The 124099-nt window shown below is 47.6% G+C and overlaps 1 protein-coding gene across 1 annotated transcript; it reads right to left on the reverse strand.

Annotated features, from left to right (window-relative positions):
- Nucleotides 1-47533: 47533 nt before the first annotated feature.
- Nucleotides 47534-120071, reverse strand: LOC144764031 (omwaprin-c-like). The gene is made up of 3 exons (XM_078650170.1): nt 119736-120071; nt 87724-87861; nt 47534-47868 (listed from the first exon to the last, which is right to left on the reverse strand). The coding sequence occupies exons 1-3, from the start codon at nt 119821-119823 to the stop codon at nt 47792-47794; spliced, it is 303 nt and encodes a 100-aa protein (XP_078506296.1). The 5' UTR covers nt 119824-120071; the 3' UTR covers nt 47534-47791.
- Between the last annotated feature and the right edge of the window lie 4028 nt (nt 120072-124099).

Consider the following 124099-nt stretch of genomic DNA (forward strand, 5'->3'; position numbering starts at 1 on the left):
CTGTTGACAGTTTTTTCGAAAGCCTGAATGATATGATGTTCTCTCCGGAACAGAAATAGAGACTTTTGAGTAAACTCGCACACGGCGTTCCCTGAATTCGGCCTTCAACTTTAAAAATAAAGTCACATGAACAATTACAATCCAGTTCACGGACAGCAACTTTTTTCAGCAAGCCCCTAAAATATTTTTCTATATATTTTTTCCCGGGACACTGATCTTCTGCTTAAAGTAAGAAACTATTCCTAGAGAACTAAGATTTCTATTTTTTTAGATACTTTATAGACTTTATAGACTTTAGCTGCCCGCTGGTATGTTCACAATATATTTTATGTGATGAAATGGTTTCGACTTTTTTTCTGTATAGCCATATTAAGAGCCATTTCATGTGTATTTCTCATATACCAACAAGCAATAATGCATAACAATGCGTGTTTACTTTTGCATCTAATTCATAGCTTAAGTGCATACAATATATATGACTGCAATTTTTCAGTATATTTGAAAATTTCGAAATGCATTTATGTATTTTGGGGTGGTAAGGTATACACTATACTCTATAGTATGTTGTACTATGTTATACTATGCATAGATTAGTAGATATGACCATAGTTAGCGTGGAGTGGGTGTCGTGTATTTCTATAGGTTCTGATTCGATCCCCCTATTCCTGACCCTATTCTGGTTAAACTTACTAGCTAGTTAACTAACAGTCAGCCCATGAGGCAAGAAATCCCCCATGATGCAGATACCGTTATCTGACGCAGTCACACTACGGCACAGGAACGTGTTATCTGATTAGGTCATAACGCTTGAGATCTAATTAGACAAGCGATATTCCTCCAGCCCCTGATAAGGCATACGACGTTCTCATAACAAATCAAACCTATGACAACCTGGATAATCCGTGCGGCCATTGTTTTGATTTCACAGAGAACTTTAGTAAAGAATGTGCTAACGAGCAAGTCGTATGACATCTTTATTGACGTACCTATGTCCATCCTTACGTCAATCTCGGCACCTTTAAGGTATAAATATTGCCGACCTTGCCCTATGCAAACACACGCGTGGTGACAAGACGGAGCAGCCATACTTGCCGAAGCCGAGAGCAGAAGCAGACCCCGCAGCCAGCAGCCCCGCCTTCCTGACGCGCTGAGAGACGCGCTGCTATCTCAAGCCGAGAGACCCAGCACCGGCGCTTCTGGGCAGCCCTCGCAGGCAGCCTGGAATATCGAGAGCAGAGAAAGAGATACCATTCCTCATTCATCCTAAATTCCAGGTACAGAACTGAATAACCCCTCCTAGAGAATTCTTTAGTTATTCACTTGGCAAAAACAAACTTAAACTAAACTGTAACTTTCTATTCCCGCCCACGCATTAGACTTAGGTCAGGTACACGGGGTAGGCGTATTTAGAAACACCAGTTGAGTACGTTTAGTCAAATGTATATGTGTATGTAAATATATTTTAATCATTTTAAACATCATATGGCTCAGAAACCATATCAATGTTTTTACAGTATTATTTTATACTATTGCTTCTAATGTATGCACTTTACTTAACTATAAGTATTGCAATAATATCGATCCATTTCTCTTGTACGAGAAAAGAGACTGATCAATAAATAACATCTTTTATTGAACACGCCCGTCTCTTCCTTTTCTCTACATTCTGATGAGACTAAGAATGCACGTACTGACTGAGTAAAATAATTGCCTTGTGCTCACACGACTCTTGAGATTGACTCTTGATTAGGGGAGAGCAAAGTTGTCATGTTCTATGGTTGTCAGAAACTAAATCCCTTCTTGTCTAATCAGGGGAGTTAATTCCTTCCTTGAACATTCGAGAAAGTTTCTAGCGAACTCTGAGCTTAGCTGGCAAACCCAAAAATTAAGTCTAGTTTCGACAGTAGTAGACCTAGTTAACGTCTGGCCTAGGCCTTTACTGCTGTAGGTACTATTCCAATGCGCAGAGCCTATTGGGAAAATAGGAGCTACACTACAATCTGTTCATCCCATCATATCTCTAAAGAGCAGGAGAAATACTACCAGGACTTATATTGCATTGAGGTAGCTCACTCGCCATCAACTTCAGAAAAACACCCTTGTAGTGCTATGTTCTGTGTCTCTTCTTTTCTTAACTTGCGGGATACAATGCCAAGAAGAAGTACCTTTAAATGAATGAATGAATGAATGAATGAATGTACTGCTAAAGCATGAGGTCACTCAAGAGTGTACCAGCTCTAAACACGGTATATTAGGTACAGAAGCATTAGTTGCTAAATAAGTGTGTTTTAAGCAATTTTCTAAATGCAGGATCACTCCTAGTGGTTCTTAATTGGAAGGGGAGCTGGTTTTAGCAAGATGCTACTAGCAAGGAGAAGGAAGAGCCCCTTTGCCTCTTTTTTCTTAATACACATCCTTTTCATTACAGAACTTACCTGACACTCTAAATACACCAATCCTTTGCTTGAATCCTTGTTGGCATTCTTCAATTGACTCGTGGGGATAGTTTTGAAGGATTTTTAGGTAAAGTATTTGAGACATGCAAATACTTTAGTATATGCTTCTCTTGTGGGGTTAAAGTCATTCCCATGTCTATTTTTTAAGGAAAGTGGGCTGCATTAAAAAAAAAGCTGCTTTATTAAAAAGCAGTCCCAGACATGGTGGTCTGCTGAGCCCAGCAAGCCACCATCCCTGGGAGGGCTTTCATGCCCAATGGGCTCGCAAATTGCGAGAGGCTCATTAATATTAAGGATCATTAGGGATCGCAAACAGTGTGAAATACACTGTTGTACATCTGAAAAGGCGCCTCACAAACTGCGACTCGCAAAAGAGTCGCAATTTGCGATGCTCAATTGTCTTGGTCGTATCTCTGGCCCTAAGTCTGTAGAACATATTTGCATGAATTCGAAGTGTTTTTTTCAATTGTAAGTATGATAAATTTTGACTTTTTTAAATTATGATCTGCTCCCTTTAGATCATAATGGCTCTTAAAATTCTGGAATATAATTGACTGTGTTAGAGAATCTCTATTTTAATTTTTTTAATTTGATATAATGGTTTACAGTATTGTGGTGTGATAAGTAGTGTCACTTTTTTAATAAATACAGAATATTTTTATATTATTTGATTGTTTGTGGCACAATAGTTGAAAGTGGGGTCTAGATGTACACATGAAGTGTGATTCGGATTGGAATTGCACGATTGGCAGTGTTTGGTTAGGTTTAGACCAAAGTGAGTTTTAATTTCACGTTACGGTTTTGTTAATATAGCATGATTAAGATTGTTTTTGGTGCATTTGTAGGTCTGCTGCTGCTCTTTCGCGAGCTGCGCGGCATGGTATTTGTGGCTAGAGTACTTCAAAATCAAAAATAGTATGGCTGTGTCTGCTGCGCTTTTGGACTTAATTGTCTGTGTTCGGATGCGACCCTCAGCATGCTATAAGATGTACTGCCATTTTCAGAACATTTTGTAGCAGAGCGTTCTTTTTCCCTGGCATGACTTGGGTGACATCCAGTGGCACAATCAGCAAGGGACCTAAGCCTGGGAGCACACTTGCACTTAGGGCATTGCATCAAAAGCAATTGGTGGGGATAGAAATGCCTGCAAAAAGTTTTACGTGCATTCCAAATCAAACACAAGGAGATGATGGACGGGGCATTGAAACTTTTCAGACACTCACACTCACCCCCAGTCACAGATCTAGGTTGAATCCATCATCGTTATTTAGCTCACTTCGCCACCCCATTTCAGACCCAGCCATATGCAAATCAGTCTTGACCCTGTGCCTCATGGGAAAGTAGAGCCCGAACTGCCAGGCCAGGTCTTCCCTGGACCAGAAACAAGCATCCTGGGACCAGTTTCGGGCTAACAGCCCTCATCAGCCAGGCTAGCTTGAATCCAGTGGGAAAATGAGCAAGGGATCTACGTCTGGGCATAGCATGCCAACTTAGGGCAAACAAAGCAAACACAAGGAGATGATGGACAGAGCACTGAACTTTTCACACACTCGCCCCCAGTTACAGATCTGGGTTGAATCCATCATCCTTCTTTAGCTCACTTCACTACCCCAGTTCAGATCCAGCCAAATGCAAATCAGTCTGACCCTGTGCCTCAAGGGAACTGTCCAGGCTGAACTGCCAAGCCAGGTCTTCCCTGGACCAGAAACAAGCTTCCCGGGACCGGTTTCGGGGTTAACATTAATCAAACCCATTGTTTTAGCCTATTGTAATACTCCAGAAAATTTGAAAGTTTCATCATTCTAATGAGGTTGACACTCTAACTGCATACAGTCAAATGTTATTTTTGTACTGTTTTGAGTGGAGTGTGCTTCTATGCTGGGGTTGTCTGGGATGCACGCATGGTTGGTCATGTTCAGATTTAGTCCTGCAGGCAATTCTGTTTTCCCCCTAAAGCAGCTGTTGACTACTGTGCATATGGCCTTGTTGATGTGGGAGACATATCAAAATGAGAGAGAATGTTATTGAAAAATGAGCTGTATGTGATGTCAGCTGTGCCCATCAGTGTTATAAGAATCTATTCTATTGGCAAAATAAAAATGTATCAAGTTTGTCTGCCATATTTAGATTTGATGTTTTATTTTTTTTGCTTGCTTGTCTCATAAAATCCAATAAAAAGATCCAAATTTTACAACTAAATGGACATCACAAGAAATGAGTTATTAACCAAATATTAATTTTATTTCTTAGAGAAGACCTGGAGCTTAAATTGTTAACTGTGGAACCAGTAAACTTGGGTTTTAATCCTGACTCTCTCGCTTGATTAGATTGTGTAATCATAGGCAAATCCGGTAATCTTCATTAATGTGAATCCTATCTGAATAGTCTGATGAAGATGCAGAATAAAGGGAATTGCTCCAATCACCTGGGTACCTTGTGGCATACCTGGATGTTTATTGTGACCCACAACACAATTCCCCACCACACAATTCACCGCCACGCAATTCAACACCACCCAGCATAATTACACTCCACAAATTGCACTCAACGTAACATGATTCAACTCCACATAATTGCACTCTACTCAATACCACATAAATAACCCCCACATAAAAATACTCTATACTCCACACCATGCCACATAATTCCAATCAACATAATTTCACTCAGTGCTACAGATCCACGCCACACAATTCAACTCCACACATCGAGATTCCACATCACCTGATTTGACAACAAACCACACAATTCATAACACACCACATACATCCAATCCACACCATAGAATTCCACATCCTGCCACATAACTTAACAGCAAACCACATAACTAAACTCCACTACATACATACTCCATGACACAAAATCAAACAGGGCTTTAATGAAAAGGGGATACAAAATTGGGGGGTCTCCAAATGAGGCATGGCCAGAGTGGCGGCGTCAGGAGCCTTTTACAAGGGATGTAGCTTGTGTCATTAAGGGTGGTGTGGCCTAAATCAAGTGAATCTAGAATCCTGTGTCCAATAAATTCTAAAAGTGAGCATGCTCCCTTACAGAGGAGACGGGTGCCTGTGGCTGAGACTCCACGCATAAGAAGATGGGCCTGGCCTATATTTGTAAGTGCAGAGATCTGCGCTCTAAATGCAAATAATCTGCAGTGGTAAAATACTGTTAGTAAAATTAAACTCATAGTTTGTGAATAGCAAAACACAGTACACTTGCACAAAAGTGTACGTTTACCTTTGTGAATCAGACCCGCAGTGTGATTGGCAGGGTGGATCTAGAAGCCACAACTGCCCTGCACTATCATTCAGAATAAACAAGTGAGTGTGGGCTGAGCCCAGAGGAACTGCCAATCGAAAACAAACACAAAACCAAGTGACATTCATGGGTGGACAGCAGTCCATCATGGCTCTACCCCAAAGCGTGGGGGTGCACTAGGGAAACAAAAGGAACTCAGGGGCGGTGGGGTGCCAGCCCCCTTGTCTCACTTGCCCCTCTTGGCCCTATTAGCTCCACCAGGGACAGTATGTCTTCTATCAGCACCTACATAGCTGTTTTAGCAAGGAGGGTTGGGGAGACATTTGACCTTGTAGGTCTGCCCCTGGCATCTTGAGCAGGTGGTGCAGTCCAGGTGACTGTGTAGACACCAATTGGTGGGCACGACCTAGGAGGCAGGGTTCTAGGGGTAAAAGGTGAAGGGTATGGAGTACCCAGGTGACATGGCCAGGAGAACCAACTTTCAAATTTCACAGGGGACTGAGCTGTAGGACACAACGTTTGACCTGTGTGACAGCACCAGAACTAATGTGACAGGACACAGTGTTACTGTTAGTTATATGTCCCTGAAGAAGCCACTGGATAGGTAGAAATGGAGTTTTTAAATCCTTAAGTCAGAAATAAAGATCATATGCATCTGTGTCCAGAAACACGTCACAGAAGCTCTAAGCTGCAGGTACTAGCTCCTCTATTGCAGAAATCCATCACTTATTTGCACCTGGCATTTCCTACATCAAATTTCCCAAAGTTATACAGATACACACACAAATATTTCAATGTTTGCTGAAAACATTCCTCTTAAATGTGCTCCTGTGTCACTGTCACATGCGTGCTTCTTGGCCTGAGCACTGCGGAAACATATATCGACATGATTTTAGCATGGCACTTGATATACAAATGGCTTCTTAGGCACATGGTAAAGTAGTATTGCATTGTGGCAAGCTCTAACAAGGCTTGAGTGCCGTGGAGGTACATTCAAAGAGTCCTCGCATTCTCTGACCTGAGTGCCACGGAGGTACATTTAAAGAGTCCTCGTATACTCTGACCTGAGTGCCGCGGAGGTGCATTCAAAGAGTCCTCGCATACTCCAGCCTGAGCGCCTCGGAGGTTCATTCAAAGAGTCCTCGCATACTCCGACCTGAGTGCCACGGAGGTACATTGAAAGAGTCCTCGCATACACCGACCTGAGTGCCCCGGAGGTGCATTCAAAGAGTCCTCGCATTCTCTGACCTGAGTGCCACGGAGGTACATTCAAAGAGTCCTCACATACTCCGACCTGAGTGCTGTGGAGGTACATTCAAAGAGTCCTTGCATACTCTGACCTGAGTGCCGCGGAGGAGCACTCAAAGAGTCCTCGCATACTCCGACCTGAGTGCCGTGGAGGTACATTCAAAGAGTCCTCGCATACTCCGACCTGAGTGCCACGGAGGTACATTCAAAGAGTCCTCGCATACTCCAGCCTGAGCGCCTCGGAGGTTCATTCAAAGAGTCCTCGCATACTCCGACCTGAGTGCCACGGAGGTACATTGAAAGAGTCCTCGCATACACCGACCTGAGTGCCCCAGAGGTGCATTCAAAGAGTCCTCGCATTCTCTGACCTGAGTGCCACAGAGGTACATTCAAAGAGTCCTCACATACTCCGACCTGAGTGCTGTGGAGGTACATTCAAAGAGTCCTTGCATACTCTGACCTGAGTGCCGTGGAGGAGCACTCAAAGAGTCCTCGCATACTCCGACCTGAGTGCCACGGAGGTACATTCAAAGAGTCCTCGCATTCTCTGACCTGAGTGCCGCGGAGGTACATTCAAAGAGTCCTCGCATACTCCGACCTGAGTGCCACTGAGGTACATTCAAAGAGTCCTCGCATACTCCGACCTGAGTGCCGCGGAGGTGCATTCAAAGAGTCCTCGCATACTCCAGCCTGAGCGCCTCGGAGGTTCATTCAAAGAGTCCTCCCATTCTCTGTTTATGGATCGGTCTTATAGCCATTACATATCATTATTTTGCTCGTATGCTAATTAAATGTATACTATTGCATTTTTCATTATTCGTGCTTTATGGTTATAACCGTTGCGTTTTAATACATTCATTGCTGAGTACTTGTCTTGTAGCGCCTCGATTGGCATGCACGTTTGCGCTGTCTTTCATGTTTTATCTCCAGCGCGTGTTGCGCTGTAATTAGGCATTGTTGGTTGGTTTTTGCATATAAATATTTACCCCGTTAAGGTTGAGGGTGCTGTTTGTACTCACAACGCAAAGGGAGCAAGATGCACGCTGGAATCCTGATCGGGAGACCTGCATGCGTCTCAGGAGCCTGCACGCGTCCGAGCACGCGTGCAGCTCCTCGATCACGAGCTGGACAGATGCCGATCCCAGGCTGGCTTTGGGAGCATACGAAGCAGGCAGTTGAAGCAGCCAGTAACGGCCCATTAAGTCAGGCAAATATTTTCCTAGCTAGCGCTTGGTGCATGAGTATTAACCCCTGACTTCCCAGTTCTGGTAATTTCATTTTAGAGACCCTGTGCTGAATAGGCATACAGCGTTCTACACCCTCCATTTGTCCTATCAGCAGGGGTATATTTTTGACTCCCGTGTGGCCCTCACTGCCCCAGCTCTGCTCCCGACCGACGCCCGTTCTCTTGAGAGTTCTTGGCTGTAAAATGTGGCTTCTCTCTGGAGAAAGTTTTGAGTGATATATATTGAAGTATATATTTCTGTACTATGTTGGACTGCAACGTCTATGAGGAGGAAGTGGCTGCGTTTGATGCCCAAGACGAAGATGATTATTACTATGAGGACTCAATGAATGCTATCATTGACAAGAAACTTCATTCTAAACTAGATAAAGTCCTCTCCTCAGCTCTACTGCCTATTTCACATCGTGTGGGTAACCCCCCTGCGCCCTGCCCCCTTTTCACAACTAGTGGGTAACCTGCCTGTTCTGATAATCTGATGTCGTCCCTCTTCCCTGGCCTCACATTAAGGTGTATTCCAAATTGCACAGTTCCAAAGAACAGACCCAGGGAGACCTCCCTGCCCCTTCTTAACCCGCTCCCACCTTTTCTATTCCTCCCACTACTGCTACCAACACAGATACTGACTCCTCCCAAGAGCCCCACCCCTGCAAACGTGTCAAGAAGCGCAAGCACTCCTCCCCACCCGTCCACTCTTCCCCCTTTTCCTCATTCCAGGCAGACATTGTCCACGCCTATCCTCAGAATGGGCTCCCGCCCTGGCAGTGGCTGACAATATGCAAACACACTTGCGCAGGAGCTTCAATAAAGAAGTTCGAGCCCTCCTTAAATCCAAATGTCCCCGCCCTGATTTGGTTCACAAGGTGGCCCTTACTCCCGGTATTGACTCATCTATGACCACTTTTTTGGTAAAATATAAGAAAGATCCTAAGAAGGGCATAGATCGCTCCCTTAGGGCATATCAAGACAAGCTACTGGATGTTGCAGGGCCCCTGACAGACATCCTTGAATTGGCCCTTGTTGGACAGGCCCCACGAAGGGCTCGCTCCCTCCCCGCATGACAGGGCCCAGACACCAGCTCTCCGGGGGCTACCCGCAGAAGCAACCCGCAACCCGTCCCCTTCGGGACGCCTGCTCCCGGATATCTCTGTGTCACGGGCCCGGGCCCCCGGCAGCCCCATTGCCCGGCCCAGCCGCCATCTTGGACACTGCACCACGCGGCCGCGTGGCCTCAGCTCGACCCCAACCCTGGGCCCGGCCAGGCCCCGCAATCCCGGCACCACCATCCATCCAGGAGGTGAACGGACCACTTGGCAGGCTAATGGGAGAAAGAAGTGTCGATGGCTCTCCCCCGCCAGGTGCCGATCGCCCCCAGGCTCCCCGGGTGCTGGCTTCACCCCCCTGCTGGGTGTCTGGACTCCCTCATCCCGGACCTCCCGACCTCCCAGTGCGAGGGTCCGGACATCAAAGGGCGCCAGACCTATAACCGAGGAGCCCCAGAGCAGGAAGGCAGTTGTATCCTGGAGTCGAGAGACACCGAGAAGAACTCATCCTTGACGGACTGCTGGCGCTGCCGCAGCCCTGCCTTGTGAACTATCGTCCTGCCTGCTGGCGCTGCCGCGGCCTTCTGCAACCTTCATCCTCGTGGGACCTGCTGGCGCTGCCGCGGCCCGTTGTAACTTCCATCCTCGTGGGACCTGCTGGCGCTGCCGCGGCCCGGTGTAACCGTCATCCTCGTTGGGACCTGCTGGCGCTGCCGCGGCCCGTTGCCACCTACGACCTCTTCGGGACCTGCTGGCGCTACCGCGGTCCGACCCGTCCGACCACTGAGCTCGAGGATTGTGAGCTACCGCCGTTTCACCTCAGTACCCGTAGGTACCAAGACTGTCCCGCTACCCCCTTCCCCTGCTAGAGACTAGAATTGAGAGGATCATCGTGTCCTGATCTCCTTGTATCGTACTACCTTACTTCAAGAACTGCCTATAAAAGGTGTTAATCTGATCTTCGTGTGGTGTCCATCTGTGGGGGGGGAAGTTACTTGTCTGTACGATCGCTGGAGACGGCCCTCACCGGAGGCCTCTCCCCTTGTGCTCGGCCGACCCTCCAGGTCCCCGTCTAACATTGGTGGCAGCGGTGGGATCCGAACCAACGCGTAACCGTACAGAGAGTAACTCACCCTACGACTAATCCACAATGACGACCAGAGAGAGCGGATCTGCAGAGAAATTCCAGATGGAAAACCACCACCGAGAGCTAAAACAATTTTGCATAGAACTAGGCATTGCCACCACCGGTCTGAGCACGAAAGAGGACTTCAAACACGCCCTAGAATCCTGGGCAGAGACAAATATCGCCGGACCCCGGGACCCCGAAGCCCCGGAGACAAACACCACTCTGACGGAAGAAAGGAGAACGGATCTCTCCCGGGAAGAGATCCGAGAACGAGAGAAAAATAGGCTACACGAGTTAGAGTTGGCACGGCTCAAATTAGACGGAGAATTGAAACTGGCAGAACAAAAGATGAACTTAGAACACTTACGGCTCCAAGAAGAGCGAGAGGAAAAGCAGAGACAGAGAGAACTCGAAGAAAAAAGACTGGCATACGAACACGAGTGCAAGCTAGCGGAGATAGAAATGCGCAAACAGAACAAAGACCTAGGGGTGCCCGAGCAACCGCGCTCCCCAGGTACTACCGAACAGAAGGTCCACATCCCCAAGGATGTGGTCCGTGAATACTATCGGAACGACGACATACAGCAGTGGTTCAAGGCCTACGAGATCGCCATGACTGCCCACCGGATCGCTCGAAGTGACTGGGGAGCTGGTCTATGGGGGAGATTCGTCAATGAAGGCCGGGATGCCCTGCTGCAGCTTCCGGACCATCAAATGACGTCCTATGACCACATGAAGGCCGCCCTCCTCAGTCGATATGGGCTGACGCCCGAGATGTACCGCCAGAGGTTCCGCAACTGCACCCGGATCCTCGGTACAACCTGGATAGAATATGTGAACTATTTCAGCCGAGCCTTCGAGGGATGGATCAAGGGTAGCAACGTAACAACCTACGAACAGCTCTTCAACCTCATTGTGTGGGAGCACCTCTCCAACAACTGCTTCGTCGAGCTCAGGCAGCACCTCCTCGACAGTAAATTGACTGACCCACGGCAGCTCGCCGCCGAGGCTGACCGATGGGAGAGCACCCGAGTGACCCGGAGTGGGCCAAACGAGCAGAACCGAACCAACCAAGGTCATCATCGTCCCCGAGGAGGAGGAGGAGGACAGGGCCGGGGCAGAGACGCCGTCCCGGCCGCTCCCGCCAACAACACCCCGCCCCCGGCCGGCCGGGGCAACCCCCCGATGCGCCCGGGGTTCCGAGCCAACGTTACGTGTCATCGATGCCAGCGAGTCGGCCACTATGCCAGTGACCCGACCTGCCCAAAGAACCAGACCCCCGGACCCCGCCAGGTGGCTGCCGCCGCCCTAGGAGAAGAGCAAGTCTCCGAAGAGCCTGAAGAGTATGAGCAGGAGCAGCCCGAGTGGGAACCTGCCGCCATGACCCTGGCCTGCCTAGGGGGAAGAGACCTGATCCCGCGGGCTCCCCTACCAGCCAACACCAGGAAATACAGCCAGTGGGTGAACATAAATGGGCGTAAGGCCGAAGCCCTGCGTGACACAGGGGCCAGTGTGACGGCCGTCCGTTGTCACCTGGTGACCCCAGAACAAATTCTGCCAAACGTTCTTTGCCCCGTCCGATCGGCCGACAATTCGGAGAGCCTGTGTCGGATGGCCTGCGTCCCCTTCGAATGGGGAGGAGTCTCCGGTATGTTAAAAGTGACTGTCCGCGACGATGCCCCCGTGGACTGCCTCCTGGGGAACGATCTCGAGAGTTCCCCGTGGGCAGCCGTTGGAAGAAGAGAGCACCTGGGGATGTTAGGCCTCCCGGGCTGGGCGTGCGTAACAACCCGGTCCATGGCCACCGACACCATCCCTAGATCTGAAGAACCCGAATGGCCAGCACCTCCTCCCCCGATCGCTCCAGAGGGAGACTCCATCCCTACCGACACCCCGGAACAAACCCACGAAGAGCCCGCTCAGCCCCAAGACCTTCCGGACCTGGCTCAGTGGCGTCAGGAAGGGGGGCCCACCCAAGAACAATTCCGGCAAGAGCAAAAGACATGTCCCTCCCTCGAGGGACTGCGACAGCAAGCGCTCGCCCAGGGCGCAGGAGACACCGCAGGGGCCCACTGGATCTATTGGGACAATGACCTACTGTACAGCGAACAAAGAATAGCGGAGCTGGGGGCCAGTCGAGTGCTGGTGGTGCCCCTCCGTTTCAGAGACTTCCTTCTGAACTTGGCCCATGATGTCCCCCTGGCTGGACACTTGGGGCAAGACAAAACATACAACCGCCTGGTGACTCACTTTTACTGGCCGAAAATGAGAAATGACGTCTCCACCCACTGCCGGTCCTGCCCGACCTGCCAGGCCAGCGGGAAGAGCGGCCGCAAACTCAAGGCACCTCTGCAACCATTCCCCGTTGTGACCACCCCGTTCGAAAGGGTGGGAATAGACATTGTGGGGCCCCTGGACCCCCGAACAGCACAAGGGCATCGATTCATCCTGGTCCTGGTGGACCACGCCACCCGCTATCCTGAGGCGGTTCCCCTTCGAACTGTAACAGCACCAGTGGTAGGTCGAGCCTTAATGGGGGTCTTCTCTCGAGTGGGCTTCCCCAGGGAAGTCGTCAGCGACAGGGGCACAAACTTTATTTCAAAATATATGAAATCCCTATGGCAACAGTGCGGAGTCACCTACCAATTCACAACCCCCTATCACCCGCAAGGAAACAGACTGGTCGAGCGATTCAACCGCACTCTCAAGGGGATGATCATGGGGCTGGAAGAACCCCTACGCCGCCAGTGGGACGTGCTACTACCGTGCCTCCTCTTCGCCTACCGAGAAGTCCCCCAGAAGTCCCTCGGCTTCAGCCCTTTCGAACTCCTGTACGGACACCCTGTTCGCAGGCCTCTCAGCCTAGTTAAAGAAGAGTGGGAAATGCCCCCCCTGAAGACCCCTCCAGACGTCTACAAGTACCTCCTGACCCTCCGTAATCAGACCCGGCGATTCAGAGAGCTCGCCAAAGCCAATCTTGAAGCCAGTCAGGAGGACATGAAGAAGTGGTATGATCAACATGCCTCCTCCATCGAATTCGAGCCTGGCCAGCAGGTATGGGTGATGTCCCCCATCGAACCTTGTGCCTTACAGGACAAATGGACGGGGCCCTTCAAGGTGATCGAGCGTAAGAGCCCCGTCACCTACCTCATCGACATGGAATCCCCCCGGAACCCCCTCCGGGTCCTCCACGCCAACAGACTCAAACCCCACTTCGTGCGCTCGGAGCTCAGCCTGCTGATGGCTACAGACAGTGGGGCGGAAGAGGACTCCGAGCCCCTCCCTGACCTACTGGGGGCCGGGGAAAAAGATGGTTCAGTGGACGGGGTCCAACTCTCCGAGGCTCTGACCCCGGAGCAGCGCCAAGACTGTCGGGCCCTCCTGCTGCAATTTGCAAACCTATTCTCCCTCACACCCGGGGTCACCCCCTGGTGTCTGCACAACGTGGACACTGGCGACAGTCCTCCTATCCGACACCGGCCGTACCGAGTACCTGATCGGGTACGCACCTGCATCCAAGAAGAAGTCTCCAAGATGCTCGCACTCGGAGTCATCGAACCCTCGGACAGCCCCTGGGCCAGCCCGGTTGTACTGGTCCCCAAAGCTGCGGCCCCGGGCACCACACCCGAGCTCCGGTTCTGCGTCGACTATCGGGGTCTGAACGCTGTCACCCGAACCGACGCTCACCCCATCCCCCGAGCCGACGAACTAGTTGACCGCATGGGGGCGGCCCGCTACCTAAGCATCTTCGACCTGACGGCGGGCTACTGGCAGATCAGCCTCACCCCCAGGGCACAAGAACGATCCGCTTTCTCCACCCCGGATGGACACTACCATTTCAGAGTGATGCCATTCGGCATGAAAAACGCTCCAGCCACGTTTCAACGACTTGTGAACCAGGTATTGGCGGGCCTCGAAGAGTTCAGCGCCGCATACCTGGACGACATCGCGGTGTATAGCCGCCACTGGTCAGACCACCTCCGCCACCTCCGAGGGGTCCTGCAGGCCCTCCAACGGGCCGGCCTCACAATCAAGGCCAGCAAGTGCCAAATCGGCCAGGGGTCCGTGACCTACCTCGGACACCAAGTGGGGAGCGGTCTGGTGGCCCCCCTCCAGCTCAAGATCGCTGCCATCCAGTCCTGGCGCCCCCCCGTAACCCAAACCGAGGTCCGAGCCTTCTTGGGGCTCACCGGATACTATCGGCGGTTCGTAAAGGACTATGGCAGCATTGTGGGGCCCCTCACGGAACTCACATCCAAGACCAACCCAAAAACAGTCAACTGGACTCCCGACTGTCAAGCGGCCTTCGAGAGGCTGAAGGCCGCCATGTGCACCGCTCCTGTGCTCCAGGCCCCCGACTACAGCCGTGAGTTCATCGTCCAGACTGATGCCTCAGACCATGGCATCGGGGCCGTCCTCTCCCAACTGAACCCCGAGGGAGTCGACCAACCAGTGGCCTTCATCAGCAGACGCCTCCTGCCCCGAGAACAGCGCTGGAGCACCTTTGAGCGAGAGGCCTTCGCAGTAGTATGGGCCCTCAAGAAGCTCCGGCCTTACCTCTTCGGAACCCACTTCCGGGTACAAACAGATCATCGGCCCCTGCAATGGCTAATGCAAATGCGGGGGGAGAACCCCAAACTATTGCGATGGTCCATCTCCCTGCAGGGGATGGACTTCACTGTGGAGCATCGCCCTGGCCAAGACCACGCCAACGCGGATGGCCTGTCCCGCTTTTTCCGCCTCGACGAGGAGAGTCCCCAAGAGGATGGGTGACTCTCCCCGCCTTCAGCTGGGGGGGACGCATGTTGGACAGGCCCCACGAAGGGCTCGCTCCCTCCCCGCATGACAGGGCCCAGACACCGGCTCTCCGGGGGCTACCCGCAGAAGCAACCCGCAACCCGTCCCCTCCGGGACGCCTGCTCCCGGATATCTCTGTGTCACGGGCCCGGGCCCCCGGCAGCCCCATTGCCCGGCCCAGCCGCCATCTTGGACACTGCACCACGCGGCCGCGTGGCCTCAGCTCGACCCCAACCCTGGGCCCGGCCAGGCCCCGCCATCCCGGCACCACCATCCATCCAGGAGGTGAACGGACCACTTGGCAGGCTAATGGGAGAAAGAAGTGTCGATGGCTCTCCCCCGCCAGGTGCCGATCGCCCCCAGCCTCCCCGGGTGCTGGCTCCACCCCCCTGCTGGGTGTCTGGACTCCCTCATCCCGGACCTCCCGACCTCCCAGTGCGAGGGTCCGGACATCAAAGGGCGCCAGACCTATAACCGAGGAGCCCCAGAGCAGGAAGGCAGTTGTATCCTGGAGTCGAGAGACACCGAGAAGAACTCATCCTTGACGGACTGCTGGCGCTGCCGCAGCCCTGCCTTGTGAACTATCGTCCTGCCTGCTGGCGCTGCCGCGGCCTTCTGCAACCTTCATCCTCGTGGGACCTGCTGGCGCTGCCGCGGCCCGTTGTAACTTCCATCCTCGTGGGACCTGCTGGCGCTGCCGCGGCCCGGTGTAACCGTCATCCTCGTTGGGACCTGCTGGCGCTGCCGTGGCCCGTTGCCACCTACGACCTCTTCGGGACCTGCTGGCGCTGCCGCGGTCCGACCCGTCCGACCACTGAGCTCGAGGATTGTGAGCTACCGCCGTTTCACCTCAGTACCCGTAGGTACCAAGACTGTCCCGCTACCCCCTTCCCCTGCTAGAGACTAGAATTGAGAGGATCATCGTGTCCTGATCTCCTTGTATCGTACTACCTTACTTCAAGAACTGCCTATAAAAGGTGTTAATCTGATCTTCGTGTGGTGTCCATCTGTGGGGGGGAAGTTACTTGTCTGTACGATCGCTGGAGACGGCCCTCACCGGAGGCCTCTCCCCTTGTGCTCGGCCGACCCTCCAGGTCCCCGTCTAACAGCCCTTCAGGCACAAGAAACGGGGGCAGCTACTCAGCCAGAGGTTATGGCGGGATCTCCTCTGAAAGACGCAAATCCGTCCTTTTACGCATTGACCCACAACTGGTGGAGTTGGCCGAAGCCAAACCAGGCCCTCTAGTGGAGGGACAGCTTTTTGGTGAAAAATCTGTCAAGAATATAGCAAAATTTGTCAGTACCTTTGCATCCTTGGACAAGTCACAGGCATCGCTCAAAAGAGTTTTTCACCCAGTCTCTGGCAGGGCCGGTCGTGGTAGGGGACGCTCAACCGGCCAGTACACCAATTCAAGTCCCCAGCGAGTTTTTGCGCCCCGGCGCAGAGGATATACCCAAGAGCCAGAACAGGCGGGTTTCTACCCATCCAGATCCCATGGCTTCCATGGCTGATTCAACAGAGGCGTCAACAGAGGTTACAAGAACTTCGATGCCCAATCATCAGGTACGTCTGCCAATCTTTCCAACGCTCCCACTCGGGGGCAGGTTGTTGCATTTTGTGAAGAATTGGAAACAGCTGACCACAGATGCCTGGGTCATCCACGCTGTGCAGGGTTACCAGATAGAGTTAGTACCCTTTCCTTGCTAAGGGAGCCCTCCTCTACCACTCCTTTTTTCCCTACAAGAGCAAACTTTTATCGACTCCGAGCTTCAACAGCTTTTGACCAGGCAAGCTATTGCCGTAGATCCCTTCATTCCTTGCGGGTTTTGCAGCAACGTTTTCCTGGTACAAAAGAAGGGAGGAGGTCAGAGAGTGGTTTTAAATCTCAGGGAGTTCAACCACTTGGTGGTATATAGGCACTTCAAGATGGAGGGCATCCATCGATTGAGCGACCTTCTTTTGGCAAACGACTGGATGGTCCGGCTGGGCTTAAAGGACGCTTACCTCACGTTTTCCCATTCGCTCTTCTCATCAGAAATTTCTCTAATTCTTCAGTTCTCCTGGAAAGGGCAATGGTACCTCTATATTTCCCTCCCTTTTGGCCTGTCATCAGCCCCTTGGGTGTTTACCAAGCTGCTAAACCCAGTGGTCACTCGTTTGAGGGAATTGGGCGTTCGCATGATCGTCTACCTCGACGACATTTTAATTCTGGCTCAGGACCGAGACCTTCTGCTCACACACCTAGGGTGGACAATCTCCCTGTACAAGAGTTAGGGTTCTTGATAAATCCCAAGAAATCGGTGACCACCCCAAGTCAACATATGGACTTTCTGGGGTTTCAGATAAATGCAGTCACTTCACAGTTGCTTCTACCCATGACCAAGATCAAATCTATAAAGAGGGAGATCAGATCCACGCTGTCGAAGCAGTTGATCTCGTTGAGGGTCTTAGTGAGGATTGTGAGCCTTTTGGCCTCATCTATTCAGGTCATCTTCCCTGGTCCCCTTCACTACAAAGCGTTACAGCGTCTCAAGATTTACTATCTTCAAAAGAGGTTTTCTTACAACCACCTGATTCCCCTGTCTCCAGAAGCTCAGGAGGAACTCCTTTGGTGGCTCGAACACATGGAAGCTTGGAATAGCAGGGCCATTTTCGGCACTTCTCCAGACGTCTTCATAGAGTCTGACGCCAGCCGATGGGGCTGGGGCGCAAGATATGGAGACTTTCCCACCGGCGGACACTGGTCCGCCGACGAGCTAAAGTTGCACATCAATTGCCCGGAGCTACTAGCGGGCTCCTTTGCCATAAAATCAGTCTCCCCAATGAAGAGCAATTGTTGCATCCTTCTCAGGATGGACAATGTCTCGGCAGTGCGGTATATTAACCGCTTAGGGGGGGATGAAATCCCGATTGTTGGCCAACATTGTGAGGGACCTTTAGCATTTTTGCCTGGATCAGAAGATCAGTGTGGTGGCAGAATATCTGCCCGGCAAGCTCAATCAGATAGCCGATTGGAATTCCAGGTTCCTGCGCGACTTCAGCGATTGGAGACTTCCTCCGTCGCTTTTTGTAGAGATCACAAATATCCAAGGTCCATGCAGGATAGACCTCTTTGTCTCATGCCTCAATGCTCACCTCCCACGTTTCTTAAGCTGGAGGCTGGACCCGATGGTGATGGGAACGGATGCGTTCCTTCAACCTTGGGGATCCCAGATGAATTATGCTTTTTCCTCCTTTGCTCTGATTCCGAGGGTGGCGGCCCAGATCCGTCGACAGGGGACGTCCGTTGTCTTGGTCACACCATTGTGGAAGACTCATTCATGATTTCCAACACTATTGGAATTATCAGTGGACCTACCTTTTTAGCACCCTGTGTTCCCGTTGCTTCTCCAGGACCCAGTGGGATCCCCTCATCCTCTGGTCCTGCAGAACCAGTTAACCCTCATGGTTTGGTCCATCTCAGGAGACACAAAAGAATTACGGGTCTTTCATCGGCGGCTGCTGAGTTTATACATCAAGCTTGGGCTCCATCCACCCGTAAGCAATACTCTGCTTGATGGAAGCGATGGGTGGGTTGGTGCCTTCAACGACAGGTGGATCCCTTGGGATCACATTTGAAGGAAGTATTAAACTTTTTATCTGAATGTGCCGAATCAGGCCTTGCATACAGGTCTCTCAATAATTTCAGGTCAGCTATCTCGGCTGGACATAATCACATCGATGGTAAGCCGGTGGGGATGCATCCCCTTGTGTGTAAGCTGCTTAAGGGTATCATCCTAGATACAATATTTTGTGGGATGTTAATAAAGTTTTGTCTTTATTAGAATCTTGGCCTGACAGCAAGGATCTCTCATTAAAACAACTGTTGGCTAAACTTACTATATGACTATGTTTAATCTCCTGTGGGAGAGTTTCTCATGTACATGCTTTGGATTTAGCAGTGTTCTCTCCACAGGGTGTTTCTTTCGTCATTTCTAGGAGAGCTAAGACCATGTCACGCTCGGTTGAGAATCCTGCATTTCCTCACAATGAAAAGTTATGTCTTCTAAAATGTTTGAAGGTGTATGAGGAACGTATGTTAGCTCATAGATCAGACCCCTTGGGTCAATTACTGTTAGCTATACAGTAGCCTTTCCGTTCTGCTTCAGTGGCCACCTTGGCGCATTGGGTCAGGTGGTGTTAGAATTGGGGATCTCTGGTTGGCGCAAGTATTCACTTGTGACAAGCAGGGACCCTCTCCTCTAAGTCACGGCGAAGGATGACCCCTTAGAATTACCCTTGCTCACCCTCTAGGTGCGTGGCGTGATCAGCCAAGGCTATTCTTCAGGCGTTTCTGAGTTAAGCATTTGTAATCACACACACAGTAAACATACCAATCCTCCCACAAATGGACACCAGGCTGTAGATATGTAAAAATACGTTCTCTTTATATAAAAATATATCTGTGCAGGTAAGGCTTATTACAAGACCAATATAACGATTTTACTCTAGGCCACAAGATTGTAAATAGGCAAGCGCTCTTAGTTACAGTTCAAATATTTCTTTTTACGTCTCTTTTGCAAATGTGATACTTCTTTTACAAATACTTCTTCTGTGTTTTTTAGGTGCTTTAGGCCAGTCTTAAGCCTGCTGGACGCTTCGCAGCGATTCCGTGCGCTTAGAACGGGTGGAATCGGGACACTCTGTCAAGGCTCACGCATCTAGCGTGAGTCGCGTACCTAAGGCCCTACCAACTCTCACGCATCTCGCGTGAGACGCGTACACCGCGTACAGCTTAAGGGCACCTATACGGAGCGTACCGGTCACTTTAAAGATGGGAAGCGTACAGTTCTTTTTGATACGAAGCGCACAGTTCACTTCACAAGATGGGTACGCAGTGTACCTTGCGATGCACCCAGGCTATCCAATGTGAAGAGTAGTTGAAAATACAAGACGGGCACGCAGCGTACCCTTCAATGCGCAACGTACTGTTCAATGTGAGGTTACGAGCGTTCAGTTAAATCAACGAAGAGTACAGTGGAAACGCACAGTGATGATAGGGGGAAATAAGACGTTGCGGACCCCGAGTCCGGTGCGAACCCTTACTGTGCGCTTGGCTGAGAGCGACGTACCTTGGGATTTCTTTGTGAAGGCGGGTGCGGGGAAATAAAAACGTGGCGGGCCCCGAGCCTGGTGAAGATGTCTTGGCTTTGTTCAGTTATTCTCCGGGGAAGCAGAGACGACTCGCACTCCTTCAGTGCGCGGCGGGGGGGGGGGACATTCGGACTCTCAGTGGTGGCAGCTTTCGTGAGGCAGGTGCGTCCCGGCTCCTCCAGTACGGTCCATACTGGGGGCGCTTCAGGGGGCGGCACGGTCTCTTTCCAGGTCAGAGGGTGAAGCGGGGCGGCCGGGTACGCTTGAGACGTACGGCGGCTGCCTGAGGCGTAGTTCGCGCTCGAGATGAAAATTCCAGCGGGAGGGGCGAGAGGGAGCACACAACACGCTCCAGTGACAGGCAGGCGATGGGAGCAGGCAGCCCGGTCCACGGGGAAGAGAGTGACTCTGCACGAGCGGGACTCTCACTGGACACGGGCGGCCAGGCTCCTGGGTGTCACGGACCTAGGAGGGGGCGAAGGGGCACAAGGTCCCAGCTCCAGCAGGAGAAAGCACGCAGTTCAGATGAGGGCGAGCGAAGGCACCAAGAACCCACTAGTCCTGGGGTTCAGATCAGGGGGCAAGCTCAGATGAGCCCTCGGAGAAAGTTTCTAGCACAAGTCAGCAAAGTCTTTTCAAAGTCTTTTCCTCTCCTTCCTCAGCAAGGCAGACAGCAGGCCAGTCCTTCCAGCTTCTTCTTCTCCTTCTAGTTGGGCAGAGGTTCGTTGTGGGAAACAGGATTCTAGTTTGCAAGGAGCAGGGCTCCTACTTTTATATAGCATTTTCTTTGTTCTTACAGGCCAGGGGGGCCTTTGCATAACTTCTCTCAGTCTCTGAGCACTTTGATGGGTGTACTCTGGTCTCTCCTTTCAGGGAGCAGGGATGGCACATCAGACGCTCCACAGGAGTTGGAGCCGGCATTGTGGGGACAGGGGCAGCCAGGATGACTTTGTTGACCGGCTGGCCTCTTCCTGGGCCAGGTGTCGGGCTGAGTCATCAGTCGCTCTTCAGGAGGTGGGGCCATCATTGTGGTGGCAGAGCACAGCCCTATTCAGAGTCCAGGGGCACTCCCACCTCCCACTAAGGTGTAATCCTTGCATTCACCACCTGTCATCCCCCAGCCCTGTCACTCACATAACCCATACAGTCAGATACACATCCTAGCAGAGGCGGGCTGAAATGGTTAGGCAAGCAAATGCTAGCTTTCTAAAAGTAGCATTTGCAAACACAGGATATTAAAATAAACTTTAATAAAAGAAGTATTTTATTATTCTGAGTTCAGGCATACTAAACTTGACTTTCTACCATCTTCCTTGAGCCTGCTGGGATTATAGAGTGTAATAATTCCAGCAGCCCATCTTGGCCTAAGAGAACAGGTAGCCTTACAATAGTGAACAACGAAATTGGCTGTAATTGACTATTAGGACATGCCACACACATCAGAGCTTGTCCTACCTTACACTTACAATGCACCCTGCCCTTGGGCCTACCAGAGGGGTGACTAATATGAAGCAAAGGGAAGGTTTAGAGGCTGGCAAGTGTGTGCACTTGCCCAGCCAGCATGACAGTACCAGACTGCACGCAGGTTCTGCAATGGCAGACCCTAGACACATTTTCAAAGGCTGCTTCTGTGGGTGGCGCAACCAGCGCTGCAGGCCCACTAGTAGTATTGGCATTTACAAGCCCTGGCACTCCTGGTGCCCTTTACTGGGGACTGACAGTAAATCCAATGAACCAATCATGGAAATCAATCACAGTTACACTTTACATTGGTGGCACTTGCACTGTGGCACGGATTGGCTGTGGTACAGTGCCCTGAGCAGCGGACACCAGCAAAAACATCTGAGGCACATCAGCAAACAGTGGAAGGGAAACTCACGCCAAGGTGCCAGGTCTAACAGGTGGGCTATGTCTGAAGCAGGGAGTGACAATTCTGTTTATGGTGCACATTCCACCAGAGGTGTTGTGGCCTCTACAGCATATGTTCTAGGGTCTCACTTAGAATATATTCTGAAAGCTGCAGATTGGTCCTCGGACTCAATGTTTAAAGTGTTTTATTATAAACCTATTACTCATGTTTCTTCTGTTGTTGTTGGTCAGCTTTGTACCAGCATAATCTGAGCCTCCGGTCAGGCCATAGAATACAAAACTTTCCAGCTATTGTGACAAGAATTTTAGATTCTATTAAGGACATGGAGGCGAGGATTATCCCACCTTTTTGGACAGGTAAGATGTCAAGTGTCATGTTGCAAGATGTTTACCTATGTGATGTTATTTTCCCTCCCTAAGATATCAGATCCTTTGGGTTCCCTACTTTTCAAACTTGTTTCTGTTTCAGGAACTGATACCAAACAGAATTAACCAGTGATGATCTTTGATCAGATCTCCTCGTCGTTGGAGGATAGCTGTCGTTTTCAGGACTATTTGGACGTATTCTTCGTTGAGAGTTGGCATTGCTGGTTTTTGCTCTCCGTTGAGAAATAGGACTGTTGTTGATTTTTGTTTCGGACAATTAAGAACTGTTTTTGCAAAGAAAGAGGAAGCCAAGATGATGCCTCATTATTTTGTATGATTACCTCTCATGTTATTGGTTGATGAAGGAATCGTGGTTCAAAGTCTCATGGGAAATGTAGTTTTGTGTAATGTTTACTTTTTTTCTCATTGGCTGCTGTGAGTAGTGAAAAAATAGAGAAAGCATAATCCTTGCCTCCGTATCCTTAATAGAATCTAAAATTCTTGTTGCTATAGCTGGGAAATTTTGTATTCTTACACAATACCTCCAACCTGCTCACCGAGGCATTGTAGACGTGTGACGCTAGACCCCATCACAGTAGCCAGTTTCCTTTTTTTCCTTTTTCCTCTGCTTGCGCTCCAATTGCATTCCGTTCTTGGAGAAGTGTAACCACCATTTACTTGGACCAACACGCCAGGTTCGCTTCACTTCCTGTCATCGCCACTTTGTAAAGACCACTCCATGCGGTTAAGACGTGGAAGGTAAGTACTTTATTGAAAAACAAGCAGGTACGTGCAGCCACAGTCTGTACTCACTTCAACTGCCGCCTACTACCTTCTGTTGCACATAGCCCTTTTCTCCCGAAATTTTTCGCCGTTCACCCCCCTAATTTAGGATGTCTCCCCCATGGTAAACGTTACTGTATAGGCCATATGTGGTGTGAGATGCCATGTTAATGTTAAATGTGACGCCATGGTGTGTGCACTTGTGAACTCCCTGTCATGAAAATGTATCCTGATGAAATGCTGTATTTGAAATGGCTGCCAAGGCTATGTGTTGTGCCACCTGACTGCGGTAGGTTAGCGGTCTAGTTGTTAGGTACCCAGCCATCCCTGCATTTGGAGGGATATCCTGGCACCCAGGGTGCTCTACTCCTCCCCCTGAGCCAGTTTAAACCAGTTTGCCAGAGAATTCCAGAAGCTGCTGGCACTGCCTGGAAGGTGAGGTAAGGGGGTTATAAATAAGGGGGATGTGCCACCATGTGCAGAGACAGAGCTGGGACAGGAATGGGAGGGGACCTGCTGCCAGGGGATACCGCCACTTGGGCATGTGTGCTGGACCCTGCACCCATCTAGGACCCCCCCTACTGTCCCCAGGGCTAGTGGAAGCCCCACTTCAGGAGTTCGGGCTTCCGTGTAGGAGGAGGGCCACGCTGCAGTGGGGATGGTGAAAGCCTACCACCCTGCTTTGATGACGCCCCCACTAACTGCTGACCTGGCCAGTAGTGCCTGATGCTCTGTCCCCCGGGCACCTGAAGAAGGAGGGCCCTCCTAGCTCCCTGAAGCTGCCGGGACCTTGCGCCACACAAGCGCTGCACCCAGAAGCGCCTGGAAGGAAAGGAGCACCTTGGACCCCCAGGAGGTGAGAAGTGTTACCCTGGGGCCACTGTGGCTTGCTGCTTGGACTGTCTGCCCCCTAAGCACCACAATCCTAAAGCACTGTGCCTAGAAGAAGCACTGTGTGCCTGCAAAGCGCTAACCTTGCCCAGGACTGTTGCAGCCTACTGTGCCCTTGAAAGCGCTAGCCTGCAGGAGACTGCCTCGTGTCCCCAAAGCGCCGTGACTAAGACTGCCCTGCTGTGAGTGTTTTAAGCACTGTATTGCCCTGGGAACTGCGGCTGGACCAAGCACTGTGAGCGCTGCTGTGTACTCTAAGCGCTAGAACCCTAAAGCGCTGTGCCGTGAAGACGCTGTTTCCCTGCGAAGCGCTACGCTGCTGGAAGTGTTACTGCCTGACCTGCTGGTTCCTAAGTGCTGTATTAGGAGGACTGTGACCCCAAGCGCTGTGCGGCAGAAGCGCTGCTTGGCCTTAAGGACATGTTTTTTTGGGAAGAACTGTCTTATGCCAGGACTGCTGTCTCTTACAGCGCTGCGTCTACAAAGCTCTGTTTAGCCCCCTGCAGTGGCCGGTGTCCTTGATACTGTTTTCTTTTGGTGCTAAAGTTAACCCCTGGCTAGGGGAGTGTTCTTTGTAGCCTGTCCTTGAGCAGGAAATGTGGTTGATGCTGACCAGGTGCATAGGAAAGGTTGTCTCTGGTGCACGGACCTAGGAAATGTTACAGTCACTGAGTCTACTGCGTACCTGTGTAGTTTATGCCTGATGTGCCTTCTGCCTAATGTTTTATTTCATGCTGACATGCCCAAAGGCTGATGTCATGCCTAAAGTTTTCCCTGCCAAAGGTATGTGCCCCATGGTATATGTGATTATGCCTGCCTAGGCCTGATATTTAAGTTGCATGCCTATGCCAGATGTTGATGCTCGGTGTTTAAGGTTCCATTTTGCAGGAGGTGCTAATGCCAGGCCAGCTGTGTTTATGCCTAGTATCCTATGTTATGCTTACAGCCTACTGCTAAGGTGATGCCAAGGATTAGTGTCTGAGTTGGCCCTGCAATACTGACCCAGTGTTTCATGCATTTGATAACGTTCTTTTTATTTCAGCTGGACACTAATGGACCTACTTACCTTTTCTTGCTTTGCCCATTTCCCCTGTAAATAGTCCCCCTGGTATCCACTGCCCTGGTGCCCGTTGGCGCTCTATTGTGAATACTGGGCTTTACTGTGTTTTACCTTTGCAGGTTGGACCTAATGCAAAAGTTATTCTTTTTCCAACCATCAGCGGTGTTGTGTCTCTTTTGTGGTGTGCCTGGTGTGTTGTCTGTGTTTACTGCGTGGATGCTTCACACATGTCCTCAGGAGTTTGGCCTGCCCGCTCTGCTCCATGCTACCCCCCGTAGAATTGGTATCCCCATTTCTAACATTGGTGGCAGCGGTGGGATAGGACTTGTGTTTGCGCAGTACCACAGCGGCCACGGGTTACACTACAAACAGAGCATAAAAGAGTAATCACAGTCTTTTGTGGGGATTATTGTTTTGCCGATTATTGTGTTTTCTTTATTATTGCTTCCTCCTGAAAAGTGTCTTTGGAATTGTGTCCCCTTGTTGTACTGTGGGTGGTTTGTCCCGGGTGTACCTTGTCAGGATGGGGTTGGTTTATGATGAGGACGAACTTATGGAGTACACCGAGCAGGAAGTGATAGATTTTTGCAAAGAGAGAGGGATACCCCCAGTAGGCAACATACACAGGAAGTTGTTTCTCTATGAGACCCTCAAGAGGGGGGAACCCTTAGAGGTAGGTGGGGACCTGTCTGATTACCCCTGCGCATATTTGAAGGGTGGATTTGTTAGAGTCCAGAGGGAGGGCTCCCAGTCCATAACTCTGGAGGGTGGTTACTCCGATGAAGAGGAGGAAGAAATGGATAGGGCAGAGATGCCAGTAGCTGATGAGGACACCATAGATAGGGAGTCTCGCACTGGGTCCAGTACCGGGGGCACTGCCCCATGACTTTCCCTGTCCCCAGAAGAGTGGGTAGATAGGAGCAGGGGCGTAACACAAGCCCCCGCAGCCGCCACGTTGCGGGGGGGGCCCGCGCTCCAGGGGGCCCCGCCGGGCCCTTCACTGAGTGTAATACATCATTGACGGTGCGCCCGGCCTCTTTAATAAATTGAATGGTGGTGCCGCCGCCACGCAAGAAGGCTCTGACAAAATGGTGCAGGGGGCCCCCGCCACGGCCCCTGCGAATCTTAGGGGGCCCCGGCCGGGGCCCCTGAGAGTCTTAGAACTGGTGTGGGGGCCCCGGTCGGGGCCCGTGTGAGTGAGGCACTGGCGCAGATAAATGTTGTCTGGGTCCCGGATGGGGCCCTGAGCCTGAGGCTTTTGAGGACTGGTGCGGGGGCCCTGGCCGGGGCCTCCTAAAATTGTTACATGGTGGCTCTGGCCCAGGGAAATATAACATGGTACTGGTAGGCGGGCGGGCCCCAGCCGGGGCCCGCCGCCCAGGTGTGACTAGTAACTGAGAGACAGGCAGGTAACTGAGAGGCTCTAATGGTGCGACTTCCGGCAGGACAGGACTGCGGGCCCCGACTAGTCTCTCCGAGACTTGAGTGGACTACGGGGCAGCGGGGACCCCGGCCGGGGCCCCTGAGTCTGAGGCAATTTTAAATGGTGTACGTGCGCGGTGGGCCCCCGCCGGGGCCCTGAGGAGTCTCTCTTCAGAAGTGGTGCAGGTGCGGCGGGCCGCCCCTGCATGAGCAGGCTCTTTGTTATTATCATCAATCTAGTAATTATGACAGTGGGACAGAGGGCGCGGGCGCGGGCGCGGCGCTCACTTGTTTACTCCTCCTGACTTTCACTTTCTGCCTTCCGGGACGCCTATGCACGTGGAGGGCAGGGGCAGGTCTAACTGGTGACCAATGCCCTCATTACATTTGTCGAGAGAAGGACAACACATGCGCAATCGCCGCAATTAGCTCACACGCAATAAAAAATGCGCGTTAGAGTAAGGTGTGTGTGGCATGATGCATCAGGCCAGGGGCGCGCATACAAAGTGAAGACAAAGGCACGCCACGCTCAGGTGAGGACTGTCCGACCGAAGTCCGTCACTGGCGAGGCCTTAATTTGCCATAATTTAAATTGCCGGCCCAGGCCCTGGCTCCTACCTGGCTAGCCTTGCGCTGCCCCCCCCTGAGGCTCAGCCCCCCCTGCCTGCCTTCTGCCCATCCTCGCGCCGCCCGTCTCTGAGCTGCAGCCTCAGGCCAGGCCCAGCAGCAGGCCCAGCCCCTCAGGTGAGTGTCGTGAGCGAGTCTCCTCTGCGTCGTCACGGTTTGAGTTTGACCCAGGCCAGGATAGGCTGTAGTAGGCAGGAGCCAGGAGTGGTTCGGGTGGGGTGGGGGCAAGGAGGATTGACAACACTGCATCCCCAGCAGCCCAGGGTGCCAGTCTGCGCGTTCAAAGTTTCCGGAAGTTGCGCTTGGCTTTAGAAGAGCTCATCTGAACTGAAGTCCAACAGTAGCAGAGATTACGATGTCAGGCTACCTTCGACTGCAGCACAGCACACAAGCTTTCTCCACCTGAGTCAGCACCTAATGTTCTCATATCATATGACCTCCAACTGCAGCACCAGTCACAATTTCAAGCTGGTTCAGATGCAGCAGAGCGGCCAAATTGCCTTCAGCTGCTGCAGAGCCCCTATTGTCCATAAACTCCACTAAAGACCACAGCGCAGCCCTCGACAGCAGACTCTCACCCTCCCCAAGTAAACCTTTTGCAGAACTCTTGATATGCCCCTGCTACAGCAGAGCCCTGTAAATGTCGACGCTTCAGCTGCAGCAGAGCCCCAAACTACATTCAAAGGCAACATAATCCCTCCCCAGACACCCCCCTGCTCCCCAAGGCCTCCAGCTGCAGCACAGGGCCCCGCAGCACCACTCAGCTGGGGGAGAACCCACTTCCTAGCTGACATCGTGCCTTACACTGTGACTTAAGCTGCAGCAGAGGACTCCTCAGGCAGTCTGTTAGTTGCCCGTGAAAGAAACCCGGAGCCGAAGCTCCCGTGGAGGTGAGAACCACTGCCTGGTGCTCACCGGAGGAGTCAGCTGTGTGAGTGGAAATGCACGTACAATAACCTGCAAAGCCAAGCTAATAAACCAACCTCACTGCAGTGCTATGTTGGCCCCACAGCAGGGTTTTAAGCAGGACGAGAAAGCTGGGCGGTCGCTCAAAGGGGCGTGGCCAATCTAATTAAGGGCATGGCTTAACAAACATGTAAACTAAAAATCTGTGTTTAGCACAGTGTGCCGCCTGACTTGTATTTTGCTGTTTCTGTCAGTGCATCCAGATATATGATACAATAAGTAACATCATACCTACAAGTCAGGACTATTGGCTTTGTCAATGGTTGTTAGTTGCATAGGATTAATAAGCAGCAACTATGGCTTGTTTATAATATGGAAAACACTTCCACTTAAAGCCCAGGTGACACCACAACAGTGTTGCTGCTCCTGAGTTTCAAAAAGAGAAGGGAAATCCAGAGAGAAAATGACTCTCTTTAAATAATTTCCCTTCCCCTACAATGCTCACCTGGCAATGGCATGATTTCATGCCGTAGCTTCTCCACTGTGCGAAGTGAGCAGTGTGAGCAGCCCAGACTAGTGAGAAGTGAGCAGTGTGATCAGAGCACATCCATGTGCCTGCTGTCACTGCAGTCCGGAAAAAAACGGACCGCCTGTGATAGGGCACAAAACAGATCCCGATAGAGACCCATTTCCAGGCCTCCTTTAAAAAACTGCCGGTGCTCAGTACCAGTGAGACCCAGCCCATTTAAAGCCCTGGCCCACAGACAAGAGTTACCACTGCCTACCTCAAATAACTCCGCAAAATATCTAAATCGTTGTGTGTGTGAATGTCACCAGACATAAAACAGCTCTGTGATGTAAGTTGATATTTCCATGAGATGTTACAATTATACCGTTGGCATAAAATGATAAATGAACCTGTAGTTCTATAAAATCAATGGATCCGGCACTGGGTGTACGCTCTGCGGCGGAGTAACACTGTTCACTCATTCGGTCTTTTCCAGGACCACATACGTTGCTGCACACACCGCTGTAATCCACTGCACAGGAGGCTTTCCACCTTGGGAGTGTGGGCCCCACATTCTATGCAGCCCAGTCCGAAGGTCTTTGCTCTGCAAGTCTTCATCCACTACCAGGAAGTCACGATCTCTGCACTGGGTTTACATTCTGCATGGGTTAACACTGTGGTCACATCCTGTGCTGCCCAGTTTCACGTTTTGTTTTTGCACAATCACACATTCGAAGCAATCCGGTCCCAAATTCCAAGCTGCATAGTCCCACATTTCGCAGTAAGCAGTTTACAATTCTATGTAACTAGGTCCCTCTTCTGTGATACATAGTTCGCTATTCTCCTGCCCAATGTGCTACCCAGTCCCACACTCAACGCCTGTGTTATCCAATGGGCAGAGATGCACAGAAATACACTTAATGCACAGCGACATCCTACGTAGCTTATTCTTTCTCCTGAGGGGCCAAAGACCATGATTCTGCACTGCCCAGACTAGTCCAATGTACTTGTCTGTCCAGTCCCACATTCATCTACGTGCAGTCTCACTCTCAGACTAGCCAGCCACACACTCTAGGTTGCATATAATTGTAACATTTTGCCCTCCAGACCCATATTTCGTACTACTATGTCACACCTTGCACATTGCCTAGTCCAGTGTTTTGTGCTGCGGTCCCGCGCTCTGTGCAGTCCATTCTTCTGTACTGCAATGCACAATGCAATGTGCTGCATAGTGCAGTGCCACTTGTTTCTTTATGCAGTGCCCTCTCTCTGACCTCAATAGACTCGTATTCTGCATTGAGCATTCACATTCAAACAGGTATATCCCATTCTCCTAACACGCGTACCCTACGCGTTGTCTCTTTGTGCACCACCGTTTGTCACTCCGTGTACATACAAGCATTACGAGAAAGAACAGATTCCTTTAAAATAGACCAGGCTATTGATATGCCATGAGTTGTTACGGCGTGAAGTTCCCTCTCACATTTGCTTGGTTTTGTGCCCACGAGAACACTTTGGTGTGCAGTGTACAATGTTACGCTTTGTTCTGTGTGCCGCTGTGATCGTTGTAGTTCATTGTACTGTGCTCTTCACTGCCTGTGTGTGCAATCTTAATCATATAGTCCAGCTGCTAACATATTTCCATCTCCCCTGCCTGCGCCTTGTCCTGAGCGCAGAGTGCTGTTTTCGCACTTCTTCCCCATCAGCACACGTCACTGTGCACTGTGTAGCATTTTTATCCCATGTGTAACAGGAGTACACAGCATCATCTTCGAGCAGAGCGCCCTCAATCTTCAAATACCCCTCATTGGCGGCTTCATCTCTGGACCCTGAGAACCTCTCTGGTACCGCCTCTGGTCAGACCTTTGGATGTACAATATCTCAGAATGAACCCGGGGGCTCTTCCAGGCCTCTGCTGAACCCAACCCAGAGTACACAAAAGTCTTTAAACTGCCCCTCGGTCATGACACACTTCAGGGTAATGGGCTCTCCAGGCGCAACCACTGCTGAGGGGTCCTGGGGAAGCACTGGCACTGCCAGGGCACCTGTGAAGAAGAGGCACAGAAGTCATTAGTGCATCCCGCAAACACACATTGCCCATCTACTCCCAACCTTGCTACCCAGATGCCCAGTTACCCATTAGCCATGATCTGATTGGCTGCACAGGGCTGAGAAGCCCCATTGGAATTCATCTGGACATTACACCTGGATAGGGGGTGGCCCTTACCTCTACCTCTGTTGTTTCTGTACTAATAACAAAAAAACATCAACAACAATGGGACGAGGCCCGGGACCTTACATGTGGCGGTGAGGAGGACCCCCAGTGCTAATGATGTCAGTGGGGCCATGGCTTCACTTCAGAAGGTCCCTCTGTGTCCCGGATCAGTGGTTCCTGCCCCGACCCGTGTCTGCAGCTCTTATCTTCAGCCTGCACAGCAGCTGAATGCAAATCAACGGAAGCCCCTCTGAAAGATTGGGCAGTGCAGGTGCCCGCCAATATTTATCTTATGCACAGCACCGACTTGTCATTATGTAATGAACCATTGCATACCTTTGTAAACTGGTTACAGAGGCTTAGTTTTTTCTGGTTCCAGGCAGTACCCCCTGGGCCTATTCCTTACATTTGAAATTCACATGTACTGCTATAGTGTGAGAAGGCATTTAATGAAAAGGAATATAAAGTACGGTTACCAAAAGAAAAATGCCAGCCATGTGTTGTTTTAAGACACTAAATAGGTTTATAAATAAAAATGTATGTATTCAATTGTTATATGACTTTTCGGTCTTTGTTCCCTTAAATTATCAGCCATGGATCATTCAGGCAGCCCTTAAACACAATTAAGTGTTTTCTATTTATGTTTGCTGTTTGAAGTATGCACAGATAAGTGCTGAAAAGACGGCTTTAGGTGAATGCTTATTTTTGTCCTGTGGGGCATCAAAATGAGCTGGCAACCCTAATCATAAAACTGGAAGTTATGTTGATATAAGCACATTATTCCCTACACCCAAGATCCCTATTAATGCCAAAATAACAATAGTTTAACTTATACCTAAAACCCTACGCTGCCATAAATAACATGCTGAGTTACTTCAAGTGTCTGGGAATGCACCCTGCATTCAGACAAGTCACTCCTCTTTCTCGCCCTTCACTTTTACGGTCACCCTGTACTCGCAGCAATCACAATGCACTTACACTGACCGTCATGCACTCACACCATTCACCCGCTCACCCTGCACTCAGTCCTCACTCTGCACTTGCAATGCACATGCTCTGTTTACCCTGTACCTCACCCTGTAGTCACACAAGCACACTACTCACCCTGCACTCATGTCACACTTCACTCACCTGTCCCCCTCACTGCTCAATCTGCAATCTCACTCAAATAAGCCCATTACTAGCCATGCATTCTTTCGTCCAACTCTGCACTTACATATGGTCACCTCACTCACCCTGCAGTCACTCCTATTACCCTACTCTCACACGTTGCATCACTCCGGTGTACTATTTAATCTATGCCTACTCAGGACCATTAACTTTAAACACTAGGCATAGTATTTTCAGAATGGACGACTCCGTGCAGTAATCACCAGGTGGGATTATGAACAAAATATATACCATAAAGGAACCTGCAGAGATGAAAAACAAAATAGTGTGCACATCTCTCACCTCTTAAGCAATTGCTAATCCCTGCATCCTATTGCACAATACGCTGCATTCACCCCAGTCGGTGGACCTCATGCACAACATGGAATGGGAACACTTGTAACATAGCATCAAATTCAAAACAAATACAACGCCCTTCCAACCACACACCCTATGCATATTGTATCTTGCTACTCGCGTAGGCAAGCGTTTCAGAGCTCCACATAGAGGTAGTAGGCCCTCTGTATATATAACAATACAATACATTCAAGACCGCTCCATCCCCTGTCTTCTTGGCTCTGTCCTTTAGCTCCTGCCGCTTTGCAGCCGTCCATTCAGTTAATGCCTTCTTGCATCTGCCTTCAACTCCTCCATTCTTCGCTCTCACCATCCTCATCCAACTGATGAGTGATTACCTCCTCAATCCCATCCCTTCCGCTATGTCCTTCTTGGTTTTTTTTCTGTTATTTTACTGAGTTTTATATAGCACAAACTTGACCCGAAGATATCTACTATTGAAGCGCTTTATATCGCACCAGTTGCGTTACCTGAGGACACATTCATTTTTGTTAGGTACGGGGAGATTAAGCGATTTACACAGGATGTTCAGCGTCATTGCCTAGAGTGGGACCCAGTTCCCCAGATTTGAGGTTGACCACCCTAGCCGTTAGGCCAACTCCTCTACTCTCTTGTATCTCTCCCCTGAGTACTCCCCTTCTTGTATCAATTCCTCCAGTGCCTGCCTTCAAGTATCCCTTACTTAACTCTCTACATAAATAGTTAGTATGGTTAGGCTACCGTAGTGTTAAATAATAATGCTTTGTATTTTCCTTCCCTTTAGGCAGTATTGGTGGAACAAAACCCACAATTACAATCTTTGTGGTGTACACAAAATATTTATTTATTTATTTATTTTTGCAATTTATTAAGCGCGAACGTTTGCCCGAGGGCGTCTTGGCGCTAATATTCTTACTGCTACCTTCATATTCGTGGACTCTACTACATCATTGACTTTCTACAATTACATTTTAATCAAAGAAATGAGCAAACAGCCAAGAAAGTATGTAAGCGGTTCTCAAAAGCGGCAAATTAAATCAAAACAAGAGCAGTTTAAAGGCAAATTCATGAAAATTGACTCTATGTTTAGGTCTCCAGGTGATCATGACGCATCATCATCCATTGCATCATTACCAGAAGGGGATGCAGCTGCCTCATCAACAGGAGACAAAGCAGCATTGCCAGAATCCCAATTGGTCCCACAATATGACCAAACATTACAGTGCTCTGAGCAAGTCACAGATGTACCTTTTAGCATTGAAGCCCCAATAGTGGCAGCACTGCAGTCAACAACAACTACTATAGGAAACATAGAAAGCAAAAGTAAAAAAGCTGTGTCAGCAGTGCCTCAATCTATTACATAAGGAGTCCGAGAAATTGCAGGTACACCAGCTAGGCCCACACTGCTCCCAGTGACTGAAGGAAGCTCAGAGACTGAGAATACACCATCAGCAGACGAATCTCTGAGTCTAATATTACAAACAAGTGAAGGAAGTGCTGAAATTGTAAGTGCACCAGATGTATTACTGCTGCTGCCAGTGGCTAAAGAAAGGGAAGAACCTTCAAATGTGCCACTTGTTTCTGAAGTATTGCCAAACATTGAAGAAGAAACTGAAGACCTTATGAGTAAGGATGTGGATTTAGACTTAGAAGAACTACAACCAAGCAGTACCCAGTTTTGACAGGATTTGTACCCGAGTGATGGAGGGAACGTTTTAGACAAACCTTGGCATGATACAGAGTTACGAAGGGTTGTTACTAGAAGTGGCCCATGCAAGCCTAGAGGACCCTTCCCACGAGATAATAAAAACAGGTGCTTTTCCACAAACTATTACTACAAGGAAAACAGGACTGGAGATAAGACTCCAAGACTGTGGTTATGCTACTCTTTAAAAATGGACAGTGCATACTGTGAACCTTGTTGGCTTTTTAGAGAGAGAAAACTTTCATCCTATCAGCAAGCATGGGCTAATGGTATAAAAGATTGGCAAGGCATTCTTGAAAAATTAAAGAACATGAAATGACACACTCACATTTAGCGGCTTGTGCTGTGCATGGAAGATGGAGGCAGGATGAGACGATCGATACACAACTGGAATTAGACTACAAAGAGCAGGTGAACTATTCGACACAAATTCTGAGTAGGATCATCGATGTTACACTTCTGCTGTCAACTTGCAATTTACCTTTCAGAGGACATAGAGAAAGGCTGAAAGAAAAAGATGGTGGGAACTTTCTGGCAATCATTGAACTTTTGGCCAAATATGATCCTGTTTTAATCTGATTACAAGAGAGAGTAGAGTTAAATACTTGAGTCCTGCTATTCAAAATGAGCTGATTGAAATGCTTTCAGATAAAGTGCAAAATGAGATAGTAAGTGAAATAAAAAATGCACCATCTGTTATAATGGACACAACGCAGAATATTAAAAAAGAAGACCAATTAAGTCTGGTCATCTGATATGTGACACTGTGCCTTAACACTGAGGAAATTCCAACTGAAATCAAAATTAATGAAAGCTTTGTTGGTTTCTATAAAATTACAGACCAAAGTGCTGAGGGGATAGCAACAGAACGTGTAACCCTTATAGAGGACAAAGGCCTAATGCTTAATAAATGTAGAGGTCAGGCATATGATGGCGCCAGCACAATGAGTGGTATATATAGTGGAGTGCAAACCAGAATACGACATAAAGAACCCAATGCCGTCTATGTACACAGTGCTGCTCATAATCTAAATGTAGTGTTGAATGATGCCCGCATGCTCATTCCTGAAATTGCAGAATTTTATGACATTATACAGAAAGTGTATTTATTTTTCAGCCAAAGCATCAAACGTTGGGAATTTCTTACGATTACAAAAGAGAGCATAACTCATTGAAAGCCAACACTGAAGAGACTCTGTCCAACACGTTGGGCATCCAGACATGATGCTCTCCACGCTCTACGCTATTGTTTTATGTACATCATGAAAGCTCTCACTACAATATTACTGCAGTCTAAAAAGGTTGAGGAACGCACAGAAGCTCAGGGTCTTAGGAAGTGCATGGAGACTTTTGAGTTTGTGGTAATGGTTGTAATCCAGTCCAAAGTGCTGGAGACAATAACTATTGTGTCCAAACTGCTTCAGTCTAAAGATCTGGACCTTTTACAAGCATCAAACATGTTAAGTAGTGCAGCGAATACGTTTGCAAGTTTCAGAGAACAGTTTGACGATGTTAAAAGCTCAGCATCTTTACTTGCAACTGCATGGGGAATTCAATTGAATTTTACACAAAAACGACCACGACGCAAAAAAAAAACACTTCGATAAACTCGGTGAAGACCAAAGGCTGTGCAATCCTGAAGACAATTTTAAGGTGTCTGTGTTTTATGCTAACATAGATATTGTCGTAAATCAGATAAAAACTTGTTTTGCTGGTATGAACACCATAACCCAATGCTTTCATTTCATGATGCCTTCAGAAATCCTCAGAGCTAGTGAGGAGGAGTTGTTTGAAGCAGCCATGACCCTGGCAGCTCATTACGAAAAAGACTTGTCCCCAGAGTTTCCACAACAACTCATCGCTTTCAAGGCAGTGTTGAAAGAACCAATAAAACTTATCTCAGGTGGCACAATAAAGGATCTGGCTGACCTTTTATTTTTGAGAAACCTTGCAATTCTGCTCAGTGTTTTGGATGTTACAACATCACTGAAACTTTTTCTAACAATTCCAGTTACTGTAGCCAGTGCAGAAAGGTCATTTTCAAAGTTAAAATTAATCAAAAACTATCTCCGAAGCATAATGACGCAGAAAAGGCTGTCGGGGCTTGCAACTTTAAGCATCGAGAGCGATCGAGCAAGAAAAATAAATGTGAAAGCTTTAACAGAAGACTTTGCACGAAGAAAGGCCAAGAGGCAAACATTCTTTCAGTCAAGTACATCTCTCCAGTTCAGTGAACCAAGCAGTAGTAGCCTTCAGCCACCGGTCTAATTTGCCAGTCACTCTTCCTGGTGTAAGCCGTCTTCAGCCTTGTGTTCACTCTAAGTATTGTTTTCTGCTGTATCACCCTTCCAACTCTGCAATACATTTCATCTGGCTCCTGCAAGTACTGTTCCTACTTCATGTATCTGTCCTGTGAGTCCCATGAGGAAGCAATAAGTAATATGGTATTCTGCCAGTATATTATACGTTAAATATTGTTCGCTTATATATAGGCTACCTCAATATTCTGAACATGCGTTTATAGAGGCAAGAAGAAATTTATTCAGTTTAACCTGACATATATGCACCCCCTTGACACTTTTGCACAGACAAAAGGGGCATTATTTGAGTAAACACCTTTGTTTATTTTGCTGCTGAACTTGTTATTGTTTTGCCGGTCCCTTAAATATTTGCGCCTTTATGCCCAAACTAAAGGGGCATACTTCGTCGAAACTGGTTTAATGTTTATGCTCCTAAACTTGTTGTTTTTATCACTCACGTTGAAAATAAAAGGGGCATTGTTTCACTGGATGGGTTTGATGTTTATGCTGCTAAATTGTTATTACTTTACCAGGCACTTTGAAATATTTATGTCTTCATGCACAAACAAAGGGGATTAGTCTGACTAAATAGGTTTGATTTATGTATGCTGCTTTGCTGTCTGCTGTACTTCTTACTGTTTTGCTAGTCACTTTAAAATATTTGAGCCTTCAAAAAGGGAATTGTTAGATTAAACTGGTTTTATTATTGAATGCGCTGTAGTTGTTGTTTATCAGTTGCTTTGAAATATATGTGCCTTTATGCACACACCAAATGGGGAATTGTTTGACTAACCTGGCTTCATTTTTGCCTACTGCTGGACTTGTTTTTACCATGCACTTTGAAAGAATTTTCACCTTGAAGCAAGAAGAAAGTTGGATTGTTTTGCAAAACATGCTTGATTTATGCATATTGCTGGACTGGTGATTGCTTTATTTTGCACTTTGAAAGTATTTGCACTTTTTCTTTTCCTTTACCAACTACAGTTTGTATAGATTGTCATTAGGTACTTGCTGATATGGTTTGTTTTTATTCTACATACAGTGTTATTTATGGTGTTGCTTGCACTTGTCTGTAATACGTGTACCTTAAATCTTGTATTTAGCATTGTTTACACTACAGAAATGATAAATTAAAACAAACATCTGCGTCAGTGTTCTGAAGCATCCAAACCGTTTTTTTCCTCAGCCTTGTTTGCCTGCCTGTTTTGCAGTGCTTACTAATAAAGACATTATGATTGAAATTGCTTCCTCAGTTCACGTTATCATCATGCACAACCCTTGACAGTCGCTAGTGTGTAGCATGCAGATAATTCAACAGTCTATTTCTCTTGACTTTCGCAGGGTACTGAGTTATATCTTGTGTACTTCTCATGTATATTGTCAGTCTAGTTTTTATGGAATTGCAGGATTGGGTTTCTCTTTCAAAGTTTCAAGGTATTTTCAATTCTATATCAGACCCTTCATAGTTGTTCTTTGTTCTTCAGCCATAGGCAGTTCCTGAGACAATAGGATCGCTCCTTGGCATTGTTCTGATTGCTGCCTTAGATAAATAATCTGCTTTTGACAGTATTATTGCAAATGGCATAGCGTGTATGTTGAGAGTGTTTCCCACTTTCTCACGAGAACTTACAGGAAGACAATATAGAGGCATTTCATTTAAATGTTGGAGGTTTCAAAGCAAAATATGCTAGATTTCTGGGTGGTAGGGCAAAGTGGTACATGGTGGGCCTCGCCACCGGGGGGGGGGGCCTCCATGTGCTTTGCAGGGGGGAACCCTCAAGTTTCGTTACACCACTGGATAGGAGGGAAGAAAGGGAGTATCAGCTGGCTCTGGAGAAGCTCCGGAATGCCAAGGAGTTAGCGCAGATGAGGGTGGAAGAAAAAAGGCTAGAGACAGAGAAGGTCCCAGCGCAAGAGAGGATGGCGGAGGCGGAGAGGGCCTTCGCCAGGGAGAGACTAGGTCAGGAGGGTAGGTTGTCCCCTGAGAGTGGTTTCTGTGGTCTGGATTCACAAGTGAGGGTGGGATCCAGTGGTGGCAGTGAGAGTGGTTCCAGTGCAGGGAGTCCCACTCCCAGAGCCCAGGAGACGGTGCCTGATTCCCAGGAAGAGGGGGACGGGTTAGTGGTCAGGGGCAGGGGAAAGCTGTCCCATCAGCCCAGGGAGGATTTTGAGGAGGAGTGTTGGACTGCATTGGAGGATTGGGTGGTAAGTAGAGCAGTTGAGGATTGGGAAGGGCTGTGCCATGCAGTTATCAGAGAGCACATACTGAGGAGTTGTTTCCCAAGTCTGCGTCACCACTTGTTGAAGTGTAGGTTCTCAGACCCCAGGGAACTTGCACGGGAGGCAGATCTTTGGGTAAGTGCCAGAGAGTCTGAGAGGACATTGAGGAGTGATCCTGAAGGGGGTGGTGCAGGGATCTTCTGACCCAGCGAGGCGGGAGAGGTGAGGAATAGCCCAGCTAGGTCCCAGGATAGTGAGAGGGTTGTAGGGCCTCACATCCTATCTACAGGAAGGAGTGAGACGGGGAGTTGTCCCGAAGTGCCCCAACCGCAGTCACAGGGCCTAGAGAGTTTCAGAAGGGAACCCCAGGTTGGGAGCCTATGCTGTCCCGATGTGCCTTCCAGTGACAGGGATCCCCTCGTGTCAGGAGAACCCGGAGTATCTGTAATCAGAGCTCCAGTGGTTCAGGGATCTGACCAGTCGCAGGTTTTAGCTCCTGGGCTAGGGTTCCAGGTTCAGGGGTTGCCTGACCTGGAGGGTGGGGTACCTGTAATCAAGGTCCCTACCGGTTTGACTTCCAGGGGTACTTCTCCGGGTAGGAGGGTGCAGAACTCTGGGAGGGGGTGCGGAGGGAGGAAGGACTCTCCTCTGGCACTGCCCAGCCACAGGGCGTAGATCCTGGACTGGGATGCCAGGTTCAGGGGTTGCCTGACCTGGCGGGTGGGACGTCTGTAAACTGTTTCCTCCTTTGTTTGACTCTCAGGGGTACTTCTCCGGGTAGGAGGGTGCGGAACTCTGGGAGGGGGAGCAGAGGGAGGAAGGTCTCTCCTCTGGCCCCGGCTCAGCCACAGAGCATATATCCCGGGTTAGGTGGTCAGGTTCGGGGGTTGCCGGACCTGGCGGGTGGGACATCTGTATCAGAGTCCCCCCAGATTTGACTCTCAGGGGTACTACTCCAGGTAGGAGGGTGCGGAACTCTGGGAGGGGGTGCAGGGGGAGGGAGGACTCGCCCCTGTCACCGGTTCAACCTGAGGGTCTCGACTCCAGGTTGGGGAGAGAGTGGTGTTCTGAGGGTGTCCTGCATAGGAGGAGAGGGCGGAACCCCAGAAAGAGAGGTAGGGGGAGGAGAGCCTCGCCCCTGAGTGCTGGTCAGCCTGAGGGTTCGGACCCCAGGTGGGAGGACCAGTGGCAGTTTGGTAGGAGGAGAGTGGTCAAAGGGTACTACGGGCCTGAGGCTAAAGCCTCCCACTCTGTGAGAGAGCAAGGGCCAGAGACTTCTGGATGGCCTAGAGGTCAGTCCTGGTCACAACCCACTAGAGAACACCAGTGGGGTGGTTTGGTTGGTGAAGGGAGGGTTGAGCGAGGGAACCATCGGGGGCCAGAGGGGAGAAGAAACGGCAGGTGCTCTTGTAGTTGCGGGCCTGCGTCTACCTTTTTCCACCCCAAGCAGAGAAGCCCATCAAGGCAATGATTGGTCTACCCTGGCTTTTGGCTGGGGGGGGAGTTGTGTTGGACTTGGCCCTTTCCCCCCAAAATTTTTCGCCGTATACCCCCTAAATTAGGATTTCTCCCCCATGGTAAAGGTTACTGTATAGGCCATGTGTGGTGTGAGACGCTATGTTATTGTTAAATGTGACGCCATGGTGTGTGCACTTGTGAACCCCCTGTCATGAAAATATACCCTGATGAAATGCTGTATTTGAAATGGCAGCCAAGGCTATGTGTTGTGCCACCTGACTGCGGTAGGTTACCGGTCTAGTTGTTAGGTACCCAGCCATCCCTGCATTTGGAGGGAAAGCTGGGCACCCAGGGTGCTCTATTCCTCCCCTTGAGCCAGTTTGAACCAGTTCACCAGAGAATTCCAGAAGCTGCTGGCACTGCCTGGAAGGTGGGGTGAGGGTGTTATAAATAAGGGGGATGTGCCACCATGTGCAGAGACAAAGCTGGGACAGGAATGGGAGGGGACCTGCTGTCAGGGGATACCGCCACTTGGGCCTGTGTGCTGGACCCTGCACCCATCTAGGACACCTCTACTGTCCCCAGGGCTAGTGGAAGCCCCACTTCAGGAGTTCAGGCTGCCGTTTAGGAGGAGGGCCACGCTGCAGTGGGGATGGTGAAAGCCTACCACCCTGCTTTGATGACACCCCCACTAACTGCTGACCTGGCCCAGTAGTGCCTGATGCTCTGTCCCCGGGCCCCTGAAGAAGGAGGGCCCTCCTAGGTCCCTGAAGCTACCGAGACCTTGCACCACGCAAGCGCTGCGCCCAGAAGCGCCTGGAAGGGAAGGAGCACCTTGGACCCCCCAGGAGGTGAGGAGTGTTACCCTCGGACCCCATGGGCTTGCTGCTGGGACTGTCTGCCCCCTAAGCACCACACTCCTAAAGCGCTGTGCCTAGAAGAAGCGCTGTGTGCCTGCAAAGCGCTAACCTTGCCCAGGACTGTTGCAGCCTACTGTGCCCTTGAAAGCGCTGGCCTGCAGGAGACTGCCTCGTGTCCCCAAAGCGCTGTGACCAAGACTGCCCTGCTGTGAGTGTTTTAAGCACTGTATTGCCCTGGGAACTGCTGCTGGCCCAAGCGCTGTGAGCGCTGCTGTGTACTCTAAGCGCTAGAACGCTAAAGCGCTGTGCCGTGAAGACGCTGTTGCCCTGCGAAGCGCTGCACTGCTGGAAGTGTTACTGCCTGACCTGCTGGTTCCTAAGCGCTGTATTAGGAGGACTGTGCCCCCAAGCGCTGTGCGGCCTGAAGGAACTGTTTTATTGGGAAGAACTGTCTTATGCCAGGACTGCTGTCTCTTACAGCGCTGCGTCTACAAAGCTCTGTTTAGCCCCCTGCAGTGGCCGGTGTCCTTGATACTGTTTTCTTTTGGTGCTAAAGTTAACCCCTCACTAGGGGAGTATTCTTTGTAGCCTGTCCTTGAGCAGGAAATGTGGTTGATGTTGACCAGGTGCATAGGAAAGGTTGTCTCTGGTGCACGGACCTAGGAAATGTTACAGTCACTGAGTCTACTGCGTACATGTGTAGGTTATGCCTCTTACATTTCTGGCCTATGTGTACTTACCTGCATGAGGTTAAGCCCCAGGTGTTTAGGCCATATTTATACGCACAGTGTTACTGGCCTACTGAGTTCATGCATGATGTGCATTCCTGCCTAATGTTTTATTTCGTGCTGACATGCCCAAAGGCTGATGTCATGCCTAATATTTTCCCTGCCAAAGGTATGTGCCCCATAGTATATGTGATTATGCCTGCCTAGGCCTGATATTTAAGTTGCATGCCTATGCCAGATGTTGATGCTCGGTGTTTAAGGTTCCATTTTGCAGGAGGTGCTATTGCCAGGCCGGGTGTGTTTATGCCTAGTGTCCTATGTTATGCTTACTGCCTACTGCTAAGGTGATGCCAAGGATTAGTGTCTGAGTTGGCCCTGCAATACGGACCTGGTGTTTCATGCATTTGATAACTTTCTTTTTATTTCAGCTGGACAATAATGGACTTACTTACCTTTTCTTGCTTTGCCCATTTCCCCTGTAAATAATCCCCCTGGTATCCACTGCCCTGGCGCCTGTTGCCGCCCTATTGTGACTACTGGGCTTTACTGTGTTTTACCTTTGCAGGTTGGACCTAATACAAAAGTTATTCTTTTTCCAACCATAAGCGGTGTCATGTCTCTTTTGTGGTGTGCCTGGTGTGTTGTCTGTGTTTACTGCGTGGATGCTTCACACATGTCCTCAGGAGTTTGGCCTGCCCGCTCTGCTCCATGCTACCCCCGTAGAATTGGTATCCCCATTTCTAACACTTTCACATTCTGAAACCTGTGGCATCACGTTACCAGGGAGCTGGTAGCCAGAATACCACGCTCTCTCTCTCTTTCCCACTCTCCCTTTCTCTCCCTCTCTTTCTCTGCCCCTCTCTCTCTACCTCCCTCCCCCTCTCTCTCTCTCTGCTCCCTCTCTCTCCCCCTCTCTGTCTCTCTCTCTCTTTCTCTGTCCCTCTCTCTGTCCCTTTGCCTGTCTCCTCTCTCTCTCTCTCTCTCTCTCTCTCCCTCATTGTCTGTCTCCTCTCTCTCTTTCTCTCTCTACCTGCTGCGAACCATGCAGGTAAGAGCAGTGGGGCGGTGGGGCTCTTACCTGTACCTGCCGCTGCAGCTCACTCCCTATCTCTGTCCCTCTGTCTCTTTCTCTCCCTCCCCCTCTATTTCTTACTATTTTACTCTCTCCTCTCTCTGTCTCTACCGCTCTGTCTCCCCTCTCTCTCTCTCTGTCTCTCTCTCACCCTCTCTGTCTCTCTCTCTCCCCTCTCTTTCTCTCTCTTTCTCTCTTTCCCTATCTCTGTCCCTCTGTCTGTCTTTCCCCCTCCCTCTCTTTCCCCTCTGTCTTTCTTTCTTTCTCCCTCTCTCTCTCGCTCTTTCTCTCTCTCTCTTTTTCTCACTCCCCATCTCTGTCCCTCTCTCTCCCCCTCGGTCTGTCTCTCTCTCTCTCTCTCTCCCCCTCTCACTCTCTCTACCTCTCTCTCTTCCTCTCTCTCTCTCTCTCTCTCTCTCTCTCTCTCTTTCTCTCTCTCTCTCTCTCTCTCTCTCTCTCTCTTTCTCTTTCCCTCACTCTGTCTCTCTCTCTCTGCCTCTCTCTTCCCCCTCTGCCTCTCTCTCACCCCTACATTCTCTTTTTTGCTTTCTCTCTCTCCCTCTCTTTCTCCCCTTTCTGTCTCTTTCTTTCTCTCTGTCTCACTCTCTCTTTCTCTCTCTCTTACTCCCCCCTCTGTCTCATTCCCTCTCTCCCCCACCTCTCTTTTTCTTTCACACTCTCTCTACCTTGCTCTCTTTCTCTTCCTTCTTTGTCTCTCTCTCTCTCTGTCTCTTTCTCTCTTTCGCTCTATCTCTCCCTTTCTGTCTCCCCTTTGTCTCAGAGCATTTTAGTGTTTCCATGTGTGCTGCACAATGCATCACATATGGAAAAAGCAAAAACGAGGAGAAATTAAACATTTCTCATTGTTGCTCCTGTTTAAGACCAGGTTTTCCCTGGTCTTAATTTTTGCGATGTCCCATATTTACGCCACCCTTGTATATATAGAGCAGCATGCAAATCAAAGGGTGTTGAGGTGGAACCCCCACTGTAACACCCATTGCCCACCCCTTTCACGCTTGGTATAGCGTGAAAGAGTGCCTTATTCACAAGGCGTTGTTAAGTCATGTTAAATGGCTTAACGCTGCCTTGTGAATAAGGTGAAGCCCCTATCACCACCACAATGCACAAAAAAGTGACGTTCCTGTGGCGATGGGGGCTTGTAAATATATGCTGCTTAGTGAGTGTCAGTCAAGCAAGATAGGCCCACGACTTCCCCTTGTTGAACCGGTCACATCCCACGGGAGCCAGGGGTTTTTGAGATGCTAAGTATGAATTCCTTTCGACATCTGAACCGAATATCATTACGGTAACACAGATTTCCTTCAGAGGTCCTCGTTTGATGGCGCGTTCAACCATTGTACTGGATTTGGATTTGAATGTATGGTTGATCTATGTTGGACAATTTCTTGTAGAATTCAGAAACTCCCAAATTCCCTTGTGTATAAACCATTCATTTTAAAAAACACATGACTTTGCAAACAGTATGCATTGACACAAGTCCGCTCGTTTGCTCTCCATACGTGTGTGATTCTTTAATGTGGAAGGACGACCAATGCATCTGATTATCAAGTTTCTGATTGAATCAACTGATCTAAAGGGGTTTTAATGGTGTGTGTGCTATTGCGGGAGAATTTCATAACAAAAACCTTCTGTATGTTGGAATTAGCAACCCTACACCCTGTGGTCCTAATCTTCAAGTGTGCACATGTCCAGATAGAAACGTGGACAACCTGACAGCCTTGGCAGATACAGGACTAAGTTTGAAGGGACACAAATGATCTGGCTCCAAGAGGAAGAAAGGAAATCCTATAACCTTATTAACAGCTGGGTGTCATCATTTTCATATAAATATAGGGGCTTATTTATCGGCCCTGGCGCCACCTTTGTGCTGCAAAAAATGTGCCATGTTGCGTCATATTTACAAAGTGACGCATCTAGGTAGATGCGACACTTTGTAAACCCCTGCACCACATTATACCTGCCCCAGGTATAAGGTTTGCAGGGGGGGCGTTCCGACACAAGAAAGGGTCGTAGAGGTGACGCAGTGAAATCTATGAGATTTAACTGCGCCACTTCTAGGACACAATTGCGTCAGTATTTTACTCCTGCATCACAGCAGGCGTAAGACTGACGCAGTCACATTTAACATAGGACTTGCCGGTGTGTAATGACCCATTGCTTGAGTTGCGTCATTTTTGTTATACACTCCAGCAATGCATCATTTTTGTGCCTACAGATATGTCAGAAATACTGACTTATTTGTAACTCCTTGCGACATGATGCGTCATACTGTAAATATGACGCATCATTGGTGTCGCAAGGAGGGTGCAATGAAAAGTGACGCATCGCTGTTTTCTCGCAGCAATGCGTCACTTTTCATAAATTAGGTCCATAGGGATTGGTGGAGTGGTGCAATCAAAGAGGAGATGAGGGAGGAAGAATTTGAGAGGCGAGGGAGAGAGAAATACATGCTTTATTTTAGGAATGTTTTGATTTGAGGCAGCAGCAATCATTGTCCAGAAGAAGCAGGGGCTGCTCATTGATAGTTTTCTACAGGATTACAACCAAATAATGTCGCTGCCAGTTTTTGGCAACCCGTTGAGGTGCCCATACCTCGGCCCTGAGCATCAGTGGCATTTCAAGAGGGCAGTTTCAAATGTAGAAGATGCCCTTCGAGGTGTCCATCAGAATATCGAAATGAAAAATATCATCTAACGTAAATATTGTGGCCTAAATAATAATTTACAAAGCTACTGCTCCATTGGGTGAGAGTTTTCAAATATGATCTTCAGTGGTGACTGGGTCAGCCGAGAGAAAATGGAAGGAATACCGTGGGCAGATATTTAATGATTTAAATTAGATGATTTAAATTAGTTGAAAGACATAGACAAAGACATAGAATATCATTACAGAGGGGCATATTATCAAGACAGGTGATAAAATTATGGCCGCTTTAGCGGCAGAAAACTGCTGCTAAAACGGCGATAATGGGCTTGATAATAGTAGAGGAGTGTGGCTCACTGATTAGAGTGGCAGACCCTGATGCAGAGGTCTGGCCCGGGACCAGGGTTCAATTCCTGACGCGGCAGGGTCCTGAGCCCAAAATGTCCACGGACTCGATAATTCTCGCCTCGGTGCCTATTCTAATCATGGGGTCCCACGCTGCAACTCTGGGCAATAGTTGCTTAATCTCCACTACGGCGGCCCACCCGCTGCGGGATGCCTGGCTTTCACACTGGGGATACCCAGTAGTGGTTATCTCACAGGGAAAAGCCAGGACGGGTTCCCAAGGCAAGCACCTTGATGCCTTCGGGTGATACGTGCGCTATATAAGTCGCAATACATTTACATACATTTTGCAAAACAAATATGCTCTATGGTATTCCAATAGAAGTTCAGGTTAGATGTCCTTCACATCTAACATGGGCTTCAATCGGAATTCAATAGAGAATATTATCAAGCCTTTTATCGCCGCTCTAGCAGCAGTTTTCTGCCGCTAAAGCGGCCATAATTTTATCGCCTGTCTTCATAATATGCCCCAGAGTCTCCAGGGGTGTCCATGTCAAGGGTATTCCATTGTACGTCTTACCGAGAGCATATTTGACCCCTTCCCACTGACTATACCTTGTGTACCCGATTACCGAAGGTAGATGTCCTCGATGCCACATGTCACAGGCTGATTGGTTTCACATGTCCTGGACATGTGCGGAGGTGAGTACATTTTGAGGGGGATTTAATGTGATATTACTCAAGCCATGGAACAAACCTAGTTCTCCACTCCACAACGTCTCTTGGAAATAAGTTACAATAAGATCCATAGATCTGACATTGCTCTTGGCCAAGCAAGTGGTGGCACTGAGATGGAACTCTCCCAGGCCCCCTTCGATCACACAGTGAAGGGCTGAAGTCATTAAATAGACACAGATGCAGTGCATTGCGTAGAGAGGAGAAGCTGAGCCTGAGAAGGCGTCCACTAGTGACACACTGGGATACAGTCCTCCAGGAGTTTACAGAACACGGTAAAGTCGATGCCCGCTCCTTAGACTTTTGGGCAACTCAGGTAATAGAGGTGGAGTTTACTCCATTGCATACTTGATATCCAAAGGGGAAAACTAATTACGTAAAGATCCCGGGTATTGAGTTCCATATAGACTCAACTCTCTGGCCCTAGTTACCCTTAAATGTGTGCAGCCCCTTTGGATTCCTATATGTACTGCCGTTTCCCAGCCGAGTGGACAAATTTCTCTGCTAGTCCAGGTCCGGTGGCTTAGTGGACTAATGCATCCACTGCAGGGGCCTGTGTTCGACCTCATGGTCACAGGTTCAAACCCTAGCGGGTCTATTCAGCCTTTCATCCTTCTGAGGTCAATAAAATGAGTACCATTGAGTTGGGTAACAATGAACATCTGTTATTCAGCGCCTTGAGACCCACGGGTGATAAGTGTGCTTTACAAATACACGTTATGTTTTGTAAGTCTTTTGGTATGATCCTGGGGGGTGGAGGGGTTGCACAGGTAGAGTTTCAGCAAGTTTCCTTTCAAAAGTTTTACCTTTCTTTAGACAACAAGCTCTTCACGCTGATGGACTAAATAATGCCTGGCTTATCCAACGGAACAAGGAATCAATCGGAAAAAACTTTAAGAGAATGATTGCAGCACATCTCAATGTTATGTTCTGGAATAAACTGTCCATCCAAAAGTGTTATGTAATGTGAAAATGCCTTAAAAAACACACAAAAAACTGCAGTGGCTGATATTTTTGTAAACAATATTTAGGGCATTATATTTTTGCTAAACCATATTTAAGCCACAATATTCTGGCACCACGCCGTCCCTTCTTTTACCAATCATGACAGAGCAGCAAGAACACAAGATTGTTTCTCTTCTTTGCCTAATATCTTCCGTTAAGAATAAGAACAACTTTGGAACAAAACAAACAGCAGATAAAGATGCCCCTTCATCTCAACTCTGTGGCGGCCATGATCTCTGAAGAGGGGATATGCTCCTGGTCACTTTGGTTGTTCATCCTTTTTCTCTTCTGAGCTGATGATTTTAGCAGCCAGTGGGTCCTTTAGGTTAGGAATTTCTGCAAACAAAAAAATAGGCAAAACTATTTTAATTCACACTAATATGTGGCTTTTTTAGTTTTCCTTACTAATTATCATTCAAAGTGAATTAAACACAAATCAGGAGATACTATGGTGACTACCACAAAGAGCAGAAATACATATTTAGTAATCTAATGCTGGTTACCATGTTAAGAAAACTAGGTATTCTTAAAATAAGAACCAACAAACATAAGTATGAACAAATACCAGAAAGGAATCAAGGGGTTGCAAAATGTATGAAGAAGAAAATTAGATTATTTAATGACATTCAATACGATATTTAAGCAATAAAAAATCCTACTTTAAAAGGCCAAACTGAAGAGTTGACATAGCAAAACTTACTGTAGTTAGGGACAAAAGTATTTCAGAAGTTTCTAAGACCTCTGGTAAAAAGACTTCCACTATTAGTGAAATAATTACTGATAAACAGGACAGAGTGAGGAGCTGGACCTCACTACAACCTACATCTAGAGATGGGTGAGTTAAGGTCTCTGTGTAGAATTAAAAAGATTTCTGTGGGGTCATGTGCCTCCAAGGTCAAGCTCCAGGAGCTCATGGCAGAGTATGCAAGGGATTACCTGTAAAGAGCGGAGGAGACAAATTAAAGTTAAATACTTATTTATTTAATAATTAGTAAAAGACCCACTGGTGCTAAAGTAAAGGCATCTAGTCAGATCAGCTCCAACCGCTTCTCTGAACTAGAACCAGGACTCACAAACAAATACATTCCATATTACATACACAAGAATCTATATGATGTAACAGAACTACAATTCCAATGACTAATAAATAAAAACTACAATAGACATAGAAGACATATACCACATGTATCTTTTCCAACAAAATAAAACAAAATAACAAAACTAGTCTAAAACATAATCACCCAATTTTTTAGGCAATTTCACATTTCTTTTAAGGGAAATAGGAACATCTTGTACAGAAGAACTCATAGGACTATTATCCCCATGAACAGTGGCATCAAGATCAGAAGAATTCAAACATGCATTGTCAGAATTAAAACACTTCCCAGAATTGTCATTAGAATGAACAGAATTTCCAGACAATAACAAATCACTAGAAAAATCATTAAATGAGACAACAACACCATCTCCCATTTTTCCCAAAAACTGTTCCTGACCTGGTTTAAGAACAACCACCGAACTTTTGCTCCACCAACCCCTGTCCTTAAGCAGAACAGTAGAGTTAGTAACATCTTCAACTTGAAATGGTTCTGAAAAATTTGACGTACCCTTAGGTGTAAAAGATGGTTTAACAATTCTCACCCAATCACCAATTGCTACATTTTCGTTCTTACAATGGTGAGATTCATCAGACAAACGAGCTGTAACTATGCTGTTCCTAGCTTTATCAATAGAATCTTCTAAGCTAACTTCCTTTTTCTTTTCATTATTAATTAAAGGCATAAACACAGACCTTGGTTTCCTGCCTCTCATTAAAAAGTAAGGAGAAACTCCTGTACAAGAGTTAGGAGTCAAATGATAACTCCATATCTTCTCATTTAAAAACTCAAAAAACATCAAGTTTGCTTTCAAAAGCAGCTTGAATACCCTCTTTGAAAAATCTGTTTGCCCTCTCTACTTGACCATTAGAACGAGGACTATAAGGAGGAGCCCTTACTGCAGATACGCCAAACTTATTCAAAAATGTTTGCATTTTACTTTAAATTAACTGAACACCATTATCTGACATTATGGAGACCGGTGCCCCTTCAATCCTAAAAATGTTATCCAAAAAAAAAAAACTTCATCAGTAGTGGGATGTTCCACAAAAGAAAAATATAACCATTTGGAAAAATCATCAATCAAAGCAATTAAAAATCTCTTCTCCCTACCAAGACACTCAAAAGGTCCTGAAAAATCAATTGAAAGTCTTTGCCAAGGACCTGTGGGACCATCAGCGATAGACAGTGGTTCAGTAGCAACTCTCCAGTGCTTATCAGAATTGATGCATACTGAGCAGTTATCAATGAACCTTTCAACAGAAGCATCTAAACCAGGCCACCAATAATGGCACTTCAACAATTTCTTTGTTCCAGACACACCAGGATGTCCAGAATGTGCCAAGTGAATGATCCTAGCTCTAAGACTAGCTGGTGGGATAAATACATCTTGTCTTAATAGAATGTCATTCTCAATAGACAATTCCTCAGCAACTTGTGCAAAACTCCTCAAGGGTAATTCTAATTTTTTCACAGAAGGCCATCTATTAATAACATAACATGTAACCTTCACCAAAACACTGTCTTTCATTAAATGATAATTCCATTCTTTCTCATCAATGCCAAAACTGCAAGACTCTACAGCATCAATAGAAGCTACCACACATTCATGTTGATCCATAATTTCATCACTAGAATCATTGATTGGAGGTAATCTAGACAAACAGTCTGCAGTGACATTTTTACCTCCAGGAATGTGCTGAATTACAGAATTGAACTCCTGTAGACTCGCAATTAGCCTAACTAATCTTGATGAAGCTTTGCCACTCCTCACACCATCGATCATATTAACAAGTGGCTTGTGATCAGTCACTAAAGTAAAAGGTCTTCCCCACAAAAAATTCTTAAACTTTTCCACAGCCCACACACAGGCTAGAGCCTCCTTTTCGATGGTACTATAGTGAACTTCAGCTCCCCTAATACCTCTAGAAATAAAAGAAATGACCCTTTCTCTACCCTCAACAATCTGTCTGAACACCGCTCCCAAACCAATTGTGCTTGCATCAACAGTTACAAACGATTTACCTTCTGGATCAAAAGTGTTAAGTCCAGGTGCCTTAGCTATAAGCTTAATAACCTTTTCAAAAGCTGAATCATGAACATCTGTCCAAACAAACTTTGACCCTTTCTTTAACAATTGTCTAAGTGGTTCAACAACCAAAGCATATCCCTTTACAAATTTTGCATAATACTCACTTAAACCGAGAAATGAGCGCAAAGTATCCTTATATTTTGGTTTACTACTATTCTCCAGGCTGCTAATGATATCTTCTTTTGGAAAAATCCCTTCAGGAGTGATTTTGTGACCCAAATAGTTAACTTCATTGACCAAAAATTTACATTTTTCTTTGCTAACTGTCATACCGTTGTTGTTTAGAGTGCTTAAACCTTTTCCAAAATTGAATTATGCTCACTAATGGTCTTAGCAAATATCAGGATATCGTCTTGACTAGACTGTACCCCTTTGAGACCATGAAATACATTTTCGATCAACTTCTGAAACACACTGGTAGCTGATGCCAGGCCAAAAGGCATCCTCAAAAACCTGTACAGACCAAACGGAGTAATAAAGGCTGTTAGATCATTTGAATCTTCCACAAGAGTTACCTGATGATAGGCAGATTTAAGATCAATGATCGAAAAAAATCTTGCACCATTAACTGCCGCCAACATTTCTTGTATCCTAGGCAAGGAATAAGTTTCAATTACAATATTTTTGTTAAGTGAACGAAGGTCCACACATAGTCTAATGTCTTGATTTGTTTTTTTAAGAGCGATAACTATCGCTGAAACCCACTCAGAACTGTCAGTAGGTTCTATAATACCTTGTGAGCATAAATCATCTAGATGTAATTTAAGCTTATCTCTCACTCCCAAAGGTACCATCCGAACCTTATGTTGAACAGGCAAAGCTCCTTTTTTAAGCTTAATTTTGTGGGAAAATCCCTTTACTTCTCCCACGACATCCTCAAAAACGTTCTCATGCTTATGAAGAATGGAAGATAAAGAATTTTCTAATACAATGTTATTTATAGGCATATCTCTTAACTGGATTGGATGATCAGAACCTGGATATAAATTTACACCTAGCTTACCCAAATCAAACCAACCCACAATATTTTTTCCATCAATCGCCACATATATTTTACTGAAAATTTGGCGAGTTTCAAATTTCAAATGATCTTCAAAGAAACCCAACATTTTAATTTCAAAATTGCCAAAGGCTTTAGGATTAATGTCAGAAACTTTAAGCTTTACACCATTCCAATTTTCATTGAAAAACACATCAGATAAAATGGTTACTGGCGAACCCGAATCAGCCATGGCCTTAAACCCAACTTTTCCGACATAGACAGTCCCTAAAGGAGCCTTAAAAGGAAGAGTAACACTGCTAATATGGTCATTAAATGCATCGTCATAAATAGTAATAATTCTTTTTTCCATATCACCTTCAAAATTAGATACACAACTAACTGTGGTATTAGTATTAATATTTCTTTTAAGAGTCCTACAAAGTGAAGTAAAATGACAATTTTTCCCACACTTACTACATTTCTTTTTAAGTGCAGGACAATCAAAAGAATTCGCTAAATGTGTTTTAGAACCACATCTAAAACAACTTAAACCAGACTCTCTGCTTATTTTGAAATTATTCTTCCCACGGGCTTGAACTGAACAAATAGAAGATACATTTGCAGCTTTAACAGTTTCTGCCTCGATAATTTTTGAAGACTCTATCGACCTTTCAATACCTTTTGCCAAATCCACTACTTCAGCTAAAGTAGGATTGCGGAATGCCAAAAGTCTTTCTTGAACCTTTTTAGAAGAACAATTAAACACAAATTGATCTCTGATAGAAAGATCAACATATGCCCCAAACTCACAATTAGCAGCCAATACTCTCAAAGCTGCTATGTAGTCTTCAACGGACTCATCACTCATTTATTTCCTCTTGTGAAAAGCATGTCTCTCAATCATGACGTTTGGTTCATCTTCTAACTGCTTTTCCAGTCTCGCTACAGCCTCCTTAAACACATTCCATACATCTCCTTCTTCCCTTGGTGCTGCAATAGGCTCAAGATTTTTAAAGATTTCAATTGCAGCAGTTCCTAGAAAACTGAAAAGAATAGCTTTTTTCCTTTCTGCAGAGAACTTTGTTGCATCAATTGCAACAATATAGTTTTCAAAATTCTCTAGCCATTTCCTCCAACGCAATTTTGGTTTCCCAGGAATTTCCAGAAATATGGAAGGTTGATTGCAAATTTGAGAAGAAGCCATATTGAACAATAAACAATATATATTTTTTTTAAATCTGAAATAAAATATTAGTATTAATAACAATAAGAAACACACATCACAGTTGTTCTTATAAGATAATAAAATGCACAAAATAACAGCAATATAATAAAAATATCACTATACTTAAAATGAAATATCAATTGACTTGCACTTCCAATATTAAGTGTGCAAATCACAGTAGTAAAGTTAAAGTAGCTGTTTTTTTAGTGTGCAAATCACAGAAAGTAAGATTGTACCGCCGAAGAATGAATAGTGAATCGACTTGCACTTGAAATAAGATGTGTGCAAATCACAGAATTTAATGCAAAATAGCACAGAATGATGATTTTCTTTTAAGTGAGCGAATCACTGTGTTCGCTGAAAAAAAACTTGGTTTACGCTTTAAAATCCAATTCTGCCAGCACTTTCTTCGTAAAATCACGCAGATCTTTAAAGATGCACTCAAAATGGCCGCGACGTTGCGTGCAGCCTGAACGTGAAACGATGCTTTCCACCAGAGCTTGTGCGTTCCAACGCGCAGACGTGTGACTCCGTACAACGTCACAAAGATCCAGCTCGCGAAGCAAGAACATCCAGCGAGCTGCGCGTGAGGCAAGCGTGAGCAGTTTCCAACGGACAAACGATCCACTAGCGGAGTTGTCCGCTTTAATCCTTAAATATAATAACATTTCGACAGTACCTTAAATTTCAGCAAAGACGCCCAACTCCTCAAACCAGAAAGACTGTGATAGCCGGCATAACCACGCAGTAAGTCCGTGCTGATTAATTTCGTAATAATCGATGTTGAGGAGATTCAGCAACACAGTGGGTCAATAAATAATTAAATAAACACCGTCGCCATTGTAATGAGCAGAGGAGACAAATTAAAGTTAAATACTTATTTATTTAATAAGTAGTAAAAGACCCACTGGTAATAAAGTAAAGGCATCTAGTCAGATCAGCTACAACCGCTTCTCTGAACTAGAACCAGGACTCACAAACAAATACATTCCATATTACATACACAAGAATCTATATGATGTAACAGAACTACAATTCCAATGACTAATAAATAAAAACTACAATTGACATAGAAGACATATACCACACTACCCTTCTGGAGGAGGTGATCCCGACTCAGAAGATGATGATGTTAGTGACGTGGAAGACAAAGCCGAAACTCCCTCACTAAATAGGGACAACAGTGTCCCTGTGCCCCTGACTCCAGGGGTAGCACTCACAGCACCTAGGTCCCACATAGGTGGGTCAGGTTCTGATGAGATTATTGAGGAACCTCAATTAAGAGGACATCCTTCCAGCAAGGTTGACCAAAAGAATACATCTAAAGTCTAGACTCCTGACTCTGGAAAAAGAGAGAGCAGAGATGGATATATCTCCCTTCAATGGAGGGAGCAAACTAATTAGGGAAATAGAGCAATCCTAGGACCCTAAAATCCCCAAAGGGTTAGTTCCAAAATATGAGAAGATGACATCACCAAAAGGTTTACTGCCTTTGAGAGAGCTTGTGGAATGAGAAAAGTGAAGAAGTCAAACATTACTTTGGGAACTGTTCACTGGAAACTGCAGGGACAGACTTCTGACCCTTAGTGGTTCTGATGCTGAGTCCTATGACCTCACGAACAGCACCTTAATAAAGGGCTTTGGACTCACAACTGAGGAGTATAGGATTAGATTTAGGGGGCTCACAAAATCCTGAGCCAGTCCTGAGTTGACATCATCGACTACAAAGTGCATGACTATGTTGGGCTTTACAATCTGTTGATGAAAGAACACACATTAAGTACTACACAAACGAAAAGCTGTATCACTATCTGGTGGACCTAGGTCTAATTTCTCCCCACAAATTGTGAAAAGAGGTAGACTATTGGGTCAAGACTAGGGTGACCAAAACTTCCACTGAGTGAGAACAAAAAGAGTTTACTAAACCTCCCCAGGGGAAAGGAGGTGATCTCCCTTAAGATAAAAAGCAAGAGTCTCCTTAAGGCCCCCAAAAACTTGATTAGAAGGGTGTGGGGAGGGTGGGCCCCAGATGTCCCCCCAGCCTATTAGTGGGTATAAAGGTAAAAATGTTGATCCACTAAAGTCCTAGTGTCACGCCTGTAGGAAGGTAGAACATCAAACCGGAGTTCATGCCTGTCCTAACAAAATGCCCATAGTCCACCTCCAGTTAGTACTGGTGTTCTAGCTTCTGAAGGGGAGAGAGGGTTGGCTTCTTTTGCTGCCTGGCCTCCTAACTTTAAAAAGTGCCTGCAATACCCCAAAGTAGAAGCCCTGAGTGATACAGGTGCCGGGAGAGAAATCAAAATTTGCCAACAATCTTTTAGACATATTAGCATCACATAATTTTATCCTATTAGGGGATTTCAATCACCATGCGGAGCTAACGCATGACACTGATTCTTGTAACCTAATAACCGCCTTGGAAACTTTGGGTCTCATACAAAGGGTACTCGGCCCTACTCATCAGGCCGGCCACTCCCTTGACTTAATTTTAACATGGCAAATCTTACTTGTGAATCACCCACGCCTATGATTTGGACTGATCACTTTTTAGTTAATTTTAAATTTCCTAAACCACTGGGGTCAAGGACAATCAATCGGAAAGAAAGAGCATTTATACGTCCTTGGCACAAACTAACTTCCGAGGCGTTTCTGTCTCACTTCGTACCGCCCAACAACAATTATGAGAATATTGAACTAATGGTAACCCAATTGGATATATCCATTAAAAACACTCTTGATGAAATTATCCCTGAAACTTCAGTCAATGTTAAGAGCATTGCCTCACCTTGGTTCACTGAGGGCTTGAAGTGTGAGAAAGCAATCAGCAGAACAGCTGAAAGGCAATGGCGGAAAAATAGAACGCCAGAAAACCGCGACAGTTATAAACTCATTCACTCTAATTATTTAAAAAACATAAAGAAAGCAAAAACGTCATACCTTTCGCAGAGAATAAATAAGGCGGCCCATTCGAGTAAAGAACTGCATAAAATCTTGAAGGAGTTCACCACCCCTCTGGCGGAGCACTCCGCATTTATCCCCACCTTAGAGTGGGTGAACTCATTATCTTCTTATTTCGATAACAAAATTAAGTCAATCTATTCCTCATTTCCAGCAGCCAATCAGGATGATTCCATGTCAGGTGCAGCATCTCCAGGGACTGTGGTCTCTACTGAAACCACTGTTATCCCATCCTTAACCGAATTCGAGTCTACCACCTCGGATGAAGTGTTAGAAGCCCTTAAGAAAATTAAATCGGGTTCCCCCACCGATTTACTATCCCCACGTAGATGTAGTGGGATATTCCCGCTTTTGGCCGGCACGCTGACTAACATCTTTAATCAGTCCTTTGAGAGTGCCTCTATTCCTAGCAGTTGGAAGCTAGCCCAGGTCAAGCCCATTCTCAAGAAGCCCAACAGCGACCCCTCCACCCTATCCAATTACAGACCTATATCTCTTCAACCATTCTTTGGGAAAGTACTTGAACATCTAGTAAATAAACGAGTTACCACCCACATTGAGACACGTGCATTGTTTGATCCCTCGCAGTCAGGTTTTCGTGCCGCTCATGGTATGGAGACCGCAGTGATTGAGATAGTAGATAACATTCAGCTCTCCCTGGATAGAGGGGAGTCAGCCATTCTGGTCCTGTTGGACCTATCGGCGGCCTTTGACACCATCTCCCACAGCATTCTGAAACATCGGCTGTGGGAGATTGGTATCAGGGGCAACGCCTTAGCCTGGTTTGAAGACTACCTCGCCGGCCGCTATACTTATCTCAAAATGAACTCCATTGTATCCAGGAATATCCCTCTCACTGTGGGGGAGCCACAGGGGTCCATTCTTAGTCCCCTGTTGTTCAACCTATATTTGACCACTTTGGCCAATATTATAAAATCTTATGGCTTCTCCACAGTGTCGTACGCAGATGACACGCAGGTGTTAATCACCTGCAGTTCTCAGTTTTCTGACACCTGTGTTAGGTTCAAACAGTGCATGGTTCATATTAGCAGCTGGATGTGTGATAATAAGCTCCAACTCAATTATAACAAAACTGAAATTTTGCTATTTGGCAAGGCCAAAACCATCTGGTCCCAGGATTGGTGGCCTCACGAACTTGGATCCTGCCCGGAGCCTAAAGAAGTGGTACGTGACCTGGGCCTCATGCTTGACAGTGCTCTCTCAATGAAAGCACATGTCAACCAAGTATCTGGTACTTGTTACGGAATACTTAAACAACTGCGCAAACATTTTAAAAGGCTTCCTTTAGAGGCAAGAAAGCCTCTGGTTCAGGGGCTTATCACAAGCCGTCTAGATTATGGAAATGCTATGTTTGTGTCGATCAATGAGTGTGTGCTTACCAAACTTCAAATACTACAGAATGCGCCCGCCCGATTGGTACTGGGACTACCGCCGAGGTCTGCTTCTGCACCTAGTCTAAAAGAATTGCACTGGCTCCCCGTGCACCAAAGATGTCAATTTAAAATCCTAAGTCTTACTCAGAAACTCCTCTATGGTACAGGCCCTTCTTACCTGGCAAAAAAACTAGTCTGGTATAGACCGTCCAGAACTCTGCGTTCTAGCTCGAAGTCCCTTCTTTCCCAGCCGAAGGCGCGTACCTCCAGAAATGGATGTAGGGCTTTCTCCTACCTGGCACCGCAACTTTGGAACAAGCTGCCCTCTCATCTGTTGTCTCTCTCTAACCACCAAGCGTTCCGCAGGAGTCTGAATACCTGGCTCTTCCCTAAGCAATTCCCCTCACGGCCATTTTCTCTCCTCTCAAGGCTGTTGCCTTCTTTTTGCCAAGCGCCCTGAGACCTCTTTTGGTGAATTGTTGCGTTATATAAAAGCTATATAAAAGCCTTTGACATTTGACATTTGACATTTGTCACTTTGGTGAAAGAAACACTGATTTCCCAAGGACAATACCTGACTGGAAAAACCTATTCAGTCACCAATGCTGACAGTGTCACCACAACCCATTCCATGGCTATGGTTAATTTAAAATGTGGGGGAGGGTTACTGGCCTGAAAAAGGCAGCGGTCTCTCCAAAGCTTCCAGCTGCCTGTCTCTTTGGAAATGACCTGGAGACAAGCTGAAAACCCTGTGGTAGTGCATGTAAAGACCAGAGCACAAAGCCGAGCACATGGTGAACAAGACGTGCTGGTTCCTGAAAAGGTTGCCCAACCTTCCAAGAGAGAGGAAAGGTAAGAAGACTTGGGGACCAGGTTCTGAAGAGAAGAAATCACAGGACCCCTCTCCTTAGGGGAGGACTTGTCAACCCAAGAGGGAACTCAGCTTTTGGAACTTTGACCTTAACAGGTTGAGTTCCTGGGCCCAGGAGGGGCCCTCTAGGTAACAGCTATGCCTTAGACTGCTGGTCTGTCCCACTCTTGAAAGCCTGCGATAGCTGCTGCACAGGAGAGGCGATATGTCAGTGGCTCCCACAGGACCTAGTGGGAGGAGAGACTAATGTAAACTGAGGCTAGACACCCAAAACCGATGCAACACGGAGAGTGGTAGTGCCTTAGCTATACAGAGAGTTAGTACTCATATTGGCCCATGACATATACCTAGCTGGCCATCTTGGCCAGACTAAGACTTGGAATAGGCTTGTCAACCATTTCTACTGGCTCCAGATGCCACAGAAAGTGAAGAGGTTTGTCAGCTCCTGTGTCACCTGTCAGGCCAGTGGCAAAAAAGGTTGACACTCAAAGGCCCCCTTAATTCCATTAGCAGGGCTAGGGTTCCCTTTGGAAGGGTTGGTGTGGACATAGTGGGACCACTAGAGACGCTCACAGCATCAAGAAACACATTTATAATGGTGGTAGAGGATCATACTACCAGGTATCTTGAGACAATTCCCATTAGGATTAATACAGTCCCTGCAGTAGCCGATGCCCTCATTGGTATCTTTACCACGGGTTTCCTAATGAAGTGGTATCAGACAGTGATACCAACTTCAAGTCTGCATACCTGAAACACATATGGGATGAGTGTTGAGTGACCTACAAATTCACTACGCCTTATCACCCACAAACCATTGGTCTTGTTGAGAGATTCAACAAGACATTAAAAAGGCATGATTATGGGGCTCCCGAAAAACTCAAAAGGAGATGGGATGTCCTCTTACCATGCCTCTTCTTTGCCTACAGAGCAATGCGTCTGAAGGGAGTGGTGTTTTCCACCTTTGAACGTCTGTTTGGCCATCCTGTGAGAGTACCACTGGGTCTTCTAAAAGAAGGTAGGGAGATGCCTCTCTATGAACCTAAACAAGATGTGGTGGCCTATGTACCAGGCCTCTGCTCCAGGATGGCAGAGCACATGGAAAAGGCATCCTAAACTTTTTAGGCCAGCAAACAGCTCCAGAAGCTGTGGTATGACCAAAAGTCTGCACTGATGGAGTTCCAACCGGTGCAACAGGTATGGGTTTTGGAGCCCGCGGCTCCAAGGACCTTCCAGGACAAGTTGAGTGGCCCTTACCCTGTCCTGGAAAAGAAAAGTTAGGTAACCTACTTGGTAGACCTGGGCACTATCAGATAAACCAAAAGGATGATCCATGTGAACCGCCTGAAACTTTTCTGTGACAGGGCTGATGTGTCCATGATCAGGAGATAGAGAGTGAACCTCTCCCTAACCTCCTCTCTTACAGTCCAAAATACGGGTCAGTTGATGGAGTTATCTACTTCGAAACCCTTACTGCCAAACAGGAGGCTGACTGTAGGCATGTTCTGCAACAGTATGCTGGGCCCTTCTCTTTAACCCCTGGCCAGATACACTGGTGTACCCATGATGTGCACACTAGGGATAGATTCCCTGCCAAAACAAAGATCTACCAACAGACTGACCAAGTTGAGGAGAGCATCAAAGCGGAAGTAAGGAAGATGCTGCAGTTAGGGATTAGGGGTTATTGAGCCCTCTGAACGCCCTGGGCCAGCCCAGTGGTCTTAGTACTCAAACCTCACCTCCAGGGTGGAAAAAGAGAGATGAGGTTCTGTGTGGACTATAGAGGGATCAATGCTGTCACCAAGACAGATGCTCACCCCATACCCAGGGCTGATGAGATGATAGCTAAGTTAGAGACAGCAACATTTCTTAGCACCTTTGACTTAACTTCAGGGTACTGGGTAATTGGCATGGCCCCTGGAGCCAAAAGGAAAACAGCATTCTCCACACCTGATGGGCATTATCAGTTAAGTGTTGTGTCCTTTGGTGTACAGAATGCTCTTGCCTCCTTCCAGAGGTTGGTGAATCAACCTATGAGGCGAGGATGGTGCCTAACGGCTAGGGCGGTCGATCTCAAATCTGGGAAACGGGGTTTGAGTCTCGTAAATGACGCTCAACATCCTGTGATTCTGGGTGAATCACTTAATCTCCCCGTGCCTACCAAATTTGAATGTGTCCTTTTGTAAAGCAACTGGTGCTCATGTAAAGCACTCTGACACCTGATATCTTTGGGTCAAGTTCACGCTATGTAAAACTACTAGATAAAAAAACTCCTTGCTGGGTTGGAGGTTTTTAGTGCTCCACATCATGATGACATTGCTGTCTTTAGCGCCTCCTGGCAGGATCACCTGGTCCACTTGGAGATAGTTTTATAGTTTTACAGGCTTTGCAGTCTGCCGGCCTGAATATCAAGGCATCCAAGTGCCACATAGGACAGGGTATAGTTGTATACTTGGACCACCTTGTAGGAGGAGGCCAAGTGAACACTTACAACACATGATCCAGACAATTCTAGACTGAGACACTCCAACAACCCAGACCTAAGTCAGGGTAGTCCTTTGCTTGACTGGATATTACAGGAGGTTGGTGAAGGGGTATGGCTCCATAGGGACACCCCTCACAGAACCTGCCTCCAAGAAAATGCGAAAGAAAGTGAACTGGACAGTTAGTTGTCAAAAGGCTTTTGACATCCTGAAATTGGCAATGTGCTCAGCATCAATTCTCAAAGCTCCAGACTACATCAGGCAGTTCATCGTGCAGACAGATGCCTCTGAGCTAGGGATATGAGTGGGCATTTTCCTGACCAATGATGAGGGCCAGGACCAACCTGTTGCATTTATACATAGGATGCTACTCTCCGAGGAACAGAATGGGAGGGTCATTGGGAGGGAGGCCCTAGCTGTGGTTTGGTCCCTGAAGAAGCTGCGACCCTACCATTTTGGGCCTAACGTCCTAAGCCAAACTGACCACAGACCTCTCAGATGGCGAATGCAAAAGAAAGGTGAAAATTCCAAACTATTTGTAGGAAAGTAGCTTTCTATGGTTACTCCCACTTTTTGCTGGTGTTTCACAGTTTTTCAACTTTTGTCTGACTGGGGCCCTGCTATTCAGGATCCCAACCTAGCTGCTTCCTCTCTAAAATGATTGCATGTACTTTAGGTACACTCTAGATTGGTTACTGGGTTACCCTTGTGAGTCCCTAGTATATGGTACCCTAGGTACCAAGGGCATAGGTACCCCAGAGGCCTACAAGGGGCTGAAGCATGTATTATGCCACCCCTGGAAAGCTTTCCAAAATGGCACCACAGGTCTGCTACTGCAGCCTGGGTACGGGGGTGCATGCACCCCTTACTAAGATATAGGTTACCAATATCTACCTTTAATCACTGACACTATCAGTCACTCCTATGGCAGGCCTTATCAATCCTGAAGGCAGAGTGCTTAGTTTTGTGTGAGAGGGTGCCCAAGCATGAGCAGGACCCCTCTGCAGCTTTCGGAGCCTATTCTCTGAGGATGTTCTGTGATGCAGCCAGACCATATACTCTTAAGTGCATTATAACCTCGCAGCAAATGCTAACTTTGGAATGGCATCATTGAAAACAATGGGGTAGACCGAATAAGTCAAAGGACCTGGGTAATGGTATATATAACAAGAGATGGTCCTAGACAAAACTCAAAATATCAATAAATGTGAATCTTGATTTTTCAAAGGACAGAATAAATCTGTAACGAAAGACGGGGGAGATGTAATGCTTAGATTATATCTACAGTAAACCCAACACAACTGTTTGATTAAAAAGACATATAGCTCAAAAACATATTTCTATCACAATTTTATTTACATGTTCATACAACGATTATTTAGAAGAAAAAAAGGAAGGGAAAGGGGGTGCTCAAGTGAATAAGAGGGAAAGAAAGCTCAGGGCACAGGATTCAAGTGATTATGTACAACACAAATTACAATTGAAGGTTGCACAAAAAGCCAAGCCTACCCATACAATTCTATATACATTATTACACAAGGGGCAGGGGAATGGATGGTATAGGCTTCAAAGTAAAAGGGGCGTTATCGTCGACGTTTCGACCCTAGCGCAATATGGGAAATTCGCAACATCTGCAACGGGTCTTCTTCAGGACAGTAACGGGTGAGTGTGGGGGGGGGGGTTTGGGGGGTGACCACAGACGTAATGTGGAGGTGTGTCACGCCAATTCAACTGGGCGGGTCACCTCTGGTCGGTGTGCCTGTTCAGTTTCAATTGGGAAGAGACGATATGGATCGTGTTTCAAAAGGACCGTTTCCGAGTCTTGTTAGAGAACTTGTAGAGGGTCTGTGTGAAAGGAACCACTTTAAATAAGACCTGAGTAGAGTTGGTCCTTTTCCCGGAAATTCACCGGCAATAGTTGTCAATAGCGGGCTGGTAGGCGCTCAAATTCGCTGTTATCGGCCCAACTAGTATCACATGTGGTAGACCTCAATATTCTAAATACGACCTGAAAAAGTGGATCCTCTGCCTGAAAAAATCACCGGCATCGGTTACACGGGTCGCGGTTACTTGCAGTCGGCTCGCGACCCGTGTAACCGATGCCGGTGATTTTTTCAGGCAGAGGATCCACTTTTTCAGGTCGTATTTAGAATATTGAGGTCTACCACATGTGATACTAGTTGGGCCGATAACTGCGAATTTGAGCGCCTACCAGCCCGCTATTGACAACTATTGCCGGTGAATTTCCGGGAAAAGGACCAACTCTACTCAGGTCTTATTTAAAGTGGTTCCTTTCACACAGACCCTCTACAAGTTCTCTAACAAGACTCGGAAACAGTCCTTTTGAAACACGATCCATAACGTCTCTTCCCAATTGAAACTGAACAGGCACACCGACCAGAGGTGACCTGCCCAGTTGAATTGGCGTGACACACCTCCACATTACGTCTGTGGTCACCCCCCAAACCCCCCCACTCACCCGTTACTGTCATGAAGAATACCCGTTGCAGAGGTTGCGAATTTCCCATATTGCGCTAGGGTCGAAACGTCGACGATTACGCCCCTTTTACTTTGAAGCCTATACCATCCATTCCCCTGCCCCTTGTGTAATAATGTATATAGAATTGTATGGGTAGGCTTGGCTTTTTGTGCAACCTTCAATTGTAATTTGTGTTGTACATAATCACTTGAATCCTGTGCCCTGAGCTTTCTTTTCCTCATATTCACTTGAGCACCCCCTTTCCCTTCCTTTTTTTCTTCTAAATAATCGCTGTATGAATATGTAAATAAAATTGTGATAGAAATATGTTTTTGAGCTATATGTCTTTTTAATCAAACAGTTGTGTTGGGTTTACTGTAGATATAATCTAAGCATTACATCTCCCCCGTCTTTCGTTACAGATTTATTCTGTCCTTTGAAAAATCAAGATTCACATTTATTGATATTTTGAACTTTGGAATGGCTGCATGTTTCCTGTTTGGTGTCAAACAGTTTGGAATCCTACCCCCCCCCCCGCCAGTCCTGGCAGTGGGGGTAGAATTCCACCCTTCTAGAGGGAGAAGACATGTACACACTTACTTAACCGGTAATAGTTTAAAAGAGCCCTGGCATCACAAAATGGAATCTGCAGCCACTGACACGAGTCTGACCGCCTGCTGCTCAACGAAACACCAGCAGGGGAGGCCTGGACAATAAGTTTCCTGTCACAGGGAGGTGTAACTACCTCCCAGACAGACTTTAGTGTATTGGGGTTGGGTTGGTGCATTCATAGAATGATTTTCAGACAGCGCTGGGGACACACTTGGTGTCCCTGTGCATACCCCAGTTAAAACCGGTTGCAGGGGCAATCAGCCCCTGCTCTGGCGCAAAACTGGACAAAGGGAAAGGGGTGTAACCACCCCCTCCCTGGATCCTCCCATAGGTGCGTCCCAAGAGTATGTCCAACCCCCATGCTTAGTATAAGTATGGGATCCCAGTCCTTAGGACTTCAGATTACACCTGTATGAAACTCTGCCACATATATCCTGGAACTTAAACATTCTATATGACTAAAAGACAGAAGAATCTCCCTTGGGGTCAAGGAGTGACTCCCCTGTTCAAACAGGCACCAAGAAGCATCTTGCAGGTCTGCATTTCTGAGGCTCCCGCCGGACCCCAAAGTATTTGTGACTCAAGACACGGACTTCCAGACTTCTAAGAGGCCGACACGAGATCCCAGCAAAGCTGAGACCTGCAGCCCTCACGAGTGACTTGGAACCGGAACTCCTGGACATCATGCACATTTGAAAGTGCATCAATTTCCCGAGCTGTCTTGAAGTTGTACATTGGGTTACTTGTAGTCTAAGCCCCGAGCACCATCTGCACCGAAGATTGTGGGCCTACACTCCACGAGTGTTCTGTGATCCCGCTTCTAGCATTTCTGCTTGAGGCCCCTTCGCAATCTCTGGTACATCGACTGGTTGGTCCCCACGAAAGTAACTCTTCTTTCCTTTGGGCTTTCCTCGTTGCTCCAGATATGCCCTGATCCCCTACCAAGAGACGAGTCTATCAAACCTTGCTGGTCCGCACCGAAGCGAATCTTTGCTTTCTGCGTGGGTTGCTGTTGCCAAGGCTTGTTGGGTCCAATCCGGAAACCACACGCCAGCACTCAACATCCTTCGTGGGACAGCTCAAATCCAGCTCCTGGTCATCCTCGACGCCTCCTGATCCTCGTGGCTGAAGAGTCAAGCTTCACCTTCTTCACCTGAAATCGGTGGGCATCTTCTCATTGCCTTTCTGGTCACTGGCAAGTGACCCAGACTCTGTCCCCTCTGCTTTCAGGTTCTTCACATCCCCGATCCACCCTTGGATCCACCTGGACACTTCCACCTTGGACGCCAGCAGCACTTTGCAGCAGCTCTCCATTGAAATCGACAACGAAACCCCACACGAAAAGACACCTATGCACCGGCTTCCCTGGGTGAGGTAACTCGAGTACTCCAGTGCTCCCGTGAGAGACTCTAGAACCTCCTAGTTCTAAAGGTGTTTGCGACAAGTCCTTTTCTAAGTGTTCTTAATCTTTAAAATTCCAACTGCGACTTTCCTTATAGAAGTTAATGGTGATTCGCAGCTGTGTTTAGACACTGCACGCATCCCCCGTGGGTCCCCTATGTCACTACCTTGGGTGGTTCCTGGTGGCCCCAGTGGTTCTAAAGGCTCTAGGCCTTGTATCTATGTCAGTCGTGGTTCTTATACCACTTTCTTAATATATGGTTTGGTACGCCCCTAGGGCTCAATGAATATTGTGCTAATTTACTGTGCCCTAAATAAGTTTACTGCATGTACTTTTGCCTCTAGCCTCATAAAGAGACTAGAGGGATGTGTTTAGAATAAATACATATATTTTATATATATTTACCTGGTGTGGTTCTCCTTTCATTTGGTCATTCATGAGATTAAAGACTGGTAAAACAAGCTCCTTCACATTCCTTCAAGACTTAGCCTGAAGGCTGCTCTCCACAGCTACCACTAGGATAGCTTTCTATATAGGTTGTCTTAAACCTACCATCAATAAGGGTCGTTTGGACTGGTGCAAAGTGCCCACTACAATAGCGGACAGCAGATGCTGGGCCAACTTCTCACACTATTGAGGTGGTACATCCCCCTAAAGGGAATAGACTTTACAGTGGAACACAGACCTGGGACTTCCCATGTTAATACAGATGGACTTCCCAGCTTCTTCCACTTAGACAATGAAGACTCTCTTGGGAAAGGTTAGCCTCATCCTCTTTTGTTTGGGGGCTTGTGTAGGAAAGTGCCCCTTTTGCATGGTTACCCCCTAACATTTTGCCAGATACATGATGCCACCTTGACTGCTGAGACCCTGCAAACCAGGCCTCAGCACATGTGTTCTTTCCCAAAAACTGTACCTTTGTTTCCACAACTGGCACACCTCTGGGCAGCATGCAAGCCTCCTGTATTTTTTTTTTTAAACTTTTTTTATTGCAGAACAAATGCACAGTATACATATCATTACTGGGTCTTGTCAGTACAGATTTTACCTCCATTCAACTCCGCACCTGATCAGTACAAACAGCCATTCAGCCCACATCCCGAAGGCCGGGCGGCATCTTCCGCGTCCTCGTGCATCTTACAATTTCTACTACACATAGTCCTAGTATGAGGTAATCTGGTATCTGCTTTTCAATCAATTCTCCCCGTCCCTCCAGTAGCGTCAGGCAATAGTTCTCCTGTTCTTCAATACGTATCCCTGAACCCGCCCTCCCCCTTCACCCCCTCAGTGTCCCCGCCTTCGCCTAGCTCTGAGTAGCGTGAATCTGTGGTGATGGGCAGAAGCATTTTGGTGATTACTATGTGTGTGTGTGTAGCGGGGGGGCCGGCACCGCGGCACTGTCAATTGGGTCTCCATGGTCCTCAGGGTCCTCCCCCCTCTCCTCCTCCACTGAGCTATCACGTAGAAACTGCACTAGCATCTCCCATGCCAATGCCGCCTCCTTGGCACGCTCGTCTGAGCCGCGGCGGGCTAGTTGGTACCTGATCGTGCTCTCGGCTGCCGCCCACTTTAGGAATTCGTTTAACCATCTCCGGTGCGTCGACCCTGTTCTCGATTTCCACCCCTTGGTCAGCTCCCTTTTCGCTAAGATTAGGCCCATGTCAATGAATTTACTTGATACTTTGTTTTTGGGCGTATGTGGAAACCAATGTAGTATGCTGGTCGCACTGTCGAACTGCCGATCCCTGTCCGTCACCTCATTCAATGTGGCGCTAACGTCCGTCCAGTATTCCTGCAGGTGGGGGCAGTCCCGTAGCATATGCACTAAGACCGCTCCTATCTTATTTCATCTGGGACACGCCGCGTCTACTGCTCCGAAGTACTGCGCAATTTTACCAGGGGTGAGGTAGGCCCTATGAAGAATATAAAGATGTATTAGTTGGAAGCGCGCATTTCTAGTGCTCTTTCTAGGCCTCCGCACTAGCTGGGACCAAGTCGTGTCTGGAATTTCCCTCTGTAGGTCTGCCTCCCATTTGGCCTTCAACGCCGCCAGCGGCTGCAAGGACTCGCCCAGCATTCTCGAGTAGAGGCATGTCACCGCCTTGTAGGTGCCCGCCGCCATCATTGTGTTGGCAAGCCGATGTCGTCGGCGGTTCGGCCAAGCCTTCCCTCCAGTGTGCCTGACTAGCCCTCACCACAGCCGCGTGCAGTAGGTAGTCCCCTCTCGGAAGATCGTAGCGCTCCTGCAACGTCTGGTAGGGGGTTAGCACGCCATCGTCATATAAATCCCCTACCACCTGCAATCCCGCCTCCTCCCATAGCTGGAGCCTCGACCAGTCCCCCCCTGTGGGAGTGCCGTTAGCATGCCCAGTGGAATTTCGGGCGCATACGGGTGATTGATTCCCGCTCGTTTCTGCGAGCGGTTCCAGCATAAGCGAAACGTCCGTTCCTCTTGGGATAGGTCACTGAGCGTTAGCTTTTGCCGCAGGGCAATATAAGCCAACACATGACGGGGGTGCCATCGTCCCTCTCCGGGTCCGGCCCGCGGTAGGCTCTCGCAACCTCTTGCGTGAATGTCTGCATCTGGGCGGCCAGGTAGTAGAGTTCAAAGTCCGGGACCGCTAGGCCTCCTTCGTCTTTGGGGCGGGTCAGTGTTGCTAAGGCGATCCTGCGCCGGCCCTTACCCCATAAGAATGACACGAGCGCCGATCTTAACTGCCACGTCGGGATCCGCGGTATCTCGGACATCCAGTCCAGTGTCAGGAGTAGAGGGTTATGGTCGGACAGGGTCCGCGTTAGGTATTCAGTTCTAGTCACTGCAGGGAGGACCGATTGAGAGCACAGAAAGGCATCAATGCGGACATGAAGGTCATGTGGACTGGAGTAAAATGAATAATCCCGCTCTGCCGGGTGTTGTGTGCGCCAAGCGTCCGTTAGTTCCCACTGTCCCTGCCAGTCCGACCTGCATCTCGCTAGCCTATGTACTGGGGATGAATGCAGTGGTGGATGTGATCTATCTAGTGCCGTGTCTGCTACGGAATTAAAGTCCCCTCCCATCAGAACAGGACCCGTGAGATAACTGGCCATGTCTCTGGATAATTTTGTAAAGTAGTTAGCTTGATCGACGTTGGGTGCATAGACACTACTGAGCACAATGTGTCGGCCTCTGAGCTTGCCCTCGATCACCACAAACCTCCGTTCAGGGTCAATTATATGTCTGGTTACTTGAAAAGGAGTGCCCGTCCGTATCCATACTAATACCCCCCTAGCAAAGGCAGAATACGTGGTGTTTAACAGTTGCCCTCTCCACCTACGCTGCAGCGCGATCCCTTCTTTCTTTGTCAGGTGGGTTTCTTGCAGAAAAGCTATGTGTACCCCCTCCGAACCAGGTAGGCGTGAATCTTGTGCTTCCTTGCCATAGTATGCAGCCCCCTCACATTCCAAGACACACATTTCAGCGATCCCGTGTTAGCCATTGTCCCACAGTGTTCGGTTCAAATCAAGCACATTTCGCCCTCTGGCAGCAGGCGCGACACTGTCCCCATCTCCCCAATGAACAATCCCTACCCCCCCCCCACCCCTATGCCTTGAGTCTCCCCAACTACTCCAGGCCCTCCCCCCCCCCAGAATAGGACCTAACCCTGAAAGAGCAGCCCCCATCCAAACTGTAGTTGAGCAAACGTGCTCACAAGTTCTTCTATTCCGCAGTCTGCACTACGGAGGCCGTAGGGGCCCTAAGGAGCGTGTACTAGCCTCAAGCACTGTAACTTCAGTTCCCATTCCCCCCGCCCCGCAATACGCAGCAAAACTCACGGTGAACCCGTCTTACAAGCGCCTGCTCAGGTGTTCAAGGCGGAAGCCCCAGCAGCTTCTATACCAGTAGGAGCGCCACCGCTGTCTTTCAACCCTCAATTATGTTCTCTGATGTCTGTGGCGTGATCGTCGGGTCCTTCATGTCGCCAAACTCTGATTGTTCAGTCTCTGAGCCCGTTCCCTGTTCTTCCGAGCCCAAAGCTCTCCCCGACTGGGCGAGCGCTGACCCCGATACGTCCATTACCGCCTGCAATGCCGCCCTTCTCTCGTCCTCCGTTTGTGATTTCGTAGGTCTTCTGGATCTCCGGCTGCGCCCACGGTGTCTCCACGTCTTCTCCGCTCGTTGCTTCTGTCGTTCCTCCTCTGCTCTAAACCGGGCTCCGTCTGTGCCCGCCTTGTAGGTGTCCCACCAGGTCGATGCCGCCGTTGGGAAGAACAACGATTTCTCGTCCACCACCACTCGAAGCCTAGCCGGAAAGAGGAGCGAATACTGTATGCCTTCAGTTCGCAGTTCTTTCTTGATGGAGAGGAAAGAGGCACTTAGCTTTTGAGTTTCGAAGGTGTAGTCCGGGAATAGCGTGACTCGGCTATTGTCCACTTGGAAGGGGCCAGCTTCCCGGGCTCTTTGTAGTAGCAAGTCCCTGTCTTTATAGTGTAGCAACTTAATGACCACCGGACGGGGCGGTAGGCCTGGTTTGGGGGGCCTGGCCGGAACGCGGTGCGCTCTCTCCAGCGTGAAAAAGGGCGAAAGGCCCTCCGGGGCGACAGCCGTCTGCAGCCAATCGGTGAGGTAACCCACCATGTCCGAGCCCTCTTTTTTCTCCGGAAGGCCCACAAGGCGTACATTATTCCTCCGACTGCGTTTTTTTCGGCATCCTCCGCCCGCCTCTCCAGGGTTTGGATGCGTGCTAGAGCCTCCGTGAGTCGACCCTCCGCAGACTTGTGTGCCGGCACTATGTCCTTCAGTGTATCCTCCACCGATTTGACCCTATCTGCAAGCTTTCCGTGGTCTGCTCGGAGGAGCCCCAGTCCCGTCGACACCTGTGCAATGTCTAGGTGCAGAGCGTCTTTCGTGGCCGCAATGGCCTCCAGGATACGGTCTTGCATCTGTTGCAGTGCAGTGGAGGTTGGCGGAAGATCTTCAAACGTTTCCGGCGGTGGGTGTCCGTCTCCCTTCGCTCCCCTTGGTTTCCCCATTGTGTGGTGGGGTGGTGGGTTTAACCAGATCGTTAGTGAAGTCCACTGGTGCCAGGGCTGCCCGCAACCCGGGTGATCAGGAGGGCGATGGCCAGGCAGGGGCCAGGCCGTGCCCGAGCGCGGGTCAACCTAGGTCTTGCAGCTCACTCACGTGTCTGCTCCCCCCAGGGGGCGGTCAGGCCGACGTGGTGCCGACCCCCAGCGCAGAACTCCCACGTCGGAGTGGGCGATCTCCGTTTACTCACACCAGGCCTGGCTCAGGTCGTCCGCCAGTGCAGGCTAGGCAGACATCCGGGGTCCCGGTTCAGCGACGGGGCGATGTGGGCGAGAGCGCGCCGGGTGTGTTATAAGTCCACTGTCCTCTGGGACCCACCTCTTCCAGTAGGCGTTCCGGGGCTGGTAAGGAGATAGTCGGCGTCCACACCAGGGAGGACCCACTCGGCAGCCACAGTCCGCAGAGCTCAATCAGCGGGGAAGCCCAAGCGGTCAGTAAACTCCGCCGCGCACCCCGGCTCCGGGCGCCAAGCCTGCCCCAAGGTGTCGCCCCACTGCAGTCCTCACAGGGGAGGGCGGTTTGCTGCCACCACGGAGCGCCCCCCGGGTCTGCAGAATCCAATGGTGGAAAGGGTTATTGGGGCGAGGGATCGGGATCCAAAGCGGAGTCCCAGATCAGGTCCAGGGTCTCGAAGTCTGCTCCGCGATCTCGGCAGGAGATGTCGTCGGGGGTCCACAGAGTTCCAGCTGCCGGAAGGGCCCGGGACCGCTGTAGGCCCCAAGCCGGGGTGTCGCGTAGTTGGGCGCCCCGGTGAAGAGATACTCAGGTGGGTCAGGGCTTCCTCCGGCAGACAGGCTGCTGCACAGTACACGCCCCCAGGTGGCCCGCAGGCGGAGCGTCCGTCGCCGCAGAACGCCACCTGTAGAGGTCCCAACGGAGGTTCGGGGCGGCAACCGACTCAAGGGCCAGGTTCCGCCTGGGCCCAGAAGCTGGGGAGTCCCGTAGGCCCGCTGGTTGGATACGGGATGCAACGGGACCCACACGGGGCAGAGAGCCGGGTTCGCGCGTCTTGAAGCCGGATGCGCTTACGCTGGGTCGAGCCGCTCCAGGCAGGGGCAGGCTCCTCCGGGATGTGCTTCCTGGCCCTCAGTCCGCTGATAACTCCGGACGTGTAGCTAGCATCTTCCTGCGGTCGCCATTTTGAGTGGCGCCGGACACTCTGCTCTTCGCCGATCCCGAGCCGATTTGCAGTGGCCAGCCGGGCGCAGTTAGCGCCAAAGCAGGCGCTGGAGTCCGTAGTCCGGGTTCCCCCCTAGGTTTCCGGGGGAAAACCCGCGTTTAAGACGGATTAAGTGCAGGATCAGCGGGCGGAGGTCGGGAGCCGCTTTAGGCAGCGACCATCTCCGTTGGCTGTTAAGCCACGCCCCCCATGCAGATGGTACCCCTGGTACCAAGTACCCTCTGACCAGAGAGGGCCAGTGAGGGCTGCAGCATGTATGATGCCTCCCTCAGAGACCCCTCACCATAACACCCAAACACTGCCAGTGCAGACTGTGTGTTTTGGTGCAGACCAAACTGAAGAGTTGACATGGCACACATGCCTGTGTGCCATGCCCACCAACACAGCCTGCGGCATGGGTATGTCCCCTTTAGCAGGCCTTGCAGCCCTAAGGCAGGATGCAGCATACCACTGGTGAGGGAAGAGCGGCATGAGCAAAATCCCCCTACAGTGTCCGTGCCATTCACAGACATTTTAAGTGCAGTGAGTACATGGACTGGGAGGTTGTCATTACTGACTCCAGAGCTCCATGATGGCTTTACTGAAAGCTGGGAAGTTTGGTACCAAACATCTCAGCATAATAAACCCACACTGGTGCCAGTGTTTGATTTATTATAAAATGGGTGCAGAGGGCATCTTAGAGATCTTAGAGATGCCCTCTTAAAAACAACCAACTTTTATTGTAATGGCTGACTGGTCCCCGCCAGCCAGCCACCACCCGACAGGTTTCTGACCTCATGGGGTGAGAGCTTTTGTGCTCTCTGAGGTTAGGAATAAAGACTGCTCTGGGTGGAGGTGCTTCATACCCCCCTGGCAGGAACACCAACACTTGGTGGTGACCCTCAAAGGCACTTACCTTTTGATATGCTGATTTGGGCACTTCCAGCTAGTGGAGATGCCCACCTTCCTGACAAGGCCCCACTTTTGGCGGGAGGACAGGTGGGAAAATTAGTAAGCAAAGTAGGAGTGTCCACCTCAGCCCGGCCCACCCCTGGGGTCACCAGGAGCTGAGGTGAACCCCTCTCTTAGAAATTCCCTATCTTGAATTGGTGAATTTGGCCCAATAGGAACAGGGATGTGCCCCTCGACCTCAGTAACGCCCATGAATTTAGTATTTAATGGCTCCCTAGTACCTTGTTCCTCAGGTTCGATGGACCCAAGTAGTAGACGGTAGAAGATCACTGTCGGAGCAGGAAATGAACTGCTACAGACAGATACCCGCCACCTGTAGCCAGTTTAACAGCTTGACCTGCTATCCTTCTAGTAACACTGCAAGGCCTCCACGAAACCCCGGAGACCTTTCAGCCTTCATACCAATCCCCCCAAAAATCCCGTTGGGCTAGAGGGTCTAGTCCCCGGTGTCCGCAGGTACAAGAACGCAAGTAAGTTGTGGACCTACACTTGTGTCTTTGCGACTCACTACTGCAAAAATAACCCAAGACAGCAGTGGTAGAGGACCGACACTTTTATTGACGCAACTCTTCCGTTCCGGAAGAAAACTCCACAGCTGGACGGCATCTCAGCCCAAAGACCCAAGCTGTCCCCAGCCCCATTCCAGAGAGCCTGTACCCTCCTCCAAGTGGACCTGACAGCCTCCTTCTGCCCCGCCTGTTTGGCCACGGCCTCAATGAGATGGCCCAACATCGGTGGAACTCCTCCATCCCCTGCGCATCTCCACGACCATGACTGCTGAGCTTGTGGGGCCTTCCTTCGACCTTCAGCGCCTCGCTAACGATGACCACAATGGTGCCGGCATTCAGCAGTCTACTGACTCCCATTCATTCCCATTACTTCCTGCTGTCCACAGAGCGAACATCATTGCTGGTGTCAGTCGCCGCGGCGTAAGATACTGAACTTTGTACCAGGCCGCCCTGCTGCCACTGGTGGTGCAGGGGCCTATTTTAAACTGACCCTTGTTCCAGGCCGGTCTAACTACCTTAAGACTGGCAAGGTAAGTTGAGTACTTACCCACTGATGCAGAACTATGTTGTCCTTCCTTAGGATTGCATTGTTTTTTATTCTATTACCAACAACAGCCTATCTTGCTAAATACTAAATGCTATGGTTCCAGATTGACAATAGCAAAGTGTTACCCGCGTGTAACTGAGTTCAACTTGGTTCCTAAAATAAAAGTAACTAAGGTCATATTTTTGGAAAAGTTTGGTCTGGAGTTAGTCATTGAGTGTGTGTTCTGTCTTGTATGAGTGTGTACAACAACATTTTGTATGTATATGTAATTCTGTGTTGATATGATCATTTGACATATCATATAAATTATGTGTAATGGGCCCCAAGAATCTGTAGTGTCTTTGGGGTGGGTTAGGAGGTTAGGCATATAGACTTGCTGATGATAACCAATCAGAACATTCATATGCTCCAATTTCTCGATGCAACAACATCTTCAGACTGTAACTGTACAATTTCTTACTTAGACTCTTTTCATGTGAAATTTCCTCCCACATTTTCTTCAGTTCCGTCTTTTCTGATTTTGTGATGTAAGACGTCACATATCGAGCCATATATTTAATAATAACAAGAATGTCTAACCAATTAATCAATCAATCTTCTACTCCTAATTTTTCATGACAAATCAAACACACAAGAAACCAAGAGAATGTAATCAATTTACAATGTTTTAAAATCTATGTGATAATATACATTACAATGTATTATTCGACCGTTCAAGATATAGTCTAAATTGACAGCCATGGAAAGAGTTACTTATTCTGTAACAGATAAATTAGGTATTTTAAACAGGTACGAAGAGTACAGCAAAAGTATTATGACATTGACTACAAATCAGTGTTTAATGTGCAAAATGTAGTTGTTTGTTTATGGACGATGTGAGCTGCTCTCATTAATACAAAGGCATACTAGGACATTAGTACTAAAGGTCATCTTTTTAATTATGCCGTTAATCTCTCGCAGTCCATATAGAAACTTAACCCCCAGATTCATCAACACAGCAATTTGCGATTCCTTAATAGCGAAAAATACCGATTCACTATTAAGAAATAGCAAAATGCTATTCATCAAGAAATCACCAAAAAAATAGTGATTTCTACTAATTCCTTAATTGCGACTCGCAAATTGCGAGTCGCAATTAAGGAATTTCTCCCAATTCATTCCTAGGGGCCTAGAGGCCCCTAGGAATGAATGGGAAGACAATCTCAATTTGCTAATCGCAATTAGCGATTCGCAAATTGAGATTGCGATTTCAAGGGTGCAGGGGTGTCCAAAGGACACCTTGTTGCACCCCTGAAATTGATGTGTGCACATATGTTGCGCACACACATGCCCTTAGGGCATGTGTGTGCGCAACATGAAACTTTGAAAAATGCACTTTAGTGCATTTTTCAAAGTTTCTGCTATTTACCACGTAGTTAGAATTCGCGGTAAATAGCGGCCCCAGATTGCGAATTCGCAATGTTTTAAAGGTTTATGAATTGCATTTAAGGAATCTCAATTTGAGATTCCTTAAATGCAATTAATCGCAATTTAGCGATTTCTAGAATTGCGATTTTTGCATTTGGAATGATGAATCCCAAATGCAAAAATAGCGCTCGCAAAGGGCCAGATTCTCAGAATCTGGCCCTTTGCGAGACGATTTTACTTTGATGAATCTGGCTGAATGAGCCTAGTTCTCACTTTCAAAAATCAGCAGATTGTAAAATAGATTAATTCTGGGTTCCATGTTGTTGGTGGAACAGAGTGTACTCCTGGGTTCCATGTTGTTGGTGGAACACCTGCCCCCCCCTTTATTTTGCTGCAGTTTATTTCACACGTGCCACAGGCAGGGGAAGCAATTGAATACGTAGGAAAGCCACACAATGAGAACCCGGGACCTTGCTTGGATGAACAGCAGGCCTGTGTTTCTGTTGGGGGACATGCATGAGAGCGGGTTACTTTTTGCTCAGTGTCCCTCACTACAAGTTCTGATAGAAGTCCCAGAGTTTAGAAAAAGTGAAAGGTGGTCCTGTAGGGCCATCCATTGAAAGACTCTTCTTGGGCACACAGCTGCAGTGTGGTTCGATGGTCATGCCGCAGCTGGTCACACAGAGGTTCAGGGTGGGGCACAGCGGAGTCGTGCCAGTGTTGGTGGACCTGGGTGCCATCATCCTATCGCTTGCTCACTATGGACATTAGGAAGTAGTGTGGGCGTTTCGTGGCAGCAGCAGGATACCTCACACCTCACTTGCACAGTGCTCTGCGTGTGACACTCCCTCTGGACATCTGAGCGTTCCTGCCTCTCTCATCACACCAACAAAGCAAAGCCAGTGTGGAAGAGTGTGAGATGGTCCAAACAGGAGAAGGCAAATGGAAGAGACAAAAATAGAGTGAAGAGGGATACATGAGCAGGCAAGAGCTGAAAGAAAGCAAGGGTTGAGTTGAGGAACTTCACAAAGAGGTAAGTTGTAGAGCAATGAAGGAGGCTGGAGCTTGAGGTGAAATGGAGGCTCAAAGTTGATCTCAGGCATCAATCAGGAAGGATCGCTAGAGAAAAAGAAGTACACAAGATGGGGCACAGGCGTGGTGGGAAGGAGGGAAGAAAGGGTTGTCAGATTTGGTGGGATTGAGGTGGAGCGAGTGAGACAACACCCAGGTTTGAACCAAGGCAAGGAAGTGATAGCTAATGTCACTGAGAGAAGAATCATGGAAAAGGAACATCTGGGAATCAACAGCATAGAAGAAGCAGGCAGGCGAAGGAAAGACACCGTAGAAACAAGGAGAGTATGTATAGATGGAGAAAAAAAGAGAACAAAGAGCAGAGCCTTGGGAGACAGCAAAGGGAAGAGTTAAAGGTCCAGAGTATTGCTCTTCCCAAGATAAAGGAGAAAATTGGCCATAGAGATAGGAGATAAACCTGGGTAGTGGTCATAAGAGAAAGAAAGACTGCGTGATTGAGCACGTCGAAAGCCGCAGACAGTTCCAGCAGTGTAAGAGGTGGAGATGATGCACAGTCTGGCAGGGTCAAGGTTAAAGAGTTTACAAGAGGGAGAAGATCCGCCCTGGTGGACTCCACAGAACTCAAGACGACTGGAACCAAGACAGAACAGAAGGATCCAGACAAAAGGACAGTCGCTGATAGATGGCATGAGCAAGACAGTTTGAGAGAAAGGAAAGCTCTGCCTGGTCGCTCCAAGAATACTAAATAATGAGAGAATCATTTTGGAACCAGATCCAACAGTTTCTGGCCCTGGGTGAAAGTCCTGTCCCTTTGAAGAATCATGCCTCTTGACATGGGAAAGCCATGTTGCTTACAGCACCTGCATGAAGTGGTTTTTCGGCTCCATGGAGATCCTGCCAGTACTAGGCGAGGTATTTTACCTATTATCAGAGTTAGAACATCTTCTGCTCCTAGGCAGCCCAATAGATTTTGTTTTTTAAACTGCACTTTTGTAGCAGGTAAAGGCACCTCCCTTTTCATGAAGGAGCTTTTAGAGAACTCAACCAATCTTCAGACAGTATTTATGGGGACCTAAATAGCATGGTAATGTTTGCATATTTCATGATGTTTGTAGAAATGACTACTCAGAGATGGTATTTACCAACTACATATCGTAGGGATACTACTTACATTTCAGGGCCTGAATAAAGCCTATTGACCGGTGGTGGAAGTAGAAACAGGCGAAACATGTCAGCCCATTGATTTTAGGGGTCATGATACCCACTAAATTGCTCTCCATTTTTATCCTTGCTAAAGAACCTTGCTAGTAAACAGGATTTAGGATCCTGAAGGCGATTTTGACTTGCTCTTGTTATCCTGTAGACAAAGAACTCCGCTTATAAACTGCATTGAGCCCGCCCACTCACACTAGGGGCAGTGGGTGAGGACCCGATGATGAAGAATGCCACTGGTGTACCAGAGGGTGAGGATCCTTCTTATAGATCCACGAGATCTAATTTTCCTGAGTGCAGATCCCGACCATCTTAAGATGCATCAAGACCAGATACCTGACCTCTCAGGCCTTAAGAGTTCATTTCCAGACAGGCTATCTCTATCCTGTGTAAATATTGGATCTATCCAGGGAGGCTGGTGGGTTCCCCTTTCTAGATTTTCACTCCTCCATGGTTATTCATGATAATGAAACCATAGCAAGTGAAGTTTTGTGAAGGTGACAAACTTATAATTCTGTGAAGTTTGTACTTCCTCTTACATTAGTACGATTCTGCTGCGAAAATAATAAGCTAGCATGGAGGGTACTTAGTCAAAGTGGGGGTGCATAGGGAGGTAGCCTACAAATGTGAATCCTTACATCCCTACAGAGCAGGAACATCCAGGCCTACAGCATCCTTCGCCAGTTCTTGTTAGGTGTGGTGTTAGACAAGACTTTCTGATTTTACTAAAATTCTATATGTCTTTATTAAACTTACTCAGAGGTACTTTCAACCAGCCCTTCACATCCATTGGTGTCCTGTGATCTCATTCACATTTTAATCCTCCCACTGCAGAATACAGCAAAGGGCAACAAGTCACCCCCCTTCAGCCATTGGTTAACTTACTTGTGAGCGACTGCAAACAAAGTAGTCCCTTTCATTGCCAAGGATGGCTTGCTCAATACAGGGCCTTTTTTAATGAAAACTGTTGCATAGCTGCGTCAAAACAGCAATGCAACAGTTTTCACTGCACCCTCCTTGCAACATGATGGATGCGTCATGTTTACTGTATGACGCATCATGTTGCACTAAATGACAGATACGTCAGTATTACTGGCGTATCTGTCGGTGCAAAACTGATGCATTGCTGGAGTTGTGTCGGAAGCGTGACGCAACTCCAGCAATGCATGGGGAGGGCTATGATTATAGCACTGCGTCAAGGATTTGAAGATGTGGCATCCTAGAAGTGGCGCAGTGAAATCTCACAGATTTCACTGCACCACTTCTACGATGCTTACTTGCCAGGAAACGCCCCCCCTGCATACATTATACCCGACGCAGGTATAATGTGGCGCTGGGCTTCACAAAGTGATGCATCTGCCTAGATGCGACAATTTGTAAATAGGTAGCAATGTGGTGTATATTTTACGGCACTGATGCGTCACAAAAAGTGATGCAACCGCGGTGCAAAGTTGATGCAGGGGCTCATAAATAAAGCCCACAATTTGTGCTTTTTAAATTTTTTCATATATTTATTTCTTTTTGGCTTTTTAGTTTTTTCATTTTGGGGGTCCAGACACCCCTCAGGGACTGCTACAGGGCTTTTGCGGATGCTTACAGTATAACAGATCTCACGTGCACCCTGCTTGCAGCCACCATCTTTCAGAATGCACATAGAATGTAAGTCTGCATTAGATGTTTCTGAAATGTGGTCATTTATCACAGACGCATGTTTTACAAGTTGCCTAATTAGACATTAGATTTGTTTCTTCTCCATCTGGACGAATTCAGAATGCTGTCTTCTAACATGACCGCTGCTCTGTGTAGAGAGTCCTAGAATCGGATTTACACGTAGTCTTCACTAATAACACCTTTTTTGAGCCACTGACAGACATAATGAGCACCGTGCAGTCCCTGCAGTCCGAACTCTAGAACTCTCTATCATGGCCCATTCTAAAACCATGGAGGTGAGTGACTCAGTCCAAAGTCGGCACTAAACAAGAGTATTCTGCTACACGAAAAGAGCACAAAAACACCGCATCTTGGAAATGGCTTACACTCTTGGGAATGTAGATTGAGTAAAACGTAAATTATAAACAAGAACTAAATCACGGACATGGATTGCCTTAACTATTTTCATTATTTGTTCAGAAATCGAGCAGTGGTTTTTGTCTGTTGAGTTATGCACATGAATATAGGGCCCAACAGAGATTCGTTTCAATATAAAGTTTGAATTACCCAGCACACTTTTAAGTCCTGCAGAGTGGCTGCCACCAGAAGTGCTGGATACAAAGGCATATGGAGACCAGAGTTTTTGCAATAATAACAACGGTGTCACGTGCAGTTTGTGTCATGAGATACGTTAGGAAGCAAAGGAAACCTGTTTAGGAATATTGTGTTTGGTTTCCAAAAGAAGTGGCAGGAAATGTATGTTATGAATATAATAATGTGCATTGCTGCCCTGATGTCTGTAAACTACCTTCTGTCTCTGTTTGCCGATGTCTGGAAGTGTGGAGCAATTTGATAAGTCCAGGGCTCGAGTCGGGGTACCACGTGGGTGGACGGCGTTCCCCCACTTATTTTACCGGGGGGGGGGGCGCCATCCCCCCTGCCAAACAGCTAGACTTCACTCTTTGGCCTCTCTGGGACAAGGAGCTCGGCAGCTTTTGTGACGTCATGTTGGACAGGCCACATGAAGGGCTCGCTCCCTCCCCGCAGGACAGGGCCCGGGCCACCGTCAGCACCATTGCCCGGCCCAGCCGCCATCTTGGACACGGCACCACGCGGCCGCGCGGCCTCAGCCCGACCCCAACCCTGGGCCTGGCCAGGCCCCGACATCCCGGCACCACCCTCCACCCAGGAGGTGAACGGCCCACTTGGCAGGTCAATGGGAGTACGAAGTGTCGATGGCTCTCCCCCGCCAGGTGCCGAGCACCCCCAGCCTCCTCGGGCGCTGGCTCCGCCCCCCTGCTGGGTGTCTGGACTCCCTCATCCCGGACCTCCCGACCTCCAAGAGCGAGGGTCCGGACATCAAAGGGCGCCAGACCTATAACTGGGGCAGCCCCAGGACAGGAAGGCAGTTGTATCCTGGAGTCGAGAGACACCGCGACGAACTCATCCTTGACGGACTGCTGGCGCTGCCACAGCCCTGCCTTGTGAACTATTGTCCTGCCTGCTGGCGCTGCCGCGGCCCTCTGCAACCTTCATCCTCGTTGGGACCTGCTGGCGCTGCCGCGGCCCGTTGTAACCTTCATCCTCGTTGGGACCTGCTGGCGCTGCCGCGGCCCGTTGTAACCTTCATCCTCGTTGAGACCTGCTGGCGCTGCCACGGCCCGTTGTAACCTTCATCCTCGTGGGACCTGCTGGCGCTGCCGCGGCCCGTTGCAACCTGCATTCTCGTGGGACCTGCTGGCGCTGCCGCGGCCCGTTGTAACCTTCATCCTCGTTGGGACCTGCTGGCACTGCCGCGGCCCGTTGCCACCTACGACCTCTTCGGGACCTGCCGGCGCTGCCGCGGTCTGACCCCTCCGAACACCGAGCTCGAGGATTGTGAGCCATCACCGTTACACCTCCGTACCCGTGGGTACCCAGACTGTCCCGCTACCCCCTTCCCTTACTAGAGACTAGAATTGAGAGGATCATCGTGTCCTGATTGCCTTGTATCGTACTACTCTACTCCCAGAAGTGCCTATAAAAGGTGTTACCCTGAACTTTGTGTGGTGTCCATCTGTGGGGGGGAAGTTACCTGTCTGTGCGATCACTGTGCTCGGCCGACCCTCCAGGTCCCCGTCTAACATTGGTGGCAGCGGTGGGATCCGAACCAACGCGTACCGTACAGACAGTAACTCACCCTACGACTAAAACCACAATGACGACCAAAGAGAGCGGATCGGCGGAGAAGTTCCAGATGGAAAAGCTGGAAGAATACAACCACCGAGAGCTCAAACAATTTTGCATGGACTTAGGCATTGCTACCACCGGGCTAAGCACAAAAGAAGACTTCAAAAACGCCCTAGAGGCCTGGACAGAGACAAATACCGCAACCCCCCGGGACCCCGCAGCCCCGGAAGTCAACACCACCCGGACGGAGGAACGGAGAACAGGCCCCTCCCATGAAGAGATCCAAGAGCGGGAAAAAAATAGATTACACGAGTTAGACTTGGCACGACTCAGATTAGACGGAGAATTGAAACTGGCGGAACAAAAAATAAACTTAGAACACTTACGGCTCAGAGAAGAGCGAGAGGAAAAACAGAGACAGAGAGACCTCGAAGAAAAAAGACTGGCATACGAGCACGAGTGCAAACTAGCGGAGATAGAAATGCGCAAACTGAACAAAAACCTAGGGGTGCCCGAGCAACCGCACTCCCCGGGTCCTACCGAGCAGAAGGTCCACATCCCCAAGGATGTGGTCCGAGAATATCACCGGAACGACGACATACAGCAGTGGTTCAAGGCCTATGAGATTGCCATGACCGCCCACCGGGTCGCTCGAAGTGACTGGGGAGCCGGTCTATGGGGGAGATTCGTCAACGAGGGTCGTGATGCCCTGCTGCAGCTTCCGGACCATCAAATGACGTCCTATGACCACATGAAGGCCGCCCTCCTCAGTCGATATGGACTTACACCCGAAATGTACTGCCAGAGGTTCCGCAACTGCACCCGGATCCCAGGTACGACGTGGTTGGAATACGTGAACTATTTCAGCCGAGCCTTCGAGGGGTGGATCAAGGGTAACAACGTAACCACTTACGAACAACTCTTCAATCTCATTGTGTGGGAGCACCTCTCCAACAACTGCTTTGTCGAGCTCAGGCAGCACCTCCTCGACAGTAAATTGACTGAACCCCGGCAGCTCGCCACCGAGGCTGACCGGTGGGAGAGCACCCGAGTGGCCCGGAGTGGGCCGAATGAGCAGAACAGAACCAACCAAGGTCACCATCGTCCCCGAGGAGGAGGAGGAGGCCCGGGCCGGGGCAGAGACGCTGCCCCGGCCGCACCCACTAACGCCACCCCGGCCCCAGCAGGCCGGGGAAACCCCCCGATGCGCCCGGGGTTCCGAGCTAACGTGACGTGTCATCGATGCCAGCGAGTCGGCCACTATGCCAGTGACCCGACCTGCCCAAAGAACCAGGCCCCCGGGCCCCGCCAGATGGCGGCCGCCGCCCTGGGAGAAGAACAAGTCTCCGAAGACACGGAGACCTATGAGTCGGAGCAGTTCGAGTGGGAACCCGCCGCCATGACCCTGGCATGCCTAGGAGGAAGAGACATGGTCCCGCGGACTCCCCTGCCCGCCAACACTCGGAAGTACAGCCAATGGGTGAGCATCAATGGGCGCAAGGCCGAGGCCCTGCGTGACACCGGGGCCAGTGTGACGGCCGTCCGCTGTCACCTGGTGACCCCAGAACAAATCCTACCAAACGTACTTTGCCCCGTCCGATCGGCAGATAACTCGGAGAGCCTGTGTCGGATGGCCTGCGTCCCCTTCGAATGGGGAGGAGTGTCCGGCATGCTGAAAGTCACTGTCCGTGACGATGCCCCCGTAGACTGCCTCCTGGGGAACGATCTCGAGAGCTCCCCGTGGGCCGCTGTGGAAAGAAGAGAGCATCTGGGGATGTTGGGTCTCCCGGACTGGGCGTGCGTAACCACCCGGTCCATGGCCACCTGCACCATCCCTAGACCAGAAGAACCAGAATGGGCAGCACCTCCGCCCTCGATCACTCCAGAAGAAGACTTCCTCCAGACCGACCACCCGGACCCCACCCCAGAGGGGTCCACACAGCCCCCCGAGCTTCCCGACCTGGCTCAGTGGCGTCAAGAAGGGGGGCCCACCCAGGAACAATTCCGGCAGGAGCAAAAGACCTGCCCCTCCCTCGAGGGATTGCGACAGCAAGCGCTCGCCCAGAGCCAAGGAGACACCACCGGGGCCCACTGGGTTTATTGGGACAATGATCTCTTGTACAGCGAACAGAAAATCGCAGAACTGGGGGCCGGGCGAGTGCTGGTGGTGCCCCTCCACTTCAGAGACTTCCTGTTGAACCTAGCCCATGATGTCCCCCTGGCCGGACACCTGGGCCAAGACAAGACCTACCACCGCCTGGTGACTCACTTTTTTTGGCCCAAAATGAGAAATGACGTATCCAACCATTGCCGGTCCTGCCCGACCTGCCAGGCCAGTGGGAAGAGCGGCCGCAAACTCAAGGCACCCCTACAACCATTCCCCGTGGTGACCACCCCGTTCGAAAGGGTGGTAATAGACATTGTGGGGCCCCTGGACCCCCGAACAGCACAGGGACATCGCTTCATCCTGGTCCTGGTGGATCACGCTACCCGCTATCCTGAGGCGGTCCCCCTTCGTACGATAACAGCCCCAGTAGTGGGTCGAGCCTTGATGGGGATCTTCTCTCGAGTGGGCTTCCCCCGGGAAGTCGTCAGCGACAGGGGTACGAACTTTATTTCAAAGTATATGAAATCCCTCTGGCAGCAGTGCGGAGTCACTTACCGATTCACCACCCCCTATCACCCCCAGGGGAACGGACTGGTCGAGCGGTTCAACCGCACCCTCAAGGGGATGATCATGGGGCTGGAAGAACCCCTACGCCGCCAGTGGGACGTGCTACTACCGTGCCTCCTCTTCGCCTACCGAGAAGTCCCCCAGAAGTCCCTCGGCTTCAGCCCCTTCGAACTCCTGTACGGACACCCCGTTCGCGGGCCTCTCAGCCTAGTGAAGGAGGAATGGGAAATGGCCCCCCTAAAGACCCCTCCGGACGTCTACAAATACCTCCTGACCCTCCGTAGTCAGACCCGGAAATTCAAGGAGATCGCTAAAGCCAATCTGGAGGCCAGTCAAGAGGACATGAAGAAGTGGTACGACCAACATGCCTCCTCCATCGAGTTTGAACCGGGTCAGCAGGTATGGGTGATGTCCCCCATCGAACCATGTGCCTTGCAGGACAAATGGACGGGGCCCTTCAAGGTGATCGAGCGCAGGAGCCCCGTCACCTATCTCATCGACCTGGAGTCCCCCCGGAACCCCCTCCGGGTCCTCCACGCCAACAGACTCAAACCACACTTCGCGCGCTCAGAGCTCAGCCTGCTAATGGCTACCGACAGTGGCGCAGAAGGAGACGCCGAGCCCCTCCCTGACCTACTGAGGACCCGTGAAATAGATGGTTCGGTGGACGGGGTCCGACTCTCCGAGGCCCTGACCCCAGAGCAGCGTCAAGATTGCCGGGCCCTCCTGCTGCCGTTCGCAAACCTGTTCTCTCTCGCACCCGGAGTCACCTCCTGGTGTCTGCACGACGTGGACACGGGGGACAGTCCTCCTGTTCGACACCGGGCGTACCGAGTACCGGATCGGGTACGTACATGCATCCAAGAAGAAGTCTCCAAGATGCTCGCCCTCGGAGTCATCGAACCTTCGGACAGTCCCTGGGCCAGCCCGGTCGTCCTGGTCCCCAAGGCCGCGGCCCCGGGCACCACCCCTGAACTCCGGTTCTGCATTGACTATCGGGGTCTGAACGCGGTCACCCGAACCGACGCTCACCCTATCCCCCGAGCAGATGAACTAGTCGACCGCATGGGGGCAGCCCGCTACCTAAGCATCTTCGACCTGACAGCGGGCTACTGGCAGATCGGCCTCACCCCCAGAGCCCAAGAACGTTCCGCTTTCTCCACCCCGGATGGGCACTACCATTTCAGAGTGATGCCCTTCGGCATGAAGAACGCTCCAGCCACTTTTCAAAGACTGGTGAACCAGGTATTGGCAGGCCTCGAAGAATTCAGCGCCGCCTACCTGGACGACATCGCGGTATACAGCCGCCACTGGACGGATCACCTCCACCACCTCAGAGAGGTCCTGCAGGCCCTCCAACAGGCCGGCCTCACCATAAAGGCCAGCAAGTGCCAAATCGGCCAGGGGTCCGTGACCTACCTCGGACACCAAGTGGGGAGCGGTCTGGTGGCCCCCCTCCAACTCAAGGTAGCTGCCATTCAGTCCTGGCAACCCCCCGAGACGCAAACCGAGGTCCGAGCCTTCCTGGGGCTCACCGGATACTACCGGCGGTTTGTAAGGGACTATGGCAGCATTGTGGGGCCCCTCACGGAGCTCACGTCTAAGAACCACCCAAAAAGAGTCAACTGGACTCCCGACTGTCAAGCAGCCTTCGAGACGCTGAAGGCCGCCATGTGCACCGCTCCTGTGCTCCAGGCCCCCGACTACAGCCGCGAGTTCATCGTGCAGACCGATGCCTCCGACCAGGGTATTGGGGCCGTCCTCTCCCAACTGAACCCCGAGGGAGTGGACCAACCAGTGGCCTTCATCAGCAGACGCCTACTGCCCCGAGAACAGCGCTGGAGCACCATTGAGCGAGAGGCCTTCGCGGTGGTATGGGCCCTCAAGAAGCTCCGGCCGTACCTCTTCGGAACCCATTTCCGGGTACAGACGGACCATCGGCCCCTGCAATGGCTCATGCAGATGCGGGGGGAGAACCCCAAACTACTGCGATGGCCCATCTCCCTGCAGGGGATGGACTTCACTGTGGAACATCGCCCTGGCCAAGACCACGCCAACGCGGATGGCCTGTCCCGCTTTTTCCGCCTCGACGAGGAAAGTCCCCAAGAAGATGGGTGACTCTCCCCGCCTTCAGCTGGGGGGGACGCATGTTGGACAGGCCACATGAAGGGCTCGCTCCCTCCCCGCAGGACAGGGCCCGGGCCACCGTCAGCACCATTGCCCGGCCCAGCCGCCATCTTGGACACGGCACCACGCGGCCGCGCGGCCTCAGCCCGACCCCAACCCTGGGCCTGGCCAGGCCCCGACATCCCGGCACCACCCTCCACCCAGGAGGTGAACGGCCCACTTGGCAGGTCAATGGGAGTACGAAGTGTCGATGGCTCTCCCCCGCCAGGTGCCGAGCACCCCCAGCCTCCTCGGGCGCTGGCTCCGCCCCCCTGCTGGGTGTCTGGACTCCCTCATCCCGGACCTCCCGACCTCCAAGAGCGAGGGTCCGGACATCAAAGGGCGCCAGACCTATAACTGGGGCAGCCCCAGGACAGGAAGGCAGTTGTATCCTGGAGTCGAGAGACACCGCGACGAACTCATCCTTGACGGACTGCTGGCGCTGCCACAGCCCTGCCTTGTGAACTATTGTCCTGCCTGCTGGCGCTGCCGCGGCCCTCTGCAACCTTCATCCTCGTTGGGACCTGCTGGCGCTGCCGCGGCCCGTTGTAACCTTCATCCTCGTTGGGACCTGCTGGCGCTGCCGCGGCCCGTTGTAACCTTCATCCTCGTTGGGACCTGCTGGCGCTGCCGCGGCCCGTTGTAACCTTCATCCTCGTGGGACCTGCTGGCGCTACCGCGGCCCGTTGCAACCTGCATTCTCGTGGGACCTGCTGGCGCTGCCGCGGCCCGTTGTAACCTTCATCCTCGTTGGGACCTGCTGGCACTGCCGCGGCCCGTTGCCACCTACGACCTCTTCGGGACCTGCCGGCGCTGCCGCGGTCTGACCCCTCCGAACACCGAGCTCGAGGATTGTGAGGTATCACCGTTAGACCTCCGTACCCGTGGGTACCAAGACTGTCCCGCTACCCCCTTCCCTTACTAGAGACTAGAATTGAGAGGATCATCGTGTCCTGATTGCCTTGTATCGTACTACTCTACTCCCAGAAGTGCCTATAAAAGGTGTTACCCTGAACTTTGTGTGGTGTCCATCTGTGGGGGGGAAGTTACCTGTCTGTGCGATCACTGTGCTCGGCCGACCCTCCAGGTCCCCGTCTAACACGTCACGTCCTGTCGTGAGGTCAATTCCGGTGACAGCGTCCCCCCACTTCTTTTTTCAGGACTTGTGCCCTGGATAAGTCCCAAATGTTCGGTTCGATTTGTGACTAACAGTTGACGTTTTGAGTGTCACATAATACAGCCACTATTGCTCATAATGTACACAATCAACACTTGGCAAGGCACATGTGTTATCCCTGTAGTGTAGGTTGTATAAGCAAATACAACTGTGAATGCTCATCTTACTTTTGACAAATTTTCTTAACATTAATACTCGTAGGGAGTCTAACAGTCAGATCAAAACCTCTATTAGACTACCCACCCGTGACTAAATCTGCCACCAAAGTACCAGTCTCTCAAAAAACTTCAAACAATTTCCATAGTACGACTCCCTACCCAACCCAGAGATTACAATCCAAAATGCAATCTTCACATATTTCTGTTAAAAACACCCAACATCAAACGTGCAACTGTTAACCACTCCTACTTTTTCAGATAAAGATATAAAAGTGATGGGAGATGTAGTTTTACTTTATCATAACTACGGGTGTGAAACCATTTATCATAGAAATAGTGCTGAAAATTGCAACAGAATTCACAATTTTTAAAAACTTTTCTCAAGGGGAGATCAGTGCTCCCTCATAAACGTCGAGCTCACTTCCGCTGTTCGCGCACAAAAATACATTCATTGCTCTTATGCCTCACCAATCTCAAATTTCACCAGCCGCCACTGGGTCCAGAACCCAGCTAACACAAGGAAGTCTGGATCATTAGTGGGTATAGTCATGTGATATGATACTTTAGTGTTAGAAATTGCAACTTTACCCATAGGCAACTGGTATACAGTAGCAATTATGTTTCCTATATTTTACTAATTACGTTTTTTACTGTATTCTCTGTTGGAACAAAAAAGCGTCGAGCACTCTTATGTACCGTGAACTGGATCGAGGCATTTTTTTGCGCACTTGCCGCAGCATTTTTGATCCCCGTTGCAGGTTGAGTCTGTGGCACACTGGTTCAGGTCTCGTTTGCCCGCACAATCAGGAGTGTCTGGGCAAAACCCGGGCTTTTCTGTAACAGAGGAAGAGACAGTTGTTGAAACATTCTTTCTGGTCACTCTCTAGGGATGAAAAAAGCACAATGTGAAACAGTGATCCTCAGCCTTTTGTACTGGGCATGTTGAACAGTAATGCCAGGTGTGGAGACTGGTTGTAAAGAGGAATCTGTAACTGCTCAGGGGGTGGGAAAAACCAACAGGTTTATCCATCCACCAACCCTGTCCACCCAGTGCTCTGACTGGAAATGCTACTGTCCTGGGGAGGCTGGCCGAGAGGTGCTGCGCCCATGCGGGCGGGTGTACAGATGCCCCTACCCATTGCTTGTGTATTTGCCTTCCAAGGCCCCACATTTCAGCGTTTCTTTTGGAGACATCAGCTTTCCTCGTGGTGACATCTCTCAGACTCAACACAAGGAGATGATGGACAGAGCCCTGACGCTTTTCAGACACTCAGCCCCAGTCACAGATCTGGGTAGAATCCATCATCATTCTTTAGTTCACTCCGCCACCCCAGTTCAGACCCTGCCATATGCAAACCAGTCTGACCCTGTGCCACATTGGAACAGTACAGCCAGGACTGCCAAGCCAGGTCTTCCCTGAACCGTAAACAAGCATCCTGGGACCAGTTTTGGGGTATCAGCCTTCATCAGCCAGGCTAGCTTGAATCCAGTGACAAAGTGAGCAAGGGACCTACGTCTGGGCATACCCTGCCATAGGGCAAACAAAGCAAACACAAGGAGATGATAGACGTAGTACTGTAACTTTTCAGACCTTCACCCCCAGTCACAGATCTGGATTGAATCCATCATCGTTCTTTAGCTTACATGAATGATCCACGTGCCTGAGTTCAGGCACTCTCACTCACTCTTCCGCCAATGGCCTTGCAACATTCAAGGCCCTCATTCAGACTGCATCAGCACTTCAGATGCAGTAGTTTAGCACCCAATATTACCAAGACTGTGGGCATTGGTAATTTCAGGGTGAGGAATTACCCATGTATTATGAGATGTCCCCTTTAGAAAGTTAAATTAGCAGCGAAATAGGGAAATACGGATGTGTTACTGAATATCGGCCCCAGAAAATCGTGGTACAAGAATATCTGGGACAGATTTGAAGAACAAAATATCGAAAGGTAAGTGCCTACAGGGAAGTGTGGTCTGAGTGTAACAAATGTAATATACATATACATACAAATTCAAATATAACCATGTTCACCTAGAAAGTTTTAACCAATCAAAAGAAACAATTTAATTTTTTGTATTTCTTTCCGGCGTTTTATTCAATCATTACCAAAGTTGTGTTGAGCAATTTATGTTAAAGACATGTAATTGTTTCGTCATTACATTCTGTATTCGGAATCGGTGCTCTCAGTGAAAAGGGAAGGGTAGGTGAGTACGTGAGGGGGACAGAGTAAAGGTGTTGTGACATAAATAGTTGCATCCAAGTTAAAAATGAAAAAAACCTCTACAACCAAGCTAATGGGCAAAGGTTCCCAGTTTTACATCACACATAGATTTATGAGAATATATCTCTTAATTGGCTCCTATGGTGTGTCAAGAAGAAACAGCGTATTTCTACGTTTCGACCCCTGATACGCAAGAAGGGTGATTCACAGCCTCATGTTGGGGTCTTCGTCAGGAAGAGGAAAGAGAGCCTATAGGGTAAGTAAATACATAATTCAGAATTTTACAAGCGTGAATAGGCATGGAGATAATTGTAAAAATGGTGATGTGGGTGGTTACCTACATCAGCTGACGGTCATTGAATGTGCCGTCTGCAGGGGGGGCTTTCAAATGCTCCGGTAGAACTGTAATACAATAAAGCAGGTGCCATCAGGGCCCTATCTTCTGCTAAATCAAAGGTAATATCGGGGGCAGGTAAGTGGAGGAACTTACTTGATGTGCCGGCGGTGACTAGGCACAGGTAGATCTATCCTCGATGGGGGTATGTCTGAAATCAGAAGGGGAGGCTATTTAAAACCATGGAGTTGCCGAAATGGTAAATCAGGACTACAGCTAATTTGTACTGGAGACCGGTAATACAAAAATTACCTTACAGGGTTGGATTGTCACTTCCACCCTGCTCTCCCAAACGCGTGTTCACTCGCGGTGGGGTTCTCAGTGCCAGTGCGTTTTACTGAAAATAAAGCGGAACTGAATTAGGATTACTCGATCCGCTAGTCCGGAATCGCAATGGGTATAGCCAGCCTAGCGGTGTGGACTGTACATACCTTCTTGAGTTCAGGCGCGCGTCAGCGCTGTTACTTCACGGCAGCCTGCATCCGAAGAGACTCGCGGTGCAGGCGCTCAATGCCAGTGAAGGCTAGATGCAGAGGGGGCTCGACCCGGCGGTCCAATGGGATCAAGCCTGGGTTCGCGCGTTCACTGAGGCTCACTTAAAGGGATAGTGTCCCTTTATGGAGGCGGGGGCCGGCTGTTAATCATCCGATCGAGGGCAAACATCACAGGGGAGTCTCAAATCGTGTCGCAGGGTGAACCTGGTTTACGAGGGTGTAAGGTAGTGACTCGAGCATGCTGTCTGGACTTATATTGTTTATGACCAGTCACGGGGCATGCCGGCTGCAAAAACAGCGTCTGATATTTACACAATAGATCTCCAAACATTGGTCCCACCAAGATAACAAATTAACATGTCTAAGACCAGACATTATGGACACAGATATTCTTGGTTGGAAAGCATCTATACATAACCTTTATGGACCCCTCCCCCGGGGAAGCCGGTGGTGATACAAAGTGATACATTTCCAAATTAACATGTCTAGGGCCAGACATTATGTACACAGATAGCACCTATATATATATTTTTTTTTTTTTTTTTTTTTTTTTTTTTTTTTTTTTTTTTTTACTGGACCCCTCCCCGGGGCCAGGGAGAAGCCGGTGGTAATACAATGTGATGAATTTCCACAGATTCATAGCAGCATATCAAGAAGTTTGACAAATTATGGTATGTATTCCTCATAGATGCTCTCAGAGCTGTTCTGTGTAATGTCATGTATTTTACTAAAGGTGTACTACCTAGTATGGGTTTAGGGGAGACAAAAGGCATTATTCCCAGGGTCTATTCGGGATTCAGTCCCGCCATCTGCGAGAAACTAGCCTCCAGTTCATTAAGTCCCTTGGAAATGGTTTGAAACTTCTGCATCCATTTGCATTCCCTTGTGTCCAAAGCGGCCGCCAGATTGCCGCCCCGGGGGCCGAGGGTGATCTTTTCAATTATCAGCCAGCGAATGGATTCTGGGGGATGGTTTTTCTCAGTGAAGTGCTCCACCAAAGGGGCCCCTAAGGTTGCACAGCGAATCCTGCTGCAGTGTTGGAAGATGCGGTTCTTTGCTTTTTGCTGCGTTTGCCCAATGTACATCAGGTTGCATGGGCAAAGAATCGCATAGATCACTCCGCTTGTGTTGCAGTTGGTCATCGATTTGAGGTCTACTGTCTGGTCGTTATAACGTATTTGCTTGGTTTCCAAGCACAGTGGACAGGCCTTGCATTTGGTACATTTGAAATGGCCCAACAAATCCGGTAGGTTCCATAAGTTCCGAATTGTCGGTGCCGGTGGGGTTTCTAGTAGAGATCTCACCACCGAGTCCCTTACGTTCCGTGATCTCTTGAAAGCGTGCATAGGGGGTTCAGGCACTTGCAAGACTTCTCCTACCAGGTCCCAGTGTCGGTTCACAATTTTTCGGATGGCGTTGCTCTCGGTGCAGAAGGTGGTAACGCATATCATCCGCTCTTGCGATTCCGGACTAGCGGATCGAGTAATCCTAATTCAGTTCCGCTTTATTTTCAGTAAAACGCACTGGCACTGAGAACCCCACCGCGAGTGAACACGCGTTTGGGAGAGCAGGGTGGAAGTGACAATCCAACCCTGTAAGGTAATTTTTGTATTACCGGTCTCCAGTACAAATTAGCTGTAGTCCTGATTTACCATTTCGGCAACTCCATGGTTTTAAATAGCCTCCCCTTCTGATTTCAGACATACCCCCATCGAGGATAGATCTACCTGTGCCTAGTCACCGCCGGCACATCAAGTAAGTTCCTCCACTTACCTGCCCCCGATATTACCTTTGATTTAGCAGAAGATAGGGCCCTGATGGCACCTGCTTTATTGTATTACAGTTCTACCGGAGCATTTGAAAGCCCCCCCTGCAGACGGCACATTCAATGACCGTCAGCTGATGTAGGTAACCACCCACATCACCATTTTTACAATTATCTCCATGCCTATTCACGCTTGTAAAATTCTGAATTATGTATTTACTTACCCTATAGGCTCTCTTTCCTCTTCCTGACGAAGACCCCAACATGAGGCTGTGAATCACCCTTCTTGCGTATCAGGGGTCGAAACGTAGAAATACGCTGTTTCTTCTTGACACACCATAGGAGCCAATTAAGAGATATATTCTCATAAATCTATGTGTGATGTAAAACTGGGAACCTTTGCCCATTAGCTTGGTTGTAGAGGTTTTTTTCATTTTTAACTTGGATGCAACTATTTATGTCACAACACCTTTACTCTGTCCCCCTCACGTACTCACCTACCCTTCCCTTTTCACTGAGAGCACCGATTCCGAATACAGAATGTAATGACGAAACAATTACATGTCTTTAACATAAATTGCTCAACACAACTTTGGTAATGATTGAATAAAACGCCGGAAAGAAATACAAAAAATTAAATTGTTTCTTTTGATTGGTTAAAACTTTCTAGGTGAACATGGTTATATTTGAATTTGTATGTATATGTATATTACATTTGTTACACTCAGACCATTCTTATTTGTACTGACCAACTGACCCAGGTCCTGAGTTTTAAGGGCTAACCCCTTTCATACTCATACAGGGAAGTGTGGATTTACTATTCCTAACTCCATATCTACTTACCTATATATATATATACGATGCACTTATTTGTTGAGTTATATATAGACAATCGAGACTTACTTACCTTTCAATATTTTATTATCAATATTTTGTCACATCGATACTCTGATGTCGGCATTTAGGGTGCACACCGTTAAATAGATTTTACAATGCCTGTATTTCAGGTAATTCCCATTATCGAGCAGATTTCTTGGAAGCTATTCGCCTGGTTTGCGTGTGGTGAACGTTTCTCTGGAAACGCCACATGTATTTCTGCTGCAGTAATGGCTCATGCAGAACTACTGGCTGACTCAGAATTCCAGAGTTGAAGTTCTCATTTCTGTCTAAATCATCAACTCTGGGTAACTCCCAACAAGAGTCTGAATGCACATCTGAGGATAGAAGTTATAGGGTTGGAGATTGTTGGCCTGATTCCAAAACTGAACTTTTGATTAGGTTTACGCTTTTGAGTAAGTTTACTGCTTTTGGGCATTCACAAACTGGACTTTTGCAGGAATGTACACTTTTGTAGTAAGCCCAGCACCACACATGGCCGACCACTGGTATGGCAACCCCCATTCTTTTTTATGAGAGGGTGTTCCAGTACCAGTGGTTACCCACGCATAGTGCTGGACTACTAAATCCACTTTTTCTTTTACTAGTAACTTACACTCGGAGTTTGTGAATACTGAAAAGTAGTAAACTTATCCAGAAGTGTAAACTTACTCAAATGTGTAAGTTACCTATTTGAATCAAGCCTTATAATCACAAAGGGGAATACTATATGCAAATCTGCAACACTCCTCACACAGACACACACACACATAGCACAGCCAATATTGCCCAGAGGAATTCTGCACCCATGGATACACCAATAGCAATACTCTGCCAAGATAAGGGTACTCTGCCAGCATAGAACAAAGTATCTGTAAGAAAAACAATATGTAAACATTTAAAAATGCTTTAAATTATACTGTTCTGAGTCAGCTCTTTTCAATTGTACATCACTAAAGTAATTTTCATAATTATTATATGAATGTACACTGCACAAAACCATCTCAGAAGACCAGTGTTCAAAGAAAGAGTGATATCAAGTCTCGGGGGTGTTCACGCGGGCGCTTCTGGAGGTTCCTGGCAGATTCATCCCAGGTAGTTTGATGTCACCTGTCTCTAGACTTCAGTTTTACTCGTGCAGGGCTATCAAGGGGATTCCACATTCATCTTGGTGTCTTTATGCTGGGAATTAACATATTGAAGAAGTTAAACCCTAGATGACCTTGCCGGCCAACCACAGATAGCTTCATATCATGAGCCTGTCAGGGGATACCCATGCCCTGGCCAATCTTGGCCTGCCTACTGATGCTGATAGGGTTGACTCTTGGGACAGGAGTATCCCCTGCATGATAAGCAGGCATGCACCCCTGCCCTGAGTGCCTAAGTGCTTGCTAAATCAGCATCCTGATTCTTGTTTTGGCCTTGTGTCACAGGACCTTGTGTCACCTTGCGCATGCTCCGTAAGATCTTCCGATGGATCCCCACCGAAACCAGGAAAACGGTTACCCAGGCACTTGTCACCAGCCGACTGGACTACGGGAACACCCTCTACACGGGAACCACGGCCAAACTACAGAAAAGACTCCAGCGCATCCAGAACGCCTCCTCACGACTCATCCTGGACATCCCCCGCCACAACCACATCTCCGCCCACCTGAGAGACCTGCACTGGCTCCCCGTCAGCAAGAGGATCACGTTCAGACTCCTCACCCACGCACACAAGGCTCTCCACAACCTGGGTCCCAAGTACCTCAACAACCGCCTCACTTTCTACGCGCCCACCCGCCAGCTGCGATCGACCAGCCTCGCCCTTCGCCACAGTACCACGTATTCGCAGAGTCACCGCCGGAGGAAGATCCTTCTCCTACCTGGTGGCCAAGACATGGAACTCCCTCCCCATCCACCTACAGATGACCCACGACCATCTCTCCTTCAGGAAGCAACTCAAGACCTGGCTTTTCGAGCAGTAGCGGACCCCTCTCCCTCAGCGCCTTGAGACCCTCCCGGGTGAGTAGCGCGCTATACAAATTGCCTGATTGATTGATTGATTGATTGACTCCAGCATGTTTGCAGAAGCTGATGCCTGCCCCTGGTACTGGGAGGTCTGTGACATGGAGGAGCGCACTACGTCTGCCCTCATGCTGGGCAGATGACTACTGCCCATGCCCTTGGTGCATCCCATAAAGTGGTGTTGATACGCACCTGGATACGCTCACGGGTGATTAGCCATGCTATACAAATCCAGATTAATTGGTTGATTGATTGACAGTGCCCTCTGTTTGGTGAATCAGCACTTTGTAGAGTGCATGCCTGCTGGCTCCTCCTATGCAAAGGTGCGGTGATGCGAAGCCCAGCATTTTGCGCTGTGTTTCTGGTGCGTCTGGAGTGCGTTTACGTACAGTGACCGTATGGCACCTGTAAGGCAGCAGGTCTCTGCAGCAGTGGGAGGTTGCATACTGAGAGCAGTGGGATTCATCCTGGATGCACCTGGCTCAGCTCAGCACAAGATGGAGGATAGACGTGGACTTCCTGGACAGTGGACCTGTATTGCCTCATTCCCAGGGCGGGAAGGTGGAGAGCCAGACGCTGAAGCGAGGAGGATTTATGTATAAACAAAAGAAGAGAGGTTACATGTATCTCAATAGCCACAGAGAAGGAGCTGTGTCAAGAAGGAGTTCAAACACCCAATTAGGGTGGATAGGAAGGCCCTCACACACCGACCTAGTCAGTGTCATGCTTCATCATTGGGCCCCACCGCAGAGGCCTAATGCCTCTTTGGTGTGCTACAACGCCAGAAGACTGCGGAGCAGGTTGTGTGAATGGGCGTGCAGTGAGGAATATAAATAAAAGTGTCTAAAGAGTATCTCAAAAAAAGCTTTAATTAGTAGATCCCTAAGACACAATTAAAAAGGTTTCTATGTGTCTGAATTTACTGCCAAAGGTAATGGTTTGGTTTAATTCAGAAATTATGTTAAGTCAGTCAACATGTTTCAGCCTTTATAATGGTGTTAATTTACCTAGGCATTCGCCAGGACTAGTGTGAACCCCGGCGGTATGGACTCTCTCATCGTCCACCCTAACCTGGGGACGTGAAAGTGAAAAGTTAAAAAATTGTGAAAAAGTGCAAAAGAAGAGCTATTAGCTCATTCAAAAAAACTCCTAAAATTAGGAGTATTTCTGCACCTGTAAAGGAAACAAACACAGACAAACATAAAAGACATACACACAATTAATGGTAGGTATAGGTCAAATTGTTTATCCAGAGTGCTCCAAACTGTGGCAGGAATAGTGTTATCAAATACACACTAAAGTTAACACCATCCATATAACCCTTTAAGGAAGATACCACTAAGTCTGGGAACTGGAGTGTCAAATAAGTGCTACAATACGCTAAATAACTGGAGGGGATTTAAAATACAATTGAAATTACTCCATAGGAAGGATCAATGGACCAAAGGTCAGTGACCCCACCGAACAGTTCGTAAAAGCAAACCGTTATCTCACTTTGGTTTATGGCGCTAGCTGCACCATGGGTCTCGGGAGGGGGTAGGAGCGTACCTGGCACACCCTGTAGGAAGAAGGGAGAGGTTTAGAAGCAATCGGTTAAATGTACTTAGCTCATTTGTGTCAGTCGCGTTGTGAGGAGGTGTGTCAAGAACTCACGCCCTCAACGCTCGCCACCCGCTTCGGCACCTAGCTTCTCCTCTAAACCGGACCCCGACGATGAAGAGCGGGGCCGGTAGATGTGTTTAAAAGCATTACTCGTCGTTCCGTATGCTTCCGGGTGGGCGTGGTTACACCCGATCGAGGCTTGGAACGCGCCGGTCAGACGCGTGTGGGCGTCAATCATACTGGAATAGAGGCTTGGATTGCATCGGCCAATCCGACCCAGGGAACGCATGTTCCCATAGCGACCAGTGTGTTCCTATCTAGCAACATGATGAAAAAAAGCCTCGTTGGGTTTCAGACGCCAAAATAAGCAAAGCTTAATTATAAGATGATGAAGCAAGGGGGCAGGAAGCCATAACTTGAGCTTGATGAAGACCAAAAGCCATTTCAAAGGGGGGGGGGAGGACAAAATTGTCATTATTAGACCCTATTTAATCAGCACATAGCTAGGGGAGGAGAGGTTAAATTTGCACAGATGATGGTATGCATTCAGGGTTTTACAGCCCACTCTTTATCTCAGTACTGTATTCCATGGGATGTCATCGTTCAACCCAACTAAATGGGTACCCAGGCGATAAATCCAACGTTGTTATTTTTCAAACAACCTGCTTGTGACGTTAGTGGAACCAGAGATAACCTCTATAATAGTCCATCTCATGTCATTGGTCGTGTGATTGTTTGACAAGAAATGTCGACTCAACTTAGTTGTTATTTTTTTGCATCTAATATTACTCCGATGTTCACAAATACGTTGTTTAATTTTGCGAGTGGTCATGCCTACATAACGTAAGGCGCAGGGACAAGTAATTAGATACACAACATTTGTTGAGTTACAATTCGTGTGTGACAACTGAGTCCAGGTCTTCCCTTGCTCTAAGTTCAGTGTTTTAGATGCAACCGTGAGGTGGCAAACACTACAATCTCTGCAGGGGTAATGTCCTGTGACTTGAGGTAAACCCCATGCTTCCGTGACTGATGGAATTCGTGGGGGGATCGTTTCTTTTGGGTGAGTGTGGACCAGGGCATCTTTAAGACTTCGGCCCTTCTTAAAGGAAAAGAGAGGCTTCTCCCAGTCTTTTCTGGTGGATTTAATGATGTTCCAATGTTTATTTATTGATTTTTTCATAACGTTGGACAGACTGTTGAAAGTGGTCACACATGTTAGTGGAATTTCGTCTTGAGTGTTGGTTTTCTCGTCCAGTAGCGCACTTCTTGGCTGATTTCGTGCTCTCTTGAATCCCTTATTGAGAATTGAGGCTGGATATCCTCTATCTTTCAATTTCTCAGTTAGTCCCGAGGATTGCTCTTTGAAATCTTTTAGAGTGTTACAGTTTCTTCTTAATCTTAAATACTGCCCGTATGGTAAATTCTCCTTCAGAGGACGGGGATGGAAACTCGTGAACTCCAATAGATTGTTTTTGGCTGTTGGTTTGTGATGGGTTTTTGTGGTTAGGCTCGTACCTGAAACAGAGATCACTACATCGAGGAAAATGATTTCAGTTTTACTGGTGGTATATGTAAACCTCAGGTTATGGTCAAATCCTGTGACCACTTTCAACAGTCTGTCCAACGTTATGAAAAAATCAATAAATAAACATTGGAACATCATTAAATCCACCAGAAAAGACTAGGAGAAGCCTCTCTTTTCCTTTAAGAAGGGCTGAAGTCTTAAAGATGCCCTGGTCCACACTCGCCCAAAAGAAACGATCCCCCCACAAATTCCATCAGTCACGGAAGCATGGGGTTTACCTCAAGTCACAGGACATTACCCCTGCACAGATTGTAGTGTTTGCCACCTCACGGTTGCATCTAAAACACTAAACTTAGAGCAAGGGAAGACCTGGACTCAGTTGTCACACACGAATTGTAACTCAACAAATGTTGTGTGTCTAATTACTTGTCCCTGCGCCTTACGTTATGTAGGCATGACCACTCGCAAAATTAAACAACGTATTTGTGAGCATCGGAGTAATATTAGATGCAAAAAAATAACAACTAAGTTGAGTCAACATTTCTTGTCAAACAATCACACGACCAATGACATGAGATGGACTATTATAGAGATTATCTCTGGTTCCACTAACGTCACAAGCAGGTTGTTTGAAAAAGAACAACGTTGGATTTATCGCCTGGGTACCCATTTAGTTGGGTTGAACGATGACATCCCAAGGAATACAGTACTGAGATAAAGAGTGGGCTGTAAAACCCTGAATGCATACCATCATCTGTGCAAATTTAACTTCTCCTCCCCTAGCTATGTGCTGATTAAATAGGGTCTAATAATGACAATTTTGTCCTCCCCCCCCTTTGAAATGGCTTTGGGTCTTCATCAAGCTCAAGTTATGGCTTCCTGCCCCCTTGCTTCATCATCTTATAATTAAGCTTTGCCTATTTTGGCGTCTGAAACTCATTGAGGCTTTTTTTCATCATGTTGCTAGATAGGAACACACTGGTCGCTATCGGAACATGCGTTCCCTGGGTCGGATTGGCCGATGCAATCCAAGCCTCTATTCCAGTATGATTGACGCCCACACGCGTCTGACCGGCGCGTTCCAAGCCTCGATCGGGTGTAACCACGCCCACCCGGAAGCATACGGAACGACGAGTAATGCTTTTAAACACATCTACCGGCCCCGCTCTTCATCGTCGGGGTCCGGTTTAGAGGAGAAGCTAGGTGCTGAAGCGGGTGGCGAGCGTTGAGGGCGTGAGTTCTTGACACACCTCCTCACAACGCGACTGACACGAACGAGCTAAGTACATTTAACTGATTGCTTCTAAACCTCTCCCTTCTTCCTACAGGGTGTGCCAGGTACGCTCCTACCCCCCTCCCGAGACCCATGGTGCAGCTAGCGCCATAAACCAAAGTGAGATAACGGTTTGCTTTTACGAACTGTTCGGTGGGGTCACTGACCTTTGGTCCATTGTTCCTTCCTATGGAGTAATTTCAATTGTATTTTAAATCCCCTCCAGTTATTTAGCGTATTGTAGCACTTATTTGACACTCCACTTCCCAGACTTAGTGGTATCATCCTTAAAGGGTTATATGGATGGTGTTAACTTTAGTGTGTATTTGATAACACTATTCCTGCCACAGTTTGGAGCACTCTGGATAAACGATTTGACCTATACCTACCATTAATTGTGTGTATGTCTTTTATGTTTGTCTGTGTTTGTTTCCTTTACAGGTGCAGAAATACTCCTAATTTTAGGAGTTTTTTTGAATGAGCTAATAGCTCTTCTTTTGCACTTTTTCAAAAAATTTTATCTTTTCACTTTCACGTCCCCAGGTTAGGGTGGACGATTAGAGAGTCCATACCGCCGGGGTTCACACTAGTCCTGACGAATGCCTAGGTAAATTAACACCATTATAAAGGCTGAAACATGTTGACTGACTTAACATAATTTCTGAATTAAACCAAACCATTACCTTTGGCAGTAAATTCAGACACATAGAAACCTTTTTAATTGTGTCTTAGGGATCTACTAATTAAAGCTTTTTTTGAGATACTCTTTAGACACTTGTATTTATATTCCTCACTGCACGCCCATTCACACGACCTGCTCCGCAGTCTTCTGGCGTTGTAGCACACCAAAGAGGCATTAGGCCTCTGCGGTGGGGCCCAATGATGAAGCATGACACTGACTAGGTCGGTGTGTGAGGGCCTTCCTATCCACCCTAATTGGGTGTTTGAACTCCTTCTTGACACAGCTCCTTCTCTGTGGCTATTGTGATACATGTAACCTCTCTTCTTTTGTTTATACATGATAACCGGGAACTAAGAGAGTGTTCCTTAATCTCCCTGTCTCTCCTTTTGTTTCTTCATAGCGAGGAGGATTTACACACGGCTAGTGTCATAGATGGAATGAGGACCTTGTTAGCAATAGACTGATGAACATCTGGAGTGAGAACAGCTGAGCTCCACATCTAACAGCAGGTAAAACAGACGTAAACTGCACCTGTGCTTAACTAATGCCTTCGACTGCATTATCCTGGGGATGGAGGTAGATATTAGAGATCTCTTAGAATGAAGAAAGTGTGACGAGAGGGGGTGTAGTGCCTTATTGAAGGCCGTAACTGAGATTACAGCCCTGTAATTGCATTTTATGTGGAATTGTGCAGTGCTTTGTGTTACTATAAGATCCAAGTACTGTACAACCTGATGACCAGCGGGGTGGACAATACATTATTGTGCCTACTGGTGAACTGTTGACTTCTGAGCTCTTGTCCCCCACTCTACCTCCCTGAAAAGCCTTCGAGTGCTCGCACTCCTGGCTCTGTGGAAAGGATTGCACTTGGCCCACTTTGTAGACACAGTACAACACAGTACGACAGACCCCAGGACATCAGTGACAAATAACATCGACCACCACAGTTGGGCATCTTTAGTCCCTATCTGCCCCAAGGCATTCAGAGATGGCATTATCCAGGTATTTCTACACTGACACCTCTTCTGTTTAATGAAAGGTCCCCCACTGAAGCCTTGTGGTGTCTTAGGATTCTACCTGACCCACCCAGTTTTCACTTCCTGTCTGGTGTTTTTGATCCCTCTGGTTACATCCTTCACCCTTAAAGTCTACAACTACCCTAGTGACACACGACTGCTGATGTATCTAACACATAGCCATAGATAACCTGCTAAATGCACAGCATGTATTAATAACTGTGGATGTAGGGAAATACAAGAATATCCAAGGACTTTCCCAGAGCTCCAGAAAGTAATGGGCAGGAAGATCACAGATCCAAAGTTTCAGATCTGACAGATGAAGTCCTATGACAAGATGGAACATTTCAAAACTCTCAATTTCTTTCCTATCCATAGGGAAAGCAAATGTCATCAACAAGAAAAGTGTATTGTATTTCTTGCACATGTTTTCAAAAACAATAAAATATAAAGTTAATGGCATTTAGCGAAAGATAAGTAACTATATTTAAGTTATTCGGACAGTGTTATTTTCCAATACAGGTAACAACAGGTTAAGGAAAATTTAGAAACATAAACACAAATCACAAGACTGAGAAGCAGACATGATGGTGAGTGTAAAATATGTACAAAATGTGATGGCTAAAGGACACATATCTAAAGAAAAGAGATGCACTCCTCTTCTTCCTCGTTTTTAATCCTTTTTAATCCTTTTTATGACCGTTGTTCTCTTAACGGCGTGCAAAACCCGCTATGCGCTTCGTCTCTTTGCGCTGTAAACAATTTATCTTCACAATAGGACACTTCTTACAGAATCCAACAGGCTGCACTGCCACTCCTTGTTTTGAATCAAATGAATCAATTTTTTATGTTAATTTCGTCCTTTGTTTCACCGTTTATTTGTAATTTTACTCTTGTTTTACTCTTCTTTTCTGTTCAATTCATTTTACTCAATCATTTAGACGTAGGAATCTCACAAAGGCTCAGGAATCAAACGTGGGCTCCACAAACCATAGCTTTATTAAAATAACCCAATGCATTTCGAGAACTCGATTCCCTTCGTCAGGGGCATCTACAATGTACAAGAAAATATTTTTAGCTGACAATAATATCCTCATAGAATCCTTCATTTTAAACTTGTTTCATAGATTAATCAAATACAGCCACAATTTCAAACCTTATATAATTAATGTGCATTATATCATGAGCGTTGTAATATGTTAATTTCATTTGTTTGCCTTAGCGTCTACAACTGTGTTAAACATTCGATTCACCCTCAGTGTGCTGCACTATGCACCGCATATAATCAAATATACACTTCTCCATGCTTACCCCGGTTTTGTGTATCACTCCATTTGGAATGAAATAAAACAATTCATCCTTCCCTTTCAGCGTGCGCGAACGCTTCTGACTCGAACCAAACATTGTTACCACTGAAGCATACTCATTTATATTCCCACCCGTAATCTACATAGCTCGGTAATTAGTTGCAGGTGTGCGCGTCAAAACCTTTCACAAACGTTTACCCACAGATACTACAACTCCCATAATACTGTTTCTCTGTTCCCTTCATTAGGGTAATGCATACATAATTATACGTGTGTCCCTTTTGTTTTCAATTAATCCATACTTTTTTATGAACATTACTCCATAGTTAAAACGAAGTGTTTAAACTTGTGCTAAGTAATCCAATATGGAAGAGAGTCCCACTTCTGTCCTTTGCCGTCCACAACATTCCGGTGATCCTGTTTATTTCATTTCAATTCTGCTTATACTCTCCATGTAATTCTGGGTGCAATCTCATTGAGACGAATGTAGTCATAACAATAAATCTAAAGAAAAGAGATGCACTCCTCTTCTTCCTCGTTTTTAATCCTTTTTAATCCTTTTTATGACCGTTGTTCTCTTAACGGCGTGCAAAACCCGCTATGTGCTTCGTCTCTTTGCGCTGTAAACAATTTATCTTCACAATAGGACACTTCTTACAGAATCCAACAGGCTGCACTGCCACTCCTTGTTTTGAATCAAATGAATCAATTTTTTATGTTAATTTCGTCCTTTGTTTCACCGTTTATTTGTAATTTTACTCTTGTTTTACTCTTCTTTTCTGTTCAATTCATTTTACTCAATCATTTACACGTAGGAATCTCACAAAGGCTCAGGAATCAAACGTGGGTTCCACAAACCATAGCTTTATTAAAATAACCCAATGCATTTCGGGAACTCGATTCCCTTCGTCAGGGGCATCTACAATGTACAAGAAAATATTTTTAGCTGACAATAATATCCTCATAGCATCCTTCATTTTAAACTTGTTTCATAGATTAATCAAATACAGCCACAATTTCAAACCTTATATAATTAATGTGCATTATATCATGAGCGTTGTAATATGTTAATTTCATTTGTTTGCCTTAGCGTCTACAACTGTGTTAAACATTCGATTCACCCTCAGTGTGCTGCACTATGCACCGCATATAATCAAATATACACTTCTCCATGCTTACCCCGGTTTTGTGTATCACTCCATTTGGAATGAAATAAAACAATTCATCCTTCCCTTTCAGCGTGCGCGAACGCTTCTGACTCGAACCAAACATTGTTACCACTGAAGCATACTCATTTATATTCCCACCCGTAATCTACGTAGCTCGGTAATTAGTTGCAGGTGTGCGCGTCAAAACCTTTCACAAACGTTTACAATAAATAAAGAGTGCATCTCTTTTCTTTAGATTTATTGTTATGACTACATTCGTCTCAATGAGAGTGCACCCAAGATTACATGGAGAGTATAAGCAGAATTGAAATGAAATAAACAGGATTACCGGAATGTTGTGGACAGCAAAGGACAGAAGTGGGACTCTCTTCCATATTGGATTACTTAGCACAAGTTTAAACACTTCGTTTTAACTATGGAGTAATGTTCATAAAAAAGTATGGATTAATTGAAAACAAAAGGGACACACGTATAATTATGTATGCATTACCCTAATGAAGGGAACAGAGAAACAGTATTATGGGAGTTGTAGTATCTGTGGGTAAACGTTTGTGAAAGGTTTTGACGCGCACACCTGCAACTAATTACCGAGCTATGTAGATTACGGGTGGGAATATAAATGAGTATGCTTCAGTGGTAACAATGTTTGGTTCGAGTCAGAAGCGTTCGCGCACGCTGAAAGAGAAGGATGAATTGTTTTATTTCATTCCAAATGGAGTGATACACAAAACCGGGGTAAGCATGGAGAAGTGTATATTTGATTATATGCGGTGCATAGTGCAGCACACTGAGGGTGAATCGAATGTTTAACACAGTTGTAGACGCTAAGGCAAACAAATGAAATTAACATATTACAACGCTCATGATATAATGCACATTAATTATATAAGGTTTGAAATTGTGGCTGTATTTGATTAATCTATGAAACAAGTTTAAAATGAAGGATGCTATGAGGATATTATTGTCAGCTAAACATATTTTCTTGTACATTGTAGATTCCCCTGACGAAGGGAATCGAGTTCCCGAAATGCATTGGGTTATTTTAATAAAACTATGGTTTGTGGAACCCACGTTTGATTCCTGAGCCTTTGTGAGATTCCTACGTCTAAATGATTGAGTAAAATGAATTGAACAGAAAAGAAGAGTAAAACAAGAGTAAAATTACAAATAAACGGTGAAACAAAGGACGAAATTAACATAAAAAATTGATTCATTTAATTCAAAACAAGGAGTGGCAGTGCAGCCTGTTGGATTCTGTAAGAAGTGTCCTATTGTGAAGATAAATTGTTTACAGCGCAAAGAGACGAAGCGCATAGCGGGTTTTGCACACCGTTAAGAGAACAACGGTCATAAAAAGGATTAAAAACGAGGAAGAAGAGGAGTGCATCTCTTTTCTTTAGATTTATTGTTATGACTACATTTGTCTCAATGAGATTGCACCCAAGATTACATGGAGAGTATAAGCAGAATTGAAATGAAATAAACAGGATCACCGGAATGTTGTGGACGGCAAAGGACAGAAGTGGGACTCTCTTCCATATTGGATTACTTAGCACAAGTTTAAACACTTCGTTTTAACTATGGAGTAATGTTCATAAAAAAGTATGGATTAATTGAAAACAAAAGGGACACACGTATAATTATGTATGCATTACCCTAATGAAGGGAACAGAGAAACAGTATTATGGGAGTTGTAGTATCTGTGGGTAAACGTTTGTGAAAGGTTTTGACGCGCACACCTGCAACTAATTACCGAGCTACGTAGATTACGGGTGGGAATATAAATGAGTATGCTTCAGTGGTAACAATGTTTGGTTCGAGTCAGAAGCGTTCGCGCACGCTGAAAGGGAAGGATGAATTGTTTTATTTCATTCCAAATGGAGTGATACACAAAACCGGGGTAAGCATGGAGAAGTGTATATTTGATTATATGCGGTGCATAGTGCAGCACACTGAGGGTGAATCGAATGTTTAACACAGTTGTAGACGCTAAGGCAAACAAATGAAATTAACATATTACAACGCTCATGATATAATGCACATTAATTATATAAGGTTTGAAATTGTGGCTGTATTTGATTAATCTATGAAACAAGTTTAAAATGAAGGATGCTATGAGGATATTATTGTCAGCTAAAAATATTTTCTTGTACATTGTAGATTCCCCTGACGAAGGGAATCGAGTTCCCGAAATGCATTGGGTTATTTTAATAAAACTATGGTTTGTGGAACCCACGTTTGATTCCTGAGCCTTTGTGAGATTCCTACGTCTAAATGATTGAGTAAAATGAATTGAACAGAAAAGAAGAGTAAAACAAGAGTAAAATTACAAATAAACGGTGAAACAAAGGACGAAATTAACATAAAAAATTGATTCATTTAATTCAAAACAAGGAGTGGCAGTGCAGCCTGTTGGATTCTGTAAGAAGTGTCCTATTGTGAAGATAAATTGTTTACAGCGCAAAGAGACGAAGCGCATAGCGGGTTTTGCACGCCGTTAAGAGAACAACGGTCATAAAAAGGATTAAAAAGGATTAAAAACGAGGAAGAAGAGGAGTGCATCTCTTTTCTTTAGATTTATTGTTATGACTACATTTGTCTCAATGAGATTGCACCCAAGATTACATGGAGAGTATAAGCAGAATTGAAATGAAATAAACAGGATTACCGGAATGTTGTGGACGGCAAAGGACAGAAGTGGGACTCTCTTCCATATTGGATTACTTAGCACAAGTTTAAACACTTCGTTTTAACTATGGAGTAATGTTCATAAAAAAGTATGGATTAATTGAAAACAAAAGGGACACACGTATAATTATGTATGCATTACCCTAATGAAGGGAACAGAGAAACAGTATTATGGGAGTTGTAGTATCTGTGGGTAAACGTTTGTGAAAGGTTTTGACGTGCACACCTGCAACTAATTACCGAGCTACGTAGATTACGGGTGGGAATATATATAAATGAGTATGCTTCAGTGGTAACAATGTTTGGTTCGAGTCAGAAGCGTTCGCGCACGCTGAAAGAGAAGGATGAATTGTTTTATTTCATTCCAAATGGAGTGATACACAAAACCGGGGTAAGCATGGAGAAGTGTATATTTGATTATATGCGGTGCATAGTGCAGCACACTGAGGGTGAATCGAATGTTTAACACAGTTGTAGACGCTAAGGCAAACAAATGAAATTAACATATTACAACGCTCATGATATAATGCACATTAATTATATAAGGTTTGAAATTGTGGCTGTATTTGATTAATCTATGAAACAAGTTTAAAATAAAGGATGCTATGAGGATATTATTGTCAGCTAAACATATTTTCTTGTACATTGTAGATGCCCCTGACGAAGGGAATCGAGTTCCCGAAATGCATTGGGTTATTTTAATAAAGCTATGGTTTGTGGAACCCACGTTTGATTCCTGAGCCTTTGTGAGATTCCTACGTCTAAATGATTGAGTAAAATGAATTGAACAGAAAAGAAGAGTAAAACAAGAGTAAAATTACAAATAATACGGTGAAACAAAGGACGAAATTAACATAAAAAATTGATTCATTTGATTCAAAACAAGGAGTGGCAGTGCAGCCTGTTGGATTCTGTAAGAAGTGTCCTATTGTGAAGATAAAGGACACATATGACATAATGTACTAATGCAACTATTCTGGCTGTCAAAAAGCAAGAAGATGACTTTACCCTATATTTTTCATAGACAAGTACAGATAGAGTCAACATGTTTCGGTCCTGAGAGAATCCAACGACTAAGCCTTCTTCATCGCTTAAGTGTTGTTATAAAGTGTGGATATCTGCTCTGGCATAAGGGAGCTATAGGCCCACAACAATGAATAAGAGTAAATTTAAAAAAAAGGCACAACAGTGTTGCATCCCCTGTCCTTGGGCCTGAGGTCATTCCTCTGCCAGTGCTTTCTTGTCATTAAGGGTGTTTCCCCTTTCCTTGGGCCTGAGTCCAAAGTCACTCTCCTGGCAGCGGGTCTCCTGTCACTAAGGGTGTATCCCCTTTCCTTGGGCTGAAGACTTTTCATCTCTCCACAAAAGCTGTTTATTTGATTTGATTTATTATTTATAAAGCAAAAACAAATGCCCAGGGGCATATTGGCACTGCTCAAAATTTGTCAAATGATAGATAGGAAAATGGGGACACTAATCATGCCTGAAAAGCTAGCTTTTAAAATCTTACCTGAACTTCAGTAAAGAGGGGCCCTTTATAACTCCAGAGGTCCCCGGTTCCAGTACCGAGCTGTGCGGCTTACAGGGCTCCTTCCTCCCCAGGTAGCTAGTCTGTGAGTGGGAGCTTCTAGATCTCTTGCTGAGCTGAAATGAATAGTCCTTCCTGGAAGGTGCCATCTGAATCTTCTTTTAGATACGCGGGGCCAAGGCTTAGGCCGTACAAAGGCCTTTAAAGGCTATCTGTTTCCTTACCGGAAGCCAGTGCAGTTTATACATGGCTTAGGAGGCAGAAAAATATCTCGTGACCTTCATCAGCATACGAGCCACCGCGTTTTGTGAAACTTGAACTTTCTTCAGGGATTTTCTTGGTAGGTTTTGGTACAGTTCTCTAAAAATAGGAGCTCAGAGGGAAAAATCGGACCCAGGTTTCCTCCACTCATATCATCATATTCACAATAACCTGGTCCTAATCTAAATAGGCAATATATTCCATAATATCCTCTGTTGACTCGTTAGTGTGGTTACACTTAACCTTACTCCCACTCCAGGAGTTACCACAAGGTGTGCCTGTCTTTAAAATATCCCCGTACATTCTGTGTGTGTCACTCCATATGTGTCTATAGTCCCTACTCTCAATCAAAGCTCGTGCAAATCCATGCAAGGGCACGGAGAGTGGTAAGTCAGAATGAATCAGAAAGAATGTGTGGATGGTGGGGAGGAACCTCACGGGAGCAACCACCAGGGAACTACTGACAGGTTCTCGTCAGTGTGTTCCACTTCTCATCATTGGCTCCTTCCCACCGAAAATAAACAAAATTGGAAAGTAGGAAAAATTGTAAAAGTAAATCCTAATCAACTCAAAGGTGTGTATCCCTATAGCACTCATGTGCATCTACCCACAAGGTGTCAACACCGCTACTCAGTGTGATCCTGCGTTTAAAAATGGAGTTAGATATCCATAGCTATTCGGACTACTTTATTCTATGCTGGGTATCTACTCCCATTAAAACCAAAACTCTGCCGTTGTGCTTCGTTTTGTATTATATGAAGCCAACATGTTTCGTTGCCTATCTAGGTTGGTCGGCAACTTCTTCAGGGCTGGGGGTATTTTCTTCGCCACACAAAGCTGGGCACTGCCAGCATTTAAATCTGTAGACACATAGGTACATCCACACAGACAAAGACATAAAAACATAGAATGACACACATTAGTTTGGTGCCCACCTCCTCTGAATGTAGTAGTAGTAGTAGTAGTAGCAACGCATATTTATAGAGCGCAACTGTCACCCAAAGGGTATCCTGGCACTTGACCACAACACTACCTACATATGACATACATTACACAGCCCTTGGAAAAAGATGACTTTTAAAGTGCTTTTTAAAAGACAGCAGATCCTGCCTACACCTCAGGAATAACGGTAAGGAATTCCAGAGTTTGGCGGCCGTAAAGCTGAAAGAGCGGCCGCCCATCCTTACCCTTTTTATCCTGGGGACTGTCACCAAGAATGCCGTGGAGGACCTCAGGGTTCTAGAGGCTGAGTACCAGGAGAAGAGATCTTGCAACATCACTGGACCCAGACCATGCAGAGCTCTGAAGACCAAGCAAGAAGCCTTAAAACAGATCCGTTGCTAACCCGGCAACCAATGAAGATCCAAGAGTTTAAGGCAAGAAGAAGCAGAGCGAGGACAAGATAGGGCCAGCTTAGCCGCCATATTCTGAACCCGCTGCAGCTTCAAGAGCAGAATATTAGGAGCCCCTAGAAGCAGTGCATTGCAGTAGTCTAACCTACTGAGAATGATACTGCGCACTATTTCAATCCTAGCTGAAGGAGGAAATAGCGGAAGAATTTTCCGTAATGTACAGAGCAATAGCATGCATGTCGCCGTGGTTTTATTGACAAAGGCATCCAACTGAAGGTTGGGCCCAAACATGACGCCCAGATTGCGCGCAGACTCAGCTGCCGCCACAGTGCCTAGGATGGAGGTAGCGATACAGAAAAGGGGGTGGTGATGAACAGAGTGTCTGAATTAAGCAGACCACTCTTACCCAGTCCAAAGATCAGGGCTTGATCCATCACCGTTATTTATCTCACTGCCCCATCCCAGCTCAGAACCTGGCTATATGCAAATTAGTCTGTCCCTGGCCCAGTGCATCATGGGAACAGGGCAGACCAAACTACCAAGCCAATTCTTCACCAGAAAGGAGACAAGCTACCGGGGACCGGTTTCTGGCATTTCAGCCTCTTCGGCCCGGGTTGCTTGAATCCTGATGGAGCAGTGAGAAAGGGACTCATGTCTGAGTATACCCTGCCACACCTATAGTGGCCAAAAACGATACAGAAAAGGGGGTGGTGATGAACAGAGTGTCTGAATTAAGCAGACCACTCTTACCCAGTCCAAAGATCAGGGCTTGATCCATCACCGTTATTTATCTCACTGCCCCATCCCAGCTCAGAACCTGGCTATATGCAAATTAGTCTGTCCCTGGCCCAGTGCATCATGGGAACAGGGCAGACCAAACTACCAAGCCAATTCTTCACCAGAAAGGAGACAAGCTACCGGGATGGAGGTAGGCCAGAACTCCTCAGGTAGAGGGCGGGGCAGCCGATCCAAAGTACAATGGAGAACCTCCGTTTTCGATCCGTTAAACTGGAGTGAGTTCTGGCGCAGCCAGTCTGCCGTAGAGGTCATGCAACGGTGAAATGTTTCCCTAGAAACCGCATCCTCGCCTTCAAAATAAAAAAAAAGTTGAGTGTCATCGGCATAGTTGATGACCGATATGCCGAATGACTTAATCAATCTTATCAACGGGCGAAGATACAGGTTAAATAGGATCGGGCTGATAGCCGAGCCCTGAGGCACGCCCTGATTTACTTTTTTGACAGCTGACCGAAAAGGTGGCAAAGCCACAGCTTGTTGCCTATTGCAGAGGTAGGAAGTCAACCAGTCCAAGGCCTGACCGGTCACCCCGGCCTTCTGCAACCTGCTTAGTAGCACAGCATGGTCAACCGTATCGAACGCGGCCGACATGTCGAGCAGCACAAGAAATGCAGCTCTTCCCATGTCGACACGCGAACGTAGGGTATCCAAAACTGTCACCAGGGCTGACTCAGTGCCGTGAGCCGGCCTAAATCCAAATTGGGCCACGTCCAGGCAGGCGTTGGATGCAAGGAAGCTAGACAGGACCCTAGTGACCAGTTTCTCCAGTATTTTTACAGAGAAAGGTAAAAGCGAGATGTGCCTGTAATTCGCCGGGCACAAAGGATCCAAGGTGGCTTTTTTTTAGCAGAGGTGAAACCACTGCGAGCTTCCAGCAGTCTGGAACCGTGGCCGTAGCTAAGGACTGGCTGAATGTACTTAAAATCCACCTGTTTCAGGGACATATTTTGAAGTATCACCTTCACATCGGTGCCTGCCGGCATACCTGGGGTTCTTCGTACCCTCTTATGCAGTTCTGGTCCACCTGTTAGTTATATTTAGTGGTCGCTTCTCGTCGACCTACAATCATGCGCACAATTAGTACATAGCTTCCACATCCTACCTGTACACATTCTCCCCGCTTATTTTTGGATCTACGGCATGACTTGTGCCCAGCTGTCATCCAGTCCCCCAGGGGTTACTGCCGCTCTCGCCCCTACAGTATCCAACTCATATATGCATGCCCTTTTATAATGCGTGAGTCATAATACTGGCGCGAGTCTCTACATCTCCCATCTACTGGCTCTCGGGATATGGATCCTTAAGGTGTAATCATAATGCTGGCGCGAGTCTCTACATCTCCCGTCTACTGGCCCACGGGATGTAGATACTTAAGGTGTAATCATGGCCCGGGTCCCACTCCTTACCGTCTATGACTGTAGACGTTATTTTCGCTCAGGGCTCCCGCTCCCGCTATCAGTCTTCTTGCCGGCTTACTAAAAGTTGGCGTGTGACGTAGCGCGTCACATGACCCGGTGCAACGCGGCGGCCATATTGGAATGGGATAATATCTCTCTATTTCCCTAAAACGGAGCAGTACCCCTTCCTCGTAGTGTGTAAAATCTCCTGGATTTTGACCACTTCAATACAATTACGTATTGAGGTAGATGACAGAGCGCTGCCCAGTATATTATCTTCTTAAAAAAAGAGACTATATTTAGCATTCTACAGGGTACTGCCCCATTATACTCCATTTGTCTATGTGTACAGTTGATGCACATGCCTTATTCTCTTTTGCAATCTCAATAGGTAAACGTTTCTAGGGTTGTGTCATGTAGAAGATTCTCAGCTCATTATGCTTACATGAGACGTGTTTGTTTCCCTCAGTGTATTACATCCTCTTATGGACGATGTTACTCAGAGGACCCGCCTATCAGTGCTCATTCATCTTAAGGATATTTTGTTCCATTCAATAAGGTCATTGAGGCCACCTTTATCCGCCCTCTCCTGGTAGATCCACCGAGCTTCTTTTGACATCAGCCTGGTTTCTATAGTTCTTGGGTCCCCCATGATTTTTTCTAGGATCACCCATCGTATCTCCTTCGGTTGATGTTTCGCCAGCTTGTAATGCTGCACCAGCTTGGTCGTCAATCGTTCTGTTCTCAGCGTGCTGAGGTGTTCTTGTATGCGGACCTTGGCCTTTCTGGTTGTTAGCCCAATATAATGTGGTCCGCATGGGCATGTAAGCCGGTATATGACATTAGCTGTATTGCAATTTGTCAGGCTGTTCAAATTCCATGTTCTCCCATTCATCAGTTGGACGCTCTTTGTCTTTTCAATGAGACCACATACCGAGCAACAACCACACGGGTGATGCCCTGCAAGTGTCTCTGGTGCTACACCTTCCTGTCTGGGTCGTGAATGCACCAATCTGTCCTTCAGATTTTGGGATCTTCTAAAGGCGAACCGCGGCGGGGGCATCTTGAAACTACTAGTGCTCAAAAGGTGCCAGTGTTTTCTTAAGATCAGGCGGATCCTTGAGGACAGAGAATCAAAGGTGGTGACCACCGGTAAGCGTTCTCCTGTTTCCTTTGGGACTCTCTCAAGGAGGACTTCCCTGGGAGTGTTCAGTGCTCGCTTCCATGCAGATTTCACTATTCTTTTAGGGTAGGCGCGCCTCTCCAACGTCGCCATCAAATCGCTCGCTTCTTCCACATACTTCTCTCTAGTGCTACAATTCCGTCTATACCGGAGGAACTGCCCTACCCGCAAGTTGTCACGGAGTGCACGAGGATAAAATGAGTTGTAGTGGAGCAACACATTTTTATCAGTCGGTTTCTTGTGCACTTGTGTGGTGAGTAGATGGTTCTGGGCTACTATATCGAGGTCCAGGTATACTGCTGTCTTCCTGTTGTAGTGCCATGTAAATTTCAAACATGGGTCCAGATTGTTGAGCCATGCAAGGAACTCCTGTAACTTAGCCTCGGACCCAGTCCACACGCACAGCACATCATCAATAAATCGTTTCCAGAGACAGATGTTCTTCTGGTACGGGTTTGATGGATGATGAATGAAATGGGTCTTGAATTGTCCCACGTAGATGCACGCTAGACTGGGGGCAAAAGTAGCCCCCATCGATGTTCCGCATATTTGTAAATACAGTTGATCTTTATACTGAAAAAAGTTTCGGGTAAGTGCTATCTCAATGCATTGTAGGACAAAGGATGGAGGTGTGTCGAAAAACCAGTCTCTCCCCTCCAGTGCCCGCGCTGCAGCGTGGCTCCCCGGGGTATGCTTGTATATAACGACTCGATGTCGATTGTTACCCAGAATTGTTGGTCCAGGTCGTATTCCATGTCCGTAAGTATGTTTAAAACATCAGTCGTGTCCTGTACGTATGATGCTTGGGTGATGACACATTCCCTGAGGAAGAAGTCCGCAAATTGAGACAGTGGTTCCAGTATAGACTGGATACTGGACACTATAGGTCGTCCCGGGGGTGGGGTAGGCGCGCCTCTCCAACGTCGCCATATATTCCTATTGCTTCAACATTGATGCCCTGTTGCACCTGTGTATCACAATAACATACACTTAAATATTTTATAATCAAATGTGGATGTCATTTTGTTTTATCAATCTGCCGTTCTTAAGCGCCTTTTAACCTCAATCTGCTTCCTAGGTTTCGTTACTCCAGTCAGCCTAGACGCCATTTTATTTGAGGTAGTACATTTGCACATTTCCTGCATCTAGTAGCAAAGCAGCAGTGCTTGTGTATTTGTAAATAGTGTTCGTGTTGTCTCTGTGAGAAGAACCTGCTCCCTGCTCATTGCATACCTTTTCCTGGAGTAACAAGTTTCTGTCACGTGTTTATGCTCCATAGACTTGTATTGAGCGAAAAGTTTATACAAGCTGAATAAAACAGCATACATTTTAGGACACTTGAATTGACAATTCTTCCTTGATAATTTGCTGTCCTCACTGTAGTTTTGAATTAAATGCCTGATAAAACTGTTTGGCTTTCCTGTGTGTTGTGTTTTATTTTAACACTGCAGACAAGCAGGCTGCTGTTCTTAATGGATCCCCTCTCACAACTCTCTTTGTTGGTGTTTTACCTCCAGTCTCCTCCAGTCTCCTCCACTGCCCTCTCAGCCCCCTCTCTTTACTTGGGACCTAGAAGTTACTGTCCCTGGGTGTGTTTGTCCAGTGCTTTACTTTGAGAACACAGCGCCCTCCATGTCCTTCACTCTCTGCCGCCCTCTCTCCTCCAGCCGGGACCTGATTTACAGCTGGGAGTGAGTGGAAACAGCCCAATGTGACCAGGATCAAACGCTGGAGTGTTTCCTACACAAATAAAGGACATGCTCCTTACTCCTCCTCCCCTCTCTCTCTTCCCTTCTCTCAGTTTGGAAATCCAGGTTTCCACACAGGTGTTGTGCCCTGTGGTATGTGTGTATCTATGGTATGTGCCTGGCAGGGGGTTCCATGCGCAGATATCGAGCCCTGTGATCTGTGGCACATTCTGTGGATGGGGAGGCTGTGGCTGGCAGTTACCACTAAGATGCTACAACTAGTGGGTCGGCTATATATGTAACTTACGGGTAAGGGCAACAAAAGGACATTTTCTTGTACCGGATGAGTCCTGCCATCCCTCATAATTACCGCACAACAAACGTATGGTAATTTCCACAATTACTGATTTGTTGTGTTTCGACAAAGGTACCATGAATCTATGAATGAAGGACCGATTCAGCATATTTTAGATCCTTCACTTCTCTGCACAGGTTACATTTTGTCCTGTGTTCAGTGGCGGCTCGCCCAGGGAGTGCTGCGGGGCAGAAAGGCAAGGTGGGGGGAAGTGGAGTCCAACATATGACGGACAGGAGTAAGGTAAGTAATTAAATAAATAAAACAATTTACCTTGCGTGCGCTGCTTCGCCAACTCGGCGAGGCAGCGCCCTCAAGGTAAATTGTTTTATTTATTTCTTTTTTTGTCAGGGTTGCGCCCTCTTTATGCCACAATTTTCCTTCCTTGTCACAAATATTATCTCCCCTGTGCTCCCAACATTGTGATGCCATGGGTGCCCCTTATGCCAAGAGTTTTCTCAAGAGCACCAGCATTTTTCCACAGGGGGCCCGTATGCCAAGAACTACCTCCAGTACGCCAGAACCGGTATTTTACCATCAGTGCCCATTGTGCCAAAGCATATCTCCAGTATGCCAGTCCCAGCGTCTTCTCACAGCCGCTGGTCATGATAAGAATTTCCCCCGTATGCCAATGACAGCCTTTTGTCCTGGGTGACGTAAGCTAAGAATCCCCTTCAGTATATCAGGCCCAATGGAAGACTGGCAAGCATCACCGTCTCATTACTCACCTCATTTCTCTCATGCTCACTTGTATTCACTCACTCAAGCGTATTCTCACTCACTCAACCACACTCGTTCTCCCTCATTCACTTGCAGTCATTCACTCTCACTCACTCTCACTCATTCTTACTCTGGCTCACACATCCTTGTCCACGTTCACCCTTACTCTCACGCCCGTATTCTTACTTATTCTCCTTCATTCACACGTTTTCAAATTCGCACCCTCACATTATTATTATTATTATTATTGTTATTAACAGCATTTATTAAGCGTATAGCTACCCTAAGGCATCCCGGCGCTAGCAGCATAGACAAGGAGGAGACTGGAAAGTTTATAGAGTGCCAATTTGAAACAGCCATGTTTTAAAGCTTTCGAAAGAGAAGGTTTCGAGACTCTGAACGGAGATGTAGGGGCGGGTGCTCCAGAGTCCAGCTGTAATGTAGGAGAAGGACCTGCCTCTACTTCTTACCCTTTTAGTTTTGTGAATTACTGCTAAATTTAGATTAGCCAAGGGAAGGCAATTCCTGGGGCGGTAAAAATGAATGAGAGAGTCATTAATTAAAGGGCCCCTCCCCCATAGGGTCTTATGGGCTATACACAGAGATTTCAATGTTATTCTTTCCAAAGATGGCAGCCAGTGTAGGGTCTTCAAAGCCAGCTTAGCCAACTGAGTTTTAGGAATACCCAGCAACAACCGAGCAGCGCAGTTCTGTACGACTTGGAGTTTCCTAAGGGTTGATTTAGGGGCTCCCAGGTAGAAAGAGTTGCCGTAGTTCAAACGGGAGAATACCAAAGCCTAAACCTTAATTCTCCTTGCCCCAATGGTAAGGAGAGGGAGAACTGTCCGAATCCATCTGAGAGTGCCGTGGCAGACTCCGACCAATTTCACCTCTTGGTCAAATTCAAAGGACTTATCCAGCCAAACGCCTAGGATTTTAACCTTAGTGTTGGGAGTCGGGGCAGGGCCAAGACAGCCGTTCCATGTAAGTTTAAAATGTGTTTTAATCGCGTTGCCCAGGAGCATTAGTTCTGTTTTTTCTCCGTTGAGCCTAAGACAGGAGTTATCCATCCATAATGCCACTTTCTCAGACAGGATTTCAGGCCAGAGGGGGAGTTCTGAGAGTGGTTGAGCCCAACTACCAACTGCGTATCATCAGCATCTGGGTCTAAGCTCGGCTTTTTGAGTAGATTACCATGGCATGTTTCCAGGGTGAAGGGAGTAGCCCGGTGGAAATAGATAGATTTATCACCTCCAGTATGACTGGGAATACAGCGTCTTTGGCTTTGCGAAGGAAGTGAGGAGAAGCCTGATAGACGGGGGTGCCAGAATTTACTTGGGAGAAGATTTCAGAAACAGTATCCAGATTCATAATTGGAAATTCCTCCAATAAATGCTCAGATTAAAGTGGTGGTTGTCCGTTAGTAGAAGGTCCCTGGGACAAGGAGAGCCAGGAAATGCATTGTATATATCTTGAATCTTTGCATGGAAACATTCAGCAAGTTCATTACAACGATCAGCAGAGATATCGGGTAATATTCCCGGAGATGGGAGCTCTAGGAGATTCTTCGCTATGTGGAAGATTTCCAGAGGAGCATTAGCTGCTGAATTAAGGTTTCCTTCATAATAAAGTGCCTGTGCTTTTTTTATTTCAGCTTGTTAGAGTTTTATAGACTCTTTATATTTCTGTTTACTCAATTCATTGTAGTCTTTTCTCCAATTCCTCTCCAATCTTTTACAAGGTTGCGTAAGTGACCGAAGCTTAGGCGAGTACCACAGTGATATTTTCTCTCTCATCCTTTTGTAGCTGGATTTGACAGGGATAACTGTCCAGCAAAGACTCTATCCAATGAGTGAATTTTTTCGAGGCTAAGATAGGACTAGAGTCAAACTTTGGCTTGGAATTTTTAAGAGCAGAGATCCATGAATCTACAGGAAGTTTGGACCAAAGGCGAACTCCCCTGCTAATAGATTTGGTAGCAGCGGGTTGAGTTGATGAGTACAGGGAGACAGGGATCTAAGAATGATCTGACCAAGGCAGGGGGTTGGAGTCACCCATTCAACAACTCAGCGCTGTTGGTGAAAACAGGGTCTAAAGTATGGCCTCTCTTATGTGTGGGGCCATTGGCCTTTTGTATCAGCTGAGCAGCTAAAAGGATCTGGATAAGATCCGAGGCATCAGTTTTTTGGGATCATCAAAATGCAGGTTAAAGTCCCCTACAAGGGTAATGTTGGGGGAAGAGCCGCCATTTCAGGAAGAGATTTGAGAAATTGCCCACACTCACTCGGGCAGCGATAGTTTAGAACTCCTGAGAAGGAAAGAGTGTCGGAGAGTGAGATAGCGAAGGATAAGCCTTCGCAGTCTGAAATAAGATGAGCTTGTCACGGTATTTAGTGCTCATTCATCCTCCCTTGCAGACTTGCATTCACCTTCTATTATTCACTCATTCTAACTCATTCAAACTGATATTCACTTACTAATAGTGGTGCGGCTCACTGGTTAGAGGCGGCAGACCCGGGAGCAGAGAACGGCCCGGGACCAGGGTTCAATTCCCGACACGGCAGGGTTGTGTACCAGGGTCAGCGGACTCGATAATTCTCGCCTCGGTGCCTACTCTAACCAGGGATCACACTCAGCAACTCTGGGCATTAGCTTGCCTCATATCCACAACGGCCCCCCACATACGCCGGGGATGCCTGGTTTCACCTTTGAGATACCCAGTAGGGACCATCTCACAGGGAAAACCAGGACGGGTTCCCCAGAGGTCTACAGCGCAGAGATACTCCTTCGGGAGTCGATTCTAGTGCTTTAGAAACCCACAATCAATCAATCAATACCCAATATCACTTTTTTACTCACTACCGATTGTTGACTCTTGCTCACTTCCACTCACACCTGCTCTCACATACTGATGCAAGTGTTCACATAGACACATGCTCTCACTCCAACACCAACACACTCTAAACTGCAAGCGTGCGCACAACATACATTCAAAAACAATGTTTACTTGCTTTACCTGTCAGCAAAGTTCTCATTTCAGGTACCAGTGCCTCATTTTCATTTTACACTTATAGAGAATAATACTGAATTATTCACTTTAATACTGTATTATTCACTATCAGTGTAATCAAAAATAGGCATAAGAGCGGACTGCCCCTATGCTCCTGGCACTGATTCTGTCACCTCTTAGACAATGGGTTTCAAAGCCAGGGTTAGGGGTCACAGAGGGCAAACCAGGGCTCTCGGCTTCAACTCCTGGTGACCCCTAAATCATGTCCTTGATGTTTTGCAGCATCATTCATGCAATCCATGCTCTACAAGATAACTTGGCTATGCAGAATAAAAGAGACACACCTTTAGTTCAAGAAGTGTAGACTTACAAACTTGCTGTCTACTAATGCACCATTGTAGGGTTTACCCAAAGTACTTACTTTGGGACTTAGAAGGGACAATGTTAATAAAGTGTTGTTCCCATGCTTCCAAGCCAGTGAAAATATTTCCTGGTGAATATCATTTTTCAATAAGAGCTGAAGATTATGTATACTTTTCTTTCTTCAGAAAAGATTGAATTTTTCATAGTGTTGAGATCCCTTTCCTGTCAATGTGTACAGTAAGACAACATTGCCACAGAATGAGCTGCAGAATACACCATACATTTCTTACCATTTAATGTCATGAATTGTGCCAGAAGTGTGGCTCAATGGTTAGAGGCGGCAGACCCTGATGCAGAGGTCTGGCCCGGGACCAGGGTTCAATTCCTGCTTTGGCGGCTCTTGGACTCAATTTCCCCGGACCTGATAATTTTCGCCTCGGTGCCTCTTCTAATCATAGGTCCCACTCTGCAACTCTGGGCAATAGCTTGCTTAATCACCACAATGGCCCCAGCAGCGCTTGGATGCCTGGCTTCACCTTGGGGGTGCCCAGAAGTGGGCACTTCACAGGGAAAGGCCAGGAAGGGTTCCACAGCGGTATGTGTAGAGCGCCTTGAGACCACTTCAGGGGTTATACGTGCCCTGTATAAGCACTACATTTACATTTTACATATCATTTGGTCCCACCCTGCCAGTTGATTCCAGTGGCCATGCTTATGATCTGCGTCTGATGGGTCAGTGTACTAATGTACACTGTGCAGGGATTTGTGCAGGATCCCATGATCAGACTTATGAGTGCTGGATGGCTCACTCAGCCGCTCAGCCTCCCATGGTCGATAACATGAGCATCATTGAGTTGGGTAACCATAAACATCACTTCTATAGTGACTAGGGACTCTTTGGAGGGATAGCATGCTTTACAAATTCTCATCGTGTTACTCCACCAAGTGCTTTGCACCAAGGGGACCGGTTCAAAACCAGCCACTGCCCACGGTTGCCCCGGAGTCCCTGCCCCCTCGTGCTCACCTGCTGCGTTCCAGACTCCGGCCCAGGACAGCTCCGCGCAGAGGGCTAGGAGTGCCAGCGCCAGCCAGATGTGATGGGAACTCTTCATGGTGATGAGCCTTGGAGCGGGCACCCGTGCCACCCACCTTTAAAGGCTTCTGCAACCCAGGAGAGGATGGAAGAGGGAGGGCACTGCGTAAATCCCTTCCCTGGCAGGACTGTGCCTGGGCTTCTGCTGAACTCCCTTCCGCAAACATGCCCGGTGCCACCCGGAGCACACAGCCTCTCTCAACGTCAAACCTTCGGTTAACGCGACCTGAGAACCCTCTCAGCAAACCCATTATGGAGATTTCTTTTGGAACAACAGCTGCAGACAGCATGTACTCTGCCTGCAGAGTGTTGGATGCCTTCTGTTGTGCACCTTTCCTGGCACACCTCGCTGCCCTTGTGCTCAGGTTCATGCTGATCCTACATCACATGCTTGACAGCGTGTACGCCCCAAGCATCTAAGAACAGGAGTTTTAGGATCATGCAAAGAAGTTTTGAACTCATACTCTCTACAGTAATTATGGACAGTCTCGCTAACGGCTATCTGTGTCAATGGCACAGAGGAGGACACCCTCATAGGTAAGCGTGGGTGGTGTGACTAAGGCTTATCTTTGCCACCAGCACAGACAGGTGTACTCCAGTGCTTAATTGGAGCCGGTGGTTTCTGGTGCTCAGCACTGGCACATGACTGTCAACACTCGCACTTATGACAGTCTGCCACATGGTGGCGCTGTTTTTCTAGTTTACAAAGAAGCACAACAGTTGTTTGTTAATTTAATATATGTTTAGTTTTATATAGCATGAACATGACCCTAGAGGGTATCAGAGTGCTTTACAGATGATCAGGTTGAGAGAAACAGGTAAAGCAGAAGAAATAATAACAATCACAATAACAGTGCAGGAAGTAGCGGGACCAAGGTGGGGGCGAACCGCTCCCTCTAGTGCAACAGCGAGAATAACAGAACAGGCCATAGTGCCTGAAGGCAGACTGCAAGCAGGGGTAGTGTGCATTACCAGTGCCGGCAGGGAGGGAACATGGGAGCCAGAGCAGGAGTTTGTTCATCAATAGTACTTTCACTTGTTTTGTTAAAGATGCAGGTGAAGAGTTAGCTCCAATTTCAGAAGGTAGGGAGCTCCCGATTCTCTTGCCGTGCCAGAGCAGGCTCTATTGTAAGTTTTCTTCGTCTTGAATTTCTGAGGTTTGAGCAGTAAGGACCAGGTGCTTCTTACGGTTCTAGCGCCTCCCGATAGATCCAGTTTTTGTACAATGTACCTCAGGGTGTTGGAGTGTAAGGCTTTATGCGTCATGCAGGCAATTGTTAACACATTTTTTGCCTCATAAGGTAGCCAGTTTAGTGGTTTCAGAAGAGGCGTGATGTGGTTATTGCATTTAGATCCAGTAATAAGCCTTGCAGCTGGGTTAGGGAGACCCTAAGGGAGGTCGGCCTTGACCTAGGAAGGCCACAAAGGGTTAATCCAACCTGGAAATTACTAGAGCTCGAACAACTGACTTGAAGTCAACGAGAGGGAGGAAGGGTTTGATTTTACTTAAGATGCTCCTTTGGAAGTTAGCTCCTCTGGTGTCCCAGCTTTTGTGCTCCTGCATTATTCAAGTTCTTGTCAAACGATATTGTCATGTTATCAATAACAGGTGTGAGGGCTGTTAAATGTTTCATCAGTTCAGAAATGTTGAGTGATTGCTTAGGGAGGGTGCAATGAACCCCCTGCCTGCTGATGAAGAGCCCAGCTCGTTATGAGGCACAGTGGAGCTGTGCTCATGACGAGCTGGGCTCGTCATAATGGCTGCGCCACTCCCCCGCACGGCGAATTCCACGCCTGTGCGGACGTTCTACAGGAGTGTGTGGAGTCATGACGAGCCCAGCTGGCTCGTCATGAGCGCCGTGGCACCGCGTAACCCCCACCCCCCGCACCGCGGGGGAATTACCCCCGCGGTTACGGGGTTAATAGGAATTCTGTTTTGAGAGTATTTATTTTGAGGTGGTTGCAGGTCAACAAGTTTTGAGTTTTTTTGTAGATTTGCGTTGAGAGACCTAATATTCTTCAAAGGAGGAGAATTTCAGGTAAAGTTGGGTGTCATCAGCATTCATGTGATTATTGATGTTTGATGATTTCAGAATTTTGGGTAATGGCTCCATGAACATGTTAAAGAGAGTGGGTGAGAGCATGGAACCCTGTGGTACGCCTAATGTGACAGATGTAGAGGTGGACAGAGACTGACTCATCTTTCTTCTTTGGGATCTTTTGTGGAGGAAGGAGGTGAACCACTCTAGGACTGGGCCAGAAGGCCCCATCCTGCATTCCAGTGAGTCAAGGAGGCTGTCATGTTTGACCGTATCAAATGCTGATGAGAGGTCAAGGAGGATTAGAAGATAGGATTTATTTTGATCAATCATTCGTAGCGCATCGTCAAGTCTTGGGAGTTAGGGCCGGTTCAGAGCTGTGGTTCTGACATTGCTATTGGTCTAAGATTTGAAATTGCTCTATGTGATCACATAGCTGGGCATGGACACATTTCTCGTTGGGCTTTGAAAGAGTTGGGATGCTGAAGATAGGGCGGAAGCTATTTAGATCAGTGTGGTCCCCTGTGGGTTTTTCTTTTAGAATGGGGGTTATATGTCTAGACTTGAGGCAGTCAGGTATAGTGCTGCCACCCGAGGCATCGTTATAGCTTTGGGGGCCTGGAATAGTCTACATTATTCCATTTGTAGGACTGATGGAAAGTAGTTGTGCTGGCACTGTCACTGGCAGGGGAAATGGGTGGTGCAAGCTACAGTGAACTCCTGACTGAGGCCCGGGCATTTAAAATATTTACAAATTAAGCACTGGTGTACCCACAGAGGTATGTATGGATGATATGACTAAAAGCTATCTGTGTCAATGGCGCAGACTATCAGGCGTACCCACAGAGGTACGGGTGGATATTTTAAAATATTTTTCACAATCAAACCATAAATTATTATGAGTTATTCTATAATTGGATTTACACGTGTATTAACGTTGAGCGATTTCAATTGAAACAAAATCCTTATGACGTGTTTTCACGCGTTTTTCAGACTGAGACAGAACAAGGCCTCAGTTAGTCCTCGTCTCCATCTTTCTTAAAATGGCTGCTGAATCACCGTGTTCATTCTGTGTTTATTTTTCTCGCTTGACACCGTATGCAGCAAGAAATGCACTGTTTATTTTTATAACATATTTTTCTCAAAGACCTCACAGGAGGAAGCCTTTTGCTGTGTTTCATGGCTCTTTCTGCTAGCACACTGTATTACATTCATTCACAGTAATTTTCTGTTGTTCATGGAACCAGTTTGTGCTGCACGGGGAACAGCCTTTACAACGCAGGCATTACCACGCGCTGCCATTACTACGCTGCTTTTACAACGCAAGTCGTTTAAAGGACTTGCGCTGGAGGGCGCTGTTGGACAAGGAATAGTTTAATTTTCTATTCCAACACCTTCCCTACTGTAACGTGGGCTGGAGTTGGAATAGAAAATTAAAACTATTCCACTATCCAGCGCTCACAGCGCAAGTCGTCATAACGACTTGCGTTGTAAAAACAGCGTTGTAATGGCACGCGTGGTTATATCCCGCGTTGTACTGTCATACAACCTTCTGCACCTCCGGACGACATTAGGTAGAAGGGGCGAATCAATATTCATGTAGTGGTTTAGTGCTGAGATAGTAGGATTATGTGACGTTGTACAAATATGAAAAATAGTTTGCTGTAATAATGTTTACACCATGCTGACTATGTAGTTTCCATGATTTCCTATGCTGAAACTCTTTCTCGAACGTCTATGGATGCTGCTAGAATTTCTATTAATTTCATGCACATTTGAGACTTAGGGACCCATTTATTTATGGACAGACTACCCATTTCTCTGCAATGGCGCCGGAGTAAATCACTGTCGCCCTAAAGGAGATGACGCCTGCCTCATTTATAAATGACCGCCAAGCTAGTGGTCAGTTCTAAAGTAATGCCGCGCTTGCTTTGTTTATAAATTCTGCATTGTACTTTAAATCTTATTATAAACCTTCATGGCTTTCCTAAAATTCAGATCTCAAACTCACTTGTAAGCCAGTTCTTTTCTTAGTGACTGTGGGGCCGATTCACAGAACTAACTTAAGACAAAATCCTAAACTTACTACTTTTGGTATTCACAGAAGGCATTTAGTAGTAGTAAAGTTAGGATTTTGTCTTAAGTTTGACTTTAGACAAACTTCAGACAGACTTAATACAGACTTAAGACAAACTTAAGACAGACTTAAGACAGACTTAAGACAGACTTAAGACAGACTTAAGACAAACTTAAAGC

The sequence above is a fragment of the Lissotriton helveticus genome, chromosome 6, assembly GCF_964261635.1.
Source record: "Lissotriton helveticus chromosome 6, aLisHel1.1, whole genome shotgun sequence".
Classification (NCBI taxonomy): Eukaryota; Metazoa; Chordata; class Amphibia; order Caudata; family Salamandridae; genus Lissotriton; species Lissotriton helveticus.

Bases quoted from the DNA above. Each gene is read 5' to 3' on its own strand.
- LOC144764031 (XM_078650170.1), bottom strand. From the start codon at position 119,823: ATGAAGAGTTCCCATCACATCTGGCTGGCGCTGGCACTCCTAGCCCTC. The intron at 87,862-119,735 runs GTGAGCACGAGG...CCTCTGTTACAG, and splicing joins CGGAGTCTGGAACGCAGCAG to AAAAGCCCGGGTTTTGCCCA. The intron at 47,869-87,723 runs GTACATAAGAGT...TTTTGTTTGCAG, and splicing joins ATGCCTCGATCCAGTTCACG to AAATTCCTAACCTAAAGGAC.